Below are 139,336 nucleotides of genomic sequence, written 5' to 3'. Positions count from 1 at the left end.
CTTAGGGGGTGTTATTCAACCTTGTATTTTAATGGAGTTGGGTGTATTTCAAAATCCAGCGTTATTCAATTAGGTATTCTAAAAAATACAATAAAATTTGGTGTTATTGGATTAAACATTTGTTGGATGATTTTAAAGCACTTGTAAAATTGTTGTTATTCTATTTCCAATGGATTTTGTTTCACTTTAGATTTTAACGTAATTTACATCCAAAACAGGAACAAACACAATCCTAACAATTTTTGAAGTATTTCATCTCTCAGACTTCTCATGAGTATCTCATCGACTCATGCTAAGCGGAGAAACCGCCGCCGGAGCTCACCCTGAAACCGCCGTCCTTACAATGTCAAGGATCTGTAAGGAAGCAGAGGACTTCCTTGATTACGACACAATGCACAGTCTATGTTTCCTTGCCGTTGTCCCCTATTGAAAGCTTAGCCGCTTCAGCTGTTTCGACGGATAGAAGTCTATGTGCGGCTGCGATTGTGGTTCCCACCAAGGGAGGTTACACGGTGGAGATTGTGGCGAAATACAGGCCGAGCGTTCCGATTCTATCTGTTGTTGTGTTGTGCCGGAGATTACTCGTACCGATGGACTTCGAACAAGGACTCGACGGAGGAGACGATTAGGTCCGCCATTTTAATAATTTAGTTTATTAATGTGGTTTTAATTCACAACCCAATTTATGGATAAGTTCTATTTTTTTTATTTACCTTCAAAAGTAAAAAAAAGTCCACTAGTAATGACTTTCAAAACCATCAATAATGTTTTTCAAATCCACTAATGACATCCAAATCCACATTCAATTCATTTACAAAACCATTAGACTCTAAAATCTACTAGTATTTTAAATCCATTAAAAACTTTGTTGAATAACACCCCCTTAGACTCGACGAACCATTTATAAGAAAAATCAGTTTCGTTTCCTAAGCAAGTAAGCATCATCAAAGCTCAACAAATCAAATAGTTTACACAATTTAGCAAAAATTAAACACCTAAAACCCCCCTTTAATCAATACCCAAGTTGAGGTAATATGAAAACTTGAAAACGCCCAATTTTACAGGTCTCGATAAGGAATTCAAACACCAAGTGCTTCAATAACATAAACCCAGATGGAAATATTCTTAAAGAATACCAAAAGATAAAATTTGAAAAACAGAAAAAAAAAAAAAATACGACTTTACAAAAAATCTTAGATGAGATGACGACGGAGCAGACATTAAAAAAGAAAAAGGCGAATCAATGACAGTTCTTGGGTTATTAATTTCTTTGTCAAAACAGAATTGAAATCTCTTTGTCTCTGCAAATTTGTTTCTTTCTATCAATGGTTCACGGGAAGAAGAAGAAGAAGAATCGAAAGCGGTTATATATACGTATGTGTATGTCACAAGTAGAAGTCTTGTAGCACATTTGGTATTGAGTCGGGTGAATGTATGGAGAGGTCAATGGTTCGACTCATCAGCTGTCATTTTTTCAAACAAATTAATTTTAGTGAAACTACGTCGTTTTGTTCATCTACGTGGCATCCCAATCAGCTACACTAACGGTTTAATTAACGGCATCTTCTGATTGGTAGGTTTTGGCCACATTTATAAAGTTTAGGTAGTAAATTCAAATTATATATTAGTTCATGTAGTTTTAAGCACACTTGAAAGTTTCGGATAGGAATACGATAAAGCAAGTAAGTTCATGGGGGAATTGGCCGTTTTCCCTTCTTTTGAGTGTATGCAACTATTGAGGAAATGAGTTATCTATCTCTTTTGTGACCAAAAAATGTCTTTGAACTTTTGAAGCAAAAAAAATAATAATGTGTGTAAGCTTTTTATATGGTACCTGACCTCGTAAGATATAGTATAAGAATGCTATACAAACCTGTGTGTGGCAAACAAACAAACAAAAACAAATCAGTTGAATCACGTCTCCTCGGTTTTCATTTGGATCCAACTACCATTAGATGATCCAACTCCATATTCTTTCTTTTTACGACTGAAGAAGCCAACAAAATACCTCAAAATCACTCCCAAAACCATCACACTTGCTCCTTCAATGTACCACAAGACTGCAATATCAGATTCAGATCCAAATTTGTCGTATCACTACCGCTAATAACTTCCCCAGATGCCAAAATCTCAACAACATCATGAACTTCTCCGTCGTGGTTTCCCACATACAAAAGAGTGAGTCTTTCCCAAATGCTCGATCATCCTCTACCTTATCGCAGCGTCTCTAATCTTCCTACTTGTAGCGTACATTAGGTCTATGCCCTTGCAACACAACAAACGGTGTCTTGCTCCTATTCACACACTCCAGATCACTCTTCAAAAAGCTATACTGCTTCCCTCCTCTAAGAAACTCAGTCTCTGTCAAAAAGCTATTAAAAATGCACGACCTTTTTTTCTTGAGTACTCAAGATCATTATTATTCAATGAACATTATTTTGCTGTATAAAAGAAAGAACAAAGGAATGTGTTAACAAAGAAAGAACAATGAACATTATTTTTGTATTAAACTAATAAATTTTCCATAACACAAGTACAGTTACCTCGTTTAAGTGCGGTGATTATAAAGGCTCTAAACTGAAATTATCACTGTAGAGTTCATACAGATTATCACTGTAATGGACAAAAATATTGCAGAACTTGACATTATCATCTTATAAAACTACAATCATGTTATGGTCTTATAAATATACATAACTTGATATTTTAATTGTTATATAATTATAACAAAAGAATGTAAAGTGAATGTGATTTATTTTTGTGTATGAGTTTTTTTTTTAAATGAACTTATATAATTATAGTTTATAGTTACACCATGAAAGATATTCATTATTAATAATTTGTAACAGAAAATTCATGAAAAAAAAATACATAGAGACATTAGATCTTAAACAACTTTTGCAAATAAAGTTTAAGTTTTTTTTTTTTTTAAAGCTCCACGGTTATCTTATAAAAAAAGTGAATCGTCTCGATGCAATTCACCAAATAAACGGATATGTTATTTTTAGTTACATGAATAAGCAAAATGTGTCAAAGTTCAAAAAGCAAATAATTAGAGAGAGAGAGAGAGAGAACACACGAATTAGTAAATTACCATGGCGATGAAACGACAGCGTTTGACGATGGAAGCTAATATTTTGTTCGGTCATTAGAAAGAGCCGTTACAATACTTTGGACGCGTGGATTTGTTTAGAAAAAACTATATCTCTCTCTCTCTCTCTGTATATGATTCCAATTAGGGTTTTTGATTCGTCCAATCTCTCTCTGCTCTTCTGCTTCTTTCATCTCCGGTCAAATCCGTTTACTCAGAGGGGTTCTACGCCACCGCATCATACACCGACGGAATTCTCAACAAAAAGGTCCGTTTCTGATCTCTTCTATCCATCGCTCATCTCACGATTGTAGGGTTTTTTTTTTTTTTTTTTTTGAATGTCATAAGAATCTGGTGAAACTTATTCAATTTGTATCCTTACCGTTGATTGGGTATTTTCTCTAATCTTAAGGTCTTCGATTCTTCTTGTCTCTGATCCTCGACCTCGGCTTCTCCATCTCCGATCAAATCCGCTTTACCAGAGAGGTTCTACGGATCTGATTTGTCGCGGAAGTCTTCTACTAGCAGGTCATGAGAACTTTCTTTTCTTATCTCTTCAATTCCTAATCTCACGAGTTTATGGTGGTTCTTATAATATTTTTGGAAACGATGTGCTTGCTTCATGAACGAGATGAGACAAATTTCAACATACATTTCAATTGTTTATTGCGGTTTACTTGGATCTGTATTGATTATGTAACTTGATTTTGTGACTATAATGGTAAAGAATTGTTAGCCTTTTTCACAACATATGTGTTTGTTTTGTTTAGGTTCTGATTAGGATTTTTTGGTGTTACCAAAAAGAGTAGGAGTTACATAGATCCATTGCTAATCTTAGTTTTACTTCGACATATAAATTGATTCAGTAACACTTGATTTTGAGATTATTATGTCAGAAAGTTAGTTTTTTTTTTACAATATATTTGTTTTTTTCTTGTGTATGTGTGTTATGCATCTTTTGGTCGTGATATAGCTGGACAATGGTTTTTAGTCTAGTTTAGTATTGTCGTGAACTTAAGTTGTTATGCTGAAACTGACTAATGGCTCATTCCTGAGATAGATATGGCTCAGTAATCTGATGATATCTTTTATTTAACATATGAACAGGCTGTTGGACAATACAAACCTCTGAAACCAAGGGAGCAAAGCAAATGGAAAAGGTTAGATTTGGTGTTGCCTATTCTAATGTTGGGACATGAATAAGAAATGGGTTGATGATGGTTAGTGCATCAAATGAGGTAATTTAAATTACCTCTTTACAAGTCCCGTGTTGCCTATTCAAATGCCTCGGCTTGGTATTAGACTTTTCTTATGATGAGTCTACAAATCAGAGATGGAATGATGGTGGTGCGTGAGTGAGAAAATCTGTCCTGTGTTGCCTATTCAAATGCCTCGGCTCGGTATTAGACTCTTCTTATGATGAGTCTACAAATCAGAGATGGAATGATGGTTAGTGCATGTGAGAAACTCTGTCTCTTGTTGCCTTTTCAAATGCCTCCGCTTGGGTTTGAGACTCTTGTTATGATGAGTCTGAAAAATATAAATGGATTGATGGTAATGCATGAAATGAGGTAATTTAAATTACCTCTTTACCAGTCCCTTATTGCTTATTCAAATGCCTCGGCTTGGTTTGAGACTCTTCTTATGATGAGTCTACAAATCAAAAGTGGAATGATGGTGGTGCGTGAGTGAGAAACTCTGTCCTGTGTTGCCTATTCAAATGCCTCGGCTCGGTATTAGACTCTTCTTATGATGAGTCTACAAATGGAATGATGGTTAGTGCATGTGAGAAACTATGTCTCTTGTTGCCTTTTCAAATGCCTCGGCTTGGGTTTGAGACTCTTGTTATGATGAGTCTGAAAAATATAAATGGATTGATGGTAGTGCATGAAATGAGGTAATTTAAATTACCTCTTTACCAGTCCCTTATTGCTTATTCAAATGCCTCGGCTTGGTTTGAGACTCTTCTTATGATGAGTCTACAAATCAAAAGTGGGATGATGGTGGTGCGTGAGTGAGAAACTCTGTCCTGTGTTGCCTATTCAAATGCCTCGGCTCGGTATAAGACTCTTCTTATGATGAGTCTACAAATGGAATGATGGTTAGTACATGTGAGAAACTCTGACTCTTGTTGCCTTTTCAAATGCCTCGGCTTGGGTTTGAGACTCTTGTTATGATGAGTCTGAAATATAGAAATGGATTGCTGGTAGTGCATGAAATGAGGTAATTTAAATTACCTCTTTACCAGTCCCTTATTGCTTACTCAAATGCCTCGGCTTGGTTTGAGACTCTTCTTATGATGAGTCTACAAATCAAAAGTGGGATGATGGTGGTGCCTGAGTGAGAAACTCTGTCCTGTGTTGCCTATTCAAATGCCTCGGCTTGGTATTAGACTCTTCTTATGATGAGTCTACAAATCAGAGATGGAATGATGGTTAGTGCATGTGAGAAACTCTGTCTCTTGTTGCCTTTTCAAATGCCTCGGCTTGGGTTTGAGACTCTTGTTATGATGAGTCTGAAAAATATAAATGGATTGATGGTAGTGCATGAAATGAGGTAATTTAAATTACCTCTTTACCAGTCCCTTATTGCTTATTCAAATGCCTCGGCTTGGTTTGAGACTCTTCTTATGATGAGTCTACAAATCAAAAGTGGGATGATGGTGGTGCGTGAGTGAGAAACTCTGTCCTGTGTTGCCTATTCAAATGCCTCGGCTCGGTATAAGACTCTTCTTATGATGAGTCTACAAATGGAATGATGGTTAGTACATGTGAGAAACTCTGACTCTTGTTGCCTTTTCAAATGCCTCGGCTTGGGTTTGAGACTCTTGTTATGATGAGTCTGAAATATAGAAATGGATTGATGGTAGTGCATGAAATGAGGTAATTTAAATTACCTCTTTACCAGTCCCTTATTGCTTACTCAAATGCCTCGGCTTGGTTTGAGACTCTTCTTATGATGAGTCTACAAATCAAAAGTGGGATGATGGTGGTGCCTGAGTGAGAAACTCTGTCCTGTGTTGCCTATTCAAATGCCTCGGCTTGGTATTAGACTCTTCTTATGATGAGTCTACAAATCAGAGATGGAATGATGGTTAGTGCATGTGAGAAACTCTGTCTCTTGTTGCCTTTTCAAATGCCTCGGCTTGGGTTTGAGACTCTTGTTATGATTAGTCTGAAAAATAGAAATGGATTGATGGTAGTGCATGAAATGAGGTAATTTAAATTACCTCTTTACCAGTCCCTTATTGCTTATTCAAATGCCTCGGCTTGGTTTGAGACTCTTTTTATGATGAGTCTACAAATCAAAAGTGGAATGATGGTGGTGCGTCAGTGAGAAACTCTGTTCCGTGTTGCCTTTCAAATGCTTCGGCTCTGGTCTAAGACTCTTATTATGAGTCTGAAAGAAATGGAACGATGGTAGTGCATGAAATGAGGTACCTCTTTACAAGTCCCTTCAAATGCCTCTGCTCAGGTATTAGACTCTTCTTATGATGAGTCTACCAATTAGAAGTGGAATGATGGTGGTGCGTGAGTGATAACTCTGTTCCGTGTTGCCTTTCAAATGCCTCGGCTCGGGTTTAAGACTCTTATTATGATGATGGGTCTGCAAAATAGAAATGTATTGATGGTAGTGCATGAAATGAGGTAATTTAAATTACCTCTTCATCACTCCCGTGTTGCCTATTCAAATGCCTCGGTTCGGTTTTAGATTCTTCTTATGATCAGTCTATAAATCAGAGAAGGAATGATGGTGGTGCAGTGAGTGAAAAACTTTGTCCCGTGTTGCCTTTCAAATGCCTCGGCTCTGGTCTAAGAGTCTTGTTATGATGACTCTGAAAATTAGAAATGGGTTGACAATGATGAGTCTGTAAAGATGGAATGATGGTAGTGCATGAGTGAGAAACTCTGTCCCGTGTTGCCTTTTAAATGCCTCGACTCAGGTCTAAGACTTGTTATGATGAGTCTGTAAATCTGAGATGGAATGATGGTAGTGCATGAGTGAGATACTCTGTGTCCCGTGTTGCCTTTCATATCCCTCGACTCAGGTCTAACACTTGTTATGATGAGTCTGAAAATCAGAAATGGATTGATGGTAGTGCATGAAATGAGTTAATTTAAATTACCTCTTTACCAGTCTCGTGTTGCCTATTCAAATGCCTCGGTTCGGTTTTAGATTCTTCTTATGATGAGTCTATAAATCAGAGAAGGAATGATGGTGGTGCAATGAGTGAAAACCTTTGTCCCGTGTTGTCTTTCAAATGCCTCGGCTCTGGTCTAAGACTTGTTATGATGAGTCTGAAAATCAGAAATGGATTGATGGTAGTGCATGAGTGAGAAACTCTGTCCCGTGTTGCCTTTTAAATAAATGCCTCGACTCAGGTTTAAGACTTGTTATGATGAGTCTGAAAATCTGAGATGGAATGATGGTAGTGCATGAGTGAGAAACTCTGTCCAGTGTTGCCTTTCAAATGCCTCGACTTAGGTCTAAGACTTGTTATGATGAGTCTGTAAATCTGAGATGGAATGATGGTAGTGCATGAGTGAGAAACTCTGTCCCGTGTTGCCTTTCAAATGCCTCGTTATGATGAGTCTGAAAATCAGAAATGGATTAATGGTAGTGCATGAAATGAGGTAATTTAAATTACCTCTTTACCAGTTTCGTATTGCCTATTCAAATGCCTCGGCTCGGTTTGAGACACTTCTTACTTGATGATGGGTCTGTAAATCAGAAGTGGAATGATGGTGGTGCGTGAGTGAGAAACTCTCTTCCATGTTGCCTTTCAAATGCCTCGACATGGATTTAGATTCTTCTTCCGATGGGTATGAAATTTTGTCACCTGTTATTTCCTTAACACCAGGTAATGATGTAATTAATTAATTGTTTGGTATTGCATTTTAGAATATTAGAAGTTGAATAGTAAATTATATAACAATGTTTACAACAATATTTGTTTTCAATGGCTATTATTGATATTTTCACTTTTGCAGGGTGGTAGCTACGGATCTGGATATATTTTTTGTCAGGTTGGTTGATAGTGATGATGTTTCAGCAGATATTAGTTAGTTGTATTCGTTGAGAATCTTATATAGTATTTTAACTCACCTGATTATATGCGTTAATCAGGATATTACTTCTGCAATGGATTTGGAGCTTGAAAGAGATCAGTTGGTTTTAAGCACATTTGAGAATATCAGAAGTAAGCATTTCTTTCTGATCTCTCTCTTCCTTTCATACGTTTGTTTCTGTCAATGGTTTCTTTCCAAAATCCATAGCCAATACAGATTAGTTTCTGGTCCCATTGTATAATAGTACGCAGGGAAGAAGAAAAATAATAGAGTTGTTACGAAGCAAATTGTTATGTATCCTTACCGTCTATTTGAGGCACATACCTCAGCAAAAAAGGATTGTAAAGGATTAATTATTGTTCTTGAATATTACAGGTTTGAGCAAATAAGAATTACAAGCAATTCTTCCTCAGGTTGGTTGATTGATACTGATCATAATGATCAATTTGGTTGTTGTATGTATCTCAGAGAAGAAACTAATTGGTGTGTTGAGTGAAATTCTTAGCTTACTACTAAAATAAGAACGTCAACTGATTATATTGCTGACTCTATTTTATTGCAACACGACCAGGTGATGTGACATTTGATGAGGTATTGAACTCTACTGATTTTTATAAAAAGCAAAATCAATAGATCTAAGATCAGATATAAGAATACGTTTGCAAGCTGGTTATTGTGTGTTCTTTTTTTTCAATCAATGGGTTAGATTTTTATCGAGAAAGCTTAGTCAATTTGAAACTGAAACTTGCTTGCTTGCAGAACACAAGGGTCGAGCTATATACATAAGGTATAAAACAAAACTGAGATGTCATCTCTTTGTTTTTGTAGCATTTTACTTTCTCAGGTCTTTATAGGAAGACATGATATAAGCATTGCTTATGCTTCTAGATGAATTAACTCTCCTATATAATCGGATATATCTTTTTGTTTTGCCCTTAGAATGAAAAGGGAGCTAAAAACTCCCAATATACCTGATTTGGTTTGGTCAGAGTCTTCAAATGTTCTAAGAAATGGGAATATTGGAGACTCTGAGCTACACTGCGAATGGCCCTAGAAACAACAAACATGGACACACTATTTTCTTCTTTTTATCAATTTGACATTGAAAACGTTTTCATCCAAAAGTCATTGAGCTTCTTTTGCATAAACTTGGCGATGATGATTCAAGATAGTCAACTTGGTCGTGAAATATTTTTCTATCTAGCCAATAACTGGTTTTCGTATTGGATTTTTTACAAATAGTTTTTAACATGAAAGTTTCTCAAAAGATGTTTTTGATTGTTAAAAAGTAAAAATTAAATTGAAAAATGTCGACAGGGAAATATTTGCAAATAGTTTTTAACATGAAATTTTCTCAAAAAAAGTATTTTATTCTGTTAAAAAGTAAAAATCAAATTGAAAAATGTCAACAGAGTAATATTTGGGAGATTAATATATTCTTGATTTTTTTCAAAGTGGATGTTGAATACTCAATTAAGTTTGGTTTTTCAACAATTACTAATTTATTTTTGGTTAAACATATATACTGATTGGTTTAGTTCAATTTTAGCTTAATTTAAATGAAAACCGGATGAATTTTCAAGTTTATAGTACGTTGGTTTAAAACGTTTTAATTTTAGGTTAAGTCAAACCTTGATTTTGACTTTGACTAGACCCAGGTTCATTCATCATATTCATTATTCAGTGTTTAAAGAATATGAAACCGTTTAGATATGATGTCTGGTTCAAATGTCTTGTAAATTGAGTGCAACATTTGGTACTGTTAATGGACGTATTTGCATAGTGATCATTTGACCCGAATCGGGTCACCCGATGGTGTGTTTAGTCTAAGGAAAACTATAGTAGTTTAAGAAAATACGAATTCATATAGTTTAGTAATCGAATCGAATATTGAAGGTACATTGATATTAAAATGTTTTCTTCACCATTGCTTGCTTTGTAATTTAACTAATCTAATTCACATGATGAACATAACAACAACAACAACAAAAACGTTCTTTATTACTTGGATCCAACTCCAGTTTCTTTCTTTCCACGACTAAAAAACCCGATAACATACCCCAAAATCACTCCCAAAAGCATCACAGTTGCTTTGTCTGCAAGATCATAAACCAAATAACAAGATGAACAGGGAAGCCATATTTCTTTATTTCTTTCATATATATGTTTGTTTATGTCGATAGTTTTTTTCCAAAGCCATAACCAATACTATAGTTTATGGTCCCATTATATAAAAATACTCAAGAGAAGAAAATAAATAGTAGAGTTGTTACAAAGAAAATTGTTATGTAATGATTAACTCAGCAAAAAAGTATTGTAGAGGATTAATTATTGTTCTTGAATTTGACAGGTTTGAGCAATTCTTCCTCAGGTTGGATGATGGATATTGATCATATATAATGATTAATTTGGTTGTTGTATTATCCCTGAGAAGAAACTAATTGGTGTGTTGAGTGAAATTCTTAGCTTATATACTAAAACAAGAACGTCAACTGATTATATTGCTGACTCTATTTCATTGCAACACGACCAGGTGATGTGACATTTGATGAGGTATTGAACTCTACTGATTTTTAAGTGATAGGTTTACAAAAAGGAAAATCAAGACTCTTGAGGTTTACAAAAAGGAAAATCAATTGGTCTAAGATCATGTATAAGAATATGGCTGCAAGCCGGTTATTGTCATAAATCATAATGCACTAGAAACAACAAACATGATCACAATATTTTTTTGGGATCATCGAGTTCGCCCTAGCCTCCTTCTTCTCTCTGGCACAACCCCCGAAATCTGCTCCCCCGGCGGCGTCGAACCCGATCGGCGCCGCTGGGCCTTGTTTTCTTCTTCTCCGTGGCTTCCTCTTCCTCTGTAGTATATTTGCTCTCAGTTTCAGACCTCCCGGAGATATGTTGAGATTTCAGATCTCATCTCCGCCGCTATTTCAGCTTCAACCATCGAGTCCTCACCGCTTTGGTTTTGCTCGAGAGACCCATCAGTGTCCCTCTAGACTCGGTCTCCGTCTATTTCACCACCCCCTTAAGCCGTCAAATATCGCACCTTACCGCTCCTTGGATACAAATCTCACCAAGTACGGAAGCTCTGTTTTGACGCCGGCACCGGTGAATCGTCTGACAAAGAAAACCGCCTCTTTGGTGACTTCTGCTTCTCTCTCGGTAATCCTCTGTCCTAGGTCTAGTCCCCAATCTTATTCTCAAACCCTGGAAGATAGTTTGCATTGGATAAACTATAGATATAAATCATCCTTGACCTGGAATTGCCTTAGACCCCATGATCTTAATTGCATATTTAGACCAAACCGCCTAGTATCTTTGTGTCCTGCTTGGTCAAGTCGAGTTACACTCGGTAGCAGACCATTAGATACTTCGATTGTGGTTGTATCCCCCTTGTGTCAAGGCTGTTTATTTAGTTTGGTTTGGAAGCTTGCAATGCATCGCTTTGATAATGATGTTGATCCGCCATTTGGTTTATCTGTATTGCTGGTTCTCCCTGATCCTTTACCCTATCTATTATCATTAACCCAACTGTTCCAGCGTCAACTTGTAACTAGGTCCAGTCTGAATTCCACTCTTCCCCTTTCTAGTCATTGGTTGCTTAGATTAAGAATACCACTAGGCCGAAGACTACTAGTGAACCTTAATCTGCATCCTTTGCTTCATTGGCCCAAGAGTCTATTAAGAACCCTGTTACTAGAATCAATTAAGGATGACAGTTTAGGGAAGCTTGGCATTATGATCCCACCTCTAAAGAGTGGGGGTTACCGAGGCTTTACCAACTCTCCACTTACACCTTGCCTATTCTCAAAGACCTTTAAACTGCTAATCAACTACTTCTTGAAGTTCCCTCACATTAGCTTGAAGACTAGTGGCATTATGACCCTCACTCCAAGGAGGAGTGGTTACCACAACCTCTTTAAGTACTCTTCTAGCAACCTTGGACCAACAACTACATGTGTAGTAACCGGTCTTCAGAGCCATAACACCCCTGCTCGATCTCTTGGCAACTCAGCTCTGCCAATTTCACCTCCGCCCAGTCTTCGAAGTTTCAAGACAGTGGCTCCCTGCTCCTTTGACTTGCTCAAGGAGTCTGCATCGGTTTGTCTTGATCTCACAAGCTCCATATTGCTCCTAAGCAAGTGGTCCACAGCTCTCAAGCTTTTCATATCGATTGTCTCTATCTACCCCTGTATTTTTATTGCTCTATGCTTTGTTCTAGTTTACCTTGTGTTGTACTTTAAACTATCTATTTGAATGGAATGAAAGCATCTCTTTGATCAAAAAAAAAAAAAAAAAAAAAAAAAAAGATCACAATATTTTTTCGTCAATTTGACTTCGAAAAAGTTTTGTTCTAAAAATCATTGCTTAAGCTTAGCGATGATTCAAGGTACACAACTTGGTCGTGTGAAGGCCTGAAACCACTGTGATGAACCAACCATCATATTTTTGAATTTTTCTATCTACCCATTAACTGTTTTCGTATTGAAGATTTTCACAAATAGTTTCGACATGAAAGTTTCTCAAAAAAGAAAGTTTTGGATTGTTAAAAAGTAAAAATCAAATTGAAAAAAAATCAACAGGGGGAAATATTTGCTAATAGTTAACATGAAATTTCTTAAAAAGGTGTTAATTAATGAATGTATCTCCATAATCAAAGCTATATGAATTCGTCTTTTCTTAAACAACTAGCTAGTTCCTTAGAATAAACACTTGGATCATCATGCATGTAAAATGATCACTATGAAGTAAGAAGGTACACTGATATTAAAATGTTTTCTTCACCATTCCTTGCTTTGTAAATTTAATTAATGTAATTCACATAATGAACATAACAACAACAACGTTTTACACTTGGATCCAACTCCAGATTCTTTCTTTCCACCACTAAACCCCCATAAAATACCCCAAAATCGCTCCCAAAACCATCACATTTGCTCCTCCATTGTACCGCAAGACTGCAAGATCGATCAGATACCCAATTACAAGATAAAGAGGGTTTCCTTGCCAACGTTCACCACAAGTGTTGTTTCCATTAGGACAAAACCCGTAAAACAAACGTCACAGTACGTACTATTCTTTAATAGAAATGGTTTTAAATGCCCAATCATCTTCTGTCTTTTTCCAACATCTCTGATCTTCTTACTTGTAGTGTAACGTAGGTCTATGCCCTTGTACAACAACAAACGGTGTCTTGTTCCTATTAAAAGCCTTGATGTTCTGATCTTGGAAGCTTTAGGTTTATATATATTTTTTCTGTTCGTTTGCTCTGTCACAGAGCCTCTGTATCTACTTACTCTCTACCTTTCGTCGATAAAACGTTGCTCTTCCTCTTTATCTTTTTCTGTGTATATGCTTTAGGTTTTGCGTGAGTTGTGTGAGACGTATGTTAAAAGACATTTTTTTTGGATATCAGAGACTCCCATGAGATGTTGGACCAAGAGCAACAATCTTTTACTAACTTTAAACATCATTGAGGAGAAATTTGGAAAGTAAACGATGATAACTTGAAGAAGAAGTAAATGGAAACTTCTTTTTTTTTTTCATTCTGGCATTTTCTATGAACCAACCCCTTATTTTTCGTGGCTTTTATTGGAAATAAAATTTGTCATATGTAGCCAGCCACTTATTTTTTCTTACCCAAATTTTGGCACATATGTACATAAATTCTAGGGTGTTCTAAATTCTACTTATAAACCGCCGCAAAAAATAAAGATCAAGCAAAAAGCTAACCTTACAATACGGCTGTCTCGTTAATATCGTCAATGCATGTCACCACCGGAAAAGAATATGAAGATGAAGAAGAAGAAGCCGTCGCCGAGGCTGCAATCGATTCCAAATCCTTCACTTCCTCATGATTTGCTGTTGAGCATCGTTGCACGCGTCTCAAGAGTGTACTATCCGATTCTATATCTCGTCTCCAAGAGCTTTAGATCTCTCCTAGCTTCACCAGAGCTATACAAGACCCGGTCACTCTTAGGCTGCACCGAGAGTTGTCTCTATGTGTGGTCACAGTCTGGTACGAACACTAGCTGGTTAACCCTCTGTCGGAAACCTGGTCAAACCCTAACCAATGACACGACTAAGAGTAAGGAGAACTCAAGTGGGTATGTTTTGTCTAGAGTCCCAATCCTACATTCTCCTCCTTTGCGGCTTTGCGCCTCTCGAGTCTCGTGGCGGTTGGTTCTAATATCTATAACATTGCTGGATCGAGCAACCAAAAGCCCTCCTCTAGCGTCTGGATTTTGGATTGTCGGTCTCACACGTGGCACGAGGCACCAAGCTTGCGGGAGGGGCTACGTATGATTTCTGCTAGTGTCCTTGATCGAAAGATATACGTGGCAGGAAGTTTCAGAGATGGTGATTCCAAGTCCATGAAGAACTCGTTCGAGGTGTTCGACACTGAAACACAAATTTGGGATCGTGCGACTATCACTTGCAGCAAGGCAAAATGTGATTTCTACTCCTGCAGAACCACATGTATTGACGGAAAGTTCCATGTGGTGGTACCGACTGACTATCAAAGCAAGGCGGTTGCTTACAATTCCAAGGAAGGTATATGGGACACGGTTGGAGTAGAAATGAATTATGATAATTTTGTAGCTTCTTGCGAGATAGAGAATGTTTTGTACTCTTGCAGTTTAGGAGAGTTTAGATGGTATGACACTAAGGCAAGGAAGTGGAGATATTTGAAAGGTTTGTTAGGACTACCCAATTTCTGCTCTGGTAACAATGTTAAATTGGCTAATTATGGTGGAAAGATAGCGGTTTTGTGGGAGGAGGGTTTGCTTTATTATAAACCTAATATCCGTAAGAAGATGATTATGTATGCAGAGATTACGCTTGAAAGGCGCAGAAATTGTGAAATTTGGGGGATTGTTGAGTGCTTTGGTGATGTGCTTACAGTCCCTAGATTGTATTCTTTGGCGAAGTTTCTTGCTGTTACTCTTTGATAAATGGTGTCACAAGACTTGAAACGTGTTTTCTTTTGGTAATATCATATTTATTTGGAATACTTTGTGTTCTTTTGAGGGAAAAACGGCCAATTCCCCCATGAACTTAGTTGCTTTATCCTATTCCTACCCGAAATTTTTTGTTGAAAAAAAGGTAAACAAAGGAGTCGAACTGGCGACCTCAACGTAGTGACGTACTCAACTAAATACCAAATTGCTACAAGAGCTCTCATTGTAAAACGAAACCTAACTATATATATAATCTCGTGTTTCTTCTTCCTCATCAACAATTGAAAGCAGGAGACAGATCTGAACAAACAAAACCATGTCATTGATGACTTAGGGGGTGTTATTCAACCTTGTATTTTAATGGAGTTGGGTGTATTTCAAAATCCAGCGTTATTCAATTAGGTATTCTAAAAAATACAATAAAATTTGGTGTTATTGGATTAAACATTTGTTGGATGATTTTAAAGCACTTGTAAAATTGTTGTTATTCTATTTCCAATGGATTTTGTTTCACTTTAGATTTTAACGTAATTTACATCCAAAACAGGAACAAACACAATCCTAACAATTTTTGAAGTATTTCATCTCTCAGACTTCTCATGAGTATCTCATCGACTCATGCTAAGCGGAGAAACCGCCGCCGGAGCTCAGCCTGAAACCGCCGTCCTTACAATGTCAAGGATCTGTAAGGAAGCAGAGGACTTCCTTGATTACGACACAATGCACAGTCTATGTTTCCTTGCCGTTGTCCCCTATTGAAAGCTTAGCCGCTTCAGCTGTTTCGACGGATAGGAGTCTATGTGCGGCTGCGATTGTGGTTCCCACCAAGGGAGGTTACACGGTGGAGATTGTGGCGAAATACAGGCCGAGCGTTCCGATTCTATCTGTTGTTGTGTTGTGCCGGAGATTACTCGTACCGATGGACTTCGAACAAGGACTCGACGGAGGAGACGATTAGGTCCGCCATTTTAATAATTTAGTTTATTAATGTGGTTCTAATTCACAACCCAATTTATGGATAAGTTCTATTTTTTTTATTTACCTTCAAAAGTAAAAAAAAGTCCACTAGTAATGACTTTCAAAACCATCAATAATGTTTTTCAAATCCACTAATGACATCCAAATCCACATTCAATTCATTTACAAAACCATTAGACTCTAAAATCTACTAGTATTTTAAATCCATTAAAAACTTTGTTGAATAACACCCCCTTAGACTCGACGAACCATTTATAAGAAAAATCAGTTTCGTTTCCTAAGCAAGTAAGCATCATCAAAGCTCAACAAATCAAATAGTTTACACAATTTAGCAAAAATTAAACACCTAAAACCCCCCTTTAATCAATACCCAAGTTGAGGTAATATGAAAACTTGAAAACGCCCAATTTTACAGGTCTCGATAAGGAATTCAAACACCAAGTGCTTCAATAACATAAACCCAGATGGAAATATTCTTAAAGAATACCAAAAGATAAAATTTGAAAAACAGAAAAAAAAAAAAAATACGACTTTACAAAAAATCTTAGATGAGATGACGACGGAGCAGACATTAAAAAAGAAAAAGGCGAATCAATGACAGTTCTTGGGTTATTAATTTCTTTGTCAAAACAGAATTGAAATCTCTTTGTCTCTGCAAATTTGTTTCTTTCTATCAATGGTTCACGGGAAGAAGAAGAAGAAGAATCGAAAGCGGTTATATATACGTATGTGTATGTCACAAGTAGAAGTCTTGTAGCACATTTGGTATTGAGTCGGGTGAATGTATGGAGAGGTCAATGGTTCGACTCATCAGCTGTCATTTTTTCAAACAAATTAATTTTAGTGAAACTACGTCGTTTTGTTCATCTACGTGGCATCCCAATCAGCTACACTAACGGTTTAATTAACGGCATCTTCTGATTGGTAGGTTTTGGCCACATTTATAAAGTTTAGGTAGTAAATTCAAATTATATATTAGTTCATGTAGTTTTAAGCACACTTGAAAGTTTCGGATAGGAATACGATAAAGCAAGTAAGTTCATGGGGGAATTGGCCGTTTTCCCTTCTTTTGAGTGTATGCAACTATTGAGGAAATGAGTTATCTATCTCTTTTGTGACCAAAAAATGTCTTTGAACTTTTGAAGCAAAAAAAATAATAATGTGTGTAAGCTTTTTATATGGTACCTGACCTCGTAAGATATAGTATAAGAATGCTATACAAACCTGTGTGTGGCAAACAAACAAACAAAAACAAATCAGTTGAATCACGTCTCCTCGGTTTTCATTTGGATCCAACTACCATTAGATGATCCAACTCCATATTCTTTCTTTTTACGACTGAAGAAGCCAACAAAATACCTCAAAATCACTCCCAAAACCATCACACTTGCTCCTTCAATGTACCACAAGACTGCAATATCAGATTCAGATCCAAATTTGTCGTATCACTACCGCTAATAACTTCCCTAGATGCCAAAATCTCAACAACATCATGAACTTCTCCGTCGTGGTTTCCCACATACAAAAGAGTGAGTCTTTCCCAAATGCTCGATCATCCTCTACCTTATCGCAGCGTCTCTAATCTTCCTACTTGTAGCGTACATTAGGTCTATGCCCTTGCAACACAACAAACGGTGTCTTGCTCCTATTCACAGACTCCAGATCACTCTTCAAAAAGCTATACTGCTTCCCTCCTCTAAAAAACTCAGTCTCTGTCAAAAAGCTATTAAAAATGCACGACCTTTTTTTCTTGAGTACTCAAGATCATTATTATTCAATGAACATTATTTTGCTGTATAAAAGAAAGAACAAAGGAATGTGTTAACAAAGAAAGAACAATGAACATTATTTTTTGTATTAAACTAATAAATTTTCCATAACACAAGTACAGTTACCTCGTTTAAGTGCGGTGATTATAAAGGCTCTAAACTGAAATTATCACTGTAGAGTTCATACAGATTATCACTGTAATGGACAAAAATATTGCAGAACTTGACATTATCATCTTATAAAACTACAATCATGTTATGGTCTTATAAATATACATAACTTGATATTTTAATTGTTATATAATTATAACAAAAGAATGTAAAGTGAATGTGATTTATTTTTGTGTATGAGTTTTTTTTTTTAAATGAACTTATATAATTATAGTTTATAGTTACACCATGAAAGATATTCATTATTAATAATTTGTAACAGAAAATTCATGAAAAAAAAATACATAGAGACATTAGATCTTAAACAACTTTTGCAAATAAAGTTTAAGTTTTTTTTTTTTTTAAAGCTCCACGGTTATCTTATAAAAAAAGTGAATCGTCTCGATGCAATTCACCAAATAAACGGATATGTTATTTTTAGTTACATGAATAAGCAAAATGTGTCAAAGTTCAAAAAGCAAATAATTAGAGAGAGAGAGAGAGAGAGAGAACACACGAATTAGTAAATTACCATGGCGATGAAACGACAGCGTTTGACGATGGAAGCTAATATTTTGTTCGGTCATTAGAAAGAGCCGTTACAATACTTTGGACGCGTGGATTTGTTTAGAAAAAACTATATCTCTCTCTCTCTCTGTATATGATTCCAATTAGGGTTTTTGATTCGTCCAATCTCTCTCTGCTCTTCTGCTTCTTTCATCTCCGGTCAAATCCGTTTACTCAGAGGGGTTCTACGCCACCGCATCATACACCGACGGAATTCTCAACAAAAAGGTCCGTTTCTGATCTCTTCTATCCATCGCTCATCTCACGATTGTAGGGTTTTTTTTTTTTTTTTTTTTGAATGTCATAAGAATCTGGTGAATCTTATTCAATTTGTATCCTTACCGTTGATTGGGTATTTTCTCTAATCTTAAGGTCTTCGATTCTTCTTGTCTCTGATCCTCGACCTCGGCTTCTCCATCTCCGATCAAATCCGCTTTACCAGAGAGGTTCTACGGATCTGATTTGTCGCGGAAGTCTTCTACTAGCAGGTCATGAGAACTTTCTTTTCTTATCTCTTCAATTCCTAATCTCACGAGTTTATGGTGGTTCTTATAATATTTTTGGAAACGATGTGCTTGCTTCATGAACGAGATGAGACAAATTTCAACATACATTTCAATTGTTTATTGCGGTTTACTTGGATCTGTATTGATTATGTAACTTGATTTTGTGACTATAATGGTAAAGAATTGTTAGCCTTTTTCACAACATATGTGTTTGTTTTGTTTAGGTTCTGATTAGGATTTTTTGGTGTTACCAAAAAGAGTAGGAGTTACATAGATCCATTGCTAATCTTAGTTTTAATTCGACATATAAATTGATTCAGTAACACTTGATTTTGAGATTATTATGTCAGAAAGTTAGTTTTTTTTTTACAATATATTTGTTTTTTTCTTGTGTATGTGTGTTATGCATCTTTTGGTCGTGATATAGCTGGACAATGGTTTTTAGTCTAGTTTAGTATTGTCGTGAACTTAAGTTGTTATGCTGAAACTGACTAATGGCTCATTCCTGAGATAGATATGGCTCAGTAATCTGATGATATCTTTTATTTAACATATGAACAGGCTGTTGGACCATACAACCCTCTGAAACCAAGGGAGCAAGCAAATGGAAAAGGTTAGATTTGGTGTTGCCTATTCTAATGTTGGGACATGAATAAGAAATGGGTTGATGATGGTTAGTGCATCAAATGAGGTAATTTAAATTACCTCTTTACAAGTCCCGTGTTGCCTATTCAAATGCCTCGGCTTGGTATTAGACTTTTCTTATGATGAGTCTACAAATCAGAGATGGAATGATGGTGGTGCGTGAGTGAGAAAATCTGTCCTGTGTTGCCTATTCAAATGCCTCGGCTCGGTATTAGACTCTTCTTATGATGAGTCTACAAATCAGAGATGGAATGATGGTTAGTGCATGTGAGAAACTCTGTCTCTTGTTGCCTTTTCAAATGCCTCCGCTTGGGTTTGAGACTCTTGTTATGATGAGTCTGAAAAATATAAATGGATTGATGGTAATGCATGAAATGAGGTAATTTAAATTACCTCTTTACCAGTCCCTTATTGCTTATTCAAATGCCTCGGCTTGGTTTGAGACTCTTCTTATGATGAGTCTACAAATCAAAAGTGGAATGATGGTGGTGCGTGAGTGAGAAACTCTGTCCTGTGTTGCCTATTCAAATGCCTCGGCTCGGTATTAGACTCTTCTTATGATGAGTCTACAAATGGAATGATGGTTAGTGCATGTGAGAAACTATGTCTCTTGTTGCCTTTTCAAATGCCTCGGCTTGGGTTTGAGACTCTTGTTATGATGAGTCTGAAAAATATAAATGGATTGATGGTAGTGCATGAAATGAGGTAATTTAAATTACCTCTTTACCAGTCCCTTATTGCTTATTCAAATGCCTCGGCTTGGTTTGAGACTCTTCTTATGATGAGTCTACAAATCAAAAGTGGGATGATGGTGGTGCGTGAGTGAGAAACTCTGTCCTGTGTTGCCTATTCAAATGCCTCGGCTCGGTATAAGACTCTTCTTATGATGAGTCTACAAATGGAATGATGGTTAGTACATGTGAGAAACTCTGACTCTTGTTGCCTTTTCAAATGCCTCGGCTTGGGTTTGAGACTCTTGTTATGATGAGTCTGAAATATAGAAATGGATTGATGGTAGTGCATGAAATGAGGTAATTTAAATTACCTCTTTACCAGTCCCTTATTGCTTACTCAAATGCCTCGGCTTGGTTTGAGACTCTTCTTATGATGAGTCTACAAATCAAAAGTGGGATGATGGTGGTGCCTGAGTGAGAAACTCTGTCCTGTGTTGCCTATTCAAATGCCTCGGCTTGGTATTAGACTCTTCTTATGATGAGTCTACAAATCAGAGATGGAATGATGGTTAGTGCATGTGAGAAACTCTGTCTCTTGTTGCCTTTTCAAATGCCTCGGCTTGGGTTTGAGACTCTTGTTATGATTAGTCTGAAAAATAGAAATGGATTGATGGTAGTGCATGAAATGAGGTAATTTAAATTACCTCTTTACCAGTCCCTTATTGCTTATTCAAATGCCTCGGCTTGGTTTGAGACTCTTTTTATGATGAGTCTACAAATCAAAAGTGGAATGATGGTGGTGCGTCAGTGAGAAACTCTGTTCCGTGTTGCCTTTCAAATGCTTCGGCTCTGGTCTAAGACTCTTATTATGAGTCTGAAAGAAATGGATCGATGGTAGTGCATGAAATGAGGTACCTCTTTACAAGTCCCTTCAAATGCCTCTGCTCAGGTATTAGACTCTTCTTATGATGAGTCTACCAATTAGAAGTGGAATGATGGTGGTGCGTGAGTGATAACTCTGTTCCGTGTTGCCTTTCAAATGCCTCGGCTCGGGTTTAAGACTCTTATTATGATGATGGGTCTGCAAAATAGAAATGTATTGATGGTAGTGCATGAAATGAGGTAATTTAAATTACCTCTTCATCACTCCCGTGTTGCCTATTCAAATGCCTCGGTTCGGTTTTAGATTCTTCTTATGATCAGTCTATAAATCAGAGAAGGAATGATGGTGGTGCAGTGAGTGAAAAACTTTGTCCCGTGTTGCCTTTCAAATGCCTCGGCTCTGGTCTAAGAGTCTTGTTATGATGACTCTGAAAATTAGAAATGGGTTGACAATGATGAGTCTGTAAAGATGGAATGATGGTAGTGCATGAGTGAGAAACTCTGTCCCGTGTTGCCTTTTAAATGCCTCGACTCAGGTCTAAGACTTGTTATGATGAGTCTGTAAATCTGAGATGGAATGATGGTAGTGCATGAGTGAGATACTCTGTGTCCCGTGTTGCCTTTCATATGCCTCGACTCAGGTCTAACACTTGTTATGATGAGTCTGAAAATCAGAAATGGATTGATGGTAGTGCATGAAATGAGTTAATTTAAATTACCTCTTTACCAGTCCCGTGTTGCCTATTCAAATGCCTCGGTTCGGTTTTAGATTCTTCTTATGATGAGTCTATAAATCAGAGAAGGAATGATGGTGGTGCAATGAGTGAAAACCTTTGTCCCGTGTTGCCTATTCAAATGCCTCGGTTCGGTTTTAGATTCTTCTTATGATGAGTCTATAAATCAGAGAAGGAATGATGGTGGTGCAATGAGTGAAAACCTTTGTCCCGTGTTGTCTTTCAAATGCCTCGGCTCTGGTCTAAGACTTGTTATGATGAGTCTGAAAATCAGAAATGGATTGATGGTAGTGCATGAGTGAGAAACTCTGTCCCGTGTTGCCTTTTAAATGCCTCGACTCAGGTCTAAGACTTGTTATGATGAGTCTGTAAATCTGAGATGGAATGATGGTAGTGCATGAGTGAGATACTCTGTGTCCCGTGTTGCCTTTCATATGCCTCGACTCAGGTCTAAGACTTGTTATGATGAGTCTGAAAATCAGAAATGGATTGACGGTAGTGCATGAAATGAGGTAATTTAAATTACCTCTTTACCAGTCCCGTGTTGCCTATTCAAATGCCTCGGTTCGGTTTTAGATTCTTCTTATGATGAGTCTATAAATCAGAGAAGGAATGATGGTGGTGCAATGAGTGAAAACCTTTGTCCCGTGTTGTCTTTCAAATGCCTCGGCTCTGGTCTAAGACTTGTTATGATGAGTCTGAAAATCAGAAATGGATTGATGGTAGTGCATGAGTGAGAAACTCTGTCCCGTGTTGCCTTTTAAATAAATGCCTCGACTCAGGTTTAAGACTTGTTATGATGAGTCTGAAAATCTGAGATGGAATGATGGTAGTGCATGAGTGAGAAACTCTGTCCAGTGTTGCCTTTCAAATGCCTCGACTCAGGTCTAAGACTTGTTATGATGAGTCTGTAAATCTGAGATGGAATGATCGTAGTGCATGAGTGAGAAACTCTGTCCCGTGTTGCCTTTCAAATGCCTCGTTATGATGAGTCTGAAAATCAGAAATGGATTGATGGTAGTGCATGAAATGAGGTAATTTAAATTACCTCTTTACCAGTTTCGTATTGCCTATTCAAATGCCTCGGCTCGGTTTGAGACACTTCTTACTTGATGATGGGTCTGTAAATCAGAAGTGGAATGATGGTGGTGCGTGAGTGAGAAACTCTCTTCCATGTTGCCTTTCAAATGCCTCGACATGGATTTAGATTCTTCTTCCGATGGGTATGAAATTTTGTCACCTGTTATTTCCTTAACACCAGGTAATGATGTAATTAATTAATTGTTTGGTATTGCATTGTAGAATATTAGAAGTTGAATAGTAAATTATATAACAATGTTACAACAATATTTGTTTTCAATGGCTATTATTGATATTTTCACTTTTGCAGGGTGGTAGCTACGGATCTGGATATATTTTTTGTCAGGTTGGTTGATAGTGATGATGTTTCAGCAGATATTAGTTAGTTGTATTCGTTGAGAATCTTATATAGTATTTTAACTCACCTGATTATATGCGTTAATCAGGATATTACTTCTGCAATGGATTTGGAGCTTGAAAGAGATCAGTTGGTTTTAAGCACATTTGAGAATATCAGAAGTAAGCATTTCTTTCTGATCTCTCTCTTCCTTTCATACGTTTGTTTCTGTCAATGGTTTCTTTCCAAAATCCATAGCCAATACAGATTAGTTTCTGGTCCCATTGTATAATAGTACGCAGGGAAGAAGAAAAATAATAGAGTTGTTACGAAGCAAATTGTTATGTATCCTTACCGTCTATTTGAGGCACATACCTCAGCAAAAAAGGATTGTAAAGGATTAATTACTGTTCTTGAATATTACAGGTTTGAGCAAATAAGAATTACAAGCAATTCTTCCTCAGGTTGGTTGATTGATACTGATCATAATGATCAATTTGGTTGTTGTATGTATCTCAGAGAAGAAACTAATTGGTGTGTTGAGTGAAATTCTTAGCTTACTACTAAAATAAGAACGTCAACTGATTATATTGCTAACTCTATTTTATTGCAACACGACCAGGTGATGTGACATTTGATGAGGTATTGAACTCTACTGATTTTTATAAAAAGCAAAATCAATAGATCTAAGATCAGATATAAGAATACGTTTGCAAGCTGGTTATTGTGTGTTCTTTTTTTTCAATCAATGGGTTAGATTTTTATCGAGAAAGCTTAGTCAATTTGAAACTGAAACTTGCTTGCTTGCAGAACACAAGGGTCGAGCTATATACATAAGGTATAAAACAAAACTGAGATGTCATCTCTTTGTTTTTGTAGCATTTTACTTTCTCAGGTCTTTATAGGAAGACATGATATAAGCATTGCTTATGCTTCTAGATGAATTAACTCTCCTATATAATCGGATATATCTTTTTGTTTTGCCCTTAGAATGAAAAGGGAGCTAAAAACTCCCAATATACCTGATTTGGTTTGGTCAGAGTCTTCAAAAGTTCTAAGAAATGGGAATATTGGAGACTCTGAGCTACACTGCGAATGGCCCTAGAAACAACAAACATGGACACACTATTTTCTTCTTTTTATCAATTTGACATTGAAAACGTTTTCATCCAAAAGTCATTGAGCTTCTTTTGCATAAACTTGGCGATGATGATTCAAGATAGTCAACTTGGTCGTGAAATATTTTTCTATCTAGCCAATAACTGGTTTTCGTATTGGATTTTTTACAAATAGTTTTTAACATGAAAGTTTCTCAAAAGATGTTTTTGATTGTTAAAAAGTAAAAATTAAATTGAAAAATGTCGACAGGGAAATATTTGCAAATAGTTTTTAACATGAAATCTTCTCAAAAAAAGTATTTTATTCTGTTAAAAAGTAAAAATCAAATTGAAAAATGTCAACAGAGTAATATTTGGGAGATTAATATATTCTTGATTTTTTTCAAAGTGGATGTTGAATACTCAATTAAGTTTGGTTTTTCAACAATTACTAATTTATTTTTGGTTAAACATATATACTGATTGGTTTAGTTCAATTTTAGCTTAATTTAAATGAAAACCGGATGAATTTTCAAGTTTATAGTACGTTGGTTTAAAACGTTTTAATTTTAGGTTAAGTCAAACCTTGATTTTGACTTTGACTAGACCCAGGTTCATTCATCATATTCATTATTCAGTGTTTAAAGAATATGAAACCGTTTAGATATGATGTCTGGTTCAAATGTCTTGTAAATTGAGTGCAACATTTGGTACTGTTAATGGACGTATTTGCATAGTGATCATTTGACCCGAATCGGGTCACCCGATGGTGTGTTTAGTCTAAGGAAAACTATAGTAGTTTAAGAAAATACGAATTCATATAGTTTAGTAATCGAATCGAATATTGAAGGTACATTGATATTAAAATGTTTTCTTCACCATTGCTTGCTTTGTAATTTAACTAATCTAATTCACATGATGAACATAACAACAACAACAACAAAAACGTTCTTTATTACTTGGATCCAACTCCAGTTTCTTTCTTTCCACGACTAAAAAACCCGATAACATACCCCAAAATCACTCCCAAAAGCATCACAGTTGCTTTGTCTGCAAGATCATAAACCAAATAACAAGATGAACAGGGAAGCCATATTTCTTTATTTCTTTCATATATATGTTTGTTTATGTCGATAGTTTTTTTCCAAAGCCATAACCAATACTATAGTTTATGGTCCCATTATACAAAAATACTCAAGAGAAGAAAATAAATAGTAGAGTTGTTACAAAGAAAATTGTAATGTAATGATTAACTCAGCAAAAAAGTATTGTAGAGGATTAATTATTGTTCTTGAATTTGACAGGTTTGAGCAATTCTTCCTCAGGTTGGATGATGGATATTGATCATATATAATGATTAATTTGGTTGTTGTATTATCCCTGAGAAGAAACTAATTGGTGTGTTGAGTGAAATTCTTAGCTTATATACTAAAACAAGAACGTCAACTGATTATATTGCTGACTCTATTTCATTGCAACACGACCAGGTGATGTGACATTTGATGAGGTATTGAACTCTACTGATTTTTAAGTGATAGGTTTACAAAAAGGAAAATCAAGACTCTTGAGGTTTACAAAAAGGAAAATCAATTGGTCTAAGATCATGTATAAGAATATGTTTGCAAGCCGGTTATTGTCATAAATCATAATGCACTAGAAACAACAAACATGATCACATTATTTTTTTGGGATCATCGAGTTCGCCCTAGCCTCCTTCTTCTCTCTGGCACAACCCCCGAAATCTGCTCCCCCGGCGGCGTCGAACCCGATCGGCGCCGCTGGGCCTTGTTTTCTTCTTCTCCGTGGCTTCCTCTTCCTCTGTAGTATATTTGCTCTCAGTGTCAGACCTCCCGGAGATATGTTGAGATTTCAGATCTCATCTCCGCCGCTATTTCAGCTTCAACCATCGAGTCCTCACCGCTTTGGTTTTGCTCGAGAGACCCATCAGTGTCCCTCTAGACTCGGTCTCCGTCTATTTCACCACCCCCTTAAGCCGTCAAATATCGCACCTTACCGCTCCTTGGATACAAATCTCACCAAGTACGGAAGCTCTGTTTTGACGCCGGCACCGGTGAATCGTCTGACGAAGAAAACCGCCTCTTTGGTGACTTCTGCTTCTCTCTCGGTAATCCTCTGTCCTAGGTCTAGTCCCCAATCTTATTCTCAAACCCTGGAAGATAGTTTGCATTGGATAAACTATAGATATAAATCATCCTTGACCTGGAATTGCCTTAGACCCCATGATCTTAATTGCATATTTAGACCAAACCGCCTAGTATCTTTGTGTCCTGCTTGGTCAAGTCGAGTTACACTCGGTAGCAGACCATTAGATACTTCGATTGTGGTTGTATCCCCCTTGTGTCAAGGCTGTTTATTTAGTTTGGTTTGGAAGCTTGCAATGCATCGCTTTGATAATGATGTTGATCCGCCATTTGGTTTATCTGTATTGCTGGTTCTCCCTGATCCTTTACCCTATCTATTATCATTAACCCAACTGTTCCAGCGTCAACTTGTAACTAGGTCCAGTCTGAATTCCACTCTTCCCCTTTCTAGTCATTGGTTGCTTAGATTAAGAATACCACTAGGCCGAAGACTACTAGTGAACCTTAATCTGCATCCTTTGCTTCATTGGCCCAAGAGTCTATTAAGAACCCTGTTACTAGAATCAATTAAGGATGACACTCTAGAAGGAGACAGTTTAGGGAAGCTTGGCATTATGATCCCACCTCTAAAGAGTGGGGGTTACCGAGGCTTTACCAACTCTCCACTTACACCTTGCCTATTCTCAAAGACCTTTAAACTGCTAATCAACTACTTCTTGAAGTTCCCTCACATTAGCTTGAAGACTAGTGGCATTATGACCCTCACTCCAAGGAGGAGTGGTTACCACAACCTCTTTAAGTACTCTTCTAGCAACCTTGGACCAACAACTACATGTGTAGTAACCGGTCTTCAGAGCCATAACACCCCTGCTCGATCTCTTGGCAACTCAGCTCTGCCAATTTCACCTCCGCCCAGTCTTCGAAGTTTCAAGACAGTGGCTCCCTGCTCCTTTGACTTGCTCAAGGAGTCTGCATCGGTTTGTCTTGATCTCACAAGCTCCATATTGCTCCTAAGCAAGTGGTCCACAGCTCTCAAGCTTTTCATATCGATTGTCTCTATCTACCCCTGTATTTTTATTGCTCTATGCTTTGTTCTAGTTTACCTTGTGTTGTACTTTAAACTATCTATTTGAATGGAATGAAAGCATCTCTTTGATCAAAAAAAAAAAAAAAAAAAAAAAAAAGATCACAATATTTTTTCGTCAATTTGACTTCGAAAAAGTTTTGTTCTAAAAATCATTGCTTAAGCTTAGCGATGATTCAAGGTACACAACTTGGTCGTGTGAAGGCCTGAAACCACTGTGATGAACCAACCATCATATTTTTGAATTTTTCTATCTACCCATTAACTGTTTTCGTATTGAAGATTTTCACAAATAGTTTCGACATGAAAGTTTCTCAAAAAAGAAAGTTTTGGATTGTTAAAAAGTAAAAATCAAATTGAAAAAAAATCAACAGGGGGAAATATTTGCTAATAGTTAACATGAAATTTCTTAAAAAGGTGTTAATTAATGAATGTATCTCCATAATCAAAGCTATATGAATTCGTCTTTTCTTAAACAACTAGCTAGTTCCTTAGAATAAACACTTGGATCATCATGCATGTAAAATGATCACTATGAAGTAAAAAGGTACACTGATATTAAAATGTTTTCTTCACCATTCCTTGCTTTGTAAATTTAATTAATGTAATTCACATAATGAACATAACAACAACAACGTTTTACACTTGGATCCAACTCCAGATTCTTTCTTTCCACCACTAAACCCCCATAAAATACCCCAAAATCGCTCCCAAAACCATCACATTTGCTCCTCCATTGTACCGCAAGACTGCAAGATCGATCAGATACCCAATTACAAGATAAAGAGGGTTTCCTTGCCAACGTTCACCACAAGTGTTGTTTCCATTAGGACAAAACCCGTAAAACAAACGTCACAGTACGTACTATTCTTTAATAGAAATGGTTTTAAATGCCCAATCATCTTCTGTCTTTTTCCAACATCTCTGATCTTCTTACTTGTAGTGTAACGTAGGTCTATGCCCTTGTACAACAACAAACGGTGTCTTGTTCCTATTAAAAGCCTTGATGTTCTGATCTTGGAAGCTTTAGGTTTATATATATTTTTTCTGTTCGTTTGCTCTGTCACAGAGCCTCTGTATCTACTTACTCTCTACCTTTCGTCGATAAAACGTTGCTCTTCCTCTTTATCTTTTTCTGTGTATATGCTTTAGGTTTTGCGTGAGTTGTGTGAGACGTATGTTAAAAGACATTTTTTTTGGATATCAGAGACTCCCATGAGATGTTGGACCAAGAGCAACAATCTTTTACTAACTTTAAATATCATTGAGGAGAAATTTGGAAAGTAAACGATGATAACTTGAAGAAGAAGTAAATGGAAACTTCTTTTTTTTTTTCATTCTGGCATTTTCTATGAACCAACCCCTTATTTTTCGTGGCTTTTATTGGAAATAAAATTTGTCATATGTAGCCAGCCACTTATTTTTTCTTACCCAAATTTTGGCACATATGTACATAAATTCTAGGGTGTTCTAAATTCTACTTATAAACCGCCGCAAAAAATAAAGATCAAGCAAAAAGCTAACCTTACAATACGGCTGTCTCGTTAATATCGTCAATGCATGTCACCACCGGAAAAGAATATGAAGATGAAGAAGAAGAAGCCGTCGCCGAGGCTGCAATCGATTCCAAATCCTTCACTTCCTCATGATTTGCTGTTGAGCATCGTTGCACGCGTCTCAAGAGTGTACTATCCGATTCTATATCTCGTCTCCAAGAGCTTTAGATCTCTCCTAGCTTCACCAGAGCTATACAAGACCCGGTCACTCTTAGGCTGCACCGAGAGTTGTCTCTATGTGTGGTCACAGTCTGGTACGAACACTAGCTGGTTAACCCTCTGTCGGAAACCTGGTCAAACCCTAACCAATGACACGACTAAGAGTAAGGAGAACTCAAGTGGGTATGTTTTGTCTAGAGTCCCAATCCTACATTCTCCTCCTTTGCGGCTTTGCGCCTCTCGAGTCTCGTGGCGGTTGGTTCTAATATCTATAACATTGCTGGATCGAGCAACCAAAAGCCCTCCTCTAGCGTCTGGATTTTGGATTGTCGGTCTCACACGTGGCACGAGGCACCAAGCTTGCGGGAGGGGCTACGTATGATTTCTGCTAGTGTCCTTGATCGAAAGATATACGTGGCAGGAAGTTTCAGAGATGGTGATTCCAAGTCCATGAAGAACTCGTTCGAGGTGTTCGACACTGAAACACAAATTTGGGATCGTGCGACTATCACTTGCAGCAAGGCAAAATGTGATTTCTACTCCTGCAGAACCACATGTATTGACGGAAAGTTCCATGTGGTGGTACCGACTGACTATCAAAGCAAGGCGGTTGCTTACAGTTCCAAGGAAGGTATATGGGACACGGTTGGAGTAGAAATGAATTATGATAATTTTGTAGCTTCTTGCGAGATAGAGAATGTTTTGTACTCTTGCAGTTTAGGAGAGTTTAGATGGTATGACACTAAGGCAAGGAAGTGGAGATATTTGAAAGGTTTGTTAGGACTACCCAATTTCTGCTCTGGTAACAATGTTAAATTGGCTAATTATGGTGGAAAGATAGCGGTTTTGTGGGAGGAGGGTTTGCTTTATTATAAACCTAATATCCGTAAGAAGATGATTATGTATGCAGAGATTACGCTTGAAAGGCGCAGAAATTGTGAAATTTGGGGGATTGTTGAGTGCTTTGGTGATGTGCTTACAGTCCCTAGATTGTATTCTTTGGCGAAGTTTCTTGCTGTTACTCTTTGATAAATGGCGTCACAAGACTTGAAACGTGTTTTCTTTTGGTAATATCATATTTATTTGGAATACTTTGTGTTCTTTTGAGGGAAAAACGGCCAATTCCCCCCATGAACTTAGTTGCTTTATCGTATTTCTACCCGAAATTTTCAAGTGTGCTTAAAACTACATGAACTAATATATAATTTGAATTTACTACATAAATTTTATAAATGTGGTCAAAACCTACAAATCATAAGATGCCGTTAATTAAACCGTTATTGTAGTTGACTAGGATGCCACGTAGGTGCACTAAACGACTGCGATAAACAAAACGACGTAGTTTCACTAAAATTAATTTGTTGAAAAAAAGGTAAACAAAGGAGTCGAACTGGCGACCTCAACGTAGTGAGGTACTCAACTAAATACCAAATTGCTACAAGAGCTCTCATTGTAAAACGAAACCTAACTATATATATAATCTCGTGTTTCTTCTTCCTCATCAACAATTGAAAGCAGGAGACAGATCTGAACAAACAAAACCATGTCATTGATGACTTAGGGGGTGTTATTCAACCTTGTATTTTAATGGAGTTGGGTGTATTTCAAAATCCAGCGTTATTCAATTAGGTATTCTAAAAAATACAATAAAATTTGGTGTTATTGGATTAAACATTTGTTGGATGATTTTAAAGCACTTGTAAAATTGTTGTTATTCTATTTCCAATGGATTTTGTTTCACTTTAGATTTTAATGTAATTTACATCCAAAACAGCAACAAACACAATCCTAACAATTTTTGAAGTATTTCATCTCTCAGACTTCTCATGAGTATCTCATCGACTCATGCTAAGCGGAGAAACCGCCGCCGGAGCTCACCCTGAAACCGCCGTCCTTACAATGTCAAGGATCTGTAAGGAAGCAGAGGACTTCCTTGAGCTTTGAGTTGCTTCGCCCTTTCGCCTATCGGCTTGGCAACACAATGCACAGTCTATGTTTCCTTGCCGTTGTCCCCTATTGAAAGCTTAGCCGCTTCAGCTGTTTCGACGGATAGGAGTCTATGTGCGGCTGCGATTGTGGTTCCCACCAAGGGAGGTTACACGGTGGAGATTGTGGCGAAATACAGGCCGAGCGTTCCGATTCTATCTGTTGTTGTGTTGTGCCGGAGATTACTCGTACCGATGGACTTCGAACAAGGACTCGACGGAGGAGACGATTAGGTCCGCCATTTTAATAATTTAGTTTATTAATGTGGTTTTAATTCACAACCCAATTTATGGATAAGTTCTATTTTTTTTATTTACCTTCAAAAGTAAAAAAAAAGTCCACTAGTAATGACTTTCAAAACCATCAATAATGTTTTTCAAATCCACTAATGACATCCAAATCCACATTCAATTCATTTACAAAACCATTAGACTCTAAAATCTACTAGTATTTTAAATCCATTAAAAACTTTGTTGAATAACACCCCCTTAGACTCGACGAACCATTTATAAGAAAAATCAGTTTCGTTTCCTAAGCAAGTAAGCATCATCAAAGCTCAACAAATCAAATAGTTTACACAATTTAGCAAAAATTAAACACCTAAAACCCCCCTTTAATCAATACCCAAGTTGAGGTAATATGAAAACTTGAAAACGCCCAATTTTACAGGTCTCGATAAGGAATTCAAACACCAAGTGCTTCAATAACATAAACCCAGATGGAAATATTCTTAAAGAATACCAAAAGATAAAATTTGAAAAACAGAAAAAAAAATACGACTTTACAAAAAATCTTAGATGAGATGACGACGGAGCAGACATTAAAAAAGAAAAAGGCGAATCAATGACAGTTCTTGGGTTATTAATTTCTTTGTCAAAACAGAATTGAAATCTCTTTGTCTCTGCAAATTTGTTTCTTTCTATCAATGGTTCACGGGAAGAAGAAGAAGAAGAATCAAAAGCGGTTATATATACGTATGTGTATGTCACAAGTAGAAGTCTTGTAGCACATTTGGTATTGAGTCGGGTGAATGTATGGAGAGGTCAATGGTTCGACTCATCAGCTGTCATTTTTTCAAACAAATTAATTTTAGTGAAACTACGTCGTTTTGTTCATCTACGTGGCATCCCAATCAGCTACACTAACGGTTTAATTAACGGCATCTTCTGATTGGTAGGTTTTGGCCACATTTATAAAGTTTAGGTAGTAAATTCAAATTATATATTAGTTCATGTAGTTTTAAGCACACTTGAAAGTTTCGGATAGGAATACGATAAAGCAAGTAAGTTCATGGGGGAATTGGCCGTTTTCCCTTCTTTTGAGTGTATGCAACTATTGAGGAAATGAGTTATCTATCTCTTTTGTGACCAAAAAATGTCTTTGAACTTTTGAAGCAAAAAAAATAATAATGTGTGTAAGCTTTTTATATGGTACCTGACCTCGTAAGATATAGTATAAGAATGCTATACAAACCTGTGTGTGGCAAACAAACAAACAAAAACAAATCAGTTGAATCACGTCTCCTCGGTTTTCATTTGGATCCAACTACCATTAGATGATCCAACTCCATATTCTTTCTTTTTACGACTGAAGAAGCCAACAAAATACCTCAAAATCACTCCCAAAACCATCACACTTGCTCCTTCAATGTACCACAAGACTGCAATATCAGATTCAGATCCAAATTTGTCGTATCACTACCGCTAATAACTTCCCCAGATGCCAAAATCTCAACAACATCATGAACTTCTCCGTCGTGGTTTCCCACATACAAAATAGTGAGTCTTTCCCAAATGCTCGATCATCCTCTACCTTATCGCAGCGTCTCTAATCTTCCTACTTGTAGCGTACATTAGGTCTATGCCCTTGCAACACAACAAACGGTGTCTTGCTCCTATTCACAGACTCCAGATCACTCTTCAAAAAGCTATACTGCTTCCCTCCTCTAAGAAACTCAGTCTCTGTCAAAAAGCTATTAAAAATGCACGACCTTTTTTTCTTGAGTACTCAAGATCATTATTATTCAATGAACATTATTTTGCTGTATAAAAGAAAGAACAAAGGAATGTGTTAACAAAGAAAGAACAATGAACATTATTTTTTGTATTAAACTAATAAATTTTCCATAACACAAGTACAGTTACCTCGTTTAAGTGCGGTGATTATAAAGGCTCTAAACTGAAATTATCACTGTAGAGTTCATACAGATTATCACTGTAATGGACAAAAATATTGCAGAACTTGACATTATCATCTTATAAAACTACAATCATGTTATGGTCTTATAAATATACATAACTTGATATTTTAATTGTTATATAATTATAACAAAAGAATGTAAAGTGAATGTGATTTATTTTTGTGTATGAGTTTTTTTTTTTAAATGAACTTATATAATTATAGTTTATAGTTACACCATGAAAGATATTCATTATTAATAATTTGTAACAGAAAATTCATGAAAAAAAAATACATAGAGACATTAGATCTTAAACAACTTTTGCAAATAAAGTTTAAGTTTTTTTTTTTTTTAAAGCTCCACGGTTATCTTATAAAAAAAGTGAATCGTCTCGATGCAATTCACCAAATAAACGGATATGTTATTTTTAGTTACATGAATAAGCAAAATGTGTCAAAGTTCAAAAAGCAAATAATTAGAGAGAGAGAGAGAGAGAACACACGAATTAGTAAATTACCATGGCGATGAAACGACAGCGTTTGACGATGGAAGCTAATATTTTGTTCGGTCATTAGAAAGAGCCGTTACAATACTTTGGACGCGTGGATTTGTTTAGAAAAAACTATATCTCTCTCTCTCTGTATATGATTCCAATTAGGGTTTTTGATTCGTCCAATCTCTCTCTGCTCTTCTGCTTCTTTCATCTCCGGTCAAATCTGTTTACTCAGAGGGGTTCTACGCCACCGCATCATACACCGACGGAATTCTCAACAAAAAGGTCCGTTTCTGATCTCTTCTATCCATCGCTCATCTCACGATTGTAGGGTTTTTTTTTTTTTTTTTTTTTGAATGTCATAAGAATCTGGTGAATCTTATTCAATTTGTATCCTTACCGTTGATTGGGTATTTTCTCTAATCTTAAGGTCTTCGATTCTTCTTGTCTCTGATCCTTGACCTCGGCTTCTCCATCTCCGATCAAATCCGCTTTACAAGAGAGGTTCTACGGATCTGATTTGTCGCGGAAGTCTTCTACTAGCAGGTCATGAGAACTTTCTTTTCTTATCTCTTCAATTCCTAATCTCACGAGTTTATGGTGGTTCTTATAATATTTTTGGAAACGATGTGCTTGCTTCATGAACGAGATGAGACAAATTTCAACATACATTTCAATTGTTTATTGCGGTTTACTTGGATCTGTATTGATTATGTAACTTGATTTTGTGACTATAATGGTAAAGAATTGTTAGCCTTTTTCACAACATATGTGTTTGTTTTGTTTAGGTTCTGATTAGGATTTTTTGGTGTTACCAAAAAGAGTACGAGTTACATAGATCCATTGCTAATCTTAGTTTTACTTCGACATATAAATTGATTCAGTAACACTTGATTTTGAGATTATTATGTCAGAAAGTTAGTTTTTTTTTTACAATATATTTGTTTTTTTCTTGTGTATGTGTGTTATGCATCTTTTGGTCGTGATATAGCTGGACAATGGTTTTTAGTCTAGTTTAGTATTGTCGTGAACTTAAGTTGTTATGCTGAAACTGACTAATGGCTCATTCCTGAGATAGATATGGCTCAGTAATCTGATGATATCTTTTATTTAACATATGAACAGGCTGTTGGACCATACAACCCTCTGAAACCAAGGGAGCAAAGCAAATGGAAAAGGTTAGATTTGGTGTTGCCTATTCTAATGTTGGGACATGAATAAGAAATGGGTTGATGATGGTTAGTGCATCAAATGAGGTAATTTAAATTACCTCTTTACAAGTCCCGTGTTGCCTATTCAAATGCCTCGGCTTGGTATTAGACTTTTCTTATGATGAGTCTACAAATCAGAGATGGAATGATGGTGGTGCGTGAGTGAGAAAATCTGTCCTGTGTTGCCTATTCAAATGCCTCGGCTCGGTATTAGACTCTTCTTATGATGAGTCTACAAATCAGAGATGGAATGATGGTTAGTGCATGTGAGAAACTCTGTCTCTTGTTGCCTTTTCAAATGCCTCCGCTTGGGTTTGAGACTCTTGTTATGATGAGTCTGAAAAATATAAATGGATTGATGGTAATGCATGAAATGAGGTAATTTAAATTACCTCTTTACCAGTCCCTTATTGCTTATTCAAATGCCTCGGCTTGGTTTGAGACTCTTCTTATGATGAGTCTACAAATCAAAAGTGGAATGATGGTGGTGCGTGAGTGAGAAACTCTGTCCTGTGTTGCCTATTCAAATGCCTCGGCTCGGTATTAGACTCTTCTTATGATGAGTCTACAAATGGAATGATGGTTAGTGCATGTGAGAAACTATGTCTCTTGTTGCCTTTTCAAATGCCTCGGCTTGGGTTTGAGACTCTTGTTATGATGAGTCTGAAAAATATAAATGGATTGATGGTAGTGCATGAAATGAGGTAATTTAAATTACCTCTTTACCAGTCCCTTATTGCTTATTCAAATGCCTCGGCTTGGTTTGAGACTCTTCTTATGATGAGTCTACAAATCAAAAGTGGGATGATGGTGGTGCGTGAGTGAGAAACTCTGTCCTGTGTTGCCTATTCAAATGCCTCGGCTCGGTATAAGACTCTTCTTATGATGAGTCTACAAATGGAATGATGGTTAGTACATGTGAGAAACTCTGACTCTTGTTGCCTTTTCAAATGCCTCGGCTTGGGTTTGAGACTCTTGTTATGATGAGTCTGAAATATAGAAATGGATTGATGGTAGTGCATGAAATGAGGTAATTTAAATTACCTCTTTACCAGTCCCTTATTGCTTACTCAAATGCCTCGGCTTGGTTTGAGACTCTTCTTATGATGAGTCTACAAATCAAAAGTGGGATGATGGTGGTGCCTGAGTGAGAAACTCTGTCCTGTGTTCCCTATTCAAATGCCTCGGCTTGGTATTAGACTCTTCTTATGATGAGTCTACAAATCAGAGATGGAATGATGGTTAGTGCATGTGAGAAACTCTGTCTCTTGTTGCCTTTTCAAATGCCTCGGCTTGGGTTTGAGACTCTTGTTATGATTAGTCTGAAAAATAGAAATGGATTGATGGTAGTGCATGAAATGAGGTAATTTAAATTACCTCTTTACCAGTCCCTTATTGCTTATTCAAATGCCTCGGCTTGGTTTGAGACTCTTTTTATGATGAGTCTACAAATCAGAAGTGGAATGATGGTGGTGCGTCAGTGAGAAACTCTGTTCCGTGTTGCCTTTCAAATGCTTCGGCTCTGGTCTAAGACTCTTATTATGAGTCTGAAAGAAATGGATCGATGGTAGTGCATGAAATGAGGTACCTCTTTACAAGTCCCTTCAAATGCCTCTGCTCAGGTATTAGACTCTTCTTATGATGAGTCTACCAATTAGAAGTGGAATGATGGTGGTGCGTGAGTGATAACTCTGTTCCGTGTTGCCTTTCAAATGCCTCGGCTCGGGTTTAAGACTCTTATTATGATGATGGGTCTGCAAAATAGAAATGTATTGATGGTAGTGCATGAAATGAGGTAATTTAAATTACCTCTTCATCAGTCGCGTGTTGCCTATTCAAATGCCTCGGTTCGGTTTTAGATTCTTCTTATGATCAGTCTATAAATCAGAGAAGGAATGATGGTGGTGCAGTGAGTGAAAAACTTTGTCCCGTGTTGCCTTTCAAATGCCTCGGCTCTGGTCTAAGAGTCTTGTTATGATGACTCTGAAAATTAGAAATGGGTTGACAATGATGAGTCTGTAAAGATGGAATGATGGTAGTGCATGAGTGAGAAACTCTGTCCCGTGTTGCCTTTTAAATGCCTCGAATCAGGTCTAAGACTTGTTATGATGAGTCTCTAAATCTGAGATGGAATGATGGTAGTGCATGAGTGAGATACTCTGTGTCCCGTGTTGCCTTTCATATGCCTCGACTCAGGTCTAACACTTGTTATGATGAGTCTGAAAATCAGAAATGGATTGATGGTAGTGCATGAAATGAGTTAATTTAAATTACCTCTTTACCAGTCCCGTGTTGCCTATTCAAATGCCTCGGTTCGGTTTTAGATTCTTCTTATGATGAGTCTATAAATCAGAGAAGGAATGATGGTGGTGCAATGAGTGAAAACCTTTTTCCCGTGTTGCCTATTCAAATGCCTCGGTTCGGTTTTAGATTCTTCTTATGATGAGTCTATAAATCAGAGAAGGAATGATGGTGGTGCAATGAGTGAAAACCTTTGTCCCGTGTTGTCTTTCAAATGCCTCGGCTCTGGTCTAAGACTTGTTATGATGAGTCTGAAAATCAGAAATGGATTGATGGTAGTGCATGAGTGAGAAACTCTGTCCCGTGTTGCCTTTTAAATGCCTCGACTCAAGTCTAAGACTTGTTATGATGAGTCTGTAAATCTGAGATGGAATGATGGTAGTGCATGAGTGAGATACTCTGTGTCCCGTGTTGCCTTTCATATGCCTCGACTCAGGTCTAAGACTTGTTATGATGAGTCTGAAAATCAGAAATGGATTGATGGTAGTGCATGAAATGAGGTAATTTAAATTACCTCTTTACCAGTCCCGTGTTGCCTATTCAAATGCCTCGGTTCGGTTTTAGATTCTTCTTATGATGAGTCTATAAATCAGAGAAGGAATGATGGTGGTGCAATGAGTGAAAACCTTTGTCCCGTGTTGTCTTTCAAATGCCTCGGCTCTGGTCTAAGACTTGTTATGATGAGTCTGAAAATCAGAAATGGATTGATGGTAGTGCATGAGTGAGAAACTCTGTCCCGTGTTGCCTTTTAAATAAATGCCTCGACTCAGGTTTAAGACTTGTTATGATGAGTCTGAAAATCTGAGATGGAATGATGGTAGTGCATGAGTGAGAAACTCTGTCCAGTGTTGCCTTTCAAATGCCTCGACTCAGGTCTAAGACTTGTTATGATGAGTCTGTAAATCTGAGATGGAATGATGGTAGTGCATGAGTGAGAAACTCTGTCCCGTGTTGCCTTTCAAATGCCTCGTTATGATGAGTCTGAAAATCAGAAATGGATTGATGGTAGTGCATGAAATGAGGTAATTTAAATTACCTCTTTACCAGTTTCGTATTGCCTATTCAAATGCCTCGGCTCGGTTTGAGACACTTCTTACTTGATGATGGGTCTGTAAATCAGAAGTGGAATGATGGTGGTGCGTGAGTGAGAAACTCTCTTCCATGTTGCCTTTCAAATGCCTCGACATGGATTTAGATTCTTCTTCCGATGGGTATGAAATTTTGTCACCTGTTATTTCCTTAACACCAGGTAATGATGTAATTAATTAATTGTTTGGTATTGCATTGTAGAATATTAGAAGTTGAATAGTAAATTATATAACAATGTTTACAAAAATATTTGTTTTCAATGGCTATTATTGATATTTTCACTTTTGCAGGGTGGTAGCTACGGATCTGGATATATTTTTTGTCAGGTTGGTTGATAGTGATGATGTTTCAGCAGATATTAGTTAGTTGTATTCGTTGAGAATCTTATATAGTATTTTAACTCACCTGATTATATGCGTTAATCAGGATATTACTTCTGGAATGGATTTGGAGCTTGAAAGAGATCAGTTGGTTTTAAGCACATTTGAGAATATCAGAAGTAAGCATTTCTTTCTGATCTCTCTCTTCCTTTCATACGTTTGTTTCTGTCAATGGTTTCTTTCCAAAATCCATAGCCAATACAGATTAGTTTCTGGTCCCATTGTATAATAGTACGCAGGGAAGAAGAAAAATAATAGAGTTGTTACGAAGCAAATTGTTATGTATCCTTACCGTCTATTTGAGGCACATACCTCAGCAAAAAAGGATTGTAAAGGATTAATTACTGTTCTTGAATATTACAGGTTTGAGCAAATAAGAATTACAAGCAATTCTTCCTCAGGTTGGTTGATTGATACTGATCATAATGATCAATTTGATTGTTGTATGTATCTCAGAGAAGAAACTAATTGGTGTGTTGAGTGAAATTCTTAGCTTACTACTAAAATAAGAACGTCAACTGATTATATTGCTGACTCTATTTTATTGCAACACGACCAGGTGATGTGACATTTGATGAGGTATTGAACTCTACTGATTTTTATAAAAAGCAAAATCAATAGATCTAAGATCAGATATAAGAATACGTTTGCAAGCTGGTTATTGTGTGTTCTTTTTTTTCAATCAATGGGTTAGATTTTTATCGAGAAAGCTTAGTCAATTTGAAACTGAAACTTGCTTGCTTGCAGAACACAAGGGTCGAGCTATATACATAAGGTATAAAACAAAACTGAGATGTCATCTCTTTGTTTTTGTAGCATTTTACTTTCTCAGGTCTTTATAGGAAGACATGATATAAGCATTGCTTATGCTTCTAGATGAATTAACTCTCCTATATAATCGGAGATATCTTTTTGTTTTGCCCTTAGAATTAAAAGGGAGCTAAAAACTCCCAATATACCTGATTTGGTTTGGTCAGAGTCTTCAAATGTTCTAAGAAATGGGAATATTGGAGACTCTGAGCTACACTGCGAATGGCCCTAGAAACAACAAACATGGACACACTATTTTCTTCTTTTTATCAATTTGACATTGAAAACGTTTTCATCCAAAAGTCATTGAGCTTCTTTTGCATAAACTTGGCGATGATGATTCAAGATAGTCAACTTGGTCGTGAAATATTTTTCTATCTAGCCAATAACTGGTTTTCGTATTGGATTTTTTACAAATAGTTTTTAACATGAAAGTTTCTCAAAAGATGTTTTTGATTGTTAAAAAGTAAAAATTAAATTGAAAAATGTCGACAGGGAAATATTTGCAAATAGTTTTTAACATGAAATTTTCTCAAAAAAAGTATTTTATTCTGTTAAAAAGTAAGAATCAAATTGAAAAATGTCAACAGAGTAATATTTGGGAGATTAATATATTCTTGATTTTTTTCAAAGTGGATGTTGAATACTCAATTAAGTTTGGTTTTTCAACAATTACTAATTTATTTTTGGTTAAACATATATACTGATTGGTTTAGTTCAATTTTAGCTTAATTTAAATGAAAACCGGATGAATTTTCAAGTTTATAGTACGTTGGTTTAAAACGTTTTAATTTTAGGTTAAGTCAAACCTTGATTTTGACTTTGACTAGACCCAGGTTCATTCATCATATTCATTATTCAGTGTTTAAAGAATATGAAACCGTTTAGATATGATGTCTGGTTCAAATGTCTTGTAAATTGAGTGCAACATTTGGTACTGTTAATGGACGTATTTGCATAGTGATCATTTGACCCGAATCGGGTCACCCGATGGTGTGTTTAGTCTAAGGAAAACTATAGTAGTTTAAGAAAATACGAATTCATATAGTTTAGTAATCGAATCGAATATTGAAGGTACATTGATATTAAAATGTTTTCTTCACCATTGCTTGCTTTGTAATTTAACTAATCTAATTCACATGATGAACATAACAACAACAACAACAAAAACGTTCTTTATTACTTGGATCCAACTCCAGTTTCTTTCTTTCCACGACTAAAAAACCCGATAACATACCCCAAAATCACTCCCAAAAGCATCACAGTTGCTTTGTCTGCAAGATCATAAACCAAATAACAAGATGAACAGGGAAGCCATATTTCTTTATTTCTTTCATATATATGTTTGTTTATGTCGATAGTTTTTTTCCAAAGCCATAACCAATACTATAGTTTATGGTCCCATTATATAAAAATACTCAAGAGAAGAAAATAAATAGTAGAGTTGTTACAAAGAAAATTGTTATGTAATGATTAACTCAGCAAAAAAGTATTGTAGAGGATTAATTATTGTTCTTGAATTTGACAGGTTTGAGCAATTCTTCCTCAGGTTGGATGATGGATATTGATCATATATAATGATTAATTTGGTTGTTGTATTATCCCTGAGAAGAAACTAATTGGTGTGTTGAGTGAAATTCTTAGCTTATATACTAAAACAAGAACGTCAACTGATTATATTGCTGACTCTATTTCATTGCAACACGACCAGGTGATGTGACATTTGATGAGGTATTGAACTCTACTGATTTTTAAGTGATAGGTTTACAAAAAGGAAAATCAAGACTCTTGAGGTTTACAAAAAGGAAAATCAATTGGTCTAAGATCATGTATAAGAATATGTTTGCAAGCCGGTTATTGTCATAAATCATAATGCACTAGAAACAACAAACATGATCACAATATTTTTTTGGGATCATCGAGTTCGCCCTAGCCTCCTTCTTCTCTCTGGCACAACCCCCGAAATCTGCTCCCCCGGCGGCGTCGAACCCGATCGGCGCCGCTGGGCCTTGTTTTCTTCTTCTCTGTGGCTTCCTCTTCCTCTGTAGTATATTTGCTCTCAGTTTCTGACCTCCCGGAGATATGTTGAGATTTCAGATCTCATCTCCGCCGCTATTTCAGCTTCAACCATCGAGTCCTCACCGCTTTGGTTTTGCTCGAGAGACCCATCAGTGTCCCTCTAGACTCGGTCTCCGTCTATTTCACCACCCCCTTAAGCCGTCAAATATCGCACCTTACCGCTCCTTGGATACAAATCTCACCAAGTACGGAAGCTCTGTTTTGACGCCAGCACCGGTGAATCGTCTGACGAAGAAAACCGCCTCTTTGGTGACTTCTGCTTCTCTCTCGGTAATCCTCTGTCCTAGGTCTAGTCCCCAATCTTATTCTCAAACCCTAGAAGATAGTTTGCATTGGATAAACTATAGATATAAATCATCCTTGACCTGGAATTGCCTTAGACCCCATGATCTTAATTGCATATTTAGACCAAACCGCCTAGTATCTTTGTGTCCTGCTTGGTCAAGTCGAGTTACACTCGGTAGCAGACCATTAGATACTTCGATTGTGGTTGTATCCCCCTTGTGTCAAGGCTGTTTATTTAGTTTGGTTTGGAAGCTTGCAATGCATCGCTTTGATAATGATGTTGATCCGCCATTTGGTTTATCTGTATTGCTGGTTCTCCCTGATCCTTTATCCTATCTATTATCATTAACCCAACTGTTCCAGCGTCAACTTGTAACTAGGTCCAGTCTGAATTCCACTCTTCCCCTTTCTAGTCATTGGTTGCTTAGATTAAGAATACCACTAGGCCGAAGACTACTAGTGAACCTTAATCTGCATCCTTTGCTTCATTGGCCCAAGAGTCTATTAAGAACCCTGTTACTAGAATCAATTAAGGATGACACTCTAGAAGGAGACAGTTTAGGGAAGCTTGGCATTATGATCCCACCTCTAAAGAGTGGGGGTTACCGAGGCTTTACCAACTCTCCACTTACACCTTGCCTATTCTCAAAGACCTTTAAACTGCTAATCAACTACTTCTTGAAGTTCCCTCACATTAGCTTGAAGACTAGTGGCATTATGACCCTCACTCCAAGGAGGAGTGGTTACCACAACCTCTTTAAGTACTCTTCTAGCAACCTTGGACCAACAACTACATGTGTAGTAACCGGTCTTCAGAGCCATAACACCCCTGCTCGATCTCTTGGCAACTCAGCTCTGCCAATTTCACCTCCGCCCAGTCTTCGAAGTTTCAAGACAGTGGCTCCCTGCTCCTTTGACTTGCTCAAGGAGTCTGCATCGGTTTGTCTTGATCTCACAAGCTCCATATTGCTCCTAAGCAAGTGGTCCACAGCTCTCAAGCTTTTCATATCGATTGTCTCTATCTACCCCTGTATTTTTATTGCTCTATGCTTTGTTCTAGTTTACCTTGTGTTGTACTTTAAACTATCTATTTGAATGGAATGAAAGCATCTCTTTGATCAAAAAAAAAAAAAAAAAAAAAAAAAAAAAAAGATCACAATATTTTTTCGTCAATTTGACTTCGAAAAAGTTTTGTTCTAAAAATCATTGCTTAAGCTTAGCGATGATTCAAGGTACACAACTTGGTCGTGTGAAGGCCTGAAGCCACTGTGATGAACCAACCATCATATTTTTGAATTTTTCTATCTACCCATTAACTGTTTTCGTATTGAAGATTTTCACAAATAGTTTCGACATGAAAGTTTCTCAAAAAAGAAAGTTTTGGATTGTTAAAAAGTAAAAATCAAATTGAAAAAAAATCAACAGGGGGAAATATTTGCTAATAGTTAACATGAAATTTCTTAAAAAGGTGTTAATTAATGAATGTATCTCCATAATCAAAGCTATATGAATTCGTCTTTTCTTAAACAACTAGCTAGTTCCTTAGAATAAACACTTGGATCATCATGCATGTAAAATGATCACTATGAAGTAAGAAGGTACACTGATATTAAAATGTTTTCTTCACCATTCCTTGCTTTGTAAATTTAATTAATGTAATTCACATAATGAACATAACAACAACAACGTTTTACACTTGGATCCAACTCCAGATTCTTTCTTTCCACCACTAAACCCCCATAAAATACCCCAAAATCGCTCCCAAAACCATCACATTTGCTCCTCCATTGTACCGCAAGACTGCAAGATCGATCAGATACCCAATTACAAGATAAAGAGGGTTTCCTTGCCAACGTTCACCACAAGTGTTGTTTCCATTAGGACAAAACCCGTAAAACAAACGTCACAGTACGTACTATTCTTTAATAGAAATGGTTTTAAATGCCCAATCATCTTCTGTCTTTTTCCAACATCTCTGATCTTCTTACTTGTAGTGTAACGTAGGTCTATGCCCTTGTACAACAACAAACGGTGTCTTGTTCCTATTAAAAGCCTTGATGTTCTGATCTTGGAAGCTTTAGGTTTATATATATTTTTTCTGTTCGTTTGCTCTGTCACAGAGCCTCTGTATCTACTTACTCTCTACCTTTCGTCGATAAAACGTTGCTCTTCCTCTTTATCTTCTGTGTATATGCTTTAGGTTTTGCGTGAGTTGTGTGAGACGTATGTTAAAAGACATTTTTTTTGGATATCAGAGACTCCCATGAGATGTTGGACCAAGAGCAACAATCTTTTACTAACTTTAAACATCATTGAGGAGAAATTTGGAAAGTAAACGATGATAACTTGAAGAAGAAGTAAATGGAAACTTCTTTTTTTTTTCATTCTGGCATTTTCTATGAACCAACCCCTTCTTTTTCGTGGCTTTTATTGGAAATAAAATTTGTCATATGTAGCCAGCCACTTATTTTTTCTTACCCAAATTTTGTCACATATGTACATAAATTCTAGGGTGTTCTAAATTCTACTTATAAACCGCCGCAAAAAATAAAGATCAAGCAAAAAGCTAACCTTACAATACGGCTGTCTCGTTAATATCGTCAATGCATGTCACCACCGGAAAAGAATATGAAGATGAAGAAGAAGAAGCCGTCGCCGAGGCTGCAATCGATTCCAAATCCTTCACTTCCTCATGATTTGCTGTTGAGCATCGTTGCACGCGTCTCAAGAGTGTACTATCCGATTCTATATCTCGTCTCCAAGAGCTTTAGATCTCTCCTAGCTTCACCGGAGCTATACAAGACCCGGTCACTCTTAGGCTGCACCGAGAGTTGTCTCTATGTGTGGTCACAGTCTGGTACGAACACTAGCTGGTTAACCCTCTGTCGGAAACCTGGTCAAACCCTAACCAATGACACGACTAAGAGTAAGGAGAACTCAAGTGGGTATGTTTTGTCTAGAGTCCCAATCCTACATTCTCCTCCTTTGCGGCTTTGCGCCTCTCGAGTCTCGTGGCGGTTGGTTCTAATATCTATAACATTGCTGGATCGAGCAACCAAAAGCCCTCCTCTAGCGTCTGGATTTTGGATTGTCGGTCTCACACGTGGCACGAGGCACCAAGCTTGCGGGAGGGGCTACGTATGATTTCTGCTAGTGTCCTTGATCGAAAGATATACGTGGCAGGAAGTTTCAGAGATGGTGATTCCAAGTCCATGAAGAACTCGTTCGAGGTGTTCGACACTGAAACACAAATTTGGGATCGTGCGACTATCACTTGCAGCAAGGCAAAATGTGATTTCTACTCCTGCAGAACCACATGTATTGACGGAAAGTTCCATGTGGTGGTACCGACTGACTATCAAAGCAAGGCGGTTGCTTACAGTTCCAAGGAAGGTATATGGGACACGGTTGGAGTAGAAATGAATTATGATAATTTTGTAGCTTCTTGCGAGATAGAGAATGTTTTGTACTCTTGCAGTTTAGGAGAGTTTAGATGGTATGACACTAAGGCAAGGAAGTGGAGATATTTGAAAGGTTTGTTAGGACTACCCAATTTCTGCTCTGGTAACAATGTTAAATTGGCTAATTATGGTGGAAAGATAGCGGTTTTGTGGGAGGAGGGTTTGCTTTATTATAAACCTAATATCCGTAAGAAGATGATTATGTATGCAGAGATTACGCTTGAAAGGCGCAGAAATTGTGAAATTTGGGGGATTGTTGAGTGCTTTGGTGATGTGCTTACAGTCCCTAGATTGTATTCTTTGGCGAAGTTTCTTGCTGTTACTCTTTGATAAATGGCGTCACAAGACTTGAAACGTGTTTTCTTTTGGTAATATCATATTTATTTGGAATACTTTGTGTTCTTTTGAGGGAAAAACGGCCAATTCCCCCCATGAACTTAGTTGCTTTATCGTATTTCTACCCGAAATTTTCAAGTGTGCTTAAAACTACATGAACTAATATATAATTTGAATTTACTACATAAATTTTATAAATGTGGTCAAAACCTACAAATCATAAGATGCCGTTAATTAAACCGTTATTGTAGTTGACTAGGATGCCACGTAGGTGCACTAAACGACTGCGATAAACAAAACGACGTAGTTTCACTAAAATTAATTTGTTGAAAAAAAGGTAAACAAAGGAGTCGAACTGGCGACCTCAACGTAGTGAGGTACTCAACTAAATACCAAATTGCTACAAGAGCTCTCATTGTAAAACGAAACCTAACTATATATATAATCTCGTGTTTCTTCTTCCTCATCAACAATTGAAAGCAGGAGACAGATCTGAACAAACAAAACCATGTCATTGATGACTTAGGGGGTGTTATTCAACCTTGTATTTTAATGGAGTTGGGTGTATTTCAAAATCCAGCGTTATTCAATTAGGTATTCTAAAAAATACAATAAAATTTGGTGTTATTGGATTAAACATTTGTTGGATGATTTTAAAGCACTTGTAAAATTGTTGTTATTCTATTTCCAATGGATTTTGTTTCACTTTAGATTTTAATGTAATTTACATCCAAAACAGCAACAAACACAATCCTAACAATTTTTGAAGTATTTCATCTCTCAGACTTCTCATGAGTATCTCATCGACTCATGCTAAGCGGAGAAACCGCCGCCGGAGCTCACCCTGAAACCGCCGTCCTTACAATGTCAAGGATCTGTAAGGAAGCAGAGGACTTCCTTGAGCTTTGAGTTGCTTCGCCCTTTCGCCTATCGGCTTGGCAACACAATGCACAGTCTATGTTTCCTTGCCGTTGTCCCCTATTGAAAGCTTAGCCGCTTCAGCTGTTTCGACGGATAGGAGTCTATGTGCGGCTGCGATTGTGGTTCCCACCAAGGGAGGTTACACGGTGGAGATTGTGGCGAAATACAGGCCGAGCGTTCCGATTCTATCTGTTGTTGTGTTGTGCCGGAGATTACTCGTACCGATGGACTTCGAACAAGGACTCGACGGAGGAGACGATTAGGTCCGCCATTTTAATAATTTAGTTTATTAATGTGGTTCTAATTCACAACCCAATTTATGGATAAGTTCTATTTTTTTTATTTACCTTCAAAAGTAAAAAAAAGTCCACTAGTAATGACTTTCAAAACCATCAATAATGTTTTTCAAATCCACTAATGACATCCAAATCCACATTCAATTCATTTACAAAACCATTAGACTCTAAAATCTACTAGTATTTTAAATCCATTAAAAACTTTGTTGAATAACACCCCCTTAGACTCGACGAACCATTTATAAGAAAAATCAGTTTCGTTTCCTAAGCAAGTAAGCATCATCAAAGCTCAACAAATCAAATAGTTTACACAATTTAGCAAAAATTAAACACCTAAAACCCCCCTTTAATCAATACCCAAGTTGAGGTAATATGAAAACTTGAAAACGCCCAATTTTACAGGTCTCGATAAGGAATTCAAACACCAAGTGCTTCAATAACATAAACCCAGATGGAAATATTCTTAAAGAATACCAAAAGATAAAATTTGAAAAACAGAAAAAAAAAAAAAATACGACTTTACAAAAAATCTTAGATGAGATGACGACGGAGCAGACATTAAAAAAGAAAAAGGCGAATCAATGACAGTTCTTGGGTTATTAATTTCTTTGTCAAAACAGAATTGAAATCTCTTTGTCTCTGCAAATTTGTTTCTTTCTATCAATGGTTCACGGGAAGAAGAAGAAGAAGAATCAAAAGCGGTTATATATACGTATGTGTATGTCACAAGTAGAAGTCTTGTAGCACATTTGGTATTGAGTCGGGTGAATGTATGGAGAGGTCAATGGTTCGACTCATCAGCTGTCATTTTTTCAAACAAATTAATTTTAGTGAAACTACGTCGTTTTGTTCATCTACGTGGCATCCCAATCAGCTACACTAACGGTTTAATTAACGGCATCTTCTGATTGGTAGGTTTTGGCCACATTTATAAAGTTTAGGTAGTAAATTCAAATTATATATTAGTTCATGTAGTTTTAAGCACACTTGAAAGTTTCGGATAGGAATACGATAAAGCAAGTAAGTTCATGGGGGAATTGGCCGTTTTCCCTTCTTTTGAGTGTATGCAACTATTGAGGAAATGAGTTATCTATCTCTTTTGTGACCAAAAAATGTCTTTGAACTTTTGAAGCAAAAAAAATAATAATGTGTGTAAGCTTTTTATATGGTACCTGACCTCGTAAGATATAGTATAAGAATGCTATACAAACCTGTGTGTGGCAAACAAACAAACAAAAACAAATCAGTTGAATCACGTCTCCTCGGTTTTCATTTGGATCCAACTACCATTAGATGATCCAACTCCATATTCTTTCTTTTTACGACTGAAGAAGCCAACAAAATACCTCAAAATCACTCCCAAAACCATCACACTTGCTCCTTCAATGTACCACAAGACTGCAATATCAGATTCAGATCCAAATTTGTCGTATCACTACCGCTAATAACTTCCCCAGATGCCAAAATCTCAACAACATCATGAACTTCTCCGTCGTGGTTTCCCACATACAAAAGAGTGAGTCTTTCCCAAATGCTCGATCATCCTCTACCTTATCGCAGCGTCTCTAATCTTCCTACTTGTAGCGTACATTAGGTCTATGCCCTTGCAACACAACAAACGGTGTCTTGCTCCTATTCACACACTCCAGATCACTCTTCAAAAAGCTATACTGCTTCCCTCCTCTAAGAAACTCAGTCTCTGTCAAAAAGCTATTAAAAATGCACGACCTTTTTTTCTTGAGTACTCAAGATCATTATTATTCAATGAATATTATTTTGCTGTATAAAAGAAAGAACAAAGGAATGTGTTAACAAAGAAAGAACAATGAACATTATTTTTTGTATTAAACTAATAAATTTTCCATAACACAAGTACAGTTACCTCGTTTAAGTGCGGTGATTATAAAGGCTCTAAACTGAAATTATCACTGTAGAGTTCATACAGATTATCACTGTAATGGACAAAAATATTGCAGAACTTGACATTATCATCTTATAAAACTACAATCATGTTATGGTCTTATAAATATACATAACTTGATATTTTAATTGTTATATAATTATAACAAAAGAATGTAAAGTGGATGTGATTTATTTTTGTGTATGAGTTTTTTTTTTTAAATGAACTTATATAATTATAGTTTATAGTTACACCATGAAAGATATTCATTATTAATAATTTGTAACAGAAAATTCATGAAAAAAAAATACATAGAGACATTAGATCTTAAACAACTTTTGCAAATAAAGTTTAAGTTTTTTTTTTTTTTAAAGCTCCACGGTTATCTTATAAAAAAAGTGAATCGTCTCGATGCAATTCACCAAATAAACGGATATGTTATTTTTAGTTACATGAATAAGCAAAATGTGTCAAAGTTCAAAAAGCAAATAATTAGAGAGAGAGAGAGAGAGAACACACGAATTAGTAAATTACCATGGCGATGAAACGACAGCGTTTGACGATGGAAGCTAATATTTTGTTCGGTCATTAGAAAGAGCCGTTACAATACTTTGGACGCGTGGATTTGTTTAGAAAAAACTATATCTCTCTCTCTCTGTATATGATTCCAATTAGGGTTTTTGATTCGTCCAATCTCTCTCTGCTCTTCTGCTTCTTTCATCTCCGGTCAAATCCGTTTACTCAGAGGGGTTCTACGCCACCGCATCATACACCGACGGAATTCTCAACAAAAAGGTCCGTTTCTGATCTCTTCTATCCATCGCTCATCTCACGATTGTAGGGTTTTTTTTTTTTTTTTTTTGAATGTCATAAGAATCTGGTGAATCTTATTCAATTTGTATCCTTACCGTTGATTGGGTATTTTCTCTAATCTTAAGGTCTTCGATTCTTCTTGTCTCTGATCCTCGACCTCGGCTTCTCCATCTCCGATCAAATCCGCTTTACCAGAGAGGTTCTACGGATCTGATTTGTCGCGGAAGTCTTCTACTAGCAGGTCATGAGAACTTTCTTTTCTTATCTCTTCAATTCCTAATCTCACGAGTTTATGGTGGTTCTTATAATATTTTTGGAAACGATGTGCTTGCTTCATGAACGAGATGAGACAAATTTCAACATACATTTCAATTGTTTATTGCGGTTTACTTGGATCTGTATTGATTATGTAACTTGATTTTGTGACTATAATGGTAAAGAATTGTTAGCCTTTTTCACAACATATGTGTTTGTTTTGTTTAGGTTCTGATTAGGATTTTTTGGTGTTACCAAAAAGAGTACGAGTTACATAGATCCATTGCTAATCTTAGTTTTACTTCGACATATAAATTGATTCAGTAACACTTGATTTTGAGATTATTATGTCAGAAAGTTAGTTTTTTTTTTACAATATATTTGTTTTTTTCTTGTGTATGTGTGTTATGCATCTTTTGGTCGTGATATAGCTGGACAATGGTTTTTAGTCTAGTTTAGTATTGTCGTGAACTTAAGTTGTTATGCTGAAACTGACTAATGGCTCATTCCTGAGATAGATATGGCTCAGTAATCTGATGATATCTTTTATTTAACATATGAACAGGCTGTTGGACCATACAACCCTCTGAAACCAAGGGAGCAAAGCAAATGGAAAAGGTTAGATTTGGTGTTGCCTATTCTAATGTTGGGACATGAATAAGAAATGGGTTGATGATGGTTAGTGCATCAAATGAGGTAATTTAAATTACCTCTTTACAAGTCCCGTGTTGCCTATTCAAATGCCTCGGCTTGGTATTAGACTTTTCTTATGATGAGTCTCCAAATCAGAGATGGAATGATGGTGGTGCGTGAGTGAGAAAATCTGTCCTGTGTTGCCTATTCAAATGCCTCGGCTCGGTATTAGACTCTTCTTATGATGAGTCTACAAATCAGAGATGGAATGATGGTTAGTGCATGTGAGAAACTTGAAAACGCCCAATTTTACAGGTCTCGATAAGGAATTCAAACACCAAGTGCTTCAATAACATAAACCCAGATGGAAATATTCTTAAAGAATACCAAAAGATAAAATTTGAAAAACAGAAGAAAAAAAATACGACTTTACAAAAAATCTTAGATGAGATGACGACGGAGCAGACATTAAAAAAGAAAAAGGCGAATCAATGACAGTTCTTGGGTTATTAATTTCTTTGTCAAAACAGAATTGAAATCTCTTTGTCTCTGCAAATTTGTTTCTTTCTATCAATGGTTCACGGGAAGAAGAAGAAGAATCGAAAGCGGTTATATATACGTATGTGTATGTCACAAGTAGAAGTCTTGTAGCACATTTGGTATTGAGTCGGGTGAATGTATGGAGAGGTCAATGGTTCGACTCATCAGCTGTCATTTTTTCAAACAAATTAATTTTAGTGAAACTACGTCGTTTTGTTCATCTACGTGGCATCCCAATCAGCTACACTAACGGTTTAATTAACGGCATCTTCTGATTGGTAGGTTTTGGCCACATTTATAAAGTTTAGGTAGTAAATTCAAATTATATATTAGTTCATGTAGTTTTAAGCACACTTGAAAGTTTCGGATAGGAATACGATAAAGCAAGTAAGTTCATGGGGGAATTGGCCGTTTTCCCTTCTTTTGAGTGTATGCAACTATTGAGGAAATGAGTTATCTATCTCTTTTGTGACCAAAAAATGTCTTTGAACTTTTGAAGCAAAAAAAATAATAATGTGTGTAAGCTTTTTATATGGTACCTGACCTCGTAAGATATAGTATAAGAATGCTATACAAACCTGTGTGTGGCAAACAAACAAACAAAAACATATCAGTTGAATCACGTCTCCTCGGTTTTCATTTGGATCCAACTACCATTAGATGATCCAACTCCAGATTCTCTCTTTTTACGACTAAAGAAACCAACAAGATACCCCAAAATCCCTCCCAAAACCATCACACTTGCTCCTTCAATGTACCACAAGACTGCAATATCAGATTCAGATCCAAATTTTTCATCTCTACCATCATCATCACTACCGCTAATGACTTCCCCAGAAGCCAAAATCTCAACCACATCATGAACTTCTCCGTCATGGTTTCCCACGTAGGAAAGAGTGAGTCTTTCCTTATTAGCAACCAAACGAGTGTACCCAAACTCGCCTCCACGATACATTGAGTTTGCAGGCTGAGGAAATATCGGGACATCCTGGTGATTAGGTCTCGGTTCCCATGTAGGTTGCGTATCTTTACCAGCCATACCAATCACAAGATGAACAGGGCTTCCTTGCCAACGTTCACCACAAGTGTTGTTACTAATCGGACAAAACCTTTCGTAATTATGAACATGTCCCCATAAAGCAACCGTCACATTGTTCTTCACTAACAACGGTTCCAAATGCTCTATCATCCTCTGCCTTATCTCAGCATCTCTGATCTTCCTACTCGTAGTGTACATCGGTCTATGCCCTTGTAACACAACAAACGGTGTCTTGCTCCTATTCACAGACTCTAGATCACTCTTCAAAAAGCTATACTGCTTCCCTCCTTTAAGAAACTCAGTCTCCGTCGAAATATAAACGAAATGAACCGAACCCATATCATAAGAATAGTAAAGGTTCCGAGTATGAGAAGGTCCCTGAACCATACCCGTGGCTTCAGATGAATTACCAGGCATGTTGAACTTAACACTATACGGTACACCACATTCACCACCACTATCTTTACCATAGATATAAGCTGACCAATCTGGTTTCCAAGGCTGGTTAGGCCAATCATACTCATGGTTACCAATACAAACATGGTATGGTACTCTAGAAGCAATAGGCTCAATCTGAGCAAAGAACTCATCCCAAATCCACGAGTAACCTTTCGCATAACTTATATCTCCAATGTGAGATACAACCGCTGCCTTACCATCACCTAAAGCTTCAATGTCTCTTAGAATCCACTTCACAGTTGATAAACTCTCATCTTCACCACGAATGAATGTTCTGTAAGGTGTTGAACATCCCATATCTCCAAACATGAAAGCTAACGTTTCTTCTGAGCTCTCGTTTCTTGAAACAAAGCTATAGACTTCACTCCATCCTTTCAAATCACTCCCAACCTGATTTAATCAATTCAAAAACTCAATCTTTTGATTCGAAACAACACTTAAAGATTCGATTTTTTACCTGATAAAAGTAGTTAATCCCTTGTTTCAGATCCTTCATCACAGCGTCAAAGGTCCAACCTGGATCTCTCCATCCGATTGTCGAATTCGCCGGCGCGTGACACATATGTTCTCTCTCGTACCTAACTCCACGCGCCACCGCGATGTTATCGAGCTTGTCCTTAACCTCACCGTATCGAGCTTCTCGTTCCTCTCCATCTCCGGTTACAAACATCACTCTCATCTCGTTGGTATTATCTGTGTAGCCCAAATGAATCTGCTCCGGTCGGTTAGCGGAGAACCGGAAATTTAATTGGTTTGATTCGGTTAAAAGATGGCGGGTTCCGGGTAACGGGTTGTGATCATGGTCTAGGTGTTTCGGGTTGATCTCGGATTGGGTCCAGTGAAAGATCCGGAAAGAGTAATTTGATCTGAGATTGGTTAAGGGAAGTGAAATCGAACCCGACCCGGATTGCCAATCGGGCGAATCGGATAAGAATTTGTAGCCGATGAAGTGATCGTGACGAGATTCCGGCGGTGAGTAGATTCCTAACCAATCGAGATCGGACGGTGACTCGACGCCGGACCATTTGATCACGACTGTGTCGCCGGATCGGTTTAAGGTTTGGGGAGAGAATGAGATCGTGGGTTTTGAATAAACAGATGAGGAGGTGAAGATGAAGAGGAAGAAGAAGAAGAAGAGAGAGTAAACGGCGGCGATCATGATGACGGTGGCTGACGCGGCGGAGGATGGTCGTTAGTCAAAAAAGTCAACGTTTTTATTTATGAGTTTTAGTTTGGTTTGGTTTCTTTTTTGGGGTTTAGAAGAGTTTTGAGTTATTATGAAGTCATTGTTTTCAAAGACTTTGGAACCAAACTTGATTTATGACTTTACAACCAAACTTGATTGGGATTTATGACTATTGATTGAACTTCAAAATTAAATATCTAATGCTCTTTTTTTTAGAGTAAAATAAAAATATTATGGTATGAAACTATTAATTAATTTCTAAATTTACATTTTTTTGGTTTTAATATTTATCAACTAGTTTCATTGTTAAATCAAAACATGAATTTTTATTTAGTTTTGCAAGTGTTTTAGAATATGCTTAATGGAATAAGTTGTGTCTGTTTCAGACGCAAATCTAATGGTATAACACAATCAAAAGCACAAAATTAAGAGTATGAATCAAAGAGTTAGTAAGGTGAAATAAATGGAACAGGGGAGATTCAAAGGGGTGACCTGAGAACACAAACTCAATGATTTCAAATAGGAATGTAAAGAAACCAGAGGATCTGTGTTCTCATGGCACGCCTTTGATATTTCACCTCCTGTTGATTTCTCTTATCTTCTCCATACTTACTTTTAAGTTCCACTCTTTTATTTCACATATATAATAAGTTTCACCATATACAAATTTATACCAGTTTCAGTTTCTTCTTCTTATTGGTCTTAGATTTTTTTTGTTCACTTGTGTTCTGTCATAATAATGTGGTCATCTTGCTGACAAAAAAAAAATCATTAACAAAGTGTGGTCATCTTCACCACATCCTTTTCTGATTCACCCACGACATCATTTCAATAGAAATTGAAATGATTCACACAAAGCTGGGCTCAAATATATCTATATGTGGGCTATTGATGTGCCCTTAAGGGCTTGCTTCTCCACTGATAAGCCTATCCAAAATTCATCTAACGTACGCTACTATTTAAATAGTTTAATTACTCTGCCGACAAAATCATAGAATGGTGAAGAGTTGAGGACTTTGAGGTTAGGTGGCATCAGGACCCTTTTATCCGTGCCACTCATCAAAGCTTCAACCAATCGATAATTTAAGTGTAGTGTTTGCTCTATGTACTCTACATTTATGATCAAGAATCCAAGATTATACTAGCATTTATGTACTCTACATTTATGATCAACAATCAAAGAAAATTCATCAATGGTCTATAATCAATTCTACCAAAAAAAAAAAATGTTCTAGAATCAAATTTTACCAAGACCGGTTCTGAGGGTCGAGCTTGTACGAAATGGTCAAAGTGTAACAAAGCATTAATGTAACAAAATACACCAAGAAAAACAAAAAAGAGCCGTATAATTCACACCATTAAAAGTAGATCTATGGCGTTAGAAGCGTGACTATAAATATCCCATTATCTAGTGGATAAAGATAAAGGGAACAAACAAAAAAACTAGTGGACAAAGAAATAAATAAAACACTAATTTCTGAATTTATCAATAAATACCCAACGCATAACTTTGTTATTGTACATTTTCCAATTTCAAGACAAGAAAAAACTTTTTTCTTTGAGACATAAAAAACATCAAACATGGATTTCTTCACCGATCAAGTAAAGAAGAAGTTCTCCGACAAGAAACCGGAGAGCTCGGATCCGGAGCCGAACCACAACAAGAACAAACCAGATCACACCGAGCCAACAACACATAAACCGGTTTCCAACACCGATCCAACAGCACATAGGCCAGCTTCCAACGCTGAGCTCATGGCTAGTGCCAAGATCGTGGCCGAAGCTGCTCAAGCCGCTGCTCGTAACGAGTCAGACAAGCTCGACAAAGCAAAAGTCGCCGGAGCCACCGCTGATATCCTTGACGCCGCTTCTAGATACGGCAAGCTCGATGAAAAGAGCGGTGTTGGTCAGTACCTCGAAAAGGCGGAACAATATCTCCACAAGTACGAAACTTCCCACTCTCACTCATCCGGCGGTGGAAGCCACGGTACTGGTGGCACCGGTGGAAGCCACGGTGGTGTTGCAACCGGGGGAAGCCACGGTGGTGCAGCTGGAGCACCGGCGTCTAAGAAAGAAGATGACAAGTCAGGAGGTGGCCATGGGTTTGGAGATTATGCTAAGATGGCTCAAGGTTTCATGAAGTGATCCATTAACGTTTTAATTAGTAGAGTAAAAATAATGATGTCAGTAACTATCTTCTATAATTACTTTTAGTAAGCAGTTGTTTTATGAATTAGTCACTGTTGGATACTTGGATTTGTGTATGGTTGAGGAACATTATGATGATGTTAAGTACTTTCTCAATTTCTATAAGAAATATTTTCTAGGTATTTTTTTTTTCTTGTTTTTCTTAAGTTTTTAATGCATTTTTATAAATTAATGAAACAGATATTTAAATAATAGAAAATGTTCAAAGATCTTAGGTTAGTTAAGAGAGGTGGAGTGATGCATGGAATTGGACCAAACCAAGAGGGCTAGACTGAGAAGTAGCTTGAGCAAAACGTGTAAATGTGATGCGATTAGGAGGCGTCTGATCAAGACCGCCTCGCAGGCTTACATTCTAATCAAAAGCTTTGTTCTGTTTTTGTAATTATGTCTCAGTACTCTTCTTCTTAAGTTTTAACTTTTAAGGGTTCAAGGAGAATTAATGAATTTTCCTATCAAGACCTTTATCCATGTTCTGATATTTCTCACAAGAAACCGCCAAAAATAAACAAAACAAAAAAAGTAAAAGAGGGCTCAAATGTTGTCACCTCCCCTAATTACGTGACAACATTTGGTTGCTGATTTGCTCCTCTTGAAATAGGAGAATTCAATCATATGGGCGACCTAACTTCTTCCTCGAGTCCAATTAATTCTATAACTCTCTGCACCCCCTCAACGATTTCCTTGACAGAATCGGACTCAACGCTGCCAAAAATTGTATCCATCAAACATCCTTCCATACATTTCATAATTTGAGCACATAAGACAAATATATAGTTGAGAGTGGACACTGGAAAATACCTGTTGTCTCCTAAAGACAAACCCATCTTATTGGTAATACCCTCCAAGGCTTCTTTCCATTTCTTGATCTGATCTCCACTAGAAGCTTCGGCTAGCCTCCAGAAATTTTTACCGAACTCACTGTCACCTGTTTGTTTTCTAACGTCTCCTGCCTCCACCTTGTAGAATATTGGAATGACTCTGAGCTTTCCTAGATCCGCAAGTTTGTTCATCTTAACCAACTCATCCATACACCACCTAGATTCTGGATATCTATATCAAAGAAAGTTACTATGATTCTTGAGTCTTATGTCTAATCTAGTATACCTCTAAAGTAGAGATTATAAACTACGTGAAAGAATAGTATACAAACCTAGTAGAGAAGATTGCGAGTGCAATGCTCGACTCTTCGATTCTTACAAATAGATTTTTAAGGTCTTTGCCTCGCTGCTCGTATTTGTCTACGAACAACTTGATGTTGTGCCTCTCGAAAGCATCACCGAGGTGACTGACAAAGTTGTAGCGCAGTTCCTCTCCCCGGAAGTTCAAGAACACTTGATGGACCTTCTTAGCTGGAGACACCGTCATATATGACATGAACAAGGAATGGAAACTTGTGAAATGATGAATTAGAAATGTGGCCCTGTTTGTTTCCGTTTGGCCTGAAATGGACGAGGACGAATTCGAGTTCGCTTGATTGAAACAGCGACAGGACTCACAGAGGCCACTGGTATTTGTTACCTTTGAGTTTTCTAGAGAGACTGATGATGATATGATTTTGCCAGTGAGAGCCAGCAAGAGGATGATGCCTAGGATCAAGTTGTTGAGATAGGTATGCGGTGGTTTCTTGCGGTTCCTATCTATAGCTTCCTCTGTAATAAATAAGCCCTGAAAAGGAAATCAATATCATCTTTAAAAGTCCAACCAACACATGTTAGAGCTAAATGAAACATATAACAGAGCAAATTAGTCAAAACCTGCGCATTAGGACAGTTGTTGTCAGTGAACACCGTGGTTGGGGCCAATACCTCCTCACACGGCGGAGAGAGTTCTTCATCAGGACCAGCTTTGTGGACGTCTCCTCCTTGTTCACCCGTATAACTTACGTTACAGATAACATAGGTCCTCCTAACAAAGTCCACCTTTGATTTGACAGCAAACAAAAAAATCATTAAATGGAAACAGAAAGAAAGGTGCCGCCAATTGAAGCATTTGAAATTAGTATAGTTGGTTACCTGATCAGGATTCAAGAAAGCGACATGGAGCTCGTACATAATCCAAGGAGTCAAAACTCTAGCAACTGCATCACCTTGATAATACTGACGCGTCCTCAAAACCGCGATCCCTTTGCTAACTTTCTCACCATCGGTTAGCCAATTAGAATCGGTAAGCCAATCAGCATCGATGACTTTATCAGCACCGGGTCCGGTAGTAAGTCTCCATGAGCCAGAGCTAGTCTTCTTTTTCACAGACCTGTACCCCTTTCGATCGAACTTGTACACTGCTTCTTTCAATTCGATCTTCCGTGTTGCTGCTGCCTCACACACAAGTCACACCACTCCAAACAGAATTAGAAAAAAAAAAAAAAAATGATCGATTATGAGAAAGAAAGATCACGGACACGACACGAAACGACCTTGGGATTTAGAATGAGAAAACTTACGTGTGACGCGCCCTTTCTTCCCCAGATCCTGTTCCGGCGTCTTCAGCAAGCTCTCCACCATTTTTGTGTTTTCTTTTCCTCTCTCTTTCCCTATGTCGATGTTCCTACTACTTCCCACTCACTCCCAAAATTAAAGAAATGCTGAATAGTGAATGTGACAATGAATTGAATCGATGATAATATATAGAGAAATATATTAGAGAGTTCTTTTACCAAAAAAAAATATATATTTGTATATTAGAGTTTAGATATCTTGGTTTAGCTATACTGGTTAATGTTGATTTAGCTTTAGACTCGGTTTACATGTCGATTAAACTTGAATGAAGACATGTTCTCAAGTATGATTTCTCTCCCTATCAAAGTACTGTAATAAAATAGAGGGAAAAAAGTCAACAAAAGTGTGTCACATCGAGAGGTTTGTACGTGTATAAGATTTTTTCAGGATTTTGAGAATCTATTTGTTTTTTTTTCTTATCAATAAAATATGATCATCTGCTTAAATGAATTACACGGAAGAGACACAACTTGTTAAAATAAAAGTAATTATAATGCGAGAACCCATTGGTTTCTTCTTTTTTTTTATTGGATTTTTCTTCAAATAACAAGAACTGATTCGGTTTTAAAATTTGATGTGCTTAACTGGCATCACGTGTCACCTTTGTATTCTGTCGTTGACATGTCGTTTTTGAGATGTCGGTTGGAATGTTTCTGCAAAATCCATGTTTGCTTTGGATATGCTCAGTTTAGGATAAATTTGAGTGTATAACCCAAAAAAAAACAAAAACTTGAACTCGTTCAGTAACCACTTTAACTATGAAACTCCCAATATATATGATATGTTGTATATTTCCTGTACTAATGACCAATTTTGTTTTAATAGAATATGATTAATGTAAACCAGCTAATCCGGAAAAATATTTTGCTTGCAAAACGTGATACAATACAAATTTTTTCGTGCCAAATTATTTGATTTTATTTTTTTGCTACGAAAAAATCTATTTGTCATTATTTACTAGTTTATAGAATAATGTATATCGAGAAGAAAAAATAATTCTTATTAGTTAATTCTTTTTTCAATTCTCATGTTACTTAAAAAGGTTTGTTAATTGTTATCATTGCTTTTGTGATTCTGTTACAATCTAGTGTTTGTGACACTTTGACATTTTTTTTTTGTTAATACAAATATTAATTTATTTAACACAAATTTCAGAATAACATGAATCTGATGAGATTCTTAAATAGTGCGCTGGGTTTTTAAAATATGACTATGCACTATGCACATGCAGCGTATCCTGCTTCAGCTTCTCCTTTTTTTTTTTTTGGTCTGAAGGATTTGATTTTCATTGATAATATCCAAGGTAAATTACAAACAGCCGGCAAGAAAAACCATTCTTTCCAGAGACTTAAGCCGGCGAGTAAGAGAACACTCCCGGAGGCTAATACCAAACAAGGTAAAACTAAGGGGAAAAAACCTAGATAAAGAAACATTCATTCAACTACTTTCCGGAACAGATTCCAGAAATCCAAAAACAAAAACATAAAACCTTAACCTTTGAAATTAAAACCAGATCTGAGACAAGAAAAACACACAAACGGGTTATAATACAAGATTCTCCTTTACCTAGGGTTAAAACCGAATGAGAGTGCCATGCGTCCTCTTTATGTTGCTCCATATGAACTACCAGAGGCGGTAAGACAACAAACAAAGCCTAGAAACTCTTCAGGATGAGTGACTCTTGGAAGCAGGAAGGAGATCTAGATCTACGGTGGTGAAATTTCTTCATCTGAGGCGGTGTAGAAACGTTTGGAGACTGCCTCTGCCTTGAAAACGGCCAGATCTGAAGCGAAACTTGACGAAGAATACAGAGACAAGTAGCTGAACCCACGGTTGAGAAGGTTTGAGGTTAAAGATTTCTAGATCTGAAAATCTAGATCTGAGGCCGTTGAAAGAAAAATTGAGATGGATGAACCGCAACAGAAAAGAAAACAACTAATTAAAGAGGAAGATCCAGCTCCGGTGCTAAGAAAGCCACCGGAGCCGAAAACCCTAGGCGGCGGCGGTTTTGTTTGTAGAAAGAAGCGAGAGCATATTTAGAGAGAGAGAAAGGTTGTTTTTTCCCTGCTTCAGCTTCTCCTATAGTACTCCTATCTCACTGACCACTGTATCCTCCTCGTATTTGTCCATCTATAAAAAGATTACAATGTTTTCTTTTTGCTCCCAAATAATAATGGTATTATTTTTCTATGAATAACCAAAAAATAAATATAAAAAATCATATAACAAATTCCAAATTTGTATATCTTTTTTTTTTTTTTTTAACTTAAAACAATTAAGAATTTAAGAAAAATGTAAAATGATTGTTTCTTAAAGCAATAAATTATTACTTAATTATGACCAATGAAAAACAAATGTGTAAAAGGGCCATTAAACAAGCCCACTATGAGAACCCATTGGTTTTTAATTTTTCTGCTCAGATTCAGTTCTTTAAATTTTTATAAATCACACTTAACTTAGGTCTCGTCGTTGTGTATAAACTTTCCGAATTTATCTTCTAACTTGGAAAAAAAGTTTGAACGACAATGAAAATCGATGCTCCGAAGCAACCAGAGTCGAAGCAGATCAGAGACGAAGAGCTATTCAAAGCAGCGGAATGGGGTGATCATAAAGATGTAATCTTTCTCAGTATATTCAATATATCCTAGTTGATCTCTGAATATCTTAATGAAACAGATCTTCAAATAGGAATAAAATATTCAAAGATCTTAGTTTAGTTAGAGAGGTAGAGAGTAATGCATGGAATTGACCAAACCAAGAGGGCTACACTAACAAGTGGCTTGAACAGAACGTGTAAATGTTATGCGATTAGGACTTGCAGGCTTACATACGCTTCTTTTAATCAAAGCTTTGTTTTGCTTTTGTAATCACTAGGAAAGCGACCCGTGCGTTGCCGGGGAGGTAAAATCCTAAATTGAAATTTAACATTTGTAATTCATCCTAAATTCTTTATTTTCTCAATCAATTTGATCATTTTCACTTCTTGCTATTGCTTTCAACTGATTAAAAAGCCAAAAATTCATTTCAATGTTATTATATTTTAGGTTGTCACACACAAAAGTGAGCCTTTTTTAGAGCTTGATTTACTATGAACATTACTTTTAACCATATATGAAATTTCATTTATGTTTGTCTCCGACCATATGGTGCTATATATTGGTATCCTTTCTTAATTCGCTATTAGAAATTGTCTTTGTTGTTGATCATTATCAATCGAAATACATACGAGACTGCTTCTCTCTTTGTTTATTTACTGTATAGAGAAAATACTAAATGCCACTTGTCGAAGGAAGGTCGAAGATTGGGATCGGAGTAGATGGCTGGATTGAGTTTTGTTTCCCCTTCACTTTGATACGCGATTTCTCTTTCCATAGATTACTGATTCACAAATCACAATCAATATTCCGATGATGTAAGCAAGTGGAGTTTGTATACAAATGATTTACTATGAACATTACTTTTAACCATGTATAAAATTTCACTTATGCTTGTGGATGTTTTTTTCTCTCACTTTTAGATATGTACAAAACCAAGTTTTATATGACCGACCAATCAAACCTAATGGGTTAATATAGAGTAACTCACATTCTTCGGCTACAACTTTTAGAGATATATATTTGGCTATAATGCTTTCCACAGTTACATGCATGTTGGTGTCACGTTTTCCCTCAGAAGACCCCCTTCTTTCCTCCCTTTTAATGGGTTAATCTTGATTGCCTTATTTCCTACTAGCACATTTGATACATGGATTTGTAATATTTGCTTCAAATCACATATTCCTCTTTGGAAAAGAAAAAAAAGCAAGACGTAACAGACTAAGAATGCATATAGACAAAAACTTGTACACTCATCAGCTATTCAATCAAAGCAATTCAATTAAACTACAAAAGTTCAGAAAATTAATAAAATATAGAACAGAGAATTTTATGTTGGTCTCTCCCAATCCATCCCATTCCACCGTGTCGGCTGCTCTCCTTCCAGGCTGCATCCCCCTCTATTTGATTTCCCACTTATGTCTATGAATCGGTACCATCATGTTTTTCAATAAACGATAGCGAAAACGAAGTTGATATGGTGAAACAGGTGATAATAATATCTCACCTTTTGATGTTCTCTTCTTTAGGTTAAACACTAATTTTATAAATTTCTTGCATTTTCTTTTTTTTTGGCAGATTCCAGATCACTCTAAAAGTGACTGTTATACATTATGTTTTTAAAAAGTTGTATATACAGATTAGAAAGTCATCAAAAACTAAATAAGTTACCTTTAGTAGATCTTTTCTTTCTAACTTGACTTGTCATTTGGTCGTGCTTACGCTTTCTAGAATTTGATTTTGTGTTGTCACAAGTATGTCTGGCTTTTTCTTCGGCACTCTCTATTTCCATGCTCATTTGTAATATTTCTATATATTATTAAAATGTTTTATACCCAGAAAGTATAAGAAATTATAATTCAACTAAAATTTTTAAAAACTTTATTTACAAAAAATGTAAACTAACCTGGATCATGAACATCTAATGGACATCCTACAAAAAAAAAAAAAATTAACATTTATACCATGTTTGTTAGAAAAAAATAAATAGGTTAAAATAAGAACATATATAAAATTATAATTATACCGTGTTTGTTAAAAAAATTTGGCTTATCCGTAGCTCTAGCATCACTGCATATTATCATGCCTCTCGTATCTTGGTTTTGGTTTTTCCAGAAAGTCAAAAAATAATATTTGCACATTGAGAATCAAAAACATTAGCCATGCAAAAAATATGGCACACGTACTTAATAACATTAGTCATGCAAAAACATGAAAACCGGAAAGGCTAAAAATTTTGAAGAGACTAAAAGTTAACAAAACTAAGATTAATGTATGAACTTAATAGTGTCGACTAACAGTAATAATAATCTAACCGAAAAACACTACAGGTCATTCACAGCAAAAATATTAAATTACCTTAAATTAGAGATTGATGCTTGAAAGTTAAAAAACACTTCAATAATACAATTCTTTAGTACTCAGAAAACAATTGTTCGAAACTTGTTTATGTAGTCAAGAAAAGTTTAGATATAATAAACAAAGAGGTGTAAGACATAGAGGTGTGAAATGTAAATGTGTTGAAATTAATAGATGTGAAACATGGAGGTACAACAAAGAGATGTAACACATAGAGGTGTGAAATTAAAAGGTGTAAAAATTAATGGATGTGATTTTTGAAACCAGGAGGTACAACAAAGAGATGCAAAGACTAAGGAGGTGTGATTTAAAAGGTATAAAAATTAATGGATGTGATTTTTGAAACCAGGAGGTACAACAAAGAGATGCAAAGACTAAGAGGTGTGATTTAAAAGGTGTAAAAATTAATGGATGTGATTTTTGAAACCAGGAGGTACAACAAAGATATGCAAAGACTAAGAGGTGTGATTTTTGAAAGATGGGGGTGCGATGAAAAGACACGATTAATAATTTTAAACCGTTGGATTAAAACTGGAACTAATCTCATCCGTTGGATTAAAAGTTGACACAAAAAGTGGGTTTGCTATTATATATAGGAGGTACAACAAAGAGATGTAACACATAGAGGTGTGAAATTAAAATGTGTAAAAATTAATAGATGTGATTTTTGAAACCAGGAGGTACAACAAAGAGATGCAAAGACTAAAGAGGTGTGATTTAAAAGGTGTAAAAATTAATGGATATGATTTTTGAAACTAGGAGGTACAACAAAGAGATGCAAAGACTAAGAGGTGTGATTTAAAAGGTGTAAAAATTAATGGATGTAATATTTGAAACCAGGAAGTACAACAAAGAGATGCAAAGACTAAAAGGTGTGATTTTTGAAAGATGGGGGTGCGACGAAAAGACACAATTAATAATTTTAAACCGTTGGATTAAAACTGGAACTAATCTCATCCGTTGGATTAAAAGTTGACACAAAAAAGTGGGTTTGCTATTATATATAGATGTTTCAGTACCCTTCTTCTTAACTAAACTTTAAGGGTTCAAGGAGAATTCATGAATTTTTCTATCAAGACAGACCTTCGAGGCTTACATACTAATTTCTCACAAGAAACCGCATCAAAAATAAATAAACAAAAAAGAAGTAGAAGAGGGCTCATATTCTACTACTACACTTCCCTTGATTACGTCACAACATTTGGTTTTGCTGATTTGCTTCTCTTAAATCGGAAAATATAATCATATGGCGACCTAACTTCTTCCTCAAGTCCAATTAATTCTATAACTCTCTGCACCTCCTTAACGATTTCCTTGATAGAATCGGATTCAACGCTGCCAAAAAATTGTACACTTCAATCCATCAAACATCCTTTCATACATTTGAGCACATAAAAAAGTATATATATACTAGTTCAGAGTGGACAATACCTGTAGTCCTTTACAGAACAACCCATCATATTGCCTATACCCTCCAAGGCATCTTTCCATTTCATGATCTGATCTCCGCTAGAAGCTTCGGCGAGCCTCCAGAAATTTTTACCAAACTCACTGCCACCTGTTGGTGTTTTAACGTCCCCTGCCTCCACCTTGTAGAATATTGGAATGACACTTAGCTTTCCTTGATCCGCAAGTTTGTTCATTTTCACCAACTCATCCATACACCACCTAGATTCTGGATATCTATATCAAAGAAAGTTACTATGATTCTTGAGTCTTATGTCTAATCTAGTATACCTCTAAAGTAGAGATTGAGAAGTACGTGAAAGAATTAGTATACAAACCTAGTAGAGAAGATTGCGAGTGCAATGCTCGACTCTTCGATTCTTACAAATAGATTTTTAAGGTCTTTGCCTCGATGCTCGTATGTGTCTACGAACAACTTGATGTTGTGCCTCTCCAAGGCATCACCGAGGTGACTGACAAAATTGTAGCGCAGTTCCCCTCCCCGGAAATTCAAGAACACTTGATGGACCTTCTTAGCCGGAGGAGAGACCGTCAGATGTGAAACGAACAAGGAATGGAAAGTTGTGAAATGACGTATTAGAAATGTGGCCCTGTTTGTTTCCGTTTGGACTGAAATGGACGAGGTCGAATTCGAGTTCGTTTGAACGTCACTGAAGCAGCGACAGGACTCACAGAGGGCAATGGTATTTGTTATCTTTGAGTTATCTAAAGAGACTGATGATGATATTATATAACCAGTGAGAGCCAGAAAGAGGATGATGCCTACGATCATGTTCTTGAGATAGGTATGCGGTGGTTTCTTGCGGTTCGTATCTATTGCTTCCTCTGTAATAAATAATCCCTGAAAAGGACATCAAAATCATCTTTAAAAAGTCCAGCAACACATGTTAAGAGTTTAACTAAGATTCAAAGTATCCACAAAATGAAACATATAACAGAGCAGAGCACAGTTCTCTAGCAGAGATATGTCAACATGAAATTCTGGTCGGAAATCAAACCTGCGCATTAGGAGGACAGTTGTTGTCACTGATCACCGTGTTTGGGGCCTCACACGGCGGAGAGAGTTCTTCATCAAGACCACCTTCTTGTTCACCCGTATAACTTACGTGACAGATAACATAGGGACTCCTAACTAAGTCCGCCTTTTACAGCAAAATAAAAAAACTCTGTAACAATTTGGCAAAAAAATTCAAATGAAACAGAAAGAAAGGTAAGCATTTGAAAATTGTTGGTTACCCGATTATTCAAGAAAGTGAAATGGAGCTCGTGCATAACCCAAGGAGTCAAAACCCTAGCGTCACCTTCAACTTGATAATACTTACGCGTCCTCACAGCCACGATCCCATTGCTAGCTCTCTCAGAATCGGTTAGCGACTCAGAATCGATAACCCAATCAGTATCGATGACCCCATCAGCACCTTTAGTAAGTCTCCATGAGCCAGAGCTAGTCCTCTTTATCGCAGACCTGTACTCCTTACGATCGAACCTGTACACGTCTTCTTTCAGTTCGATCTTCCGTACTGCTGCCTCACACCCACTCCAAACAGAATTAAAAAGAAAAAAAGAAAAAAAAAAGCAGATATGTTCGAGTATGAGAAAGATCACCGACACGACACGACCTTGGGATTTGGAATGAGAAAGAAAACTTACATGGTGGCTCGCGCCCTTTCTTTCCCAGATCCAGTTCCGCCGGCTCCAGCAATTTCTCCACCATTTTTGTCTTTTTTTTCCTCTCTCTCTCTCTCTCTCGATGGTTCCTACTTCCCCACTCACTCCCAAGATTAAAGAAATGATTAATAGAGTGGATGTGATGATGAATTGAATTGATGCTTTTATAAAGAGGGGAATAAAAGTCTTTAAGGTGTGTACCCCAAAAATCGATTGTACGTGGGTTGTGTTACGTACGGCTCGCGTCACATTTAGAAGGGTTGGTACGTCCTAGTAGAAGATTTTGTTTTAGGAATTTGGGATTCTATTTGTTTTTTTTGTGTCAGTATCACGTTTGTATTTTGTTGTTGACATGTGTTTTGTTCTGCAGGAGATTGTGTTCTGCAGGAGATTGTGGAGGAATGTTTCTGCAAAATCCATGTATGCTTTGGAGTTTGGATATGTTTAAAAGAAATTGGAGAGTATAACCAAAAAAAACTTTAATTCATTCAGTAACCACTCTAATCATGAAACTATGATATGTATGTTGTATATGTTCTATACTAATAATGACCAGCTAGAATTAGTTAACAGAATATAATTAGTTAAACCAGCTAATCGGAAAATTATTGCTTACAAAAATGATAAAATACGGTATTATACAAAAGTTTTCGCATCAAATTATCTGTTTTTAAAATTTTTACTACAAGAAATTCTACTTGTCAATATTTATTAGTTTATGAATTCTTTTTAGTAAAATATTCGAGAAGACAAAAAGGATTCTATTAATAAATTCTTTTTCAAATCTCATGTTACTTAAAAAAAGGTTTGTTTATATATTGCTTTTGCGATTCTGTTTAAATCTAACTGTGTTTGTGACACTTTAACGTTTTTTTTTTTTTAACAATTTTAATCATCAAACACAAATTCCAGAAAACATGAATATGATGAGATTTTTTAACTGTACGCTGCTTTAAAAATATGACTATGCAGCCCTACCCAGCTTCTCCTATCACACTGTCTCCTCCTCGAATTTGTCCATCTATAAAAAGATTACAAAGTTAAAATTACTATGTTTTCTTTTTTTCTCCGAAATTGATGGTATTGTTTTTCTATGAATATCCGAAAAAAAAAAATCACAATATAAAATCCAAATTTGTATAAATCTATATACCAAATATATATCGTAACTACAAAATTCGGGTTTAAACTCTAAACAATAGTAAGAAAATTTTAAACGATCTATACTATTAAAGCAGAAGACTCCCTAAACTTAAAATGGACCATGATTTGGTTTTGGTAGGTTTTTTATTAAAAATGATTAGAGAATCACAAAATTTAATCTAATTAACCTATAGTTTCGTTTTTGACAAATGACCATTATACCCTCGATCGATCACTTAAAAAATTATGGGTCGGGACGCGGATCCTAAAATATCCGACAATAGTAGGAAAAAAACCCGCGGATCTGTTTGTACTCCAGATTAATCTTTTTCGGATCCAGTATATTATTTCATTCAAGATTAGTTATTTAAGATCTCAAACAGAGTTATTCGTTATAGGCAAACACTCTGATTTCATTTTCTTTTAAGGTATTTAAATGAACACTATAAATTTTAATTACCAAAAATTTGGATATTTCCTTAATTACCGAGATTCGATCTTAACAAATAATCTTTAAAAAGGAATATTTTGTGATTCTAAGAACCATAATAGTATCCTAAATAAAGCATAAATCAGGATAATCTTTCCATATCTTTGTTCCCAAAATTATTTCGACTTTCAATGCTAATTAAACAAATCAAACAACATTCAATATTTTAAAATTATAGAAACTAGAATATCTTAATTACATCTTCGATTTAGATTATATGGAAACCGGAAATCATATAATTAATAGCAAATGGAAACCAATATTGCATATTCTTAATCATTAGTATATTACTCGCATATTTCATATATTGCTAATCACTCACCTACAACACTAAGATCTTCTTATAAGTCTATAAATACTGCTCATTCACCAGAGCTCATAACACCAAAAAACGGAAACACACAAGCAGAAAATTTTAATTATAATCATTTTTGTTTCTTTTTTACTTTTCTAATACGTTCGCTCAAACTATGTTTTGATTGTAAGGATTATTTATTTCATTAATTAAGTTATTGATTTACGCTATACTCTCCTATATCCAAACTACATTCTTATATACTATGAGTTATTTTATTCAACAACAATTAATTTTTTGTTTTTTCCAGCAACAATCAGTTTACATTTCTGAAATTTAGAGTTTTATACAACTTATGCAATGAAAATTGGTTATTAACCATTGCATCCCTAGCTTGATCAAAATTATTGAGCTATTACGGCTGATTTTGTTGTGTATTACCGGCCACCTATCAAGCAAAATGCATTTTACTACAAAACTATTATCCAATATTGTTGTGTATCTGTTTCCATGAAAAGCTACATTCTACAAACTACTTACTCTATTAGGATTTCCAATTTACTGTATAACTCCAAATATATAAATAAACACTATATAAACAAAGAAAATAAGTCAAAATAAAAAACTACATTACAAAAATACAAATTACAAAAAAGTAACTAACAAAATATATAATCCCGTGCTGTAGCACGGGGTATCACCTAGTTGTTTGTTAAAGCTAGGCCTGGGCATTTTAACCGAATCCGAAACCCGAACCCGAACCCGACCCGAAATAGGCAGTTCGGTTCGGATTTGGATAGTACTAAATACCCGATCGGATTTAGTTTCTTTGAAATTCGGATATCCGAACGGGTTCGGGTAATATCCGAACCCGATCGGATATCCGAATTAACCCGAAATAAATACAAAAATGCATCTAAGTGGGTTTGAACCCAATATCTTAGGCATTTACTAGTGCATCATAAACCATTTTGCCACCTTAGTTTTATGTCAAAGTATGAAAACATTAATTATTTATATACCTTAGGCATTTACTACCCAGATCAATTTTACTAGAAACATGATAAGCAGATCTACAAAAAGAAAAAAATATAGTTTGTGGAGTTTGAAGAGTAAGTGAGGTTGGTAGATAAATATGAATCAATTTGCTATAGATATTAGATTTGGTAGGGAATTTGAAAGATTTAATTTTTGAAGTAGTGGTTATGGATAAACAAATCTAGGATTTTTGGCTGAAAAGAGAGAAGAAGAAGAAAGAGACAAGAAGAGGAAGATAGAAAGTTTTTTTTTCTTTCACGACAGAAAAAAAAAAGATTTTTTTTTTTTAATGACTTCGGGTAATCCGAAATTACCCGAACCCGAAGACACCCGATCCGAACCTGACCCGATATTAGAAAATACTCGATCGGGTTTTATATCTCTACATCCGAAAATCCGAAAATCCGAAGATCCGAACCCGAATCCGATCGGATACCCGAATGCCCAGGCCTAGTTAAAGCAATAATTATTACTTGTTAGAACCAAAAACAAAAAACAAATGTGTAAAAGGGCCATTAACGAGCCCACTACGAGAACTTATAAGCAATAAGTATTACACTTATTCAGTTGTTAAATAAAATTTATAATCACCCTTTTAGGTGTCTGGTCGCTGTGTATAATTTCGGAATTTCTAACTTGGAAAAAAAGTTTGAACGATAATGGAAATCGATGCTCCGAAGCAACCAGAGATAGAGTCGAAGCAGATCAGAGACGAAGAGCTATTCAAAGCAGCCGAATGGGGTGATTCGTCGCTGTTCGCGTCTTTATCTCCACAACAGCTCGCGAACTCTCTCAAATTCAGAAACGAAGACGGTCGCTCTCTCCTCCATGTCGCAGCCTCCTTTGGCCATTCTCAAGTTTGTTCCTTTCTCCTTCCTCTTAGTTTATAGAATCCGACTAGTCTTTAAGTACTAATCTATATGGTTAGATAGAAGCTTAGCCTCTTAAATTACTATAGCTGCATAATTTAGGTTGTTTTAAACTGATGAGGAAACATTTGGCTCTTTTTGTTCATATCTGGCTCTGTAATTCACAAGAATTTTTGCCTTGTTGTGAGTTTTCTTGTAAAGATTGGGTTTTGTCTTTGAATGCTTATGAATGTGGAGTCTGTAAGTAGTTAAGTTATGTTATATTAGCTGCATAATCTGTGTTGTGTTTAACTGATGAGAAACCCCTTTTGAATCTGGCTTTGAAAACCACATGAATCTGTGTTGTTTGTTAGCTAATTGGGTTCTTCAGAACAGTGGCTTAACTGGTTGTGTTTAACTGATGAGAAACCTCTTTCGAGTCTGGTTTTGAAAACAACCACATGATACTGTGTTGTTTGTTAGCTACTAGGATTATTGAGATTAGTGGGGGTTTAGGAACAGTATTGATGTTAAAATGTTTTATGGATGTGGGATTTGCAGATAGTTAAGTTGCTATCAAGTGGAGATGACGCAATGACTGTAATCAATAGCAAGGATGATGAAGGGTGGGCTCCTTTGCATTCCGCTGCTAGCATCGGTAATGCTGAGCTCGTTGAGTTGCTTTTGGCCAGAGGTATGTAAGATATGCCTTATTGTTGTTGAAAGGGGTGAAATCTTGATTTGCTATCATAAAGCTGTCATCTTTCTCAGTATATTCAAAATTTCCTGAATGATCTCTGAATATCTTAATAGTCCTCCATGGGATTGTGAAGTGGATTTTTTATGTTTTAATTCTTCCAGTGTTTAGCTCTTGTTTCAATTCATTACATGTATTAGAAATTAAGTTTTAGAACGAGAAGATGGATACATTTGATGACGTTTTCTTGTGTGTGCAGGTGCTGATGTCAATGCCAAAAACAATGGTGGTCGCACTGCCCTTCACTATGCTGCTAGCAAAGGCTGGTTGGAGATTGCTCAGCTTTTATTAACACACGGTGCAAAGATTAACATCACAGACAAGGTTTTCTAGCTTCTTAGTGCCTTGTTGCTTGTGGATCATTTACTTGTGTTAACACAAACTCTTTGTGACTTTCAGGTTGGTTGCACTCCGCTTCACAGGGCAGCAAGTGTAGGAAAGTTAGAAATTTGTGAGTTTCTTATTGAAGAAGGAGCAGAGATCGACGCCACGGACAAAATGGGCCAAACTGCACTCATGCATTCAGTCATCTGCGATGACAAACAGGTCATTTTCGAGCTAATCTACCTTAAAAAGCAGTCTCTCTTTAAAGTTGAAAGTTTCCTAACAATTTTGAGCTTCTCTTTGTGTTTCCATGGATCAGGTTGCGTTCCTGCTTATAAGGCATGGTGCAGATGTAGATGTAGAAGACAAGGAAGGCTACACTGTTTTAGGCCGAGCTACCGCCGAATTCAGACCAACTCTTATCGATGCTGCAAAAGCCATGATTGAAGCTGAAGGATAAAATGACTCTGGATTACTTTAAAACTCACTAACTCTGAGAGTTGTTTAGTTGTTTAAACTCTTTGTTCTTTCAATATCAGGAAATAATCAAAGGATTTTATTCTTTATATTTTCATGTTTTCTCCAAAAAAATTCCAATAAAGCTTGAATTAGTTGATAAAATTTGGAAATCTTGAAAACAAATGAGACCTGAGAAAAAAAGTTTTTTTTTTTTTTAATTAAAAAAATTATAAATATCCTTCTTATCTCTTAAGAAGTCACTTACTCCTCACAAAAAAATCTAAAGGCAAAATGATGCAAACCAAAATCTCTACTTTCTCTCGACCAAGCTTCATTCTCCATGAACCAAGACTAGTTCGTCATGCTCGTATCTCCATGGCTGTATGCTCACCATCATCATCGGCACCATCACCGTTTCACAATCTTCTCTGCAAATCCACCTTCCCTCTCGCTGCCTCACTCACCCTTCTCCTCTCTCCTTGTACTGGTAAGAATACTACAATACTCAATTTTCTTATCATTCAATGTATATGCGTATCATTATCATCATCATCATCTTAATGATCATCGAATGTATATGTATGGATCTTCCTCAGCTGAAGCAGGCTTAATGTCGGGATCTACCGGTATAGAATCAGTTCCAGGTCCAGAATTACCAAAAATCGAATTCCTTGACCGTTTCAATGGTACCAATCTTTCAACTTCTTGATTCTACAACAGAAAGTGTTTGTCTGCTTTAAGACAAAGCTTCTTAATTGCAGAAAAAAACCAGAAGTTCTACGCTGAGAACGATGCCAGATTTAAGGACTCTCCACTTCTCAAGAAACTACTTGAGAACTCCAAACTAAACAAAGAAAAGTAAGTTACTTTACACATACCCATTTGGTCTTTTTAAAATGTAACAGAGCCACAATTGTGTTAAAGCTGCAAATTTCAAAACTCTGTTTTCAAAAATCTTGCTCTTTTAACTGTTACCTTTTTGTGTCAAAGCTCAATACTTTGAAACTATGTTTACAAAAATCTTGAAACATGGACATATGTTCTGTTATGTTTAGGAATGAAAGAGAGATTCAAGAAAAAACTAAGTGAAAGCTCAAAACTTTGAAACTCGGTTTCCAAAAACCTTGAAACATTGGTTTTGTGTAACATTGGCTCTGTGTTCTGTTTTGATTAGGAATGAAAGATTGATTCAAGACAAATATTGTCTAAGAGGAGCAGAATGGGGTGTAGGAGATTGTTCAACCACAGGGATGACAGATGAAGAGAAGGAACAATTCATCACAATGTTGAAAAAGAAGACTGGTGTTGAATAAACAAAATGTCGAATCACATAATCGTATTTTTTTTTTTGCAAGAATGGCTTTAGAGAGAACCTATGCTAATTGTTAAAGTTATCAAATCCGAATCCAAATGATACAAGAACAAAAACAGAGGAAACAACAAAAAAATACGTGTAACCATCTTTTACAAAACGGGTTTCTTTTTTCTTCATCAATCAGCGGTTTTGATATCAAGAAGAGAAAGTGTAGCAATCTCATTCATAACCAAAGCTTTGTCAGTTTCAAAACCTTCATCTTCTTTCTCAGGTTTCAAATCAGCAAACAAACGAAGAATCTTGTTCCGGTTCGCCACAAGAATCGCCACAATATCCTCTGGTTTGTTCTCGTTCGCCACAAAGAGCTTAAAGATATGAAAAGCTTCTAGCTGAATGTTCTTGGTTGGTTCTCTCAAAAGATTCATCATGATTCTCAAATTATCCAAACTGCTCACGTACTTAATCATCACACCTGAATTCGAACGATCCATCAACACATCTCCAAGCAGTTTCGAAGCTTGCCTCTTCGTGAAATAGCTTCCTCTCTCCAACAACCTCGTGTTGTACTCCGAGAAAAACCATTCGTAGTTCTTGGCGAGGTACTCCGCTACAGTCGATTTATGCCTCGTCAAAAGCTCTCTAAAGATTTTGCTAGCATCGGTAGCTACATCGAAATAAGGAAGCTGAACGTAATCGAAAAACTTCTCCAAGTTCTTGGATTCGAGAATGTATTTGGCAACAACCTGATGCCTCACACATTCTTTAAGCATCCCCGTGTAATGCAACGCCAACTCGTGATCGCGATCTATACCTTGAACTAACGAATCGATAACGTCTAGATTCGATTCAAGATATTCAGAAGCAACGAGACGTGACTCGACTTGTTGTTTCTGCAGATTCGCAACGATCTGAGTCGCGTCTTTCCTCGTTTCAAGATCAAGTTTAGGTATAGATTTGATCAGAGGACGAAGCGTGTCTTCTCGGAAAAACTCTTGTGTTAACATAAGACAAGCTTCGGGGACAGGCTCAGCTTCACTATTACCATAAAGAATCGATTTCAAATCTCTAATGTTCCGAGACAACTCCGCACAGATCCCTAACCTTTTCGAGTGTCTCGTATTGATGATTTCTTCTTCTTCTTCGGATTCGGATAACGCGATGAGATCTCGAGTCTGACGTACGATTTCGTTAGGGAGACGAGGTTTGTTCTTGAAGAGACCTTTGATCCTCGTGCTTCCTCCATGGTGTCCTAGGTTCCCGCTTAAACTGCTAAGCTTCCCGCTGAATGTGATGTTGATACATTCTTCATCGGTAGATCCGACGCGTAGATGGCTCCGTGTACGGTGGTGCTTTGGCAACGGAGCTAAATCGTAGCCTCCGTGTCGTTTAGCACCACCGATTATGGAGACACACGCACCTATTTTGTCTCCTTTTTTTTTTTGTTTTTTTTTGTTTACCTCAAAACACACCAAAATCAGATTCAGACAGAAACAAATCTATGTCTTTGTCTATAGGGTTTGTTCAAAGCTTTTTTCAAGGGGTTTCGCTGTGAAATCCAAAAAATGTTGATATCTTCTTCTTCTTTGGACAAAGGAAGAAGAAAGAGACAAACACAATGCTAAAAATGGGGGTCTTTGATTGGCTAATTTTGCCGCGCTGAATTTTCGTTGTTTGTTAGTTTGAATAATCTTTTGATGTCTGAAACATATAATTAGACTTTTAAAATTTATATTTGAAATGTATTACTACTATTAGTATTCTCAAATCTGCATACTTAATATTATGTGTGAAGAAGATATATAAAGGATTTGGTCATGAGATGTATCATAATTTGACAACAACATACACAATCTAAACACAATAATAAGTAGAAGCCGATTGAGCATTGAAGGGTGGAACATGTCTGCGCTAATATCTAAGCAAATATATTTTATATTGGAGAGAATTGCCCTAATCTAGTATATTAGTATAATTTTAAATTTTAAGGATTGCGTCTAACTCATTTAATCTTTAACATTTGTTTCACTTATAGTTCCATTTATTTACCACAATTTTTTTGCTAGTTATTATGTTTGCGTTTCTTTCATCATAATTCTCCTTTAGATGGTTGCAAATTTTAATAGCAGTTGTATTTATCTATATTCATGATTCTTTTTAAAGAAAAAAAAAATATTTCTTTATCATTTAAATAACTACCACTTTTTAATGCATTTCCGTTTAAGCATAAATTTATAAATTTTGATTTTTAAATAAATCTTTTCATTCTATACTCTCAAAAACTATTTATTAACATATATACAATACATCATATTAAGTTTGAAAAGGAAACCAACAGTTCTTAATTTAACAATAATTATTGGAATTTTCATAAAAATCATTGGAAAAAGCCAATGTATGTTTATGGAAAAATAGTTAAAATTAAATATATTAGATTAATATATTATATATGAAAATCAGTCTCCTGATCATAAGATCTTAAATTCTTGCCAACTTTGTGTGAGACTTCACATCATCAATAGTATGTTCATCCAATTCATCCTTCCAATTATTAGATTGAGGAAAAACATTGGTTTGTTCACATTTATGCAAAATGTAGTAGCAACAACACATATGTTGCTTGACCGCACTCAAGAAGGAGAAATAAAACTAAATTAGCTTAATCTGTTGAGCATACACAAAATTAGCTTATTTTTTTTAGCATACATATATTATCTAAGTCTAGAACATTCAGATAGCAAAAAATTTCCAAGATACTAGAATTATGGAGTTTTGAAGGAAAAACTTATACTACGATGGACATTAAGGAATTAATCAAGAAAAGTTGTAACATGACATAAGAGTTTAGAAGTTGTATCATGATATTATTTCATTTGTTTGTTCTCTATAGTAAAAAAAATGTTCTCAAATAGTCAACTATTTTCAAAATAATTTTTGATGAAGTAAAAAGTAAAACACAGAGGTGGAACAACTATTATGTCTAACAATTTCATCATTCTTCGTTCCAGAGCTTCAAATTACCGGAACAACAGATGAACAAGGGAATTTTGTTCCTTCATAGTCCCAAAGTTTCTGGTGGAGATTCCGGTGAGATTTATGGTGGATTTTTATTTTTACATCTCTCATATCATGATAACATGATAAATTGATGAGATTAAGAACATATTTATGTTTAGGAAGAATTATTATTAGACTATCATCATCATAATGATACAATAAGAATTCTCTTATATAGATACTAGATTAGGCTCGCGTATTAACGCGGATATAAGAAAAATATGTGTTATTTTAATTTGTATTTAAAATATTAATTTTATTTTATTTGATTTTTTTAATCGGATTTAGATTTTACACACTCTATCTTGCAATACAATTTCTTTGTATATTACATGATGATAAAATTAGATTTTAATTCTATGCACTCAGTCCCAATGAGTAACATTTATAATTTTCATATAAAAAATGTGCATTATATCAAATAAACCTATACTAACATTATCATAAATTAATCAAAAATTCAAAGATGTTATCATGAGAAATTTATTTGTTTATGTAAATGTGAATATCTACAATCCTTTTTCTTTTAGGATTAATAATTGACAGTATAATTTATTTAATTATGGTATTATAGTAATTAACTGTATAATATTCTTAATTCATTTTCTTATAGGATTAGTAATTTACATTTAGAATTAGTATTATTTTTATATACATATATGAACTATCTTTTTATATTTATTAAATAGTTTAAATTTTCAATTTCTTATAATTTACAAATATGTTAAAACAAATTTTTTGTATAACACATGACAAAAACTTTAATTGTTAAAATTGACATGTGCCGCAATCATATGAGTTACTAACTTTAAAAACCAAGGTTTATATAATAACATAATATTAAATAAGCTATCAAATCATTCACCGATTGACAAATTAAATCTTCTTATACTTTAATCACTTTTCTGTATAAATTTCTTTTACCTATATGATTATAATAAATAATAATTGCAATTAAATTGTAAATATTTTCTTTATTAGAATTAGTGATATAATAGATTATTTTGGTTTTATATACTTTTCAAAAATATTAATTGTAATCCTTTTATTTTTAGGATTTTTTTTTTAATTTCTTATAATTATTAAATAAATTATCTTTTCACACATATCAAAATATCATTGATATACTTGACATGTGTCACGATTATATGAATTACTAACTTTGAAAACTAAGGTTTATATAATAAGATATAGTTTCTTAATCAACTATATATATATATATATAATACTTAAAGAGATAAATGTAAATATTTTTAAACTATAATTTTTAAATTTTTCTAGATTTCATGATTTTTATATTCTTGATTTTTGAGCAAGAATCTCGATCATCAATCTCTCGGTTAGATTTCTAGTTCTCTATCTCCCAATAATTTTATTTTATTATAAATCAAACAATGTATGCGTAAAAATCTATATATATTTTTAATTAGTATCACATGTTTTAAATCATTTTTTTTTGATGAAATCAAAATCAAATAAAAATGGAAAAAAAATCATTCTTCTGCAATTAAAGAATAAAACGAAAAAGCATGGGTGGATGAAAGAAGGGTCACCTAATTTGTACATAATATGTGCTATATATATTTTTAGTAGGTATATCAAATTTAAATATTTAAAAATTCATCTTTAAAATACGGTGGATTTAAAAAGCTAAATAGTTCATTATTATCAACTTGGGAATGTCACTTATATATTTCAAAATTTAAGTTATTAAAAAAATAGATAATATTTTTGGTTGAGATATATGTCATCACTTTGGCTAAGATCATTCTTATTTTGGAGACATGTAAGTATATGATAAAATTTGTGGATTTATTATGTTCTAGATATGAAGACATGCACAACTAATTGACCTGAACCAAAATATATTGGATAATTCTCTATTTCTACACTATTATTTGAGCAAAATTCTTGTGTTATATTACATAAAATGTCACAAAAAAATTAACACCATAATATATGCCGTAGATACAAGAACTTGATGGATGCAAGTTAAAATTCTTCCAAAATATATGTTTTCTTTTGTCCTTCGACCACTGGTAAGGCATACGAAAATGCTATTAGAATATTCCCAGGACTACACTATGGTATTCACATACAATTAGCCAAATCATAAAGTTTGCCATAAAGTTAGCCAAATCTTAGTTACTAGTCTATAGTTAATTCGTTATTGAACTAACAATATATGCGGACTATGATAATATTTATATCCAAATTCACATCCAATCCTTAGAGCCCAAGAAGAGTTAAAAACCATATATAATCTATCCAAATGGCATTAAATGTTTCAACTAAAAAGAAAGAAAAAAAAATCTGTGAGGACGAAAACTCTCCTTCGTTCCGGCGAGTTTCTCCAGTGATCGGCAAAGTCTTTCCGGCATCTATTGAAATTTCACTTAACCAATTTGTAAGTTTCTTCAAGTTTTAATTTTACAAACTTTTTTTTTCTGTGTACTCGAACTTTTTGTCTCGCGTCTCGTCTTGTTCTTCGATTTCAATTTTGGAAATCTCAGACACGTTTGCTGTGTACTCTGGTTCTTGTTGGGTTTTCTAGGAAGATTATCGGATAAGAAAGCTTGAAACTTTGGTCTTGATATAGAAAAAAAAAATGGTGCAAAGTCAGTCGTTAAGCACATTAACACTCTGTGGAAGTGTAGAAGTTTCAAGTTCGTGGAGGAATCGTTTAAATTCAAAGAAAGCTTCGAGCTTGTTCGGTGATCGATGTGTTTCGTGTCAGTTTTTGCGTAAATCACAACAGCCCTTTCGAAGCCATTGGAAGTCAATAAAGCAAAAGAATTTGTTGAGGGTTGAAGCAAGATGGCCGTTTCAAGGTGGTGGTGAGCAAGGTGGATTAGACCCGAGCTCTGAGCGAAGCGAGAGTGCGAATGAAGATATTTTGATCTTTTTCTTTCAGCTGGATTTGGCTACTCGTGTACAGGTCGGCTGATTTATTGCTGTCAAGATGATTGCTTATGGTTTTGAGGTGTTACAGTTACAATATTGAGTTAATTTGTGTATTTTGAAATGGCAGTATGCGTTGAATCTGGAGCAGTATGACATTGCTCAACAACTAAGAGAGAAGCTAACTGAGGTATATGAAATGATGTGTTATCATCTTTTAAGTGAGGATAAGTTTTGAACTTTTTGTGTTCATGTATGTCGAAATTGCAACATATGGGTGAATAACATACGGTTGATAGGTGGAAGAGGAGGCGATAAGGCTGCAAGAAGGGAAGAGAGGGTCATCATCAAAGAGTGAAGCTCAAGACAAGGGCATTAGCATTATAAGGCTACGGTGAGCAGCTTTATTCGGTTTGTAAGGTACCTTCTGTGTGTTTGTGTGTGTATGTGTAAACATCTGAGTATGTCATCTTCATTGTTCATTTGATATAATTGCAGTGCAGATCTCCAGAATGCCATTGACAGTGAGGATTATGGTTTGGCAGCTAAGTTACGAGACGAAATCTCAAAGCTTGAGGCAGAATCATTAGCTGTATCTGCGAAAGCCTTGGCTTTTGAGAAAGCAGAGTATGCATTTCGTTTGGGACAGAAACTTAGACACAAAACTTTTGGTATATCATCATCATACGTATTATCTATGCTTGTCTCACTTTGGTTTTAGTTTTACATTCATATTGGGGAACTTGAATAGATTTCTTCTCGTTTGGCTTTAGGTTACCGGGCTGTAATTTGTGGTATGGATCCAATTTGCTGTGAATCAAGCTCTTGGATGGAAGCTGCTGAAGTTGAAAAGTTGCCTCGTGGATCCAATCAGCCATTTTATCAGGTTATGGTTGCAAATGTTTATAAAGACTTGCATTGAAAGAGAAAGAAGCTGAAACCATTTTTACAAATATGAACAGTTCAAGACTCTTCTACTTCATATCTGCAGAAAAACATGGATATCTAAATTTCTTGCTTCTGTCTAGCAGGTTCTAGTCGATGTTCGCACGCACCCAGATCTACTAGTGGCATATGGTAAGTTCTGAGTTTTCAAGTCCAATGTCTTGAACTGTTTAAGTACCTCTTGTATCTCAGTTTGTCTGCCAAATTCTGCTATCACTGACAGTGGATCTTATATTGCAGTTGCTGAAGACAATCTATTAGCTCCAGAAAAACCCGACAAGGTGAGTAGTAGACTCAGTGTGGACAATCGAATCCCCATTGCAACTGTTTGGCTCATGTTTATGTGTGGATTCTGCAGGAAAGGTTTGATCATCCTTACATTTCTTTTCTCTACTATGGAGCCGACACAGCTGGAGATTTCATCCCTGTCAAACAATTGCGTGAGAAGTACAATAGACCCCGGCATGAAGTTCCTTTTGATTCACAAGACGAAGATTAAGATGAACGCAGCATGTAACCTAAGAGTTCACAACCACAGGCTGGAGCACAAACCACAACAAAACAAGAACTTTAGCATAGCTCAAAACATCTGGCTACCAACTCAGAGATGTTTTGTTGGTTATATACCCATGTAGATGTAGTTAGCACGACTGTTCTTGCTATATACACTGAAACATATCAACTTTATTCAAGAATGCTTTTGTGTATATATGCTTCTTTGTTCCTCCTATGATTTTACCTAGATTAGTGAAGACAACTAACCAGCTGCTAAGAACTCAGATTCCATTGTGCTATGGCCTGGAATCTTGCTCAGACCTCTTTGCTTCATCAGATTTCTCACTTCTTTAGCCTGACTCCATTGTCCATCCGATGCATACAAATTAGATACGAGAACATAATAAGAGGCATCATCAGGATGTAACTCAAGCATCTTCTTAATCACAATCTCCCCAAGATCAAATCTTGAATGCATTCCACAACCATGGAGAAATGCACCAAAGCATCTCACGTCTGGTTGAATCGGCATCTTCTCGATGATGTCTAAGGCTTGCTCAAGCTCACCTGCTCGAGCTAGCATATCGATCATACATGTGTAGTGTTTTGTGGAAGGCGTAAAGTTATAATCTTTGTACATTGAGTTGAAGTACCTCTTCCCTTCATTAATCATCCCTGTGTGGCTACAAGCCGATAAAATGGATGTGAAGGTTGATTCGTTTGGCTTTTGTTGCTTTTTCAGCATTTCCTCGAATAGCGCAAGGGACCCTTTTGTATCCCCTTGCTTTCCATAGCCTCCGATCATAGCACTCCATGTGATTGTGTTCTTCTCCTCTATAGTATCGAAAATGAGACGGGCAGATTCGGCATCCCCACATTTGGCATAGAAGTCCAGGAGTGCAGTACCAACATGAACACTGGATGATGCCAAGAAACCCAATTTCATGGAATAAGCATGAAGCGAGGAACCTACGGCTAGAGACCCAAGGGAAGCACAGGCTGAGAAGAGACTTGCAACTGTTACACCATTAGGCATCACGAATTCTGTATTCATGCGATGGAACAGAAACAGAGCTTCATGGATAGAGCCGTTTTGTGAAAACCCAGAAATTATAGAATTCCAAGCAACTATATCTTTCTCCGACTCCATTTCAAACACATACTTAGCATCTCTATTCTGGCAACACTTGGCGTACATGTGAACCAGGGCATTTGCAACATTAGTATCCCAAAGACCAACTTTAATGGATAAGCCATGTACTGCTCTACCCAGTTCAAGATTCCCAATAAGACCGCAACCTGACAAAACACTTGCAATGGTAACACAATTGGGCTTCATTCCAACCCCCTTCATTTTCTGAAACAAGCTCAGTGCCTCGTGGGCGTTATTGTTGTGTGTGTATCCCACAATCATAGCTGTCCACATAACAAGATCCACATGAGCATGCTCATCAAACACCCTACGTGCATTGCTTATGTCACCACACTTGACATACATATCAAGAAGAGATGTCACCAAACATGAGCTGAGCTCTATACCACTCTTAATCAAACAACCATGAAACCACTTTCCTTGATGTAAAGCACTAACCTTTGTGCACGCCATCACTAAAGTACCGTAAGTATATTCATTACCCAAAACAGATTTTTCCCTCATCCGATTAAACAGAACCAGCGCTTCTTCATGCAAGTCGTTCTTAACATACCCAGCAATCATCGAAGTCCAGCAAACCACATTTCTCAAAGTAATACCTTCAAACACTTTATAAGCAGTCTTGATTTCTCCACACTTAGCATACATATCTAAAAGACCTGTCAACACAACATTATCAAAACTTGGCACCTTAACGATCTGACAATGTATCTTCTTCCCATTGTCTAAATCTTGCAGCTCAGTACAAGCTTTCAAAGCTTTCGAGAGAACAATATTATCATATCTAAATCCGTGCTTCATCAATAAAGCATAAAACTTTATGACTTCCAGACTCTCGTTGTTCAAGTAATAGCATCTGAGCATGACCTTCCATAAATAAAAATCTGGTTCAGGAATTTGATCGAACACTAAGCGTGCATCTTTAGTATACCCAAAAGAACCATACATACTAACGAGCTTGGTGGTGATCAAGATATCAGTCATGATTCCATTCCCCGTTAAAAATCCGTGAGCTTGCCTTAGAGAATCAATGTTCGTGCACTTACTTAGAAGGAGAAGGTACGGGCTCGGAGCGGCGTAATGCGTAGAAGAAGACTCATCGTTATCTTCGGGTAAAATCAACCCATTGATTGTTGTAAATGAGTCGCATCGCTGTTGAAATACAAATCTTCTAATCGGAGAAACCCTTTGAGGTAAGAGATAGATTGAGCGTATCATTTGATGATATTCGCCGGTAAGTTGTGTTACCGGCGGTGTTGCTCTTCCCGCCAATATATTTGGTCTTTAAAAAAGGGTTGGTATAGCCCATTGAGCTTGGAAACAATGAGCCCATGACTATTTACTTTCTTCGACGAGTATTTCTAACTTAACTCGATGTGGGACAAGGACAAAACAACAGTTTTTAATTACTGCATCCGAGCTAGTAGGATTGGAAAAAATATTAGACAAGAAGATCACCAATTTAACATGTTGCTTAAATCTTAAACACTATGATTGGTGGGATACGCCAAGCCCTTGCAATAGTGCAACGCATGAGCGACGAACGTGAGCACAAAATAGCAAGCTATTTCGATGGCTCACTCCCTTAAAAAATAGAGTTAATATCAAAGGATGGCGACATGTAATAGATATTAAACTGATAAGAACAGATACTACACTTGATCTTAGCCAAAAGGCCGAGAAAGGTATGCTTTGTCTCACAATATGCGAGTCCCTTTCATAGCAAAACGTCAGCTTTGTTTTGATAATACTCTTCCGGTGTGAAACTACACTGTAAGCGAACACTTAAAAGAAAGTGTTTATTGTAGAAGTAGAACCAGCTACGAGGTATTTAGGTTTATATTATAGATTGATCGTTGATAATATTTGATTTATGATTTTGATAGAGGCGATCTCATAAGAGACAACCATCCAAAAATAGGCGTATGTCACTTAGTACGACATGCACACGGTATTCTTTAGTAAAAGGCGAAAGAATAGTTAGCTATGTGCTTATTGCACGACTCCGTTAGTTTCTAGCCGTAAGCTCTCTCCATTTTATATATGACTCGAGTTTGTTGTTTATCTCTGTGTGTTTACGATGTGGGACTTAAAAAAAACCAATGTTTTCAAAACCACGCAGTCTCTTTGTAGTCTTCGTCACAATATGGGCTTTGAAGGGTTTTAATCATGTTGATCGTGGAGAAATTGTAGAAATATATGCGGAAGAGTAAGAGAGAATAGAGAGAAACTGTATATAATTGTTTCTCTTAGATCTAAAAATACAAGAGAGATACAAATATATAGAAGAAGAAGATACAACTAGCTGTTATAAAGATGGCTTGAATGAACGAGAGAGACAAGACATCATGCATGAAGGAAAGAGAAAGGACAATCACAATTGCTTCATTCCAACATTCCCCCTCAAGCTTGGCATAGGGAGATCATGCCTAGAATGGAGTTGCCTTATTAAAAACCTTAACAGGAAAACCCAATGGAAAAAACCATAGACAAGGGAAAAAGAGCACAACAATCATATTTTAGGTTTGTGAAGATCAACTAAACCAAGCTTGCTTAGAATAAAATTGCACACCTTTGAATTTGTTGCCTTGGTTAAGATATCTGCAAGTTGATCCAAACTTTTAGTATAGATGGGAAAGATGATCCCAAGTTCAACCTTCTCACAAATATGGTGACAGTCCACTTCTATATGTTTGGTGCGTTCATGAAACACATAATTGGAAGCAATGTGAATAGCAGCTTGGTTGTCACAATGCATGGTGATAGGTTGAGATATCTTGACTCCAAGATCCAAAAGCAACGCTTTAAGCCAAATAAGCTCATCAGTAGTATCAGCCATGGAATGATACTCATCTTTATCACTAGACCTTGAAATCACCTTCTGCATCTTGCTTCTCCAAGTGACCAAATTCCCACCAACAAACATATAATAGCCTCTAGTTGATTTCGTATCAGACTTGTCTCTAGGGTAACCCGCATCACAATAGCCAACAAGCTCAGTGTGGCCATTCTTGTGCATCCAAATGCCTTTGCCTGGAGATCCTTTCAATTAACTGAGAATCCTTTCCACCATATTCCATTGGTAGATGGTAGGAGCTTTCATATGTTGACTCACCTGGTCCACAACAAAACACAAATCAGGGTGAGTAATTGTGAGATAAATGAGCTTACCCACAATTCTTTGGTATTGTCCAGTGTTGTTATAAGGTTCCCCCTCTCGAGAGTCTTTGTATTTTTCTTCAATGGGAGTTTTAACCGGTTTGGCTCCAAGCTTTCCTGTATCATTAAGAAGATCGAGTGGGTACTTTCTTTCAGATAGAAATAGTTCTTCCTCTGAACGACATACTTCTATGCCAAAAGAGTACTTTAGTTCACTCAAGTCTTTAATATCAAAAGTAGACTTAAGAAGGGACTTTATTTTGAATACCTTCTTTATCATCACCAGAGATAACAATATCATCAACATAAATAAGAACAACCATAATACCTCTTTCCCCTTGAATTATGAAAAGCAAATGGTCCACATTGGACTTGCAAAATCCACAACCAAGAAGCATCTTACTTAATTTGTAATACCAAGCACGTGGAGATTGCTTGAGACCATAAATGGCTTTGTTTAGTTTGAGGACTATGCCTTGTGCAACATCAATATCAGGAGGTGGTAACATCTATACTTTTTCTTCAAGTTCGTCTTGAAGAAATGCATTCTTAACATCCATTTGCCACAAATCCCAAGAAAGGTTAGTGGCAAGAGATAGAACAACACGTACCTTATGATGTTTGGCAACTGGAGCAAAAGTGTCTTTATAGTCTTCTCCATATGTTTGAGTGAAGTCTTTAGCCACTAAACGAGCTTTGTGTCTTTCTATTTCACCATTGTTGTGGTATTTGATTGTAAAAATCCACTTAGATCCAACTGGCTTCTTGCCTTTAGGAAGATCCACCTCATCCCATGTGTGGTTCCTTTCCATGGCTCCATGTTCATCATCAACAACATCAAAACAAACCTCATTGTCCTTTGCTTCTTCGTAAGTCTTTGGCACAGTTTCCTGGTCAATTTTGCTACAAAAACCTTGATGATCAGTAGGAAGGTTAGCTAAAGAACAAAAATCTTGAATAGGATGAGCAGTTGAAGAATTATAGCAAAACCGCTTTTGCAGCAAATGTCAGGATCCGTCCTTGTTCTTTGACTTCTTCGGAGAGGCAAAGGTGAATCATCTTCATAATGGCAATCTCAGTATTATGGATGCTTGCATCAAAATCACCATTGGTTTTGTGAGCATCAGTTTCAGCAAAAGGATGTTGAGAAGAATCGTCTGCATTTCCAGAAGTCTGCTGCAGGTCTGGAGAAGTCTGCTGCAAGTTTTAAAAAGTCTGCTAGACAGTTTCAGAAATCTACTGCATGATTTCAAAAGTCTGTTAAACTTGTAGCTCCTCTTTTCTACTGTCATTTGAAGAATTGAGATATTCCAAGAGAAACTTGAGGCTTTGAGCACGATCAAATTCAGAATTTGTGAAGTCCTTCAATTTGCTCCAATCTTTTTCGTCAAAGAAGCATTTGTCTTCATCAAACTTTACATCACGAGAGACGTAAGTCCTTCTTGTTCGTAGGTAGTAGCATTTGTACCCTTTTTGAGTATAAGAGTACCCAATAAAGTTGCATTTGATGCTTTTGGGCTGGAGCTTATTCATTTGATCACCTGGGACATGAACATAGCAAACACAACCAAAAACGTTTAGAAAACCAGCAGAAGATTTAGTTTGATTTAGTACCTCATATGGAGAAATTTCATCGAGACATTTTGTTGGGAGTCTATTAATGAGATAACATGTTGTCATGACAGCATCATTCCAATAATGTTTTGAAACATTCTTATAAAACATCATGGTCCTTGCTACTTCCATAAGGTGACGATTTTTACGTTAAGAGACACCATTTTGTTGAGGGGTATAAGTACAAGTCGTTTTATGGACAATCTCATGCTTAGAAATGGACGCATTATCTTTGTTGAGGGGTATAAGTACAAGACAATTTATGAAGTAACATACTAAGGGCCTTAGTATGAGGATGACCAAGTCTAGCATGCCAAACAGAATTATTAACAAAAGCAGAAACAAGATTGAGCTCTTCGAAAACATAAAGATCATTCTTTGTTGATCCTTCACCAATAGTGTTTATGTGGGTTTAAAGAGCTTCTTTTTCTTTATTATAGTCTATACAATCTAAAAACAAAAATATTGGCTAATTAAAATTTGTTTTCTAAAATATTTTAGATAGATAAAAATCTATGTTTTTTATTTATAATTTGATATGCATTTTGTTTGATGATTTTCTTTGATAATGTTAAATATTTTTTACAAATTTTGTATCCTTACACATTATTAAGTGTGCATATGTCTATACACATTATTAAGTGTATAGATGACTGTACACATTATTAAGTGTACATATGTAATTTGTTTAATTCTTAGAGTTTCACATGTTTATACTGTAACGGTTTTGTAAAAATTACATATGTACACTTAATAAAGTGTATAGACATCTGTACACTCAAAAATATGTACAAATACAAAAGGTGTATATAATACATGTAAAAATTATTAAACAAAATTTATTTCAAATTGTAAAAAAAAAATATAATTTTTTTTTGTATCTAAGAAGTTTCTAAAAAATATATATATTAACAATTATTTGAAAAAAAAAAGAGAAAATATAAGTAATTGTATAATGGCATGAGATGTAATTAAGTTGAATCCTCAATGGCAAAAAGATAGTGTAGAAATAGCTAAACAGTGGTGAATGTGTTTTTTCCCAATTGTAAATAGTGATTGTATATTTTTCTTAATTATGTTTGAAAAATGTATCATTTGGCCAAATATGTCATAAAACTAGCTGTTACGAAGATAGCTTGCATGAAGGAGAGAGACAACACATCATGCATGAAGGAGAGAGAAAGAATAATTATAATTGCTTCATTCCAAAATAAATAAAATCATGTGATTAGGAAGAAAATATATTTAATTATATAAAAATCCATATGTCTATTTTTTTTTGTCTCTTTAACTATTTAAAGTATATAATTTAATAAATGTCAAAGACTAAAAAGTTTTATGATATATAAGAAAAAAGAAGTAAATAAATAGATGTAAACACATACTCTTTAATTGAGATATATTATTAATTAAATGTTCTATTATAGTATTTCCCCACGCATCAGCATTTCTACTTCAATATAGTATTATTTCTACATTAATAAAAGTAAAACTGTCTTCATTACCAAAAAAAATTGTAAAACTGTCTTTTTCATAACAGAAAAAAAGTCTTGCAGGCAGTACAAAATATTTTGTAAAAGAGAAAAGTCTTTTTGATATAAAGAATATATATATACTGAATCACTGATCTCGTTTTTTGCATTCTATCTTCTTCTGTTCTTTCTTTCTTTCTTTTATCTTCCATTGAAGGATTCTTGAAGCTCTAAAGGTCGATATATTTTGATTGATTGTTATATATATAACCATGGTTAAGAAGACCACGTCGAAGAGTTATTCGATGGCAGTAGTTGCGTTGGTGATCGTTGTGGTTATGTATGTTGCTTTGTCCTCCGTCTTTGATCATCAACTGTTTCGTTCGTCAAGTTTATCTCAAGGTATGTAAATATATATCAAATTACTTTTTTGATTCAAGCAAATAAAAATCTTAAACATCTTCTTTCACTACAAGAAAAAAAAAGGTTGTTCGTTTTTTTTTTTTTTTGTCATCTGATAGAACCAAAAATAGTTTGAGACAAGAACAAAATCAAGATAGCAACAAGAAGCACCAACAAAATTATTCCTCAGCCAAAAAAAAAAGGTTATTTTAGGGGATTTTTCTTTAGAGGCTGTGATAAAACACTTTTTTGACAATTTAATCAATAACTCACACATACTTTACACTGGATTTGAATCTAACGAAACAGCACTAATTCTGACTTTTATCAAGTTCCGGTCAAAAGAAGCAACTAAAAAGTAATATGATTTTTTAGTCGAATAAAATGTTTGTTTTCTTGTTTGTTAAAGGAATAAGTTTTTTCTTTTTCTTTTTTTTTTTTTTTGAAAAAGGATAAGTTTTTTCTTTCTTTTTCTCTATGAGATCATTCATCTATGTTTTGATGAGTTAAATGGTTACGTGATAGTTAGTTAATACGCAGTGATCTACAAAATAAAATATAGTAGTATCACATAGAGATCTACAAACTTGTTACGTATAAACTAATGGGAATTAAATTTTCCTGCCAGCCTCGGACAAATAATAGTTTACCTATAAGCATGTGAAGTGTTTATGGGACATTTTGTTGTTGAATATTAGTAGTTTTTTTGGTTGATAAAAACAACTGGTTACATTTTTTTTTTCCAATAACAACTGGTTACATTTTATTCAGTCCATAATGGAAATCCAAATTGATATTTTCTTATATATTTTTCGGTTTTATAGTGACATTTTATGATTTTATCCTTCCAATTTTGCACTACTACATATTTATCTTCTCTCTTGTTACTAGTTAACTAGCAATGGTAACACTTTTTCTTCGTCCATTTGTCATAATTTTCACGGTTGACAAATATAAAACAATAAACATTAGTACAATTTTAACATACTACAAATGTCCACTCTTAATCCTTTTAACTAAAAATAAGACAAGTTTTCCTCTGTAGGTACAATACAACAAACATGGGAATCCACAAGAATCAAGCAAACCCCACAAGAGATGACTTCATCAGCAACAATCACATGCGACCGATCCCACACTAGTTACGATCTCTGCTCAATCAACGGCTCATGTAGTCTCGACCCCAAAACCGGAACGTTAACTCTCCTCATAGACCCAACATTCGCCGCATCAACACCACCACTTGTCCAAAAGATCAGGCCATACCCAAGAAAAGCTGAAAACTGGATCATGCCTAAGATCAGAGAGTTAACACTCACTTCATCAGGCCCAATGGACCTGACCCGATCATGTGATATAACACATGATTCACCGGCGATTGTGTTCAGTGCTGGAGGTTACACCGGAAACATCTATCACGATTTCATCGACGGTTTCATCCCGCTTTTCATCACGGCCAATACGGTATACCCTGACCGCGATTTCGTCGTCGTGGTAGTGAATCCGAAGGGATGGTGGATGCCAAAATACATGGATATTCTAGGTGCGTTTACCAAACACAAAACCATATTACTAGACAAAGAAAATGTCGCTACTACACATTGCTTCACTTCAGCCACCGTCGGCCTAATTTCACATGGGCCTATGACAGTAGACCTGACCCGAATACCCAACTCCAAATCGTTAGTAGACTTCCATAATCTCTTAGACAAAGCCTTTAACCCAAACCTATCTATTCTCAAAACTCCCAAGCCTCGTCTAGTATTGGTTAGTAGATATGGCAACGTTGGACGAGTGATCTTAAACGAGAAAGAGATCAAAGAGATGCTTGAAGATGTTGGATTTGAGGTAATCATATTCAGACCCTCGAAAACGTCAAGTTTGAGAGAAGCATATAAACATATAAAGTCTAGCCACGGAATGGTCGGGGTACATGGCGCGGCATTAACCCATTTGTTGTTTCTTCGACCGGGTTCAGTATTTGTTCAAGTTATTCCGGTAGGCCTAGGTTGGGTGGCTAAAACATGCTTCGAATCACCGGCTAAGGCAATGAAGTTGGAGTATACGGAGTACAGAGTAAACGTGGGAGAGAGCAGTTTGATAGAGAAGTATAGTAGAGATGATTTGGTTTTGAAAGATCCAATTGCTTATAGAGGAAAGGGTTGGAATGTGACTAAAATGAATGTTTATTTAAAAGAACAAGATGTTAGATTAGATGTGATTAGTTTTAGGAGACATATGAAAGAAGTATACCAAAAAGCTAAACATTTTATGGACATTAACGGTTGATTGACGTTTATGTTCCATCGTATAATGATTTGTGATTTAAAAAAAAATTTGGGGTATGATTGGTTCAATGATGTTGGAATAATTGTTATAATTGCGATGTAACAAGTGTTGCGTAACATTATTGTCATCTTCTATTGGACCACTAACGCATCTATTTCATTATTCAATCAGTTTATTGGCGTTGAAACTAAGGGTGTGAATGGTTGCAGTGGTTGGGGCGGACAAATTCATCTACAGATTGGACCGCTTTTTATTTACCATTCAGTAAATATAGTCCGCACTACTACGGTCCAAATAAAGCAGAGACAAGACCGCTGCAGACCAACTGCGGACCGCTTTTGCATACAAACTAGATTTTAACCCGCGGTATACCGCATGACAATTTTTTTACAACAGAAAAAATAAATTCTAAAAAATTGTATTAGTTTGTTAATTTTGTTTCTTTTGTTTAGTGTTTAAGATTCTATAATTGTATTTTACTTGTTAATTTTAAAATTTGATCATTTGTATACCGCAGACATGTGACAATTATTTAGTTTTATTTATACTAATGTTACGTTTGTACTGTATCGCATTTCTTATGGTTATAAACTTATAAAAATAGAAATTTATACTGCTTTTTAGATTTAACCCGTGAAAGAATTATTCTTACATTATTATATTTTTAAATTTTTAGTGTTTTTAAATTTAATCCGTAAGTTTAAAGTTATTTAGATTTAACCCGTGAAAGAATTATATCCATAAAAGTTATTATGCAGTATACCGCATAGTAATTTATATTATAAATACTCCAATTTATTAGATTTAAACCGTGAAATAATTATTTTTCCATTTTTTATCATCATATTAATAACCATTAAAGTTTTAATTGTTCATATGAAACAATATAGTTATTTCTGAATATTAGAGTTTTTAAAAGAAGAAAATATTGTATAGATATTTTTGGTATATGTTATTAAGTGTAATAAATTTCTTAATATAAAAATTGCTTTAGGAAATTATAAACCAAATTTGTAGAGACATTTTAGGAATCTAATTGATTCTGTTTGTATGTGCAATTTTTTAAGGATTAACTTTGTAAGTAAGTATAACTTAAAGGACACCAAATGTATTAAAGTTTATAGAAACACCACGGGATAATTATTTAGTTTTATTTATTATAATGTGAGGATTCTGAGGAATCAACCCCTAAGTACCTCAAATCAAGTAATGTAGATGACTAAATCTACATTTTACAATCAAAATATGTAAAACAAAAGTTTCTAAGAAAGTCTATACAAACAAAATCTCTAAAGATAGTTTTGGCGATTTTATGGGATTAAAACTTTAATGGGTAGAACTGTTTTTGGAAAAATCGGAATGTATAGATATTGTTAAGATCTTATGGCAATAAATATAACAAATGTTGGTCGATTTAAGAAAGTTTAATATTTGAGTTTCTCTGCAATGTTATTTATGGAATTTTTTTAGGGATTAATGTTGTAAATAAAAATTTAAATAAATAAAACTTAAAGTGCATAACACAAAATATACTTCAAAAATATTAATATAGATAGAATTAGTTCGCAGCGGTCTGTAGTCCGCCTCAAAAATAGAGCGGTCCAGACTGCAGACGGATTCAGCCGCCCTGACCGCAATTACCATTCACACCCTAAGCTTTTGCACTTTTTTTTTAATCTTTTTTCTTCTTTTACCTTTGAAGTTTGAACCATATTCTCAGTAATAAAAAAAGGATTTTTAATACATTCCATTTTTTCAAATAATGAATATTTCAAAGGAAAAACCATTTAAAAAAAATTATTTTAGTAATTTCAAAATTAATTAGACGGTTAGAGAGTCTTCATCATTTCTTTAAACAATTTTATTAATTTGAACTTTAGCCATCAAAGCGGAAAACTACAAAAGTAGATGTGGAAATTACTGAAACACCCCACGGTTCAATATTTTCTCTGAGCTATTTTTGGCCAATGGAGAAAGAATTTGAGAGTCGCCGCAGCTATCACTCTGCTCTGTCACTTTGTCTTTTTACCTCTCAGAGATACTCAGAGAGAGAGAGAGAGAGAGAGAGAGAGAACGCGAGAGGAAGGAAATGGAGAAGGCATTAACGAAAGTGACGAGCTTTAAAGTGGGGAGTTCATGGATCTCCAAGAAAGCTAAAGAAGAGCTCTCAAACATCACCAGTGACCTCACTGTGAGTGCTCTTTGAATCGATATCTTCTTCTTGCTTTGTCTCTTATGTTCTTTCGTTTTCTTTCTGGGTTTCTTGCATGCGATTGCTGTTTGAATTTGATTACATTTGGTGTAATGTTGTGTGATTAAAAAGCCGATTCTTTTTTGTTAACTCTGTTGTGATTGATGTATCGAAATTGTACTAGAATCGTATAGATCTAGGAAGATCTGAGATGGGTTTTGCCAATTGAAGATGGAAATTAATCAAGAATCATTAGAATTGTTGATACATAGATATTTTACTTTGAAATTTTGATGTAAAAATTCTAACTTTTAGCAATTTGATGTTGAAACAAGATCCGATTTTACCAAGTTGAAATTTTAACACTAGAGAGAGTCTTTAGATTAGTTAACTCAACTAAATTTGTTTCTCAATTTAGAGTTTGCATTTTAACTTTTGAGTCATTGTTTACTTAGAAAAGATGATTCTTGTTTTGTTGATATGTGTTCATGTGCTTGCTTTTTGAGCTATAAGAGCTCTATACCGACAAGGCAAGAAACCCAATTGTACTCGGTTTTGTATTCTTGAGTTAGCTATAGTTTTGTCAATATATCAATTCTAAGAAATTCTTCAAACAATCGTCTTTCTCGATTTGTCTCATTGATTCACTACTTAACTAAGTATGATTGTGTTTCTAGAGAAGAGAAGTATAACAGAGACTAAATGTGTAATTGGGAGTGTACAAAGCCCTTATGTATATGACTATATATATCGTAACATCACGTATCAATACAATCAAGCCTTTCCTTACAGTGTTCATAGGCTTTGCTATTATTATATCATTGTGTTGATAGGATTTGTATTGTTGCCTCGAATTGTAATACAATGTTCATTTTCTGTTCCAGACTTTCTCCAGTACTGTTGAAGAGAAGGCAAAATGGGTTTTCAACAAGCTTAAAGGTAGATAGCATAAACCAATTTAGCTAACATAGTTTCAAAATCAAAGATGCTAAAGTTCCTAACTTGCTAATTTGTTTTCTATGTTCTCTCTTTAAAACAGGAAAACCACTAAAAAGCTTACCAGATCTTCTCAAAGAATACAACTTACCACCAGGACTCTTCCCGGAAAACATAATCTGCTACGAATTCGATGAGACCAAGAACAAGCTCACTGTCTTCTTCTCTTCACCGTGTGAAGTCACATTTAAAGACGGATCAGCCATAAGGTACGCAACTCGTGTGAAAGGTATTTTGCTTAGAGGGAAACTGATGGGTGTGGAAGGAATGAAGACAAAAGTGTTGGTTTGGGTTAAAGTCACAACAATCTCAGTTGAGAGCTCCAAGTCTGACAAGCTCTGGTTCACTGCTGGTGTTAAGAAGTCTCGATCTAAGAATGTTTACGACACGCCTCAAGATGCTATCAAAGTCGTTGGAGAGTTCTAATGATTTTTTTTCTTACATGGTTTATTATCATATTTGATTCATGAATCTTATTTGGGTATTTGGGGTTATATTTGCATTGTGGGAAGAGGTATAATCAAAGGGAATGTGTTTATATAACTCTCATTGTCCTCCTTTGTTCAAGCAATCACAAATATAGTACTACCACTGAATACTAATTCTGGTTTCTTGAATTGGTAAGAAGGCTCTACATGTCACATCTGTAAAGACTATGAGCTGATTGACATTTCTGAAGATGGATTTGTTTGTGTTCTTGCTTGCTCCTGTTGAAGAATTTTGCTTGTATCAACAACAATGGGTCTCAAGATATCATCTCACCATGGTCCATGGCCTAAGTAAATTGTGATAAACGTAGAGGTCACTATTTTATGAACTTTTCAAGTAAATTTATGTGATGATCTTCCTCTTCTTGTTCTTTTTGGCCACCTACCTAGATAGTTTGAGGGGACCGAAACCTAAACAAAATTTGTTGCTCATTTACTCAAGAATTCTGCTAATTAGCCGAAAAAAACAAAAATTTGGATCATAAGATTTACACCAATGATTTAAAGAAAAGTTTGGAGTCTTAGAAACAAAAAATGTCCTTTAAGTGATCTTAGTATTTTACTTACCAAGCTCAAACTTTACTCTTGCTTTATGGTCGGCTCAATATAAAACTTACACAAAATCATATCTCCTTTAATAGTAGAAATGTGATGAGCCGTCCCTGCAGAATATGTCTCCTTTAATAGTAGAAATGTGTGAGACTTGAAACTTTATACCAAGAATATGTTTTGGCACCATTACACGATTTACTCCTTACGTATATCAATCTATCTCTTGTTTTATATTCGATTCTTATTTGTTTCCGTTTCCATGTTTGTTGTGATTAGAAATGTTACATCTCCAAGTCGATGTGATAAGTGAAGACGCGACTCGTTGTGGCAATGAATGAAAAGGGCTCCACGGTCGGGTCCTACAGATATTAAGGATGTGTTGTCTCTTTGGCCCGTTTTCAAAGTTACTTGGGCCCTCCAAAAAGTCTAAGTTGTTCTGTTTTTTCTTTCTCCTGCCACCTAAAATTTATTCCATCTCTCACTTTTTCTATTAACCCTCACGTTTCCTTTTCTTTCACCATTTTACCCAAGAAGAATAATTATTATTTACAAAATCGATTCCATCAAACAATGAGCTCCATAAAACCATAACGACAAAACTCATAAATAATTAATGTACTATTTATTTATGACATAAGCTTAAATTAAATTATGAACATACGCTTGTTCGGTAGCAGCTAGGATTAGGCGGCTTAATCGACCACAATAACTTCCGGGCTCATAAAGTGTGTACACGTGTCGTAATGGGATTAGTAGAACGTGGTGAAGACAATTAATTTAAAGCTGGTTAATAAAAACCCGTCGAGTCGTGCTTAAAGCTGCTGGTTGACTTGCGAGGCACACACATACTCGTTGTCTTTAAAGGGACAAAACAGTTGTTTTATTTTTATACATGGACCGACACCCTTTTTATAAAAATAAACTCCCTTTTCCCTTATTAGCCAATCATAACTCAACGATAACTACAAAAATAGACAAAATAATAAATTTATCGTCCTTATATAAAGATTTTTTTGTTGGACATAACGAATATATATATACGATAAAAATTTTGAAAGGGAAAATCTGTTTAGATCCTCTTATTCAATAAACAAATCTTAACCAAATTTTGAAAGGGAAAACTAATATATTTTTACCCACCTAGCTGATTAACCAAATATATTAGTCAACCAAAAAAAAACTTCAATTTTGTGCGTAGTCAACCAATGTAAATTGTAAACATTTCAAAAAAAAAAAATCTTAACCTGATTCTAGCCTATATTATAAATGACGTTTAGAAAAACAAAAGAAATATCAGTCATTATAAAAGATTAATATTTTTTCGAAATTAAACAAAGAAAAGAAATTTACAAAAAAAAATAAGTAATGGATAAAATGAGAAAGACAGAGAGTTTACTCTCTTTTGTATCTGCACCGCAGACTTTATCCTGCAAAGTGCAAACCAAAAAAATATACTCCCTCTGTATCAGAATAGATGATGTTGTAGGATTTTATTTTGTATCAGAATAGATGATTTTCTATATACTTTTATCAATTAATGCTAAGAAATTGCAAAGTTCAAGAATCATTAAATGAAAATTTAAGAGTTTGATGAAATATTATTGGTTAATAATTATAAAAATATATTATTAGAAAATAATAATACACTTATTGTTAAATAATAAATATTTTTCTTGATTTATGTAAAAATCTTAAAACATCATCTATTATGATATAGAGGGAGTATTAATATTTTTCGAGATCTGCTTGAGGAGGAGACACAAGAAAATCACAAAAATCTCTCCCATTAAAAGACTGCAGAAGAGAAATAATTATAAATATTAAAAAAACAAAGCGAAAGAGAGAAGAAACACGACACGAATTTTGTATAATTTAAGATTATATTCAGAAAAAAAAAAAGTGTTAAAAAAGAGAGAAAAGAAATTTTTTTTTTTTTTTTTTTTTGTGAGTTGGGTTTTTTGTTCAGTTTCTATCCTCTCTCTGTTTCTCAAAATCGGAATCGATGGCGGAGAATAAGGAAGACCAAGAACAACAACCGTCGAAGCTACTAAAACCATCCACCGGACGGCCAACGATTTCACTCCCTCCTCGACCCTTTGGTGAAATGTTTTTTAGCGGTGGCGTTGGGTTTAGCCCTGGTCCTATGACGCTCGTCTCTAATTTGTTCTCTGATCCAGACGAGTTGAAGTCTTTCTCTCAGCTTCTAGCCGGAGCTATGGCTTCTCCGGCAGCTGCTGCTGTTGCCGCTGCAGCCGTAGTAGCTACTGCTCATCATCAGACACCTGTGAGCTCGGTCGGTGACGGCGGCGGTGGAAGCGGTGGTGATGATGTTGACCCGAGGTTTAAGCAGAACAGACCAACGGGATTGATGATTACACAACCGCCGGGGATGTTTACTGTACCGCCGGGGTTAAGTCCGGCGACTCTTTTGGATTCTCCGAGCTTCTTTGGTCTTTTTTCACCTCTTCAGGTGTGTGAGATTTCATTAATAACAAACATCAAAGTTTTGTTTTTTTTTTAAGTTCTGTTTTTTTGGGAAATGAAAGTGAAGAACTTTATGAGGTATTTGGATTTTTTTTTGCTATTTTCTGAGTTGTTTTTTGTTTGCATTCGGTTTATGGATGTAAATCCAAATTATTTTACTGGATACTGTTCTTCATATTAGGTCAAAATTGGGAAAATTTGACTATGAGAAATTAGGGATGCTTTTTTTTGGGTATCTGAATCTTTGAATGAAGGAACTTAGAATCCTAGATATGCAAGTATGTACTGAATCTGGTTTGACTTGTTTTCTATCTTTGGAGTATTGCAGGGAGCATTTGGTATGACACACCAACAAGCTTTAGCACAAGTCACTGCACAAGCAGTTCAAGGCAATAATAATGTTCATATGCAGCAATCACAACAATCTGAATATCCTTCCTCTACACTACAACAACAACAACAACAACAACAACAAGCTTCACTGATTGAGATTCCAACATTTTCTACTGAGCATCGATCCCAGATTCCTGCACCGGTTCAAGATTCATCCCAGGGTCAGAGAGAAACTTCGGATATATCAGTCTCTGAGCATCGGTCACAGCCTCAAAATGCTGACAAACCAGCTGATGATGGGTACAACTGGAGGAAATACGGGCAGAAGCAAGTGAAAGGGAGCGATTTTCCTAGGAGTTATTACAAATGTACGCATCCAGCGTGTCCTGTCAAGAAGAAAGTGGAGAGGTCTCTCGATGGACAAGTGACAGAGATCATCTACAAGGGTCAGCACAGTCATGAAGTTCCTCAAAAGCGCGGAAACAATAACGGGAGTTCTAAAAATTCTGACGTTGCTACTCAGTTTCGAACTAGTAATAGTAGTCTCAACAAGACCAAGAGGGACCAAGAAACAAGTCAAGTTACGACAACAGAGCAGACGTCTGAAGCAAGTGATGGTGAGGAGGTCGGTAATGCAGAGACTAGTGTGGGAGAAAAACACGAGGATGAGCCTGATCCCAAGAGAAGGTAAAGAAAGAAACTTAGTAGAGATTTGACTGTTCCTCTTACGTTTATCTCTTATGAGTTTTGGTTTTTCTGATGAGATTAAGACTTATCTTTGAATGTTGCAGAAACACAGAAGTTCGGGTTTCAGAACCAGTTGCTTCATCGCACAAAACTGTGACAGAGCCTAGGATTATTGTCCAAACAACGAGTGAAGTTGATCTCTTAGATGATGGATATAGATGGCGCAAGTATGGTCAGAAAGTTGTCAAAGGAAATCCTTATCCAAGGTGAATATAAAAACCTGTCATCGAGTTTAAAGATAGATATTCATCAGTCTTTTTTTCCTTAATGCTCTTTGGTTTAATCTGCAGGAGCTACTATAAGTGTACAACACCGGCTTGTGGAGTAAGGAAACATGTAGAGAGAGCAGCAAATGACCCGAAAGCTGTTGTAACAACCTATGAAGGGAAACATAACCACGACGTTCCAGCTGCTAGAACTAGCAGCCATCAGTTAAGACCAAACAATCAACACAACAACTCAACGGGTAACTATAATCAACAACAGCCTGTTGCGCGTTTAAGGCTTAAAGAAGAGCTATAGAAGAAGCATAAGAAGGCGCTTGAGCTTCTCTGATATTACAGTTTCAAAAGGTATGTTCTTTTATTTCATGTTTGAATCTTTTGTGTAATCTTAGAAGATTTAGGAGGTAATGTAAAAACCAGATTCAATAGATTCTGGTCTTATGTGAATTCTTTTGTACATGGGGAAAACAAAAAATACAGGGATCCTTTTTTGTTCTTGTTGTAATAGATTAAATTTGTGGATTAAATGTCTATTACAAATGAAATCTCTCAATGAAGATTAATGCTTCTAGAGAGATTCTGAGTGATCTAAGTTAACCCTTACCTAAACTAAGAAATCTGACAATTCAGGGTAAAATCTTGATTCGGATTAATCATTTTGGATCATTTCAGAGACATCACAAAAGTTTTGAAGTCACAATAACAGTAAATGTATATACAAAGTTCAAACATGCTTTATCATACAAAACGACCAGATTTTTCAAACACTACCATAACAACAAAACAAACAGAAACCTTTACTTCATCATCATCATCATCATTATCATTCATCATCAGATGTTGTTGTAAGCTACAGAGACCAAGTGAGGAACTTTACCATCATCAAAAGGCAAACTCACATACTCTCTAGCAAACTCTTCAGCTATCTCCCAAGCAAGCTCACCATGAACAGCTTTACAATACATATACATCACAGTACTCGCCGCAAGATTATACAGCATCAACAGCGTCAAAACCGCAGACGTGATCACAATCTGAACCACAAAGAAAGCATTCGTCCACAACATCCCACCATCATCATCGTCGAGCTGAGCCGAGGCAGCTACGGTACTGATCCAAACTAGAACCGACTCAGTTGTAGCGAAGAAGAAGATAATAGACAAAGAAACACTTTTCATTCCTTTAACTAAGCTTTTACTTCTCTTCAATGGAGTTAACCCCCAAGCTGACTCAACAACAACAACAACCCAAGCAAGAATCCAATCCACATAGAGCTTAACCACAGCTACAATCGAGATAACCGTTACTACCATAGTGAGAGCTTGGAAATACGGAGAAGCGTAATCGAATCGAAGACCTGGGATGATCTGGATTAGCTTAGTCAACAAGAAAGCTACAATCCCTAGAATCAAGAAAACCCCAAAAACGATGAAATTGGATGAAATCAAAGTAGCGAGGAGTGGTAAAAACGAAGCGAAGCTCGATTTAACGGCGGAGATCAATCTCACAGGTCTACCGTAGAATCCTTGGAAAACACTGTAAGCGATTGATCCAATAGCTAAGAGATTGAAGACGGTTACAACAACGATGTAAGCGATTAGAAGCAAGACTGTTGTTTTGGTTTCGATGATATCAGAATCATCGTTGTTGTTGTGGAGTCCGCGGAGGAGAGAGACGCTGTTGTGAGAAGCGGAGGATTGATCGGTGATGAGGCGGAAGACGGAAGGGTAAACAGTGATGGAGAAGCAGAGAGGAAGGAGGAAGAGAACGGAGAGAGCTAAGAAGTGGCGTGAGTGAGCGTTGATGATTCGTTTTGATTCCGATAAGACTACCCATAGATTCACCGGAGATGGGGATGGAGTCGCCATTGAAAGACGCAAAGTTTAGTTAGTAGAAGAATCAATCGAGAGGTTCATGAAGAAGACTTTGCTTCAAGTACGGGATAGGGTCAAATCGGGTCGGGTCGGTCAAACCTCTTTTTTTTTTTTTTTCTTTTTCTTGCATTGATTTGTTTTTTTTAAAAATTTTAATATTATGATTTAATCCGTGATATTATTGTATGGGTCGGGTCATATCGGATCGGCTCGGGTCACACTTTTTAAAACAAGAAACAGATTTTGTGAGTTTGATAATTAGGATGTGTTGTGTAGTTTGAGTAGGAATTTCAAGAATTTAGGTCGTTCTCATTTTTAATCATAATTTTGTTTTTGTTAATTATAATATCTATACTAGTATTTTTGCAGCAGTTTTTGCTCTAAAAATATTTTTTGGAAAGTTTTTGCATTTAGTGCATTGACTTTAATATTAGTTACCAAAACTTTCAAAATTAATTATGGGTAAGATTTTAAAAAATAAGAAAATCTGTCTATCTCATTTAAACAGAAATATATGATTCTCTTTCATTTTTATTTGAATTTATATTTAAATTATCTTGAACTATTCTATAATATATTTAGTTAATAAAAATTGTGATTTTTTCTTGCATATGATGTAATAATTTTTTTTTTAAAACAGACATATATTACTCAATAGATGAATACAAAAAAAACCGGTACAATACCCTACATCGCCTAAAAAATTGGGCAATAGTTTAGAGTCATACTATAAAAGAGACCAAAATGATTCAGAATACAAATGAGTAGAAAGATTAATTTATCAGGTATTCAAACCTAAAAAAACTTTAATTTGGTTTATTCCGCTTCTTTATTTTAAAGATTTTTAAAAAGTTAAATATTATAAATATTTAAAAAATTTAAAAAATTAAATATTATAAATATTTATATTAAATATTATAAATATTTATATTTTTAGAAAGTTAAACTTTATTAAATATTAATAATATTTAAAAATTTATGAAGTTTCAAATATAAAGTTTAAATATTATAAATATTTCAACTTTTAAAAAAATTAGAAGACTTTTAAAATATTAATAATATATTTAAATTTTTAGGAAACTTCAAATATGAGAAATACTCAATCGTTTTAAGAATTCTAAGTATTATAAATATTTAAACTTTATAAGAAGCGTCAATCTTATAAAATGTAAATGGTTACAATCTTAATAAATAACATATCAACTCAATCTAATATTTATAATACAAAACAATAAATATTAAAAATTAAGATGATATAGTGCGAGTTTAAATATTTCAGGACGGTATATAGCGGGACAGGTTTCATTAATTCGGTGTTACACGGGTAAAACATTATTTCATTATTTTGTTAACACTATTGATATCAGAAAATAGACATATCTAATTAAATTGATTAAATAAATATTATGTAAAAAATAAATTATATTACGGTATTATATGGTTTAAACTATAAAATTAACAATTATTATACAATTATTTAACCAATAAATACAATTTATAATTTAAATGTTTTAATTATAAATAATTTGTCCCGCGATGTACCGCGAGTCCTAATCTAGTTGTTAAATATAACTTTATTGTGATAATCTAAAAGAGAGTTGCAGTACAAGGTTTGGATAAATTTGGTTGTAACACCGACCATAAAAGTTATATTACAACTCTATTTGTACTGCAACTCTCTTTTAGATTCAGAACTTGGATATTACAACTATCTTACAAGTCAAGATAAATTTGGTTGTAAAACCAACCATAAAAGTTCCGTTTAGACATTTAACTATTGTGAAGTAAGAGATATGAAATCAACCCAATTCTGAGAAAACTTAACATTAAAAAAGACAATTCCCTTGATTTTAAGACATGAAACCAACATTGCCTTTAATTTTCCATGTGACAGTATTTGTTGTTATATATCTGGCCTACGGCCTACCAAAGGAAGACAAGTATTTATTCGTTAGGACTATGTGTAATGAAAAAATCTTGTTGTGTGAAGAAGAAGAAGATGTGAGTGTTGTTTACTCATAAGATTTCCATCTCAATTTGTGTTAACAATCTTCATTATCAAAAATTTCACCTAACCTAAAACTTAAAACCTATCGAATGGATTCACAAGTATGAAATTCTCAAAATATCATAATGATCAACAACTACAACTCTCTCTTAGAATAAGGAGTCAGGAAGTAAGACCATCTCCATAGATCATTTTTTGATAAATGTCTAATCATTTTTATATAATTAATTTTAATGTTATTTAATTAAAAGTGTTCAAAAGTTACAAAAATGTCTTTAAATTAACATTTAAGATATTTTTTGCATACTCTAAAGACACTCTTAAATAAATAATATAAAAATTAATTATAACCAAATCTTTAAAGATCTATCAAAAACAACTAATAGATATGCTCTAATTAAGAGATATGAGAGATTAAGGTCTTGTGTGGATTCCGTAGGTGGTCCTATTGGCATGAGGGGAGTTGACAGAAAGAGCCAGGGGTTGTTCTAGACAAAGATGGACTCATTGATTCCTATAATCTTACCCAGTTTAAGCTTTAAGAGGTCTCGCACAAATACTTCTCCAGCCATGGGATGATGAACCATGGACTGAGCATTCATGAAAAATTTGAGGTCTTGCAGTGTAGTTACTAACAAGAATCTTTGCCAGAAAACAAGAGTAAAGATTCGATTGAATACTGTATCAACGAAGATTTTCTTAGATTTTTGAATTTTCTATACTACTACATATCCTTTTTTTGATAAAAACCATTAAAACTAGGTAGTAACCCGTGCTATAGCACGGGCAAAATATTTTTATAAAATTGTATTATTTTAAATATCTAATTTAAGTTTGGTTTTATTTTGGGTTATTACACGTATATAACCTAGAGGAATGGGAAACACGTCCCTGTTCCGTTTTATCATGTCTCTGTCCCGTTTTATCATGTCCCGTTCCATCTCCTCTCGTCCTATATCCATCAGAATTTTTTTGTCTTATTGTAACGCTCCGATCATCACCTTGCTTAGTGGGTCCACCATGTCCACTCCCGATCCATAGGCCCATCTCGCTTAGTGGGCCTACATCTATTCCCGGCCAGTGGGTTCATCCATATCCGTCAGTCGATTTGTTACGTCCATGAGGCTTTAAAAGTTTGTTTACCATCACTACAAATCACCATCTTTCCATGTGTTTTGTCTCTACTCGCACAGTTCCGGATGGTCACCCATCCTGAAACTACTCCAGCTCAAACATGCTTAACTCTAGAATTCTCTCAGGACCTTTGGCCGAAAATAAAATTGCACTTTGGTGACCTAGATGACCAAATCAATCTTTTAAACCTCTCCGCAAACTGGGATGTCACAATTATGATCGTTCTCTTTTAAATAATTACTTGGTAGGTAATATTTTTAATAGAGATTGGGTAAGAAATTTAGACGGGATATCCATATTCTTCTTGAATATTTAATTTTTTATTTAGTTAGTTTTTACTATCCAAAAAATTACAATTTTAACAAACTGACTGTTTCCAAAAATAATACTAAAATTTTGAATTTACCCGTTCCAAAATAGAGAATTACTTCACGAAATATATAAAGTCTCCATTTGAATACTTAATTTATATTGTTAGTGGAAATTATACTTCTCAAAAAATTTTGAAATATTTTCAAAAATATCCAAAATTCTCAAAATATCCATCTCATATTAGTTCTTTATATGTCACATAGTGAATTTTTTTAAGAAAATCGTTTAAGTGCAATCTTTTCTATTATATGAATTACTCATTTCCATTGCACATCCACTATTTTTCATTGTAATACCTTAAATACCCTGGACTTAGTCTTAATTTCATTTACATAATACATCAAATTTTTTAGTATTATATGTTTTTTGTTTAATAGCACACAAAAAAAAGGTTTTTCTTTATTAGGTGATTACAATAATGATTTCTCATGAAATGCAATTTGTTGTATATTGGCTTTCAACAAAGACAGTGATGATGAATCAAAAAGTTTTTAATCATGGACTGCTGATTGTGGAATAATAAGAGACTTATTTGTCATTTTTTTATGTGGTCATCAGATATAACCAAAAATAGTTTGAGAACCGAAAGTAACCAAGAACAATAATAATTAAACACCAACAACATTATTCATCAACATGCACTTGATCATGAAGCCAAGATGGCCCACCAAGTGCTAAATATGACTAAAATCTATCATTTCTCGTGACACTATTCGAGATAACAATCGTCACTTTATTCGCCGGAACAGCCACCTTATGAAAGTCTTTACAATTGAAGCCATCCAGCCACCTTATTCTCATATTTATTTATAGTTTTGTTTTTTATTTCTTTCAAATTTTCGATAAACATTAATAACATGATGTCGTTGTTTTTTTTAATTTAAACTCTTTCATATAAATTAATTTAGTATTAAATTTTCTCATATAAATTTTAAATTTCAAAAAATGAGTTAGAATCTTATTATTTTAAATATATAAAACTATTTGTACAATATTGATAATAAATCTAAATATTAGATTTCAATTTGGTTTTAGTTTGAATTATTGTTCATATATAATCCAAACGTATCTACTTTGTAATAGGAAACATTTCCCATCCCATTCCATCCCATCCCGTGCCATCCTATCCCGTCTTGTCTTTCTCTCTTTATCCATCATAATTTTTTTGTCCTATGATCGTTCTCTTTCAATAATTACTCATTAAGCAATGTTTATTAATATGTATTTGGTAAGAAATTTAGACATGATACTCAAATTCTCCATTGTATATTTAATTTTTAGTTAGGTAGTAAAATTATCCAAAACCAAATTTTTCTAATCAAAAACATCTAATTATTTTGATTAGAACTATATTAGCTGTAGAATTACGGGAAGTAACATAAAATTAAGATCCCAAGACAATAAAAGAAAAGATTTTGGACATGCCTTAACTTTTATAAAAAGAACAGATCAAAATCTAGGAAAATGCATATAACGAAAACACATAGCCTGACAATGTAAATCTAATTTATCTTTTGATAAGCACAATGATAAAATTCTCACAAAAGGCTCAAATCAGCTATAATTGTTTGGTTTGTTGTTTCCGAGCAAGAACTTGGCATTGTTTAAGCTAAAAAGTGTCTAGAGTGGACATAGACTTTGTTAGTAAATTCTCAGCTTCAGCAGCTACTTTAAGATTCAGAGGAAGATGAAGAGCGGAAGATAAAACTGTTCCTAGATTAACTCTCCACTGGTCAAACGAATTGATACTCCACACAAAGCCTTGAACTGCAATTCTGTGTTCATCAATTGCCACCAACTGAAAACAAAACATATACAAAATGTCAGCTTTTTAAGACTTTTATCTCAATTTTAATACCTGAAATAGTGGCAGACCTGACCAACATAGTAAGCAGTCAATTCTGAAAGTAGAAGGCTAAGAGAAGATCGATCGCCAAAGAAGGTCTGTGGAAAGATACCAACAGTTATACACATTATTATACGTAAATTTTAACATCAATCAGCACCATATTTACTTTGTGGGGAATGGGGAATGAGATTTCATTAACTCTTATTAGAGATTCACTTAAGTTAGTATCTATAGTAGTCATATATGTTCATATACTTGAGCCCATAATGTAGAAAAAAACATGTAACTCAGATAAACAAATTATGCAAATTAATTCACTAAACATGTAGACAAAAACATGTAACTCAGATAAACAAATTATGCAAATTAATTCACTAAAATCTGCAGTCTATAACTTCGACAAACCAAACCTACAACTTAGAGAATAAAAATCTGCAAATTAATTAATCAAAACCAGCAACTTAGACAACAAAAAGAAACCCAAGAAACTATAGAACATATTTAAAAAAAACTGGTTCAAGAACCGAAACAACAAAAAGAATTCAAACTCATAAAAACTGAACACAAAACATTTCAAATACTTCAGCATATAATTTTTTGAACTAACCTTACCCATTCATCTTGTTAGATGCTTCAAACGTGTCACTATCATTGGAGCCTATGAATTGTTGCAAATTCTTTTTGTTATTATATTCAACCTATTCTGAAAAATTGGAAACCATAAATAGATTTAGCGACACATAAGAAGCTCAGCTCTGCTTTTAGTATAATACATAAGACAGAGAGTTGTTGTGACTTGTAAGAAGAAAAAGGCTTACTGTTCCCAACACGTCACTCAAATCAATGCAAATTCACAACAACAAAAAAAAATAGCCAGCTTATAAAGCAAACCATTCCATTTATCTTTTATATGAATTGAGCATATGATATATATAGAAATAGAAGAGGTTTTTAAAAAAAAAAAGAAACATCATAGCAAAGTCTAACCTGATGTTGAAATGAATGCGTAAGAAGTGCCCATCAGTGCTCTTATTATCAACTATAAGAGATGTGGATGGTGTTGACTTCCAAAAACATACTCAGCTCCTGAAAAGATAAAAGATGATATTTTGTTACTACTTCATCAAACAAAAGAAAAGATCGAGAGACATCAGATAAGAGCAATTAACAAAATCGGCAAATTAAACATTTCTTGTCAGCTCTAGTTATTTTAGAAACACACGTCATACCCATTTCATCTTGGCCTAGCGAATCAGTTGGTAGATCCATAGTGTGTTCTCAAGAAGATGGCTTCTCATGGCCACGTATAAATAAATCCTAGATGGTTAATCGTATCAATCAGACTGAAGAATTTTTTTTTTACAAATAACAGGCTATGGAAGAACAAATTAGATTTACCTTCTAATTTACAAACCCAGAAGAGAGATCATCATGTGATGATTATGTTGAACATCATCTTCTCAAAACTCTAACCCGCTATCTTCCTTTACATCCACTGGAGTAAAAAAGTACCTGCTAACAATTAGGGATATTAGAATAAATGGTGCAAAGAGAACCTCGACTTAGCAAATATAAGACGTTCAGTGGAATAATGCATATATCAACCAAAATTACAATTTTTTATGTTTGCATAAGAGAGAGAGAGAGAGAGAGAGAGAGAGAGAGAGAGAGAGAGAGAGAGAGAGAGAGAGAGAGAGAGAGAGAGAGACGTACCTTCATACGACCAAGGATTAAAACGAACAAAGCATCAAATATAGTGAGAATGTGGGAGGGAATATCTTAAGTGATTATAATGATAACTATTGATTCGATTAATCTTTCCAAGACTAACGAACTTAAAAAATTCACATCACTAACTGAATTTCATCATCAATAGATCCAAAACTCACCACTGATTCCAAACTTCATCAAAAACATTAGTAGAAGACCCGCTTTTCGTTCGGGATAACATTAAGGCAATTAGATTACACTTACCACGTGATGAGGATCAGGTCCGTAAGCTATCTTTAAGTTCAGCCAAGCCAAAAGATAGATTCGTTTGGCTATCTGCAAAGCTTTTACCCAACAATCCAAATACAAATAATAATTGTTGTTGGTTGATGCTGCTTGGTCTGAATCCTGTTTCATCTCTGCAGCTTCGTCGGCAAAAGAAAAAGAAAATTTTGCAAAAGGACTTGGAGACGGCGACAAAGAGCATAGAGAGAGAAACAACTTCTTTTTAGGTCTTTTAAATTGACGGATAAGATCAAAATGAATCAACGGTCACGATTAAATAAAAGGATCCGAAATAATATAAACGGGTCGTTTTAGATCCGCGTCTTTATCCGTGTAGAGGGGCCTGGAAATTTCCTTTGTACCCTTTTTTAAAATCGAAAATTTGGTCATAATTGCAATGGCATTGTATTGTAAATTCTTACAAAACTAAGGTTTTTTTCAGGCAACGTTTTTCTTTTAATAGTAGGGATTTCTACACATAAGGAATCACTAGGTACATGATAAATCGATTTAAATAAAATATTATAGTAAAATTATTATTTGAGATTTTATGATTTTTTGTATAAAACAAAATATATAACTAAAGTTTATTTTTTGTTTATACAAATTTTTGTTTACTTTTTGTAAAATACGTTTCATCCGTGAAATATTTGAACTTGGAAAAGAATTTAAGTTGGTGTAGAAAGTTTTGATATTTTTTTGTGTTTCTAAAAATTCACATATTTTATGTTTCACATTATTATCTACATCACTATACCATTAAATAGATAAAACAATACTTTTTAAACTAATCGGTTTAATATAAACTAATCCTAAGTTTAAAAAATGCAATGAGAAAAATGTATAAAAGTGATAAATAAATGAATAATTTTTTATTATTTGTGAAATGTAATTTACTTATAATAATTAAATATGTTATGAAATTGATAATTAAATACATTTCTGGATTTTAATTGCTGATTAAATCTTTGATTTTTAAAAACTAATAGAAAAGAACATTGCCTTATATTTGTCAATAACATATTTATGTAAATGATAATGAGATGTAAAAGTATTTATTAAAAAAAACACAAGAGCTATGTGAACGCGACACATCAGATTTTTGTGAGAGTGATTCTCTATTAATATATAAGGGATAATTAAATATGTTATGAAATTGATAATTAAATATATTTCTGGATTTTAATTGCTGATTAAATCTTTAATTTTTAAAAACTAATAGAAAAGAACATTGCTTTATATTTCTCAATGACATATTTATGTAAATGATAATGGGATGTAAGAATATTTATTAAAAAAAAGCACAAAAGCTATGTGAACGTGACATATCAACTTTTTATAAGAGTGCTTCTTTATTAATATATAATGGATTTTAAATCTGAAAAAAAAACTGAAATCAATGGAAGAGAAGAATGAGATCAGAATTTTGAAATCACTATAGTTTTTGAAAATTCAAGAACTTCCCCAGTTTTGGTTGATTCTAGAGAATATGTTCAATTAATTGCACTCAGTTAAGTTCGAGATCTTCCACTTTCTCTATTGTAGAGGTTATGATGATTTCTTTTTAATATATGTCCGAATATGAATCGAAAAATTATATATTTGAAAATAACAGTGATTTTTGAAATTAAATGTATAATATTCTATCAAATTTATTTCTTTCCTAATTAAAATAATTGTCTCTATTCGATATATAGAGGATGCAATCTGCATGTATTGGCTAAGCTGGAATCGACGACAAGACAAGAAAAAAAAACTCAGAACACGGTCCTTTGAAATAGATATTCCATGAAATCATCACATATAGCTATAATATGCATAGTTTTGCTCTCCTTCTTCTCCATGTATGAGTGTAAGTACCAGTGTTTTTTTCTCACATAAATTTCACACACATATATATATATCAAATGTCTGTTTGTTTTTGTTTTCAATAGCAAAAGTTTTGGTTTATGAGTTTTGAATCGATGCGTAGGTAGCAAGATAGGGAGGTCGAGGAAAATCAATGTACCATTGTGTTTCCACAGCAAATGCTACAACGTATTTAAACCTGATTGTTGGTGCTGTCTCGCAGCTGGAACCAAAAAAGATGATTGTTGGTTAGATAGTGACTACCCCAACGCCAAAGAGATTTGCTTCAAATCATGTATAAGATAGTTTTCTTTGAAGGAGATACAGTAAAACCTCTATAAATTAATAATGTTGGGACCAAGAGATTTTATTAATTTATAGTGATATTAATTTATCAATAAATTAATAATTATTATTTTATAGTATAAATTAATAATTATTAATTTATAGATATATTTTTAATTGTTTAAATTTTTAAAAATTATGAATTGAGACAATTTTAGCAAAATAAGATTAGAATATTGGATATTGTATTTTTTATGGTATTAGAATTGAATTTGAAATATTTAGAAAACATTATTAAAAATAAATTACAAATTCACTTATACACATGACATACATATAAATTCAAATTTATGAATAAAAATATCAATTGTCATATTTTAATAGCCTATCAAACTATCAAAATGTAAATGATGAATATTCAGAAATTGAAAACTTTAAAACGTTTTAGCTATATTTATGAAATGTTATAGAATATTTTATATCATTATAGTTTGAAAATACAACATAGTAATTGTAATATAAATATGAGGTTTAGAAGAAACATACTTTATTATATCGATATATATATATATATATATATATATATATGTATATTTACATGATTATTAATTTATGATATTTTTGGGACCATATTTTACATAAGGATTTTCAAAAAAAATATAATCTTATTATCTTATCGAATATTGTTATTTTTTACATTGGCCCGACTTGGGACTAGCAAAATTTATTAATTTATAGTGTTTATTAATTTATAGAGTATTAATTTATAGAGGTTTTACTGTACATGTATTGGAGTAAGAATTTTAAGGTGTTTTTGAGATTAGAAAATAAAAATTTAAATTGATATTTGGTATGATTCTAGTCTTATAATTTAAGAGGATTTCGTACGTATGACAATAAATTAAATTGTTATTATTTTTTTAACAGAGCAAAGGAACTCATTTCATGCCATTCTGCTAATCTGCTATGTGTGTATATAACTCGATCGTTGCAAATTCTCCTATCATGTATATATATATGGAAGAAAAAAAACTCAAGGAAATACGTAAAATATATGATCATACTTTTTCAGCGAAACAGCCAAGCCATGACAGTTGCTCAAAGTAGATTTAAAGCCTTAAAATCATAAGCTCATTCAAATCAGATTGTTGCTTTCACATTCGTAGAGACAGAGAATTTTGGGTTCTTGGGTTTTGTGATGCAACTTGTGTCTCTCACTGAAAGACCTAGACTTTATTATTGTACGCCTCCAGTGCTTAGACACGCTTTGGAATCTAAGTAGGGAACTCACTAGAAGCCTCAACATGATTTCTTCTAACATAAGGTACCTAGAATACGACTGATTACGCCTTTCTTGTCAACCAAATCGATAATTATATCCAACAAAATCTGAGCCCTAAACCAAATTCTGATTATCTCGAAAGGGAAATGACAGTCGATAATAGTGTATCTAAACCATATTAGGGATACAAAATATCCCACAATGGAAGTTGAATAGGATCTTAAGTAGTATATATAAGATATGAGCCTCTCCACTCATTGCCAATTGGTTTTGAGTTGGAAGCCCACAATCTAACATGGTATCAGAGCCCGATCCGCACATACTCAACCCAATCCACAATCGGTCCGGCCTAATAGTTGGCCCGCCGATTCATGCCCGAACATACCGAGATTCATGCCTAAAGAAGCCATCATCTCGAGGGGGCGTATTAGGGATACAATATCCCACATTGGAAGTTGAATAGGATCTTAAGTAAGTATATATAAGATATGGGCCTTTCCACTCATTGCCAATTGGTTTTGAGTTGGACCCACAATCTAACAAACCAAACCCTAATTTACAATGGAAAGTCTAAACTCTGAAGATAAGGAATGAACACACTGCGACCAGGAGTCGAAGAAACATAATTAAAACTAGGTAAGTAGAATTAGGAAGCAACCAAATGAGCTTGGATTCATTGTAATCTGAGATAAGCACCTTCTTATTATCATTAGAAGTCGATATAAGGTTAATGAAGGTCAAATAACCTTCTTCATTGGGAAACAAAGAAGACGTTAACCTCAAGTCTATCGAGAACATCTTCTCCGATTCCCATTCCAAGTCCAATGCGTTTTTGATCCTCCAAAAGTGTTGTATACCATTATCTATAGAGAGAAGATATGTAAGGAAAGGATATAAGTGTAATTAGTAGTGTACAAAACCCTTGTGTGTATGCTGTATATATATTGTAATTCTTACTATCAATAAGACTCAAGACATTCCTTACATGGTATCAGAGCAGTAGGATCCTAAACCTAAATTTTTTTTTCTTTCGCCGCCTCCATTCTTCTTCTTCTTCGTTACTCTCTTCTCCCTTCTCAATGGCTGCTCCTCCTTCTGATATAATAAACACTGCTTCTGCATCCTAACTTCACAATATCAATATGTCCAGTGTCACAAAACTCACAGCGTCTAACTATCTGATGTGGAACCGTCAGATACGTGCATTGCTTACCGGATACGGTCTCGCTGGTTTCCTTGATGGCACCACGGTTGCTCCAGCCGCAACCATCCTCTCCGCTGGCAATACCATTCCCAATCCGGCGTATGATCTCTGGGTTCGACAGGATCAATTGCTTGTCGCCAGTCTCCTTGGTGCGATCTCCGTCGAGGTTCAACCCATCCTCTCAAAAGCGTCCACCTCGTCTCAGATCTGGACCCTTCTCTCTTCCACATATGCGAAACCAACTTGTGGTCACATCAAACAGCTTCGAGAACAGATCAAACAATGGAAGAAAGGTACACGCACTGTTGATGAATATGTTCAGGGACTCGTTGCTCGTTTCGATCACCTCGCTACTCTTGGCAAACCCTACGAACACGAGGAGCAGATTGAGTATCTTCTCGGTGGTCTCCCGGAAGATTACAAACCTATCATCGATCAGATTGATGGTCGTGACACTCCTCCTTCCATCCCAATGATCCATGAAAAGCTTATCAACTTTGAGTTGAAGCTTCTTTCGCAAGTCTCTTCGTCCGTGGTTCCTGTAACAGCTAATGCCGCCTTCTACAAATCCTCTCCTCACACCAACAATCCACGCAATCAGTCTCGCTCCTCCTCTCGCGGTGCTTCCAACTCCAACTCCCGTGGGGGTCACGGCAGAGGTTATCAAGGCCGCTGTCAACTATGTGGTGTCTTTGGCCATAGTGCTCGGCGGTGCTCTCAGTTACCGCGCTCCAGTTCTGGTTTCCAACCATCTGGTGGTGGCTACTCGCCTCACGCTAACATGGCTGCTGTTCCTCCGTACAACCCGGCCAACTGGGTTATGGATAGTGGTGCTACGCATCATCTTACCGCTGATTTGTCCAATCTCTCCCTCCATCAACCGTACATCGGTGGTGAGGACGTAACCATTGCTGATGGTTCTGCTCTCAAGATTGCTCAAACTGGTTCTGCCTTACTCCCTACTCCCTCACGCTCACTTGCTTTAAACGATATCTTATATGTTCCAGAGATAAGCAGGAATCTCATCTCGGTATATCGGTTGTGTAACACTAATCAAGTCTGTGTTTCATTCTTTCCTGCACATTTTCAGGTGACGGATCTGAAAACGGGGGTCCGGTTACTCCAAGGCCGAACTAGGAATGAGCTGTATGAGTGGCCAATTCACCGCAACACCATTAATGTGTTCTCGGCGTCATCTTCACCAAAAACGGATCTCTCCTCATGGCATCTTAGACTTGGGCATCCCTCCTTTTCAGTTTTAAAAGCCATTGTTTCAAAGTTTTCTTTACCTATTTCTCTACCTTCTCAAACACAATTCTCTTGTTCTGATTGTTTCATCAATAAAAGTCACAAACTTCCTTTTGCTTCAAACACAATCACATCTTCTCAACCTCTTGAATACATATATACCGATGTGTGGACATCTCCCATAACTTCATCAGAAAATTTCAAATACTATCTTGTGTTGGTAGATCATTTTACTCGTTATACATGGCTTTACCCTTTAAAACTTAAATCTCAAGTCAAAGATTTCTTTATAGCCTTCAAGGCTCCTGTGGAGAACCGTTTTCAAACGAAAATTCGAACATTGTACTCGGATAATGGTGGTGAGTTCATTGCTCTGCGCTCGTTTTTGGTGACTCATGGCATCACACATCTCACGACGCCGCCACATACGCCAGACCATAATGGTATTTCCGAGAGGAAGCATAGGCACATCGTCGAGACTGCTCTTGCTATGCTTGGTCATGCTTCGGTTCCTCTTGGCTTCTGCCTTATGCGTTTGCGGCTGCGGTGTATCTTATCAACCGTATGCCGACCGACGTTCTTGGTGGAGACTCGCTTTACCACAAACTTTTCCAAACGGATCCGAATTATCACAAGCTGCGTATTTTTGGATGCGTATGCTACCCTTGGCTACGTCCTTATCGCAAACACAAGCTGGAATCACGCTCAACACCGTGTGTGTTCTTTGGATACTCACTTACACAAAGTGCCTATTTGTGTTTGGATGCTACAACTGGTCGAATGTATACATCTCGACATGTCAAATTCGTGGAGACCAGTTTCCCGTTTGCCAAAATTTTGACGTCTCCCACTACGACACCACAGGTTCCGGTGGTCTCTTCTCCGGAGTCAACAGTGATTTCTGTGTCGTCGGTACCACTCGCTCCCACATCATCAGCTCCTTCCATCTCACCCCCGCGTTCAGATCCTCACCCGTCGTCAACATCAACACCGTCGGTTTCTGCGACATCTCCGTCTATGTCTTCGTCGTCACAAACCCGATCGTTAGCTTCCGCCTCCTCTGATGTTGCTCACGAAAACAGAACAAAACGGGCTCAAGATTTATCAGAGAATGAGGCCTTTCCAGGCCTAGTTCATGACTCTAATTCATCAAGCCCATCAAGGAATCTTGTTTCACCAAGCCCATCAAACAATTCAAGTTCACAACGAGATACATCGTCTTCCTCGTCCTCTGGCTCAACAAACCTGTCATTACGTGCATCACCGGCTCCATTGCCTCTTGCCCCAGCTCCGCCGTTACTTCCACAACAAAACCAACATTCTATGCGGACACGGTCTAAAAATAATATCACGAAGCCGAACACAAAATATGGTCTCACGACATCAACGACACCGCGTATACCCATGACGGTGGCCGAGGCTCTTCGTGATCCAAATTGGCGGAATGCTATGGTGGAGGAGATCAATTCTCAATTACGCGAACACTCTTGGGATCTCACACCTCCAGAACCACATCAAAATGTCATCACTTGTAAGTGGATCTTCACTCTCAAATATAATCCAGATGGTTCTATCGCTCGTTATAAGGCACGGTTGGTTGCCCGTGGTTTTAATCAAGAATACGGGGTTGATTATTCAGAGACATTCAGTCTTGTTATCAAATCCACCACCATTCGACTTGTCTTAGAAATTGCAGTCAAACGAAATTGGGCGATTCATCAGGTTGATATCAATAATGCCTTTCTCCAAGGCACCTTACAAGATGAAGTTTATGTCTCCCAGCCACCAGGTTTTGTTGACCGTGATAGACCACGTCATGTTTGTCGCTTGAGGAAAGCTCTGTATGGGTTGAAACAGGCTCCCAAGGCTTGGTACCAGGAACTACGCCAATTCCTTCTTGACTCCAGCTACAAAACATCGCTTGGGGATAGCTCATTGTTTATTTATAAACATGATCGGTCCTATGTCTATGTACTGGTTTATGTTGATGATATTCTCATCGCAGGACCAGATGCTTTGGTGCGTGCTTTTCATATCTCTCTCGCTCGTCGCTTTTCTCTTAAGGACCTTGGTCCAATTAGCTACTTCTTGGGGATAGAGGCTACGAGGTCATCCACTGGTTTACACTTGATGCAGCGCAAATACATCACTGATCTCCTAGCCAAAACCAAAATGCTTGATGGTAAACCAGTTCCAACGCCTATGTCGTCTTCCTCGCAACTTACGCTTGTCTCTGGCACACCTCTCGAAGATCCTAAGCAATATCAAATGGTTGTGGGGAGTCTACAATATCTAGCATTCACGAGACCGGACATTGCTTTCTCGGTTAACCGTCTCTCGCAATTCATGCATAAACCCACAAATGCACATTGGCAAGCCGCCAAACGGGTGTTGCGATACCTTGCAGGGACACGATCTCTTGGTGTCTTCCTCCGTCGTGATGCACCTCTCACGGTCCATGCCTTCTTGGATGCAGACTGGGGTCGGGATAAGGCAACATATGTGTCCACTAGTGCGTACATCGTCTACTTCGGTGGAAGTCCGGTTTCATGGTCCTCCAAGAAGCAGTGCAGTGTTTCTAGATCATCTACCGAGGCTGAATATAGAGCGGTTGCAAACTCAGCCTCTGAACTCAAGTGGATCTGTACACTCTTAACTGAATTGGGGATTGAACTACCTACGGCTCCGGTGATTTACTGTGACAACATGGGCGCGACGTATCTTTGTGCAAATCCGGTTTTCATACGAAGATGAAACATGTGGCTATCGATTATCATTTTGTTCGTGAAAACATTCAATCTGGTACACTTCGGGTCTCACATATCTCCGGTGATGATCAGCTTGCTGATGCTCTAACGAAACCGCTGCCACCACCACGGTTCTTTGAGCTGAGTTCCAAGATTGGTGTCAAGAAATTGCCTCCATCTTGAGGGGGCGTATAGAGAAAAGATATGTAAGGAAAGGATATAAGTGTAATTAGTAGTGTACAAAACCCTTGTGTGTATGCTGTATATATATTGTAATTCTTACTATCAATAAGACTCAAGACATTCCTTACATTATCGAAAAGTTGAGATTTGAGAGACACACTGTAGAAGTTTGAGAGAATGACGACAATGTCGGATCTGTGGGAGGAATTGGTAGAGGAGATACTCTCAAGTGTTCCGGTAACATCTCTGAAAGCTATACGGTCTACTTTCAGTTCTGTAAACCACACATGTCCATTTCGAGTACTGCTCATAATAATATATTCAAGACATGACTTCTGGGAAAGAGAACTATGTTTAGTGACTCGAAACATCTCTGTGTGAAGATTATAGGCAAGAACCATCTTATTTTGAGTGAGCCAATAAACCAATCCATTTGCAACTACTGGTCTTTGGTCTATGTGTAGATCATGTAGAGGCGTACAATCCACCACGTACCTCCATTTCTTGACCTCAAAGTCGAAAACCTCGCATAATGAGATGTTGTTCCTTTTGTCGTCATGTATAACCAGACTAGTTTGTATGTGCCCGTAACGCTGTCTTTCCCAAATACTGGGTAAGGGAACAAATCTGGAACTGGCATCTTCTTGTCTAAATACTTTAGCTGAGTCATGGACAGAGGGAGGTTTTGAGACCGTCCCATGGCTGGGTTTGTCACAATAATTGGACTTGTCAAAATGTTGTTGTCGATCAAGAAGCAGACAAGCCCATCGCAACTGCTGGTAACTCTGACAGTTTTCTTGAATTGTGGTTTGGATGTGATAATCCGGTCCTTCTTCGACTAGTCTATTAGAGGACCAATCAAACCTCATAGTCTTTATAACAACAATTTTGCTCACGTACACGCTTTCACCATAGATAAAGAGAAACTTGGGTTCTTGGGTTTCCTGATAAAGTCGAAATCTCTCCTTGAAAGACTTGGACTCTATCGTACACCTCCAGTCTTTAGACACGCTTTGGAATCTAATTAGGGTTTTCAAGGGAAGCCTCAACATGATTTCTTCTAACACATCGTTGTTGATGAGTGTCATCTCAATATCACCGTCTCTTCTTCTTCTTCTTTTGCTTCCTCTTTCTGGTGAAAACCACAAAACATTGCTTATAATCTTTCTTATGATGCTTTTGCTCCTCTCCATTGATGATGGATTCGTCTCCGTCAAACTACGAATTGCAAACCCTAATCGTGAAAAGGATCACACTTTTACCTCACCAAAGAAAATGTCTTAAATATATAATAGAAAGCCATGTTAATATATTTAAGCCCATCTATTTTTTCGTTGACAATTCGACAAAATATATTTTTTTTAGTTACATGTGTTTTTATTGGTAAGTGTTTGTTTATTTTGAGTTAAAAAAAAAATCGATGTGATTATGTTTTTGTTGCCGTTTGAAAAAAACGAAGTTTATGGGCTATATACTTCTTTTTAGAGCCTTATCATTTCACGTTTAATTTCTATAGGAAGTTCGGTGACTTTTGAACTAAAGTTGTAAAAAAATTACAGTATCATATGATATTAATTATACTTTCATGATCAATGATGAGCTATTTGGTAATTTTCAGTCTTTAGGGATTAGAACGATTGTGGTCTTGCATGGTTTCAATCAATCATCTTCCACCGACCACTGATTCATTACATTCTCTCTCCGTCTCATTCATTAATGCTAAATTAATCACAACCACCGTACCTGAAGTAGAAGATGACTGTTTGAGCAAAATATATAACGTACGGCTGTGATTCATTCCTTGACTTATCAAACATGTTTGACTTAGACGATGAACGGACGGCGCTACGACCAGAGAAACCCTGCAGAAGTTTCTGTGTGGTTGAGCGTGACGTTTTTGTTTTACGAATAGAAGATTCTTTGCTACATTTGGGGATATATCTTTTAAAATTAATTGTGTTTTAATGAAGCTAGCCCTACATTTTGACATATCCAACATGTTTGACTTATAGGTAGAGAAGGCTTTAGTTTTTTAATGGCATAAGTTAAACAGACGTTAACATGGCAATTTGACATATCAAACAAGTTTGACTTTTTTTTTAACAAAAGAAACATGTTTGACTTAAAAAAACATGTTTGACTTGTAGGTAGAAGAAGGCGTTATTTTTTTAACGTCATAAGTAAAACAGACGTTAACCCCGCAATAGAGAAGATATAAGAAGATTAAGTTGGAGTTAATAAACGTCTATGAAAAGAAAAAATACGATTCTTTTATAAAAATTATTTAAAAAAAAAAGAGATTATGATCACTTTAGAGAAGAATACAGAGGATGTGTGAGTGTGACACGTCTTGGTTATAGTAAAAGGTATAAAGAGGAATATGATTACTTTTTTCTATTCATAGACGTTTACTTTAATTAGTAATTTATGATGGCAAGCGACTGAGGAACATTCACAGAAACAAGAGACTTTAACAGTGATTGAAAGGTGTTCCTTAACTCGAGACCGCATTTTTTTTTTTTTGTTTGTAATTTGGGCATTCATGACTTAAGTTGATTAGTTTCGACTTTTGCTTGGGGCCCAAAGTAGCCTAGCGGATTATTTAAGAGCTCGGTGAATGAACAGGATAATTGCAGTGATTACAAGCCAAAGAAATCTCAACTCAAACGAAGATACCATCAAAACAAGAGGTCTTATAAGTTGCTGTTATGTGTGATATTGTGAATACTTGTGTTGTGGTATCTTAGTGTCTCTCTAACATGTGTTGGATCTTTAAAGACAATGATGATGCCATTTCCTTTAATTTTTCAGGTGATAGAAGATTTGGTATGTCAGAGAATAATGACATTTTCATTACTGAGGAAGCAATACTGATCAGGAGAAACCCCAATAAACCAAGGCATACCTGTTTCATCAACATGATCATAGGCTGCATTCTTATCACATTAGTCTCTTTAGATATGGCCTCCAGATTTTCACTAAAATCTGGACGCAGCTCAACAAATTATAGCTCCCCATTGCCGCGTTGTGATGCTAAGTCTTGTCCCTGCTCATTCTATGACGGTCAAACATACTCAAAATTTCCGCCGTCGGCCGTTTTATATCCGATGAGCATGGCCGTGTCTCCGGGTAAGGTCCATCAAGTGTTCTTAAATTTCCGAGGAGAGCAACTGCGGTACAACTTTCTTAGCCACGTAACCGATGCCTTAGAGAGGCACGGGATCAAGTTCTTCATAGACAAATACGAGCAGAGAGGCAAAGACCTCAGACATCTCTTGGTGAGAATTGAAGAGTCGAGCATTGCACTGGCCATCTTCTCTTCTAGGTTTGCATGCTGTTCTTTCACGTTCTCAATATGTATTTTTTCTTCAGATGTGTTATATGTATATATATATATATATATATATATATATATATATATATATATATATATATAAAGACATAAGATTCAAGAATCATAATCATTGTATTATAGGTATCCAGAGTCAAGGTGGTGCATGGATGAGTTGGTGATGATGAAGAAACTTGTGGATCAAGGAAAGCTCCGAGTGATTCCAATCTTCTACAAGGTGACGGCAGAAGATGTTAAAAAACCAACACGTGACAGTGAGTTTGGTAGAAACTTCTGGAGGCTAGCGGAATTAGTTTCTACCACTTCTTCTAGTAGAGATCAGATCAAGCATTGGTTGGAAGCCTTGGAGTGCATCTGCGATAAGATGGGTTTGTCTTCAGAAGAAAGGTACTTTTTCTTCTTGCTTTTTTGTACGCTCTATTAAAAAAATATAAAGGATGTTTGATGGATTAAAGTATCCTATATATTCTGGCAGCTCTGAATCCGATTTTGTCTACAAGATTGTTAAGGAGGTTAAGACAGTTAAAGAAGCAATTGATCTAGAGGAAGCAGAGAAATCATTTTGGGAGAAAATAGTAAAAAGAAAAGTGAGGAATTTTCAGTTACCTACTACGTAAAGAACAGTGGCATGCATGGGTTAATTTTATATGCTTCAAATTAAACTAATTTGAAATCATATTTTCATATTACTTATTAGGTCTCGGCGTTTGAGTATTTCAGGTCGGTTTCATATGTTCGGTTCCGGTCACTTTCAATTTTGGCTAATTTGCCCAGAAGTAGAATTGATACGTATGTAATATATGTATTATTATTATGAATTGATAATCACTGGGTAATAGTTTTGTTGTAGGTATACCTATAGTTTTGTAAACTTTATAGTCGAAAAATAATAATATACTTAATATATACTATTTGTCATCTTATACTCCTGCTCCTAATTAATCTATTTTCTAGGATTTTCACACATATTGAAGGCTTTTATTGATAAAAACAATTAAAACATTACTTTATTGAATGTCACATACGTATTTGAAATTTATAACATTACTTTATTATGTCACATACGTATTTTTTTCAAGTAATATTTACTGTATAAGGGTAAATTGAGAACGATAACAATAACTACACCTAGAAAATTGAAAACATGTACTAACTTTTTGAAACAATTTTGTTTTCTAAAACATGGATCATTTAGGAACATATGACCAATGTCTAAAAATGCTAAACGAGTCGGCTTTCACGACCAACGTCTCTGTGGTTTTTTTTTCTTCTCTTTCTGTGAAGTTAAAACAGTGGCAAAGGAGTTTGATTTTGATGAAAAGATGAGGTCTATGTGAGTGAGGCTGCGAAGGTGCCACAATCCTTTCCATACGCTGAATTAATATTCGGCTTTCTTTGGGCCTGTTCCAGAAAACCAGGACAGGCTTAATTCTTGATTGGTATATATATTTGTTGGCTGTAACTAAATCAGATTGAGCTAACTTCTCACTTAAACTACTTATAGAATTAGAAGTAATAAAAAATCACTTGTATAGTCAATTTAATCGATATAAGTCTGAGTACTAACTGGAATCTGGAAAGGTGATACAAGAGGACACATGTTTGTTGTCGTTCTTTGAGTGTTCTTGTGAAGTTTATGGCTAATATTTTTTTTATGAACCTTTTATAGTCACGAGTTAAACTCTAGGAAGTTTGGTGAATATGGAGTAAACGTCAATTATGAAAAGAAAAATTGATTTACTTGAATGGAAAACCCATTAAATTCCGTTTACATAAATATCGCTTAAAGATTATCACCATTTTTTATTATTTTCTTGCAAATTTGACTATAAATAAGATTATAGAGATCTATATTTATTGAATAACTATAGATCGTAGTGAATTCGAACGTTCAGTACTATGCGTTGTTAAAGTAGCAGGAGAAGCGGATGAAGATGGAAGTTCTTGTGATGTCGTAGACACATTTGGTATCTCTTGTGATTCATTTGTTAACTCTTGTGCTTCATTTGTTAACTCGCTTAAAGATATCACCATTTTTTATTATTTTCTTGCAAATTATATTTACTGAATAACTATAGATCGTAGTGAATTCGAACGTTCACTACTATGCGCTATTAAAGTAGTAGGAGAAGAGGATGAAGATGGAAGTTCTTGTGATGTCGTAGACACATTTGGTATCTCTTGTGATTCATTTGTTATCTCTTGTGCTTCATTGTCCACAAAGACAAAGTCTACTCTTGATCGACCTCTCGAACCGTTATATCTTATTCCCTTTAGCTTACGAGATTCTAAGCTCGGCTTTCCTTGGTATCCAAATACGACAATTATTCATTAGTTAATATATTATCCTAAGCGGTTGAGAAAACAAATATGTAACAAGATCATTCCACCATTACATTGATTTGGTGATTAGAAAATTTTGCTAACTGACTATTTGATGAATAAATATCAATTTTGTTTTCAATGGTTTTCTGATACAATTTTTTTTTTTTTGATAAAATCAGCTGATACAATTTTATCACGACTAGTTTTGTATTTATGGCACAACTAGTCTTTCTCTATCAACGCACCTGAAAATATCTACTTTCATTTGCATCAGCTAATTTAGTTATCTGACAAACTTTTATATGCCAATGTACGTCACTCACCTAAAAATGCGTAAGTTTTAATTCGTACGTACATACCACGTGATCTTAAAGTAGTAGCAGTAACAGGAATGTTTGGTTCCTCTGCTGATTTTCCAAAGCTGAGTTTTCCATAAACTTTTGAAGCTGCAAAAGTTAAAAGATAAAGAATGTACAATGGATTATATATAATATATAAAACAAAATAGAAACAGAAACAGATCATAAAGCTTCATTACCTACGTATGTTAACCATTCATGCACTATTCTTGGAACCATTTTTTTTATTTTAAGGTTTTATCTAAACAATGACGTGCGTAGAGAAGACGTTAGCATAAGAAAAAGATTCGAATAGAAGTAATTAGCCATTTAATTCTGATTATATAGTCATGTGTAATGTTATTGATCACCCCAAAGCACGATAACAAACATGCCTATAAGTAATAAATTTAACTAAAATTTTAAAACTACTTAACCAAAAATTCATGTCATCACAAATAACATGTTTACTAGATTAATACCCGTGCTAGAACACGGATTGAAATACAATTTATTTATATTGTAATTTTTATATAAAATATAATTTATGTGATTGTTTTTAAAATTTGTTTTGGATAAAACATTATACAATAAAATTATATGATAAATATGATTGCTTGAAAAGACAGATATTTTGTAAATTTTAAATTGTTAATAATTCTAGATAATTACGGTTAAATTTTATATTATACAAAATTTTGAATATTTTATATTTTAAAATAAAATTTTAATATGTTGTATTAGGTTATATATGTGAAGTTATTTTAACATCATGACATGAATGTCATTATAAGACATAATTTTGTAAATTTGAATTTAAATATTCAAATTTTGACCCGTTACTTAGTAAAATTTTTAATTCAATATATATTATTTCTAAAGAATAATATTACTAAAACTTGAATATTTTAAAGATTGAACCATTTATATATGTTTTTAAAAATTCAACTTATGGTATATCCAGAAATAAACTATTTTTTAATCAGAATAAATAATATGATAATTTATTTGTTTCACAAAATAGACTCATATATGAAAATAAGAGGTGAAGTATAATGATAATTAATAAATTAATATATTAAGTTAGATATCAAAAGATTTTATTTGGTGAATAATTTAATAAAGAAAATTAATATGGTAAGTTAAATGATTCTTCAGAATATTCTCTTTAAAAATTTTGGTATAACCTATTTCTAACCAATTAATCTATCATTAATGTATAACCTATTTGTAACCAACTTATTAAAATTATATAGTCTACAAAACAATGCTGTGTACTTCCGTTTTATTATAAAGGAGATTTATAGTTTCTTTTTAAAAAGGAATAAAAAAATCATTTACAATTGATCTGTCTAATGAATATGTATAAACTCATCTGATATTTTTGAAGTTTTTGCTAATCATTTTTTTTACCTTTTAAAAATAATTAAATGTGAATATAGAAATCGTAGTGAGTCTAAAAACCAATAGTGTCATTATCACTCTGTTAGATATTTTGCTCTCAGGCTACCAAAAATATCGTTACTAGATTTTTTTTTTTTTAATTCTAAAATTCTATAAGAAAATCATTGAAATGACGTCATATATAAAAAAAAACCGAACCAACAACTCACACACAAAAAGCAGAACATTATCCAAAGTTATGGACAGAGCAGAGGAGGCAGAGCAAGAAGAAGAGTTTAGCGATTGGGTAGTTCTACAAACCTCACCAAGTGACGCATCTACCCCTCCAAACTCACCGATATTACAAACAAGCCATCTACGTGAAAATTCAACCGACGACGACGACGATGATAAAGATTTTGTTGTCTCTGTCGTCGGAGAAGAAGAAAATGAATCTTCCTCCCCCGTGAATCTTTCGCTTCCGTGGCGTGTGATCGAAACTGCCAAAAAGCGATTGATCAAGGACTCAGTGTGCTTCTTCCAGGCCGTGGAGAGGGTACGTTGTAGTTACCTGACAAGAAGAAGGGTACTTTGGTCATTAACAATCATCGGAGGTTTCTCGTTGGTCTTGAGCCTTGTTTACGTGAAGGTCGTGAGATGGTGGAGACGATTACAAGAAGAGAAGCTGAGGTTTCTGCCTCTTCTGCTTAGAGAGAAAGATCAGGTTTGTGTTAATTAATAGGTTTTTGTTAATTCATTCTGAGTTTATAGTAATTTTATTAAAAAAAAGTTTAGATTGTAGATTTTAAATTGTTATTTTGTAGAAAATAAAGGAGCTTATGGTTGAAATTGGGAGACTGAACGAGTTGTTATCATCAAGACGCAGAGTTCGAGTGGTTCGAATCATGTGACTAGATGAATATATATGTATGGTTTAGAAGAGCTTTTACGATTTGTTGTGTTGTGTGATTATTATACAGACATAGAGTTTCACGTGTATGTAAGAATATATACAAAACTCGAAGAAAAATAGAGTGGAATACAGTTTACTTTGATGTATTGTCTTTTGTTTTTTTAGTTATGAATATAATTTGTGCTTAATGTTTGATTTAAAAAAACTAAACGTACTGTATTATGAAGTTTTTCATCTATATTATGAATATAGTTTGCGACCCGAGGTGTTTCCTCTTCGGAATTTATACAACTTGGGAAGTGGTGAATCCGTCTCAAACCCCTTTGAACGGCTTAGCATCTCCTGAAAAAGACCAACTGCATCTGGTTAAAATTTCTTGAAAAATCAAAGGGTCAAACCTCCAAGCTTCGAACTACAGGAGTCTAGTATTAGCAACACCTCAACAGCTCCAATCTCCTCCGCCAAGAATACAGAAGGATCACCTCAAAGATCTCAGATTCGCAAGAGTGAAACAGTGAAAGAAGAAGAAGAAGTCAAACATTTGCATACATTAATAGATTTCTGTGGTGACACTACTCATTGTCCATTGACAAAAAAAAAAAAAAAAAAAAAACAGTGAAAGAAGAAGTTGAACAAGTGACATTCACTGAAGTGACAAAACCGTTAATGGGCTCTACACCATCTCGGCCCATAAACGGTCGAACGCTGCAGAAGTCCAATATCATATCGAAGCTCAACACGAAAATAAAGGCTATGAATGCAATAAGTTTTTCATTGGTTTTTAGTTTTTAGATTTTGGTTTTTGGATTTTTGTTTTTAAATTTTTGGTTTTTGGTTTTTGATGTATATTTAAAAATTAATAAATTAAAAAGTCAAAAATAAAAATTTACGTTGGAAAAAAAGGTTTTTCACAAAATCTCAAATTTATGGTTTTTAGTTTTTCTTTGAAATTTAGAAAAACCACTTAAAAACTAGTTTTCCTAATATTTAGGGAATCCAATTTTTGAAAATCTTGAATGGTAAAGAAATAGATTTTCAAAAATCAAAAACCAAAATCAACTTAAAACCCGCTTGGATGCTAATCGGGTATTTTATAACTTGAACCGACCTCAACACGATAGTATTCAAACCGAACTGAGCCCATATATCTAAAAATACCTAATGTTCTATTTTTGTAAACTCGTTTACCCAAACCCGAATGGGTAATATCTGAACCCAAGCGGGTTATCCGTGTTCCCAGCCCTAGTTGGAAGCTTGATGCGTGCTGGGAACACGGATAACCCGTATGTGACATAATAAAGTACCCAGTTTCGACCCAAAAAACTGGGTTCGGGTTGGGTACGGGTTTATCTACAAAACTTTATTGGGTTTTATTTTCTAATACCCGTGGATTTGGGTTAGGGTCGGGTAATACCTGATACCCATTTGGGTACTCATCAATCCCGAATTTATAAACATATTTATTAAATTTAGCATTAATATAATATATTTTTTTTTTGTCAGCAGCATTAATATAATATAATTATCCAAAATTATGATTATAATTTTTAATATTTCATTTAATTTTATACCTAAATATCAAAAATAATCAAAATATCTAAAATATTTTGTTATATAAGTCAAAAGTTAGCTAAATTTATTTAAATTTAAATAATTTAACAGATTTTTTTTTGGATACCTGGTAGTTTGGATGCTAATCGGGTATTTTATAACTTGAACCGACCTCAACACGATAGTATTCAAACTGAACTGAGCCCATATATCTAAAAATACCTAATGTTCTATTTTTGTAAACTCGTTTACCCAAACCCGAATGGGTAATATCTGAACCCAAGCGGGTTATCCGTGTTCCCAGCCCTAGTTGGAAGCTTGATGCGTGCTGGGAACACGGATAACCCGCTTGGGTTCAGATATTACCCATTTTGAGATTCAGATATTACCCATATCTCCGTCTTCTTCATCAAGCTTCCAACTAGGGCTGGGAACACGGATAACCCGCTTGGGTTCAGATATTACCCATTCGGGTTTGGGTAAACGAATTTACAAAAATAGAACATTAGGTATGTTTAGATATATGGGCTCAGTTCGGTTTGAATACTATCGTGTTGAGGTCGGTTCAAGTTATAAAATACCCGATTAGCATCCAAACTACCAGGTATCCAAAAAAAAATCTGTTAAATTATTTAAATTTAAATAAATTTAGCTAAGTTTTGACTTATATAACAAAATATTTTAGATATTTTGATTATTTTTGATATTTAGGTATAAAATTAAATGAAATATTCAAAATTATAATCATAATTTTGGATAATTATATTATATTAATGCTGCTGACAAAAAAAAAAAAATATTATATTAATGCTAAATTTAATAAATATGTTTATCAATTCGGGATTGATGAGTACCCAAATGGGTATCAGGTATTACCCGACCCTAACCCAAATCCACGGGTATTAGAAAATAAAACCCAATAAAGTTTTGTAGATAAACCCGTACCCAACCCGAACCCAGTTTTTTGGGTCGAATTCCGGGTTGGGTATTCGAATATGGTTTTTATGTTCAGGCCTACTTCCAACGGTTAACTCTACCCGCACAAAAAGACGAAATCAGAGTCAACAAAGACAAAGGTAAGGTGGGACTATTCAGATCCAATATCACTCAACAATAGGTTTGAGTGTCTTCACTCATGTGATGCTTGATAAAATTAGTGAGCTGTCAAAAATAATACAATTAATGTCTATAAAAGGCAAATGATGTAACAAACCCAAGTTAAGGAGATTAAGAAAGAAATGTTCTTTTGTTATGCTTATATGTAGATGATATGCTCATCAATGGAAGCAACAAAGACATCATAAGTCAAACAAAAAACATGCTCGAAAGACATTTTGATATGAAAGACTTGAGTTTAGCATATGTTATTTTGGGGATAAAAATCATCAGAACTGATGATGACCTTACCTTGTCTCAAACCCACTATTCTGAAAAGATACTTGGTCGATTCAAGCATTACTCAAATGGAACTACAAAACTTTAGAGGATCCTCTACTTCACTTAACAAAAAATTCTAGAGAACCTGTTCAACAAGTGAAGTATGCAAGAGTATTTGATAGTCTAATGTACTTGGCAAACTGTACAAGACCAGATTTAGTGCACAATGTAAATTTACTTAGTCGCTACACAAGCAATCCAGGACATAAGCATTGGAAGGCTAAAACTAGAGTTTTGGACTATCTATGTTATACCAAAGATCATGGCCTGCACTATGGTAGAGAACCTACAGTTTTGGAAGGTCGCAGTGATGCCAACTTGATCTCATACTCGAGGAACTCAAAATCCATGAGTGGATACGTTTTTACTCTTGGAGGGGCAGCAGTGTCCTGGAAATCTTCCAAAAAAAATCTGGTAGCTAAATAAACTATGGAATCAGAATTCATAGGTTTGGAGATCGCTCGCTCTATCGAAAGTTGAATCGCTTCGTAATTTCTTGGAAGACATCTGAATGTGGGGAAACCCGTGTCTGCAATACGTGTACACTATGATAGCCAATCAGCTATAGGAAGGACAAGGAATACCCATTATAATGGTAAATCTCGTCACATAAGACGAAGACATAAAACTGTTAGAAAACTTATCTCAACTCGTGTAGCTATGATTGATTACATCCCGACGCAAGACAACCTAGCAGATCTATTTACAAAAGGTTAGACACGAGATCAAGTTACAAAGTCATCAAGAGGAATGGTTTAAAGCTTATGACATAAGAGTAGGTTTGATGGTAACCCCGCCTAATAAGATTGGAGACATGATGGCCTAGGTTCAAAGGGATAACTAAATCAAGCTCAATGTGCTAAACGTACGGAGAGATTGTTGTCTTTTTCCAGTTCCTAAAATGATGTAAAGTGCTTCTATGTGCAGAGGTTAAGCATATGCTTTTAATGATTTGAAATCTAGCTTTGTAAAACATTTGAAGTACTTACATGATATTTCTTTAAATACAAGCAGATATTAAAATTACCTTGTGAGTGTGAAATTGGGTCATTTTTGTAACATCCGTGTTTCGGGAATAGAGCTTGGAATGTGTTGAGTAAACCGAAAGAGTGGATTTTAATTGATTTTGGTTTAATTAAATCCTTGTTTAATCTAATTAAACCAAAAACCCCTCTCCCTCATAAAGTCACGCCTCTTCTCTATTTTTTTTTGCTATTGTCGACATTGTTATCAGAGAGAGGGAGAGAAAGAGAGAGAACTCTTGGTTATTTGGTGTAAAGGAGGAAGAGAAGGATATTAAGCTTTTTCCTTAGAGTAAATAGAGAAACATAACTGTCAGAGTTTGGGAGAAAGAGGATGCTCAAATCGTTTTAGAAGGAGATATTGGCAATTTCGTGGGGCGTTTCTTCTCAGTCGCGGATTATGACCAGCAGGTGTTTCGGCCTCATTTGCGGGTTAATCTGAGATCTGATCGTGCCAAAATTTTGTGGGAATCTATTGGACGTCTAGACCTTTCTTTTCATCGGAGGGATTTGAAAGTAAACGGTTCGTTTTGATTTCGTGGTTTCACTTGTGAGATTGTTCACTAAATTGTGAGATTTGTTCGTCTAACATTTTTTATTATTAAGAATCTGCTATTATATTTTACTGTTGTCAATTTGTTTGGATTTAAAATCATAAGGTTTAGATTAATTTACTATGATAAGATATGAAAAGTTTTGTTTTCATATTCATAAAACCAAGATATATATATAATAGACCCGCGGTTGGACCGGATCGACCTGATGACCGGTGACCCAGAAGGTCTTCCGGTTTGCATTCCGGGTCGGGTTTAAAAACATTGGTCCAAAGTAAGTTTTTAGGTTTTAGTATTCTCGAGGGTATAACATAGATTTCTTTGCTTGTGTTCTATTACTCTTGTGCTAGAGTAATGGTTCGTGATTGGTTGTATCCTGAGATTCATAAATTATGATTGTCTGGAAGCACTAACGATCGATTTATTGAATTAAGGAAAAATATATTATATCTTTTTTTTTGTCTACAAATGATCAGCTCAAACGAGCCAATGGGAAGGAAAATTGTTTAGAAACAGAACATGATGCGGAGAAGTACGTGCTTGGCGTGCCAAAGAGTCTGCATGTACATTAGCTTTTCTTGAAATAAAAGATAAAGAAGAAGTAGAAAATTCTTCCCTATCCATCGTGATGTCGTCCAAGTACGTCGAGAATGCTGGCCAGTCAGAAGGAGAAGACACCATCTTCACCAAATCTGCACAGTCTGTATAGAAAGCCACGTCCCGGAAATCATGGCCAATCATGCACCGCATCGCCCACAGGAAAGCTTCAACTTCGGTATGTAATGGAGATAGACTTCGACGAAAACTCCTAGCGCCCATCAGCGGCGACGCAGCCTGTAGGGAGGTACAACACCATCCAGCTCCTGCAAATTGGTCTCCTGCTTTCCAGGAACCATCTATAAAGCAGCGGTAACCCGAGAACACGGTTGGAAGTGAGGTCGTGGCCACCGGAACCAATAACCCTACAGGGATAGGAAGAGAGATGTCGATATCCTCCTCGACTTAAGCCTTATGCCACCCTGTAGCTTATCCTTCTGCAATCCTAACAATATCCTCCGGTTTCTCCACAATATTTTCAAAAACGCGTGCATTCCGGGCTTTCCAAATATACCACATAAGCCAAGGAAAAGCCACAATATTTGCCCCTGGATTTTGCTGCCCTAAGAAATGGTCCACATTTTCATACACCGAGTCCATCGGAAAGGAAAGTGGGCCCACCGGGACATGGGCTAAAGCCCATACCTGACGAGCAGGAGGGCAGACAAAAATTGCATGATTTATTGTCTCCTCATCCGCTCCACAACGAACACATCCAATGTCACATGCAATACCTCGACGTCCCAGGTTAGCCGAAACCGAAATGCAACCAGATTGGACCTGCCACATAAAATGTTGAATTTCAGGGGGGCAACGGACCCTCCAAATGCTAGCTAGAAGGGGTGTAATCTCCGGCCCAGAACCACAGGCCTTGAAAGTCCACTTTGCATCAAGTCGTGCAGTGTGATAGACCGACTTGACTGTATACCGCCCTGTTTTCGTAAAATGCCACCCAAAAAGGTCAGCCCTCTGATTACCTCCTAAAGGTATAGCCTGGATCAAAGCCACATCGTCTGGATCAAAATGCTCATAGAGCACGTCCATCCGCCAAGAGTTAGTCTGACGATCAATTAAATGAGTCATTTGAAGGGAGAGGTCCTTTACTTAAAGCTGGTCTCGGGGATTGAGCTGGCACCCGAGGATCAGACCATATGGAAATGGTGTCCCCGAAGCTAACCCGTTTAATAAGTCCTTTGTTAACCAGAGAGCAAGCGGAACATATACTTCTCCACCCATACGATGGGTAGTAAGACCTAATTGGATCCAACGGATGCGTATTCCTATAATACCTGCTTTTAAAAACCCTGGCAAACAGGGAATCCGGAGCATCAATTAGACGCCAAAGCTGTTTAGCCAGCAAGGCCAAATTAAAATCATCCACATTCCTAAACCCTAGACCACCTGACTGTTTACTAACACATAATTTTTCCCAAGCAAGCCAATGCATGCCCCCTGACTGACCATTAGAACTCCACCAAAAATTCGCCACCGCACTAGTGAGTTTGGATGTGATTGTTTTAGGGATCCGAAAACAAGACATCACGAAAGTCGGCACAGCAGTAGCTACAGATTTAATCATTACTTCTCTTCCCCCTTATGAAAGCAAATTTGCTGTCCAACCATTCGTTCAACTCTGAAGTTGTTCACGAACAAAAGAGAAGACTTTGGTTTTGGCCCCACCCAAGCTTTCAGGTAAACCTAGGTATGACCCCATACCACCCAAAGTGGTGATCCCAAGGACATCCTGTAATTCCGACTTCGTTGTGTCCTCAACTTTGTGGCCAAACTGTACCGATGACTTTGCAAAATTTATTTGTTGGCCCGACCCCATATTATATCTTTTCACCGTGATTAAATTACGCTTTAATATTTTGTCATTGTAATTTGTTTCTGATTTTAATATTTATTAAAATAATTCGCTTCTTTTCTCAATTTGGTTTTTTTACGCTCCTAACAGTCTTAATTCAATAAATCCGATTTCTCCTTATCGCTTTAAACGAATTGATCATTTTTAAAACTTTTATTTAAAAATGATTTCAAAGTCTTCTTACAACTGTTTCTGCTATCATATTTTTGGTGCTTACGCGGTAAGTTTATAGGATAACGTTTTTACTTCTTTCTTCTCTACTCTCTCTGGTTTCCATGAACGCTCTTACTTGAGTGAGTTTGTGAAACGCGAAACGAGTTTCTGCGAATACTTCTTAAGCGAGTTTGCAAAACTAGTTCAGTGTAACTTAGTTACTTGATTTGTTTGATTAAATGCCAATCAAATCTGTTTATTGTTAACATAATGTTTGGAAACAACACCATAAACGTTGACGGTGATAGAGTTCCTGAGAGCCCTGCTGAGACTCCTGAAGAGTTGGGTTTATGTCTTGCAAAAGAACATGAAAACAAGAAGCTTACCGATTCTGGTATGGAAAACGTTCGCCAAAATCTGTTTGGTAATTGATCAACCCATATGGGGATACTACCCTCGGCTTCCCAAGGGATGATGCCAGATAAGTTTGATGGTCAAAACGTGGCAAAAGAAGATGCACTACTACTTGGCCAGCATGAACTTTGAAATATACCTCACAGAGGATCCACCAACACTTCCACAAGGCGCCACAAATGTGTATGTGGTTGGAAGTATGAATAATTGGGCTCAAGGAGACTATTGTTGCAAATGTCAGATTCTAAACTGTTTGGTCAATGATCTATATGACCTCTACAATATGTACAAGACTTGAAAAGCATTGTGGATAGCTTTGGAGAACAAGTAAAAGACTGATGAGTCTGGATGCAGATATTCTCAACTACAAAGTTTCCGAACTTCAATATGGTGGATTCGAAACCAATTATGTAACAAATTGAAGCTCTTCCATGCATCTTTTAAGAGATAGAGCTGGAAGGGATGTCGATCTACAACGTCTTCAAACGAATTGCTTAATCGAGAAGCTACCACCTGGCTGGTCGGATTTCAAGCATTACCTTAACTTCAAATGTAAGACAATATCTCATGATGATCTCATATGAAGTATGAGGATTGAGGATAACAATCTTGGGGCTCACTTAGGTGCTCAAAACCAGGGGCATGATTCCCATGTAGTTGAGCGTAAGGCCAAGCTGAAAGGCAAACGTAAAGGGATATAAGGCCTTGAAAGCGTCACCTGCAAAATTTTTAAGAAGAGCAACCTAGAGAGGAAGTTCAAAGGGAAGTGTCATCATGGTGGTAAGATTGGGAACAAGGCTAAAGTTTGCAAAACCAAAGCCAAGGATATCAAGAGTCAGGCAAACCTAACTGAAGAAGAGATGGTTGTGGTGGTTACTGAATGTAACATGGTGGACGACAATTCAGTGGATTTTTACTACGAAACTGATTCTACTACACACATATGCTCTGATAGAACCATGTTCACCACCTACGTGCAAAACATGTCAATTAAGCAGCTTTTTGTGGGAAACACGGCGGTGTCCAAGATTGAAGGTAAGGAAACAATTTTTCTGAAGCTAACTTCTGATTGTGAGCTCACCTTACAGAACATGAAGCACATAAACTATATCTTCATCGAATATGCGTATAACAGTAGTGCATATCAATTTCTGGTTTATAAATTAGATATTTCAGATATCTATGTACATACAGTTAGGACATGTTTATAGGGAGATCAGTTTAGGGTGTTCTTAGAGTATAAATATTGTAAAAATAATGTAAGATCAGTAGTTAAAAACTTTTGTTAAAAAGTTAGTTATTGGGAGAACATGTTTAAGATCTTAATATTTAATAATATAATATTCTTATAGAAATTTAAGAATATTTAATAAATACATAGATTAATGTTTAAAATTTTTTTTAAGAATGTTTAATACTATTTAATAATATAATGTTTATTAATAATTTTAAACATATTACAATTATAAAAATTTATAAAATAACATTTTAATTGCAAACTTATAAAACTTTTACTAAAATTCAAAATACAGTGCCATATTTTTATGAAACAAAAAAAAACATTGTAAATAATTTTTTTTTAAAAAACAAACATATTACTTAATTAATTAAACAAGACAAACATTTTATTTAATTAATACTGAACAAAATGAAAAATGAAACGAAGGTTCGGTTGAAAAATAATTCTTCCCAATCCGAGAGAGACACGTTACACAAGATCAGGCCCAAGAACAGTTCTAGAATAAGATCAATGAGCCTGATCTTAAGTCCACTGTTCAATTATTTTCATTTTTAAAAGGCCTAAGAACACCCCATCTGATCTCCCAATAAACATGGCCTTATGTAATCAAGAAATGCATCATTTTTTAAAAACATTTTCCCTTATAGGAAAAGTCAGAAACAGAATCTTGAACAATGAGATGCAGCGACCTTGGAAGCTGGAAATACTTTGAGTACTATGGATGTGGGAACAAAACTGGAACCTGAAGAGGAACCTAGGAAGAGCAAAAGAGCTCACAAAGTAAATCGTGCAGTAAAGATTTTCTGTTGATGGCATTTCTAAATGAAAATGTACAAGAACTTATGTAGACGCCACGTCTACACCTGATGCACCTTATTAGAAGGAAACAGTAAAAACTGAAATAGACTCTATCTTGCAGCATCATACTTACGAGATAGAAGATCTACCCCAAGGCTTTAAACTTTTGGGGTGTAAAGCTTTTTAACGATAAAACAAAAAACCCAATGGCGATATTGGGCTATAAAAGGCGAGGCTTTTAGTGCAAGGATTTCGAAAAAAAGAAGGCTTAGATTCCTTTCATACATATTCATCGGTAACAAGACTATCTTCAATCAGGATGCTCATAAGCATTGCAGCCTTGAGATGTCTTGAAATCCATCAAATGGATGTAAAAACAGCCTTTCTACATGGAGATTGAAGAGGAAATCTACATGAAACAACCTAACGGGTTTGTTATGCCAGGTCAAGAATACAAAGTGTGTAAACTTGTGAGGTCATTATATGAACTCAAACATGCTCCTAAGCAGTAGCATGAGAAGTTTGACAATATGATGATGTCTAATGGTTTTAGCATTAATGAATGCGACAAATGCATATATTACAAAACTACTCACTACAAGAAAATGTCGTAAAGATAGCACATGAATATAGCGTTTTTTTCCTTTATGCTATAGTTAACATACTGGCATATTTTAGATAGCGTGTAATTGTAAACGCTATATTATGTTTTTAGAAGTTACAGTTTTTTTGAAGCGTATATTACATAGCATTACAAAGTTAAAAACGCTGTCTTTAGTTAAGGCGGAAAAATTATTTTTCATTTCCCGGCTAAGTACTTAGCTAAAAAAAAAGCACCCAATATTTCATTATTCCCTCTTCTTACATTCTTTCTTTTTGCTTCTCTGTTTACGAGCTAGGGTTTTTCATTTTCATTCCTTTGATTCTTAGATTCTCAATCTCTAAGAAATTATTTAGCTCTCTCCGAAATTCTCTTATCTCTCTCAGATATTCTGTCTGCAAATTTATCGAAATCGAAGGTACATATTTGGATTTGGTACCATTTTGGGTAATCGATTTTGGGTTTTGAGATGTTTATATTGGTTTTCTTTTGGACAAATTAGACAATTTTTTAGGGTTTCTGTTTCAAATTTTTAGGGTTTTCTTCGTTTCAGTTTTGATTTCAATCGATTTAGTTCATGTCAAATTTTGAGGTGTCGATTTGTTTTCTTTGACTATAATCGATTATTCTTTACAAGATTTTTATGGTTTCAATTGGTTTCAGTTTTTAAGGTGTCTATTTGTTTTCTCTGACTATAAATCGATTCTTCTTTACAAGATTTAGTCGTTTTGTCTAACTATAATCGACTCTCTTTTTGCAGGTTCTCCCTTTGCAGTCTCTTCTTTACAAAATCCTAGTTATCTATAGGTGATTTCAGTTTTATATGTACCTATGTTGTTTCAGTTTTAGTTGTATCTCTGTTGGTTTATTGAGTTTGAATCTGTCTGATATAAGAATCTATTGTCACAAGTGTATGTATTCGTTTGACTATGTAGCTGTGTAAAATGGACAAGTCTTGTGTTTGGCTTCCAAGGTATGGTTTTATATTGTTATTACCATTAATTTCTTAACTAACAACTGAGTTTCTTATGACTGTTGATTGAACTTGAAAGTATTTTCTACCTTATAGGAATTGTCTCGAGTATGAGAAAGGAGCAACTGATTTTGTTTATGGTTCAGATAGGAGATTGGGAGATCCTCCAAATTTGTTTTTTCCATGTATTGATTGCCAGAATATGTGCCATCAACCAATAGCCACAGTAGTAGATCATCTGTTGATTAGGGGTATGGACATGATGTACAAGAGGAGTAGATGTTGGATTAATCATGGGGAGACAAAGGATTTTACAAGAGGTGATGATCCAACTTCGGAATTTGAAGCTTATGAGTTGTTTAGAGCTGCTTTCTTTGATGGTGATGACAATCGACAGCCCTAGAATGACAATGCAGATCATCATGAAGAAGATTAAGAATTTATGAAAGATGCTAAGACGCCACTCTACTCCAGCTGTTCCAAGTACACTAAAGTGTCTGCCATCATGGGGTTGTACCATATTAAAGTTAAGAGTGGGATGTCAGAAAACTATTTCGATCAGCTTCTAAAGATGCTTCACGACATGCTACCTGGAGATAACGTCCTTCCAACATCAACAGATGCGATGAAGAAGTTTTTGAAGTATTTGGTTTTGGTTATGAGAACATTCACGCATGCAAGAATGATTGCATTTTTTACCGGAAGTAGTACAAGGATATGACAAGCTGCCCTAGATGTAGTGCTTCAAGATGGGAGATGGATAAGCACACAAGCGAGGAAAAGACCGGGATTCCAGCTAAGGTTCTTAAATATTTCTCGATAAACGACAAATTTAGAAGGATGTATAGATCACGAAGGATGGCAGAAGATCTACATTGGCATTTTAGTAATGCTTCAGAAGAGGGAATGATGTGGCACCTGGTGGATTCTATAACTTGGGCTCAGTTTAATGATAAATGGCCAAAGTTTGCGTCTGACCCGAGAAATCTTTGACTTGGTTTGTGTACTGATGGGATGAATCATTTTGCGATTCAAAACACCAGGTATAGTACATGGCCAGTGTTTCTTGTGAACTATAACATGGCACCTACATAGTGTATGAAGGCTGAGAATATAATGCTCAATCTATTGATACCTGGACCAACTGAACCGAGCAACAACATCGACATTGATAGACAGGTTTTCACCCAGGGTATCAATCCCCTATGCAGTTGTAGTACAAAGGGTTATCAATCCAAATGATTGTGTATTGCTAGCAGGAAGTATATGATCAGTACAATACAAGTCAAGCCAAGCAATTAGGCTTTTGGTTCTAACAATCTTAGAATAAACAAAGTAAGAGAATATAAACAAGAAAACCACACGACCTAAGCACTCGATGCAAGCAATCGAGTATAGGATTGAGTGGGGTGATCGAGTATGCAAATGAGATATGGACAGCTCGAGGTATTACTCGATACAGGTTATCGTGTACCTGATCGGGTAAGTAGTCGAGTAAGTAAAGAAAATGCAAACAAATGAAATACGAAAGTTCCTAAGGATGGGGGTAATCGAATCCTAAGTGTTCTAGACCAGTACAGATGCCTTACATGCCTCAAGCAATTGTTTCCTAGACAATGAACCTCTAAGACCTTGTCACCACACTTTCGCACTAGCAACAATCAACCTTGAACACACTACCACACTGTCGCACTAGCAATATGAACAAGCAGGCATTAAGAACGATTCATTATTGTCAGTAGACTTAAACTCATCTTATTTCTTACTCAGAGTTAAGTAAACCCTAACATTGGCTAAATCAAGCATTTTATCTACTCCTTTCGGCCTGTAGCATTTGTAAACGCCCTAGATCTAATCTCAACCTTTCGGTCTGTTGACAGCATTAAGAACACCAATCTAGAAGGAAATCTATCAATCATTTACAATCAACTAAAGCATCCTAACCGATCAAGAACACAAAATCATCTATCTCATCCCTAGAAACTTTACTACACTACTCGGACATAGAAACAAATAACAAAGCAATCAAAATGAACGAAAATGACATTGTATTAAAAGATAGAGTAGAGTAGAAAGAGTTTAGGGTAGAAATCTAAGAAAACTACAAAATAAAAATGCAAAACAAGAAGAAAAATGTTGAGTTGCTCAGTTCTCTCACAGAAGCTCTCGCTCTCTGGTTTGAGGGTCTGCGGCGTGCTCGTTTGCAAGCTAGGGGAAGAGGGGGTTTATATATGGAAACCATTTGACCTAGCTTCCCAGACCTGCCCGATGGTCTACTCGATGGGGTACACGAGGGTGAAGTTGGGTTACTCCTCGGGTGGATCTTCGGGTTGCTCTTCACGCTCTTGGATCCTCTTCGATCGTGTTAGGGTTCGGACTTGTTCTTGTAGCTCGATGGCTCCTTCGGGTACATGCTCGAGTTGTCCTAGTTTTTCCCCATTTTTGGTTATTTAGCACATGTTTTCATCCAAAATATGCAAATGCAGAAATGCAACACCCTAAATGCTCTAAAAGTGAATTCCTACAGTTAATGGCCTAAAAATGCTAAGTTAGAGGTATGAACAATGCAAAATATGGACAAAAAGGATGCTAAAAACATGTAAATTATAGAGTTATCAGACCCCCAAACTTAAATCTTGTTAGTCCTCTAGCAAGGAAGTAAGAGGGTATGGTTTGAAAGCGGGGACTCATAACCTTAAGATGCTAATCGAAGGATTCAAGCAATAGT

General features: G+C 35.6%; 18 protein-coding genes, 4 long non-coding RNA genes, 2 other non-coding genes and 5 pseudogenes across 42 annotated transcripts; 15 read left to right on the top strand and 14 right to left on the bottom strand.

The window, feature by feature from the left end:
* Window positions 1–13,938: 13,938 nt before the first annotated feature.
* On the top strand, window positions 13,939–15,122 carry LOC147937635 (F-box/kelch-repeat protein At5g51250 pseudogene; annotated as a pseudogene).
* A 3,571-nt stretch (window positions 15,123–18,693) lies between these two features.
* On the top strand, window positions 18,694–19,772 carry LOC147937634 (uncharacterized). The gene is made up of 3 exons (XR_015565654.1): window positions 18,694–18,823; window positions 18,968–19,083; window positions 19,663–19,772. It is a non-coding gene; the product is annotated as an uncharacterized LOC147937634 (long non-coding RNA).
* Window positions 19,773–29,296: 9,524 nt separating this feature from the next.
* On the top strand, window positions 29,297–30,480 carry LOC147937633 (F-box/kelch-repeat protein At5g51250 pseudogene; annotated as a pseudogene).
* A 14,391-nt stretch (window positions 30,481–44,871) lies between these two features.
* LOC147937632 (F-box/kelch-repeat protein At5g51250 pseudogene) lies at window positions 44,872–46,055 on the top strand (annotated as a pseudogene).
* A 3,725-nt stretch (window positions 46,056–49,780) lies between these two features.
* LOC147937631 (uncharacterized) lies at window positions 49,781–51,229 on the top strand. Its single transcript, XR_015565942.1, has 3 exons — window positions 49,781–49,973; window positions 50,117–50,232; window positions 50,812–51,229. It is a non-coding gene; the product is annotated as an uncharacterized LOC147937631 (long non-coding RNA).
* Window positions 51,230–51,883: 654 nt separating this feature from the next.
* LOC104710259 (putative inactive purple acid phosphatase 9) lies at window positions 51,884–54,742 on the bottom strand. Its single transcript, XM_010426834.3, has 2 exons — window positions 53,375–54,742; window positions 51,884–53,307 (listed from the first exon to the last, which is right to left on the bottom strand). Exons 1-2 carry the CDS (start codon window positions 54,074–54,076, stop codon window positions 52,039–52,041), a joined length of 1,971 nt encoding a protein of 656 aa, XP_010425136.2. The 5' UTR covers window positions 54,077–54,742; the 3' UTR covers window positions 51,884–52,038.
* Window positions 54,743–55,497: 755 nt separating this feature from the next.
* LOC104710257 (nodulin-related protein 1) lies at window positions 55,498–56,433 on the top strand. Its single transcript, XM_010426831.3, has one exon. It carries the CDS (start codon window positions 55,685–55,687, stop codon window positions 56,246–56,248), a length of 564 nt encoding a protein of 187 aa, XP_010425133.2. The 5' UTR covers window positions 55,498–55,684; the 3' UTR covers window positions 56,249–56,433.
* Window positions 56,434–56,664: 231 nt separating this feature from the next.
* On the bottom strand, window positions 56,665–59,271 carry LOC104710258 (uncharacterized). Of its 5 annotated transcripts, none has more exons than XR_015565941.1 (7): window positions 58,752–58,927; window positions 58,324–58,619; window positions 58,066–58,230; window positions 57,830–57,976; window positions 57,462–57,660; window positions 57,110–57,361; window positions 56,665–57,013 (listed from the first exon to the last, which is right to left on the bottom strand). XR_015565941.1 is itself a non-coding variant. In XM_010426833.2 (6 exons), the coding sequence occupies exons 1-6, from the start codon at window positions 58,810–58,812 to the stop codon at window positions 56,920–56,922; spliced, it is 1,383 nt and encodes a 460-aa protein (XP_010425135.1). In that variant the 5' UTR covers window positions 58,813–59,271; the 3' UTR covers window positions 56,665–56,919. The 5 variants fall into 5 exon arrangements, 2 of the variants coding, with proteins under 2 accessions (XP_010425135.1, XP_010425134.1); XR_015565939.1 differs by having other exon boundaries at window positions 57,462–57,750; window positions 58,324–58,622; window positions 58,752–58,926; XR_015565940.1 differs by having other exon boundaries at window positions 58,324–58,622; window positions 58,752–58,926.
* A 5,459-nt stretch (window positions 59,272–64,730) lies between these two features.
* Window positions 64,731–67,183, bottom strand: LOC104710256 (uncharacterized). 3 transcript variants are annotated; one of them, XM_010426830.3, is made up of 6 exons: window positions 66,876–67,183; window positions 66,462–66,711; window positions 66,224–66,367; window positions 65,543–66,066; window positions 65,190–65,441; window positions 64,731–65,093 (listed from the first exon to the last, which is right to left on the bottom strand). In XM_010426830.3, coding segments are annotated over exons 1-6 (1,320 nt in total). In that variant the 5' UTR covers window positions 66,878–67,183; the 3' UTR covers window positions 64,731–64,945. The 3 variants fall into 3 exon arrangements, with proteins under 3 accessions (XP_010425132.1, XP_010425130.1, XP_087323922.1); XM_010426828.2 differs by having other exon boundaries at window positions 66,462–66,748; window positions 66,876–67,048; XM_087467796.1 differs by having other exon boundaries at window positions 66,462–66,745; window positions 66,876–67,031.
* Window positions 67,184–70,397: 3,214 nt separating this feature from the next.
* LOC104710255 (uncharacterized) lies at window positions 70,398–72,354 on the top strand. The gene is made up of 5 exons (XM_010426826.3): window positions 70,398–70,716; window positions 71,269–71,401; window positions 71,664–71,788; window positions 71,864–72,010; window positions 72,108–72,354. Exons 1-5 carry the CDS (start codon window positions 70,519–70,521, stop codon window positions 72,246–72,248), a joined length of 744 nt encoding a protein of 247 aa, XP_010425128.1. The 5' UTR covers window positions 70,398–70,518; the 3' UTR covers window positions 72,249–72,354.
* Window positions 72,355–72,416: 62 nt separating this feature from the next.
* LOC104710254 (uncharacterized) lies at window positions 72,417–73,742 on the top strand. Its single transcript, XM_010426825.3, has 4 exons — window positions 72,417–72,734; window positions 72,844–72,933; window positions 73,009–73,105; window positions 73,422–73,742. Exons 1-4 carry the CDS (start codon window positions 72,539–72,541, stop codon window positions 73,558–73,560), a joined length of 522 nt encoding a protein of 173 aa, XP_010425127.1. The 5' UTR covers window positions 72,417–72,538; the 3' UTR covers window positions 73,561–73,742.
* On the bottom strand, window positions 73,553–74,566 carry LOC104714933 (MO25-like protein At2g03410). Its single transcript, XM_010432398.2, has one exon. It carries the CDS (start codon window positions 74,564–74,566, stop codon window positions 73,739–73,741), a length of 828 nt encoding a protein of 275 aa, XP_010430700.2. The 3' UTR covers window positions 73,553–73,738.
* Window positions 74,567–78,709: 4,143 nt separating this feature from the next.
* Window positions 78,710–81,186, top strand: LOC104710251 (clp protease adapter protein ClpF, chloroplastic). Of its 2 annotated transcripts, none has more exons than XM_010426823.3 (9): window positions 78,710–79,023; window positions 79,171–79,554; window positions 79,648–79,707; window positions 79,817–79,911; window positions 80,016–80,188; window positions 80,291–80,403; window positions 80,549–80,594; window positions 80,703–80,743; window positions 80,821–81,186. In XM_010426823.3, exons 2-9 carry the CDS (start codon window positions 79,225–79,227, stop codon window positions 80,959–80,961), a joined length of 999 nt encoding a protein of 332 aa, XP_010425125.1. In that variant the 5' UTR covers window positions 78,710–79,023; window positions 79,171–79,224; the 3' UTR covers window positions 80,962–81,186. The 2 variants fall into 2 exon arrangements, with proteins under 2 accessions (XP_010425125.1, XP_010425124.2); XM_010426822.3 differs by having other exon boundaries at window positions 78,891–79,023; window positions 79,216–79,554.
* Window positions 80,418–83,328, bottom strand: LOC104710253 (pentatricopeptide repeat-containing protein At2g03380, mitochondrial). The gene has a single exon (XM_087464178.1). It carries the CDS (start codon window positions 83,326–83,328, stop codon window positions 81,220–81,222), a length of 2,109 nt encoding a protein of 702 aa, XP_087320304.1. The 3' UTR covers window positions 80,418–81,219.
* A 279-nt stretch (window positions 83,329–83,607) lies between these two features.
* On the bottom strand, window positions 83,608–83,799 carry LOC147937630 (U2 spliceosomal RNA). The gene has a single exon (XR_015567745.1). It is a non-coding gene; the product is annotated as a U2 spliceosomal RNA (small nuclear RNA).
* Window positions 83,800–83,999: 200 nt separating this feature from the next.
* Window positions 84,000–84,115, bottom strand: LOC147937629 (U5 spliceosomal RNA). Its single transcript, XR_015567703.1, has one exon. It is a non-coding gene; the product is annotated as a U5 spliceosomal RNA (small nuclear RNA).
* A 1,663-nt stretch (window positions 84,116–85,778) lies between these two features.
* LOC147937628 (uncharacterized) lies at window positions 85,779–86,802 on the bottom strand. The gene is made up of 3 exons (XM_087465199.1): window positions 86,536–86,802; window positions 86,260–86,466; window positions 85,779–86,159 (listed from the first exon to the last, which is right to left on the bottom strand). The coding sequence occupies exons 1-3, from the start codon at window positions 86,800–86,802 to the stop codon at window positions 85,779–85,781; spliced, it is 855 nt and encodes a 284-aa protein (XP_087321325.1).
* A 1,594-nt stretch (window positions 86,803–88,396) lies between these two features.
* LOC104710250 (xylan glycosyltransferase MUCI21-like) lies at window positions 88,397–91,615 on the top strand. Its single transcript, XM_010426821.2, has 2 exons — window positions 88,397–88,757; window positions 89,803–91,615. Exons 1-2 carry the CDS (start codon window positions 88,628–88,630, stop codon window positions 91,044–91,046), a joined length of 1,374 nt encoding a protein of 457 aa, XP_010425123.1. The 5' UTR covers window positions 88,397–88,627; the 3' UTR covers window positions 91,047–91,615.
* A 1,331-nt stretch (window positions 91,616–92,946) lies between these two features.
* Window positions 92,947–94,835, top strand: LOC104710249 (DUF538 family protein (Protein of unknown function, DUF538)). The gene is made up of 3 exons (XM_010426820.3): window positions 92,947–93,237; window positions 94,122–94,176; window positions 94,277–94,835. Exons 1-3 carry the CDS (start codon window positions 93,136–93,138, stop codon window positions 94,657–94,659), a joined length of 540 nt encoding a protein of 179 aa, XP_010425122.2. The 5' UTR covers window positions 92,947–93,135; the 3' UTR covers window positions 94,660–94,835.
* Window positions 94,836–95,775: 940 nt separating this feature from the next.
* Window positions 95,776–96,752, bottom strand: LOC147937627 (uncharacterized). Its single transcript, XR_015565530.1, has 2 exons — window positions 96,670–96,752; window positions 95,776–96,235 (listed from the first exon to the last, which is right to left on the bottom strand). It is a non-coding gene; the product is annotated as an uncharacterized LOC147937627 (long non-coding RNA).
* A 229-nt stretch (window positions 96,753–96,981) lies between these two features.
* On the top strand, window positions 96,982–99,588 carry WRKY3 (WRKY DNA-binding protein 3). Of its 2 annotated transcripts, XM_010426819.3 has the most exons (4): window positions 96,982–97,743; window positions 98,086–98,777; window positions 98,882–99,043; window positions 99,128–99,588. In XM_010426819.3, the coding sequence occupies exons 1-4, from the start codon at window positions 97,276–97,278 to the stop codon at window positions 99,357–99,359; spliced, it is 1,554 nt and encodes a 517-aa protein (XP_010425121.1). In that variant the 5' UTR covers window positions 96,982–97,275; the 3' UTR covers window positions 99,360–99,588. The 2 variants fall into 2 exon arrangements, with proteins under 2 accessions (XP_010425121.1, XP_087320305.1); XM_087464179.1 differs by lacking the exon at window positions 99,128–99,588 and having other exon boundaries at window positions 97,022–97,743; window positions 98,882–99,047.
* A 98-nt stretch (window positions 99,589–99,686) lies between these two features.
* Window positions 99,687–117,959, bottom strand: LOC104710247 (uncharacterized). The gene is given in 6 exon segments (XM_010426818.2): window positions 99,687–100,481; window positions 100,599–100,723; window positions 100,755–100,838; window positions 117,586–117,650; window positions 117,653–117,898; window positions 117,900–117,959. Coding segments are annotated over 6 exon segments (1,167 nt in total). The 3' UTR covers window positions 99,687–99,894.
* LOC104710246 (glucose-6-phosphate isomerase, cytosolic 2B) lies at window positions 105,939–108,862 on the bottom strand. Of its 11 annotated transcripts, none has more exons than XR_015567459.1 (7): window positions 108,273–108,499; window positions 107,697–107,810; window positions 107,528–107,615; window positions 107,286–107,384; window positions 106,906–107,001; window positions 106,325–106,393; window positions 105,939–106,247 (listed from the first exon to the last, which is right to left on the bottom strand). It is a non-coding gene; the product is annotated as a glucose-6-phosphate isomerase, cytosolic 2B (long non-coding RNA). The 11 variants fall into 11 exon arrangements; XR_015567463.1 differs by having other exon boundaries at window positions 106,330–106,393; XR_015567462.1 differs by having other exon boundaries at window positions 106,911–107,001.
* On the top strand, window positions 109,684–110,731 carry LOC109126640 (EMBRYO SURROUNDING FACTOR 1-like protein 2). The gene is made up of 3 exons (XM_019230382.2): window positions 109,684–109,803; window positions 109,991–110,145; window positions 110,266–110,731. Exons 2-3 carry the CDS (start codon window positions 110,082–110,084, stop codon window positions 110,445–110,447), a joined length of 246 nt encoding a protein of 81 aa, XP_019085927.1. The 5' UTR covers window positions 109,684–109,803; window positions 109,991–110,081; the 3' UTR covers window positions 110,448–110,731.
* Window positions 112,010–112,118, bottom strand: LOC147937626 (uncharacterized; annotated as a pseudogene).
* Window positions 117,960–120,203: 2,244 nt separating the features above from the next.
* On the top strand, window positions 120,204–121,059 carry LOC104714932 (disease resistance protein RBA1 pseudogene; annotated as a pseudogene).
* Window positions 121,060–122,503: 1,444 nt separating this feature from the next.
* On the bottom strand, window positions 122,504–123,345 carry LOC109126623 (uncharacterized). The gene is made up of 3 exons (XM_019230332.1): window positions 123,306–123,345; window positions 123,130–123,213; window positions 122,504–122,688 (listed from the first exon to the last, which is right to left on the bottom strand). The coding sequence occupies exons 1-3, from the start codon at window positions 123,343–123,345 to the stop codon at window positions 122,504–122,506; spliced, it is 309 nt and encodes a 102-aa protein (XP_019085877.1).
* A 1,294-nt stretch (window positions 123,346–124,639) lies between these two features.
* On the top strand, window positions 124,640–125,921 carry LOC104710245 (uncharacterized). Its single transcript, XM_010426816.3, has 2 exons — window positions 124,640–125,212; window positions 125,313–125,921. Exons 1-2 carry the CDS (start codon window positions 124,679–124,681, stop codon window positions 125,397–125,399), a joined length of 621 nt encoding a protein of 206 aa, XP_010425118.2. The 5' UTR covers window positions 124,640–124,678; the 3' UTR covers window positions 125,400–125,921.
* Window positions 125,922–130,442: 4,521 nt separating this feature from the next.
* On the bottom strand, window positions 130,443–131,606 carry LOC147937625 (uncharacterized). The gene is made up of 2 exons (XM_087465198.1): window positions 131,208–131,606; window positions 130,443–130,799 (listed from the first exon to the last, which is right to left on the bottom strand). Exons 1-2 carry the CDS (start codon window positions 131,604–131,606, stop codon window positions 130,443–130,445), a joined length of 756 nt encoding a protein of 251 aa, XP_087321324.1.
* Window positions 131,607–139,336: the final 7,730 nt, after the last annotated feature.

This window comes from Camelina sativa, chromosome 9, assembly GCF_030686135.1.
Source record: "Camelina sativa cultivar CO46 ecotype springtype chromosome 9, ASM3068613v1".
In the NCBI taxonomy this organism is placed as follows: domain Eukaryota; kingdom Viridiplantae; phylum Streptophyta; class Magnoliopsida; order Brassicales; family Brassicaceae; genus Camelina; species Camelina sativa.
Note: the sequence above shows the minus strand (reverse complement) of the source record. Positions and strands in the feature narration are given on the sequence as shown.

Excerpts from the sequence above, each read along its gene's own strand:
- LOC104714933 (XM_010432398.2), bottom strand. The coding sequence starts at position 74,566 with ATGTTAACACAAGAGTTTTTCCGAGAAGACACGCTTCGTCCTCTGATC.
- LOC104710245 (XM_010426816.3), top strand. The coding sequence starts at position 124,679 with ATGACGTCATATATAAAAAAAAACCGAACCAACAACTCACACACAAAA. Across the intron at positions 125,213-125,312 it reads TGCTTAGAGAGAAAGATCAG|AAAATAAAGGAGCTTATGGT; the intron begins GTTTGTGTTAAT and ends GTTATTTTGTAG.
- LOC147937628 (XM_087465199.1), bottom strand. The coding sequence starts at position 86,802 with ATGAATAAGCTCCAGCCCAAAAGCATCAAATGCAACTTTATTGGGTAC. Across the intron at positions 86,467-86,535 it reads GTAGAAAAGAGGAGCTACAA|CAGACTTCTCCAGACCTGCA; the intron begins GTTTAACAGACT and ends TAAAACTTGCAG. Across the intron at positions 86,160-86,259 it reads TGACATTTGCTGCAAAAGCG|GAAACTGTGCCAAAGACTTA; the intron begins GTTTTGCTATAA and ends AAAATTGACCAG.
- LOC104710256 (XM_010426828.2), bottom strand. The coding sequence starts at position 66,939 with ATGGTGGAGAAATTGCTGGAGCCGGCGGAACTGGATCTGGGAAAGAAA. Across the intron at positions 66,067-66,223 it reads ACTGTCCTCCTAATGCGCAG|GGATTATTTATTACAGAGGA; the intron begins GTTTGATTTCCG and ends TGTCCTTTTCAG. Across the intron at positions 65,442-65,542 it reads CTCGCAATCTTCTCTACTAG|ATATCCAGAATCTAGGTGGT; the intron begins GTTTGTATACTA and ends TCTTTGATATAG.
- LOC109126623 (XM_019230332.1), bottom strand. The coding sequence starts at position 123,345 with ATGGTTCCAAGAATAGTGCATGAATGGTTAACATACGTAG. Across the intron at positions 123,214-123,305 it reads TGAATGGTTAACATACGTAG|CTTCAAAAGTTTATGGAAAA; the intron begins GTAATGAAGCTT and ends TAACTTTTGCAG. Across the intron at positions 122,689-123,129 it reads TGCTACTACTTTAAGATCAC|GTCGATCAAGAGTAGACTTT; the intron begins GTGGTATGTACG and ends ACGGTTCGAGAG.
- LOC104710249 (XM_010426820.3), top strand. The coding sequence starts at position 93,136 with ATGGAGAAGGCATTAACGAAAGTGACGAGCTTTAAAGTGGGGAGTTCA. Across the intron at positions 93,238-94,121 it reads ACATCACCAGTGACCTCACT|ACTTTCTCCAGTACTGTTGA; the intron begins GTGAGTGCTCTT and ends TTTCTGTTCCAG. Across the intron at positions 94,177-94,276 it reads GGTTTTCAACAAGCTTAAAG|GAAAACCACTAAAAAGCTTA; the intron begins GTAGATAGCATA and ends TCTTTAAAACAG.
- LOC104710251 (XM_010426823.3), top strand. The coding sequence starts at position 79,225 with ATGGTGCAAAGTCAGTCGTTAAGCACATTAACACTCTGTGGAAGTGTA. Across the intron at positions 79,708-79,816 it reads TAAGAGAGAAGCTAACTGAG|GTGGAAGAGGAGGCGATAAG; the intron begins GTATATGAAATG and ends TACGGTTGATAG. Across the intron at positions 80,595-80,702 it reads AGATCTACTAGTGGCATATG|TTGCTGAAGACAATCTATTA; the intron begins GTAAGTTCTGAG and ends CTTATATTGCAG.
- LOC147937625 (XM_087465198.1), bottom strand. The coding sequence starts at position 131,606 with ATGGACGTGCTCTATGAGCATTTTGATCCAGACGATGTGGCTTTGATC. Across the intron at positions 130,800-131,207 it reads TCTGCCCTCCTGCTCGTCAG|GCTGCGTCGCCGCTGATGGG; the intron begins GTATGGGCTTTA and ends ACCTCCCTACAG.
- LOC104710253 (XM_087464178.1), bottom strand. The coding sequence starts at position 83,328 with ATGATACGCTCAATCTATCTCTTACCTCAAAGGGTTTCTCCGATTAGA.
- LOC104710250 (XM_010426821.2), top strand. The coding sequence starts at position 88,628 with ATGGTTAAGAAGACCACGTCGAAGAGTTATTCGATGGCAGTAGTTGCG. Across the intron at positions 88,758-89,802 it reads TTCGTCAAGTTTATCTCAAG|GTACAATACAACAAACATGG; the intron begins GTATGTAAATAT and ends TTTCCTCTGTAG.
- WRKY3 (XM_010426819.3), top strand. The coding sequence starts at position 97,276 with ATGGCGGAGAATAAGGAAGACCAAGAACAACAACCGTCGAAGCTACTA. Across the intron at positions 98,778-98,881 it reads GAGCCTGATCCCAAGAGAAG|AAACACAGAAGTTCGGGTTT; the intron begins GTAAAGAAAGAA and ends TGAATGTTGCAG. Across the intron at positions 99,044-99,127 it reads AAAGGAAATCCTTATCCAAG|GAGCTACTATAAGTGTACAA; the intron begins GTGAATATAAAA and ends TTTAATCTGCAG.
- LOC109126640 (XM_019230382.2), top strand. The coding sequence starts at position 110,082 with ATGAAATCATCACATATAGCTATAATATGCATAGTTTTGCTCTCCTTC. Across the intron at positions 110,146-110,265 it reads CTTCTTCTCCATGTATGAGT|GTAGCAAGATAGGGAGGTCG; the intron begins GTAAGTACCAGT and ends ATCGATGCGTAG.
- LOC104710254 (XM_010426825.3), top strand. The coding sequence starts at position 72,539 with ATGATGCAAACCAAAATCTCTACTTTCTCTCGACCAAGCTTCATTCTC. Across the intron at positions 72,735-72,843 it reads TCTCCTCTCTCCTTGTACTG|CTGAAGCAGGCTTAATGTCG; the intron begins GTAAGAATACTA and ends GATCTTCCTCAG. Across the intron at positions 73,106-73,421 it reads TCCAAACTAAACAAAGAAAA|GAATGAAAGATTGATTCAAG; the intron begins GTAAGTTACTTT and ends TGTTTTGATTAG.
- LOC104710255 (XM_010426826.3), top strand. The coding sequence starts at position 70,519 with ATGGAAATCGATGCTCCGAAGCAACCAGAGATAGAGTCGAAGCAGATC. Across the intron at positions 70,717-71,268 it reads CCTCCTTTGGCCATTCTCAA|ATAGTTAAGTTGCTATCAAG; the intron begins GTTTGTTCCTTT and ends TGGGATTTGCAG. Across the intron at positions 71,789-71,863 it reads AGATTAACATCACAGACAAG|GTTGGTTGCACTCCGCTTCA; the intron begins GTTTTCTAGCTT and ends TGTGACTTTCAG.
- LOC104710259 (XM_010426834.3), bottom strand. The coding sequence starts at position 54,076 with ATGATCGCCGCCGTTTACTCTCTCTTCTTCTTCTTCTTCCTCTTCATC. Across the intron at positions 53,308-53,374 it reads GGATTAACTACTTTTATCAG|GTTGGGAGTGATTTGAAAGG; the intron begins GTAAAAAATCGA and ends TGATTAAATCAG.
- LOC104710258 (XM_010426832.2), bottom strand. The coding sequence starts at position 58,812 with ATGGTGGAGAGCTTGCTGAAGACGCCGGAACAGGATCTGGGGAAGAAA. Across the intron at positions 58,231-58,323 it reads CTTTCTTGAATCCTGATCAG|GTGGACTTTGTTAGGAGGAC; the intron begins GTAACCAACTAT and ends GTCAAATCAAAG. Across the intron at positions 57,362-57,461 it reads CTCGCAATCTTCTCTACTAG|ATATCCAGAATCTAGGTGGT; the intron begins GTTTGTATACTA and ends TCTTTGATATAG.
- LOC104710257 (XM_010426831.3), top strand. The coding sequence starts at position 55,685 with ATGGATTTCTTCACCGATCAAGTAAAGAAGAAGTTCTCCGACAAGAAA.